The sequence below is a fragment of the Primulina tabacum genome, chromosome 11, assembly GCF_025594145.1.
Source record: "Primulina tabacum isolate GXHZ01 chromosome 11, ASM2559414v2, whole genome shotgun sequence".
Classification (NCBI taxonomy): Eukaryota; Viridiplantae; Streptophyta; class Magnoliopsida; order Lamiales; family Gesneriaceae; genus Primulina; species Primulina tabacum.
The window spans coordinates 39327830-39471281 of NC_134560.1; the positions used below are offsets into that span (position 1 = coordinate 39327830).

The window sequence follows — 143452 nt, forward strand, 5'->3', positions numbered from 1 at the left end:
TTCAATATAAAATTATTAATCAGTGGAGTCTCTTAATTGTATCTTCTTGAATATTCAGCTGCCTTGTTGGTTGAATTAATATCCATCCACTTGGTTACGTCACATGAATATTAAGATAATATTCAATTACAGTTAGGTCATCTCTATTTGTATTTTCCATTATTGATTCACAAATGGGTCGTTTTTTTTAAGATTTTCTTAATTTCTCCTAATCCTTCTCCAAAAATATATGTGAAATCGACTGATAACATAATGATTTATAACTCTAAATTTCTGTGTTCAGACTGATAGATTCCAAAATCATATATTTCAAATGTATTTTTTTTGTTTAGAGAAGTAAGACCATGAAATTCACATCTCATGTATTTATATAGTATTTCATGTCGATTAATATGAATTTCAAGTTTATTTAATAATGGTGTCATTTGATATTTATTTTATTTTGAATTACTGATGTTTTAAAACGTAAATTATATTTAAGATTTGATATATTGTTAGATTATAAAAAATAAAATTAATCGAAATTCATGAATTTGGAATTCATCGATACAAAGACAATCTCATAGAATTTGAGTCAAATATTTAAGATAATGCCTTAATATGACTTTGCATAAATATATTGTATTGAGAGTGTTGTGTAACAAACACGAAATTTAATTCTGAAAACGGTAATGTTTTTTAAAAAATAAAAACTAAATATAGTATTAAGTAACAAATAATTTAGGCCGTGGATTTATTAAAGGGATCGACGTTGTTCCTTTGTCGCGGCGAAAGGTTAATAAAGTTGATTTAATTATATGTCAAAATAAGAGAAAAGTATTGCCAATAATTTTGAAGAAAAATAGTTGACAATGGATGAGTTGACCGTTTTAATGTGCGGTACGAAACAAATAATATGGAGATAATTAATATTTTTTAATAATAAAATATATAAAAATGTTAGTTAATATAATATTTGGTTTGATTGATTAATTTGATTAAATTTGAAATAATGTGATATTATCATTTTGTTTTTTTAAAGATATTAATAAAATATTTATAATATTCTTTATTAAGAGTAATATTGTAATTTAAATTAAATGATTTGATTGATGCGTGATAAATGATTGATGATTTGATTGATGTATACAAAATGATTGGTAGATAGATAAATAATAAGGTGTACAAAACATGATATTAGATTGGATAAAAATGGTGGATAAATAATATAGCGAACTAAACGATATCGAGTAGTGAGCATAATGATATTCATCTATTGAATGTGGTAAAATATAAAAAAATTATACATTTAATAAATGAGTGTAATTTCATCAATACTCACATAAATGTTCACGATTGATGTACAACCCATCAAAACTATATATATATATTCACTTCTCTATGTTGACAATCGAAAAAAGAAAAAAAATCATTATAATCATAAATATTTTCAATATAACCACAATCATAACAGGTAATAGATGTTGAAATTAATTATAAAACCTATTAAAAAAATTTCTCTTAAATTCTTAATTTTTTTTTTCGAAACACTTAAATTCTTAAATTTAATATATATATATATATTAAACAAAAATTAATTAATCGAAAAAAATATTATAAGAATATAATTACTAATTGTAATAATTTCGTTCTCTGCTATACATCAAATTTTATTTTCTAAAATACTATTTTTATACAATCGAGTTTGATGGTTAAATTCGAATTTTGTACTCATAATAGGATATAAATGAAAAATACGACAGGTTTGAGGGGCGAAGTGAAATTAACCAAGTTGCGTGCGTTGTCACCAAAGACCCTGACAGGGCCCATTACGCTGTTTTGGCGTCACACACTACTAATTTTCTCTGATTTTTCAGCCAATCATATTCGTCTAAATCGACCTGTCTCATTCCGGCACGTGTCACTGCATGGTGACCAGCGCCAGCTCTTTTGTCCTATTACCAACGCGGTTTAAAATCTATTCTTCACGTAATCACATTTTTCAGTTGACATTATTAGCTTCACATGTCAATTTATTCCAATTCAATTATTACTATCTCCCAAATCGGACTTCTTTACACATTTAGTCACCCCAGGAACCTTTCTTCTTCAATTGCTCCAAAACAATCAAAGCCATCCAACAAACCAACGTTAAGCCAGGAGTCAATACAGTTCGAGCAGGAACGCAAGTTAACCAACTCCAACGCCAACGCCAACGCCAACGCCAACGCCAACGCCAACGCCTGATAAAGACCACTAACTGGCACAAACACTTGATCTGCGGTAGAAAGAAGAGCCGGTTGTTCCTGTTCTCTGATGAGATATTGTCCTTGGGCTGTGGTGTAGTGGAGAAAAGAATGCAAAACCGAGGATGAACCGAGGGTAATTGGCTCATCCATGGGGTATCACCAGTCTCCATGAATGGGGTATCAAGATCAAGACATTTTGTAGTTGTTTTTATGTTTTAACGTTTAAATTTAACTGAATTACATGGAGTTATAAAGAATATAGATAAAATCTTGAATGTCTGGATAATTTTATAGAGCCTCAAACCGAGCTTAGCCAAACCAAGCCGAGCCAGCTAAGCTACGTGACAAACCAGATTTATTGCCATGGGCGACAACTCCACCACCACCACTAATTTCCCCGAACCTAGACAACCATCATTGAATCAATCCACTGACGAAAAGTCCTTACTACCCTCATCCTCACTCCATCGTGCTCACGTATCTCGGGGGCATATTAGTCAGACCAATGGCCTTTCCCTTTCACCAAAAAGTACGTTTTAGCCACCTAAAACCTCCAAATAAAACAGTTTGTTTCGCTGATGTCATTATTAAAATTTTTTTATAAATAAATTAAAATATAGGATTTATTTGATTGGTTAGCGATCGATATTTAAGACTTGACGGAGCTCTCTCTTTTCTCAACGCGCTACTTTAGAATCCACTCGCTGTATATATTCTCTGTCAATATTTGTTCTTTCCATTTTATCATAATTTTATGCATCCGCACTAGATTAAAACTACCGGGTCCTGCGATGGATCGAGAAAGTTTCCATCTTTGGCTGAAAGGGTAATTTTCTTTTCTTTTTTCGCTTGCAGAATTTTCTGTTTTGAAGGGCTGTGAATTTGTTTATCTTAGCCGAAACTGAGTTTGTGCAGTAACTTGTATGTGGGTTTTTTAGGGGTGGGGATTTACGAGAACTAGTTTATATAATTTTATGGTGTTCTTTTATGATTTTTTTTTCTGCGTTTGGTTCACGGGAAGCTCGTCCTATATTTCTTGGCTGTTGATGATTTAGGAATTGAAAGAGCTGACATAAAAATTCTTGGATTGCTGAAGTGTTTAATTTGTCAAGTGTCTTGGTTGTATTTTATTTTCTCTGCTTTCAAACCAGCAAAAACACACAGATTTATGTATTTTGTGCTTTGTCATGTTTTTCAGAAGCAGTGGTGTCTATGGTTGGTTTTCTTGAGTTGAACTCTTAAACATGTAGTATAGCTGTTATAGTTTTTCATTTTATTAAATTTGGTGTGGTAAATCTTCAGATCTCATATTTAATGTTGTGAAAGCAAAGTCCTCAAACTGGTCTTGTCAGTTCGATTTAAGTCAACTCGTGGTTTTTGCTTGATTCTCTTACTGCCATGTAGTTTTACTGGTATGGTAGGCCAAGGTGTCAAATAGAAACATGGGAAACCCATGATTAGATTTGCTTGTAGCTTGTCTGAATGGACGGTGAATCGGCGGGTTTTCAATCCTATCTAATCCACTTGACTTTAGGCAAGCCGCGAGACAATCTATTCAATGGCCTGTTTCTTGTGTTCAGCTCAGAATCACAAACCTCAGTTTTTTAAATGTAAACACTTTCCATTTTCTTCTCCACTAGGAAGAGTAATACTATATATTAAACCCTCGTTGTAACATTAACATTAGAAACTATTGTGGGAAGGAGGAGTTAGAATTCATGCCACCCTTTTTTCCAAATTTGAGCTATAGGAATTCTTGGAGTGGTTTTTCATGTTAGAATTGACCTGAAAATATGTTAGAACTCTTCCAATTTTGACTGGCCAGTTATGCAGATCCGTTGCTTGAATTCGTTTATTGTAATATTTTTTAAGCCATTTAGGGGAGTTTTTAGTTACTTTTGCTCGACTACAGACCTGTGCACTGGTTCGGCATCTCTATAGTTTATGGCTAAAACAAGGACTAAAGATACAATACTCCATAGTCACTGGCTATCTTCCCATTCAGAATATTATTAATGACCTATAATAATCTGTTTTGACATGTACTGTGTGTGTGTGTGTAAGTGGTACACACTCGGTAAATGGTATTCCTATCAAGCTGCAGCTGTTTTTATTACTTACCCTTGTAATTTTGCATTACTTCATGGCAACTGTTTATTGTACTTTATACCATGCTATTCATTTATTCTTATTTATAAGTTCCTGGAGTAAACCTTTTCGTTTTATTAAAACAGGTGATTGACTCTTAAGGACTCTGTACATGATGGCACAAATTGGAACGCCTGCTTGGGTTGAAGTTAAACCACTTTTCTCTTTAAGAACCGGTATCCAGTTCTCTTAATAAGTCCAGTGCTGCTCCTAAGAAATTAATTGAATGGATAGGTCGGATACATCTGGTTTTGTGAGCGGTGGAGGTTGTTTGTTTCAATTTATTTCTCTTGTTTTTTTTCATTTTAATTTATGGATTTTCCTTTTAGAATCTAGTGGCCTTCATCCAACCGGCTGGCCCTTCATTCCTTCACATATATAGTATAGGTTTAAGTTAATCTAAAAAGGAACATGTATTCTACTTTTAGTGGCGATTTCGCTAAGAATGGTAAGGTCGGGGATACCACTCTACGGTTGGATGGCTTTAGCTATAGTGTTCGTGAAACTTCCACAATTGGAGGCATTCCAAGTAATAGTGGTGGTGGAGGAAATTGCATGAATGCTCCAGATGATGGGTGCAAATTATTCCTTGGACTAGGACCAACTCCGAGTGTATATTCGAATGAGTATTCACCTTCTGTGCATAATAAAGCCAAAGAAATTGCAAACATGTTCAATCAAGAACTATCATCTCAACGTGACTCGATTTTAAAGTTAGGACTGTCTGGTGGCACGGATGTGGTTTCCAATGTACTCGAGTTTTCAGCTTCCACTCAAAGTCCTTTTGATTCAACTCGTCTTCCAGATCAAATTTCTACAGGTGGTTGTAGACTTGCTGCCCCTGTAGATGATGAGGGTTCTACATCAGCTAAGAAATCGGGTGGATACATGAGGAGACTTATTTTGGCACCGAGGATGGAAGCCTCCGAGATTTCGTTGACCCAGAATAAGTTTCTTGAAATCGGTGTGAAATCCAATATACAACTTTCGCAGCTTAGTTCCGAACATTCATCTATCTCAAATTACACCATGAGTGCAGTAACCGAGCCTGGAAGTGATGCAATTTCTTCAGATCACCAAGGGAGCAACACAAAACGATGCAAGTTTTCTGGGTGTATGAAAGGATCACGAGGAGCAACGGGTCTGTGTATTGGCCATGGAGGGGGCCAGAGATGCCAGAAGCTCGGATGCAATAAAGGTGCTGAGAGTCGTACCGCCTATTGCAAAGCTCATGGAGGAGGGAATCGGTGCCAGCATCTAGGATGCACTAAAAGTGCTGAGGGAAAGACGGATCACTGCATAGCACATGGTGGGGGCAAACGTTGTGGATTTGCAGAAGGCTGTACCAAAGCAGCACGTGGCAAGTCTGGTCTCTGCATCAAACATGGTGGTGGAAAGAGGTGTAAGGTTGACGGGTGCCTCCGTAGCGCTGAGGGGCAGATTGGTCTGTGCATCTCTCATGGTGGGGGACGTCGGTGCCAGTTTCTCGCCTGTGCTAAGGGTGCTCAGGGAAGCACCGTATTCTGTAAAGCACATGGTGGAGGGAAACGATGCATATTTGCCAGATGCAACAAAGGTGCAGAGGGGAGCACTCCTCTCTGCAAAGGGCATGGTGGGGGGAAGCGTTGCCTATTTGATGGTGGAGGGATATGCCCGAAAAGTGTTCATGGTGGCACAAATTTCTGTGTTGCTCATGGCGGGGGAAAGAGGTGTGCTGTCGCAGGATGTACTAAAAGCGCTCGTGGGAAAACAGATAGTTGTGTCAAACACGGAGGTGGGAAGCGATGCAAATTTGAGAACTGTGATAAGAGTGCTCAAGGAAGCACAGACTTATGCAAGGCACATGGTGGCGGAAAGAGGTGCAACTGGGGCGAGGGAAAGTGCGAGAAGTTTGCTAGGGGGAAGAGTGGGCTATGTGCAGCACATAGTAGTTTGGTTCTTGGTCGAGAAACAAGCAAAGGTGGAATGATCAGACCGGGGCTCTTCCATGGTTTAGTACCCTCTTCTTCTACTGCTAGGAGCAGCTTCGAAAACACATGTTCTTCATCGGGCATGAGCATGATATCTGATTCTATCGACTCCTCGGAAAGGCCAAGAAAACGGCAGGAGCTGATCCCACCTCAGGTTTTGGTTCCTTTGTCCATGAAGACCATGTTCTGTTACTCAGGACCATTGGGTTCCGAGAAGCGAGTAGACGAGGATTCAAGAAAGAGCTTGGATTTTGTGGTTCCTGAGGGTAGAGTTCATGGTGGTGGACTCTTGTCCTTGCTAAGGTGGAAATCTTAATAATGCTGTCGACGAGATTTGAATTGTCCACTATTTATTACATTCAATGGTGATCTTTGTATAATGTGTAAATTATGAAGTTCTTGCGGTGGAACTTGTCTACAACACCTCGGGTATTGTATTGTTAATTCCAATTGAATGTTAAATAATTTCAATGTAAATCGACTAGTTTCTTTAGCTTGTATTAAAGATCTCAAAAAGCCTATAGATAATAAACACGATATAATCGGCGTCGGTTTAGCTGCCGCGACTCGCCTTCAAGCCGACTCCTCGAGGACGTGTTCGTACAGACTTCGTCGACGGATTCACCTCGACCGAGGTTTCCATATTTTTATTACTGCTTATCCTGAAGCACAGAAGTTACTCGATTTAATATGCCCTTGATCGTCAAAGATTTTACTCAAGACGCCCGCGTTTACTACGATGGGAGCTTCTTCACTGTGGCAGACCCGTTGCGGCATTTTGCCGATGCCTTGAAATCGCTGATGTGTTAGCCAAGATCGAGAAGATCGGATTACAAAAATTAATTTCTTGTGATTTCGATCAACTCTTCTTCACATGATCGATTGTTCTACGTATTTTAACACGAATTAATTAATTATAACACACAGAAAATAGAGATTACCTTTGAAGCGTGTTTTCGATCTTTCTCTGCACTAGATCTACGCTCCAAACCTCCAAGCCTTCTCCGGTGTTCTCTCAAACTCTTAACGTAGGATTGTGTGTGGTCACAAGTTACAATATCACATATATATAAAATATATTTGTGATATCTTTGAAGCAAAAAGATAATGACAATATCTTTTAGAATATAAATTTAAATGGACAGAATATATTATACTATATCTAGAAGATTCGATGATAAACTTTCATGTAATATAATAGTCCAGATAAATTTATCCCACATATATCATAAATTATAACTCATATAATTTATCCGAGTTTATATTAGAGCCACCAAAAGGACCTGGTCGGATTCAATTAAATTAAGCTCCAATAAATTAATTTGATCCAATCAACTCATGATTAATCAAAATAATTTATTAATCTTATTCTACTCCACTAAAAGAATAAGATTGTACTCTCAAATTAATTGATATTACTGAAGCACAAAATCAATAATTATATCCTCTGATTTATTGACCCAACATATCACCCCTGTCGATCAATTAGAACATCTAAAATAGGGTATCATGACCATATAACTCATATTATATATTCATAGTTTCTCAATCCTCATCTTCTCTTTGACAGTCCCATGTGATCACATCACATAATTAATTCAACAAGAATATTGAATTACTGAGCTCAGATTTTACTGTCTTCTAGAAGAACTTGTGAGTTTATGATCATACCTATTGACTAGGATCATACCTATTGACTAGGTGACAGATTCCATATTACGAACATATGTTCTTTGTTATTTCACTTTGATTCCCAAAACATCGAGATATTGACCAATAGTTTGGTCTTACTCATTGATGTATCAAAGAACTTCAAGTTAGTAATCAAAGTTCATTGTCCGCTCAGGATTAAGGTGTTATGTACGACAATCCAGTGATTTTTGAATTAGTATGGTCAAATCAAATTCAAATATCACGTGATCAAGTCCAATACAACAAAATGTATCCCTAATTTTATTACCAAACCAAAGATAGGTTTCAATAAAATTGAGACGATCTTATCAAAATAATTTGTCCTTATTTATTTACCGATCGTGGACAATAAAACTTTGGATTGAATTACAAATTGAATCTTTCTGTGTTTAACGACTTAAACACTCAATTTATAATAATACAAAAATCCAATTGACATATGCATTGCTCAAAATAAATTTATTTAAACAAATAAATGAATATTATTCTAATTTCAAAATGTCATCAACATATAACAAAAGTACTCAATGGGCATCATACTATCGAACATTATTTTATCCTCCCACTTGCCCTAGAGTAAATGAGTCATGTCTAGTACACCCATATTTTGAATATGTTCCTCAAAAGCTCTAGCAGGTAAGCTTTTGGTGAAAGGATCAACAAGATTTTCAGCAGATGCTATCTTGTACACTGTCACGTCTCCTCTTTGAACAATATCCCTCACTAAGTGATATTTTCGTTCAATGTGTTTTCCACGCTGATGGTTTCTTGGTTCTTTTGCATTTACCACTGCACCACTGTTATCACAATATAAAGTAATGGCATTTGATGCAGCAGGAACAACCTCAAGGCTTAGCAAAAACTTTTTCAGCCAAATGGCTTCTTTTGCTGCTTCACAAGCCGCTACATATTCCGCTTCCATTGTGGAATCAGCAATACATGATTGCTTGATACTCCTCCAAACAACGGCACCACCATCCAATGTGAACACAGATCCTGATGTGGATTTACGAGAATCTCTATCAGCTTGAAAATCAGAATCAGTATAACCCACAGGTGCCAACTCTGAAGCCGAATAAACCAACATACACCCTCTAGTTCTGCGAAGATACTTGAGAATATGCTTTACAACAATCCAGTGCTCTGGTCCTGGGTTTGACTGATATCTACTAACAATTCCAACAACATAACAAATATTTGGTCGAGTGCATAGCATAGCATACATAAGACTTCCTACAGCTGAAGCATAAGGAACTCTTTTCATGTATTCCACTTCACTTGGATTCTTGGGATTGTGATCCTTTGACAAGTGAATTCCATGTCTAAAAGATGTTTGACCTTTCTTGGAATTTTGCATTGCATACCTCACCAATATTTTATCAATATATGAAGATTGAGATAAAGCAATCCATTTGTTCTTCCTATCCCGAAGGATTTGGATACCTAGAACATAACTTGCTTCTCCCCAGTCTTTCATGTCAAACTGTTGAGACAACCAATTTTTGGCAGATGTCATCACCCCTACATTATTCCCAATAAGTAAGATGTCATCCACATATAGCACAAGAAAAATCACCTTGTCATCCAAAATTTTCTTATAGACACAAGGTTCATCAAGATTTTGATCGAAACCATAATCTTTCACAGATTGATCAAATTTGATGTTCCAAGACCTAGACGCCTGCTTAAGTCCATAAATAGACTTTTTCAATTTGCATACTTTATGCTCTTGACCGTTGTGAATAAAACCGTCTGGCTGTACCATATAAATGGTTTCGTCAAGATTTCCATTAAGAAATGCTGTCTTGACATCCATTTGCCACACCTCATAATCAAAATGAGCTGCAATGGATAAGAGGATCCGAATAGACTTTATCATAGCCACAGGTGAGAAGGTTTCATCGTAATCGATTTCTTCTCTTTGGCTAAAACCTTTGGCTACCAATCTAGCCTTAAATGTTTCCATTTTTCCGCCTATTCGTCTCTTCCTCTTGTAGACCCACTTACACCCTATAGGTTTCACCCCTTCAGGAATGTCTACAAGAACCCAGACGGAGTTAGTGTACATGGATCTCATTTCTGATTCCATGGCACTCCTCCATTGGTCAGCGTCAACATCCTCCATAGCTTCTTAGTACGTGATGGGATCCTCCTCTTGTTCAATGGGAACCACATCAAACGATTCTCCATAGAGCAAGTATCTAGAGGGTTGTCGAATGACCCTCCCACTACGTCTAAGTTGTGGAGGTTCTTGGTTGATTGGAATTGATTGTCGTTGTCTTAAGTTCTCTTCTTGATCATTTCCTTCATTCTCCATTTGGATATGATGGGGTGACCGATCATTAGAACCAATGTCTTCTACCACTTCATTTATTTGGAAACCAGTGGTTAATGGTGGTAGAAATGTGAATTCAAACTGAGTCGGTTCAGTGCGGATCTCTGGAGTAGATGATTTAGCAATCTCTTCCAAAAGAACCTTACTCTTTGATTCACTCTCTTCTATGTGCTTGTCCTCTAAGAAGGTTGCATTTGTACTTACAAATACCTTCTTGTCTTGATGACTATAGAAGTAATATCCTCTTGTTCCCTTAGGATATCCAACAAACATGCATAATTCTGATCTAGGTTCCATTTTAACCATCTTTCTTTAGCACATAAGCATGACATCCCCATATCCGAATATGTCTTAGATTAGGCACGCGTCCATTCCACAATTCAAGAGGTGTCTTAGAGACAGACTTAGAAGGAACCATGTTCAATAAGTATATTGCAGTTTGGATAGCATATCCCCAAAAGGATGTACTGAGCTTAGAGAAACTTAGCATAGATCTAACCATGTCCAACAATGTCCTATTTCTCCTTTCAGAGACACCATTCTGCTGAGGTGTAGCTGGTGCACTCAATTGGGATATTATCCCATTATCTGATAAGTATGTTCTAAAGTCATTGGATAGATACTCGATATCTCTGTCTGATCGAAGTGTTTTTATGCTCTTACCTAATTGTTTTTCCACTTCATTTCTGAATTCCTTGAACTTTTCAAAAGATTCAGATTTGTGGGACATTAGGTAAACATAACTGTATCTAGAGTAATCATCAATGAAGGTGATGAAATACTCAAATCCTCCTCTATCTTGTACACTAATTGGTCCACATACATCAGTGTGCACTAATTCCAAAACTTCATTGGCTCTATGTCCTTTAGATTTAAAAGATCTTTTAGTCATCTTACCTTCCAAACAGGATTCACATACAGGCAAGGATTTCATCTTTAAATTACTTAAAGGACCATCTTTTACCAACCGTTGAATTCTATTAAGGTTGATATGACCAAGTCTCAAGTGCCACAAATAAGTTTCATTAGTGGGAGACAATTTAATTCGTTTGTTGGATTCAATGTGATGCAAAGAGCTGTCATCTTGTTTTAAGACATACAAATCGTTATTGAAATGTCCCTTGCAAATAAGGGCTTTATTCAAGGTAATATCAACCACCATTTGTGAAAAACGAACATAATATCCTTGTCTAAACAATAAAGCAACAGAAATCAAATTTCTAGTAATCTCCGGAACATAATAACAATGTCTTAAAACCAAATGTTTATTATTCGAAAAATAAAGATAAACAATTCCAATAGATTTTGCAGACACCACAGCCCCTGTGCCAACTCTTAGAGTATGTTCCCCTTCATTGAGGTTTCTGGTTACTTGGAACCCCTGCAAAGTATTGCATATATGATTAGTGGCTCCAGAATCTACAATCCAAGTATCAGTAGAATCAACCACTAAACAAGAGTCAATAAAAGATAACTCACCACTAGCCTGCTTCTTGGAAGCTAGATATCCTTGGCAGTTTCTTTTCCAATGACCCTTCTCTCCACAATGAAAACATTTTCCCTTAGGCTTGCCATCTACCTTGACCTTCTTCTCATTTTGTTGTGAACCCTTCTTGTTGGGCTTCTTCCTTTTATTCCCATTTTTACCTTTCGGCTTGGAATAAGACGGCCCAACAGAAGCAACAACAAATGCATCACCAGTTTTAGTCTTAAGAACACTTTCAGCATTTTGGAGTTCCTTCATCAGCTCAGTCAGGGACATATTTAGCTTATTCATGTTATAGCTAACTTTAAAGTGTGAGAACATCTCAGGGAGAGTCTCAAGTGCCATGTCAACCTGAGTCTCTGATTTGATTTCAGCCCCTAACACCTCAGCCACGTTAAACTGAGCGATCAATGCAAGCATATGATCTCTCACGGGCGTCCCAGGTTTCATGCGCATGTTCATAATGGTTTTAATGGCTGCTTGTCGTGCATGACGTCCTTGATGCTAAAACATTTCTTGGAGGCTATCCATGATTTTTGTAGCAGTGTCCATGTTCTGATGTTTCTGTTGCGGCACATTTGAGATGGATCCCAAAATGTAGCAACGGGCCATCTCACCAGAACTAATCCACTTATCATAAGCCTGCCTTTGAGCTGCTGTGGACTCCGTCATAGGCACCGATGGACAGGGTTCATTGAGCACAAACTTGTGTTTCTCCGCAGTTAAGACAATCAATAAATTACGTTTCCAATCAATGTAATTTTCTCCGACTAGTTGGTTGTTGGTTAATATCATAGACAGTGAATTTCCAGTCATTTTTCTGAAATTAAAATAAATTTAAATGAGCAATGCAATAAATAAAATTACGTGTTATGCATGAAATGCATTTGTAGATCCCAAAAAAACTACTACAACACAGCAGTTTACCTAAAACTCCAAATACATAATTTTTTCTTTAGGAAAAAAAATGTTATTTATAGCTAGGCTGAGACCCTCCCACTAAATTCAATATATCTAGCAACTCATGCAATATTAATTTAGTATTGCTTGATTTTGGCCATCAAAAGGTATTGCAAAATATTCTATAGGAAAATCTCACAATATCATTGACTTAAGTGTATACCCTTAAATTAATTATTTATCAAGTATCAAATTAATTATGTCACCTATAGGGTGGTCACAATTAATTTTACTATAAAATAATTATAATAATGGGTCCAATCAAGTAACCAAAACAATGTAGCCCTCCTATAGGGATACCAATAAAATTGGCACGAGGCATACATATATTCTTACTAATGGACTAATAAGGGAGACCGTGGGCTTATTTAAAATATACCCTCTCACACTTAATATTTAAATTTAATTTTGGGTTTTATCCGATCAATAAAATCATGACTATTTTAACTCTTAAAATAGTTCAATTATTAATCAAAATATTTATTCTCTAAAATAGAATAAATAAAATTTTATGCATGACAATATGGTACCTAAAGCGGTGTTTATGCAATCTACATGGCATGATACATGAATGAGAAATATAATCAATAATTAAGCAAGAACAAATTTATGGCCCAACCTAGACACAAAAAAATTAAAGATCTAATTGAACCCAATTTGGCCCAATACTTCAATTTTTTTAAAAAATTTCCAGCCCAAGTAATCAATCCAGCAGCCTGGTCCGGCCCATGAATAATTTTCCGGATCCGACCCGAACCCGCGACCTGTCTTCTGCAACCCTAAAAAAATCCCGCCGCCGCTGGAGTCGCCGGAAACGTGCGAAATTGAAGATCTCCACCGCGCCGGTCACTGGGAAATCACCGAGACACCATATCCATTTCGAAACCGAAAATAGATGCCCGATTTTCCAGATCCAGCGCAAAGAAAATGGCGATTTTCGCATCTCAATCGCGCCCGCTCCACCGTGAAGAACGACGCATGAGATGGACCGTAAACCACCTTCGCATACACTCCTCATCCTCGCGGCCGCGTGATTCCGATTACGCGATCCAGATTTGCCTTTTTCATGGTGGTTTCCGAAATTGCAGAACAGGTCCTTGACGAATTGAAGAAGATGCACTCCGGTCCCTGGAACCCTTTGGACGAAATTTCATTATAGTCCTTATGGTTTTAATCGAAATTGCATCCGGCCCTCCAGTTCTTTAAACAGTAACAGAAAAACCCAAATCCGAAAAATACAACAAAATTGCACGAAAATAAACAAGGGGAAACATTGAGTCGTAATCCACCCCCTTGGTTACAGACTCGAAAATACGAAATACAATTTCACCAAAAACTAAGGCCATAAACTATTCAAAATTTAAATCAATCCATTCAAACCACAATCACATAAATCTAACACCGCTTTAAACTAAAACATGCATAAATAATTAATTAATTCGAAATACGCAAAACAATATCAAAACCCGTGGCTCTGATACCATATGTTAGCCAAGATCGAGAAGATCGGATTACAAAAATTAATTTCTTGTGATTTCGATCAACTCTTCTTCACATTATCGATTGTTCTACGTATTTTAACACGAATTAATTAATTACAACACACAGAAAATAGAGATTACCTTTGAAGCGTGTTTCCGATCTTTCTCTGCACTAGATCTACGCTCCAAACCTCCAAGCCTTCTCCGGTGTTCTCTCAAACTCTTAACGTAGGATTGTGTGTGGTCACAAGTTACAATATCACATATATATATAAAATATATTTGTGATATCTTTGAAGCAAAAAGATAATGACAATATCTTTTAGAATATAAATTTAAATGGACAGAATATATTATATCATATCTAGAAGATTCGATGATAAACTTCCATGTAATATAATAGTCCAGATAAATTTATCCCACATATACCATAAATTATAACTCATATAATTTATCCGAGTTTATATTAGAGCCACCAAAAGGACCTGGTCGGATTCAATTAAATTAAGCTCCAATAAATTAATTTGATCCAATCAACTCATGATTAATCAAAATAATTTATTAATCTTATTCTACTCCACTAAAAAAATAAGATTGTACTCTCAAATTAATTGATATCACTGAAGCACAAGATCAATAATTATATCTTCTGATTTCCAACGTGATGAATCCCATTTGTACGTTTCTTGATAAGACATTGATTGCACTGACCAGGATTTGGGTTTTGAATCAGTCTGATTACGACATTTTGACTGCGGATGAAACGAAGACTATTGCCTTGTTGAGGAAAATTGGGTTTACGGTTTCAATGGTGGACAGATTCGGTTGACCATTTTTCGGAGGGATTTTTTTGGACAGAGCTGGAAACCACTTCCCGTCTGTTCAGTATTCAAATGTCTCGCGCTCGGGGACAACATCCTCCCAAAGAATGGCATCTCTGCAATTCCCGAACAATTGGCGGGAATGTTGAATCAAGGTTCGATCAGACTGAATTCAAGGTTGTTTCCTTGGATCAGGAATCAGAGGAGGGTGTGATGGTCAGGTTAGAAAGTGGGGAAGTGTTAAAAAGTGATATTGGAGTCATAGTAGCCATTGAAGAGTTTGAAGCTGTGAATCTTTGCAGGAAAAATGGATTCAAATCGGGTCACGAAACCAGCGCGGAGCACAGTTTGTTTGTATTTCTCAGTGGTCAGCGAAAAGGTCCCGGTCAAAGAACCGGTACTGTTTCTAAACGGGTCGGGCCAAGGTATCATTAACAACATGTTCTTCGCAACGAATGTGGTTCCTTCTTATGCCCCGCCCGGAAAGGCTTTGTTGTCTGTTTCTCTTATTGGGTTATATGACACTGTGCCGGATCAAGAACTGGCGGAACGGGCGGTGAAGGAGTTGTCCGGTTGGTTCGGTGAGGCTTCAGTGGGATCGTAGCTGTACTTGCGAATGTACCGGATGGGATTCGCCCAGCCGGATAGGGCAAAGTTCGCTTTCAATTGAGTTTTTGAATGTAAAATTTTGAAGATTGAGGAGGTCGGATGGTACAATTATAGATTGATTCTTCACCCTATCAATTTAGAGAACCAAAATAGCCCAATGTTGAATCAAATGAGGCTGTACAATATATTTGAAGCCCACGAAAAGCCCAACATTGAAAACTCGGGCCCACATTTTTCCTCGCAGAGAAAGAATTTGTGCACCTCATATAGTGATAACATATCATGTCTTTCATAGATTCCAAATCCTTCAGTCTCACTAGGAATATTGTGTCCGATTATTCGATTCACTCTCATCTATATTTCTTTTAGAGTATGTCTTTTGTGAGACGGTCTCACGAATCTTTATCTGTGAGACCGGTCAACCCTACCGATATTCACAATAAAAAGTAATACTCTTAACATAAAAAGTAATATTTTTTTATAAATGATCCAAATAAGTTATCTGTCTCACAAAATATGACATGTGAGACCGTCTCACACAAGTTTTGTCATATTTCTTTTATTTGAAAGTTTAAAAATAAGTACATCTATGTTATAGCCCTTCAAAAGTCTTTAATCGAGTTCGAGACATGTCAAAGAGTTTTGCGAGAAAAAAAAGAAGCAAGTTTTAATCAAAATTTCGGATCCATTGAATCGATTGCTTTTAATTCATAATTTTCCCTTATTTAACCAAAGCTTTTATTCCATGAAAACCGATTAAGTTAGGCAAAAAGGGGTGAGCTCGAATAATGATTAATGCGCAAAATGATAAAGAGAATTTATTTTGCCACTAAAAGTTAGAAAGTGAGTTCCCATTTACAAAGTGTCCACACACACAAAGTAATATACGAAACTGATGTTGTCCTCGGATGCAATGATTTATTATGTTATTTAAACAATTACTTAATTAAATCATATTAATTGTAGTTCAACCCTCTCTATTTTCCAACGTAATAGTTTGTTAAAATTCATTAATCAGAAACAAGATAAAGAAAAGATATATAATTAGATAAAACAATAATTTGAACCAATAATTTCATAGGGGTCACTAGCCTCAAAAGTTTTCAAAAATTATAGTCGAAGAAATTAGCGTCGCAAAGCCCCGAAAATTGAAGAAATTATAATTCTAAAATTTAAATATTTATTTTGGAAAATCATATTTTAGATTTTATAGATGTGTGTCTCTCTGTGATATTGATTATTTATGTTTTCAAATTTCAATTTTAGTCTGATTTTTTTTTGTAATTATATTTATCTTTTTGTCGTGATGCTGGCGTGTGTAATGTTACATCGCACTCTTGGTGAGAAAAGGAATTCCTAAGGGGAGTCCACCTTATTTAGTTATATTTCTTGTCAAGACTAAAATTCTCAAAAATCGGATAATACAAGAGTAAGATTGGAATTTGATGACATATAACACTGAGATCACAAAGAATCATATATACTACAAAAAAAAAATGTAAATTTTTAAATAATATTTTTTAAGAAAACAAATTAAGGCTCAAATCACATCCTTCATTCAGTATGTGTCTCATGATAAATAAATATTATGAAATCTATATATATCTATGGGTGACAATACTAATCTAAATGGGCGTCGAGATATCTTTTTCCAATTTTTAAATAATTTGGTAGGTAAGCTTTCATTTTGATTCTTCAATTACAGGTCAATAGCTGAACTTTTGGCCTTTAATTCGCACTCGACAAGTCATGTGCGACATACTTGTTCGATAAGGTGTTTGTGAAAAGAATCATACTCAAGATTATTGGTCAAACACTCACATAATCCATCAACTCGGATACTCTTTCAGGTCAGATCGTATTTATATATCATGTGTAAAATCAATACAAATTAATAATAACAGAAGAGGTACAATGTTGATGGAGTTCAAAGCGAAAGTAATGATTTGATGCATCAAAACCGAATAAAAAGTAAAAACAAACTAATTGCAAAAACATTTGGTTTGGCCATGAAATGGACTTCTATACCCAAAAGTGAGAAATTTCCTTAGAATGTGCGGTCAATAGGATGAAAGATGAGTGTTTACATTTTAGTGATAACCTTTGGCCGTATTCCCTCTCTTTATACAACCAAAGATAAAATTCTTGATTTTTCTCGCAAATGGCAAAAACTTGTGACGGATCTCTTATTTGGGTAATCCATGAAAATGTATTACTTTTATGTTAAGAGTATTATTTTTTATTGTGATTATCAATAGGGTTGACCCGTCTCAAAAATAAAGATTCGTGAGACCGTCTCACAAGAGACCTACTCTTCTCAAATTTAGGAAGGTTAAATTGTAAGTTTTAAGTAAAAAATTACCTTGAAATCTTAAATTTCTCTGTTGAAAGGGGATCATGAATCTGATCTCATTAATATCTGCTAATTTTCAAACTCAAATATGATATGGTTATGGATTGAAATTTGTAAGTCTTGAAATTTACAATAATTAAATCGAAAAATTTACAATTTTGGTCTTGTAACTCGATCGATCTCCATTTTTTTAGTCTTGTCTCATAAGTTTTTCAAACCGCAATTTTAGTTCTTGTAAGTTGGTGTTTGTTTATTTTCACTTTTAGTCATTCTTCTTCGTAGTGCTAACAATACACGGAAATTTCTGATGACGTGATATCAAAAATTGTTGACGCAAGTAATGACACATCATTGATCCATTGAAAAAGATAGAGACTAAAATAGAGAATAAATATCAACTCATATGACTAAAACTACAACTGACCGAAATTGTATTTCCCTCGTGATGTCATCCTTCTTGGATTTGCAAAAGATTAGGATTTCCAACTCCAACATAGGATCAATATATTTTTGGGGTCTTTAAAATGTATAATTCAAGTGTAATATTTAAATTTTCTACATAAAATTTTTAATACAAAAAATATTGAATTAGTAATATAAAATAAACTCGAGGTGTGATGATAACCCATATCATGACACTTAAATAGAGCATACATACATGCATAACATCATGTATGCGCATGCATGGATGACCCAAACATCTATGGGAAGGACAACATAGGTAAACATCTTTCTCTTTAATCATGGTAAGTCCCCGAGTTATCTCGTCAACTCAAACTTTCATGTACATATATACAACAATTTCATCTCATACCAAACTTTTATAATTTACGTGCTCAATTTAAAAACAACCAATGGGAAAACCCCGTACCTCAATAAAATGGCGTAACTCGAGCAATATAAGTTATGTTGAGATTGATGAATTTGAGTCGGATGGAGAGATTTGATTTGAGAAAGAACTTCAAATTTTATCCATCTTATCATTTTTACAATTCATTATAATTGTTACTACTGAAATTGCATAACTTAATATGTAATGGATTTGAAATTTATTTGAACTTTCAAATAAATCAAGAAACCTGAAATCAATATATTTGAAACCTTCATATCAAATCCATACATCCAAGAACAACCTGATAATTGTATTAGGATCGATGAATTTTAACCTAAATATTTCATGATAACATATATTCATTTGTTTATTTGGGTAAATCTACTTTATGATATATCTCAAATGCCAACAAGTGATTTTTTGAATCATTACGAAGAGTTTCAAATGCATGTCAAATGAACTTTATATCCAAATAAATCTTGGGTATTAGCAATGAAAGGAGTATTTTATTTCTAATTAATCTTTGTCATTTATGTAAGTTGAAAAATAAGAGTTTTGCATTTTTAGACTAACTAGTTAAAGACACGTGCGACGCACGTGAAAATACATTTCTATTATCAATAATTGTTGTTAAATAAATGAGATCAGAAGAGATTAATTTACAAAAAATTATATATTAATGATTTGATGCTATATTAGTCGATAGACAATGAGTCATGCTACATGTGCAACCAAATTTGTACAATAATTCTTACAATTCAAAAAAATCAATACAGAAATTTCATTTATTAAAATCTCATTATAAATTAAATATAAAATTTCATTAGATAATAACAAATCTCACGATATAATTTTTGTAAATATCGCAGTACGATATATTGGTTGTACCTTTAGCATTATCCGTAGGAAATTCAATGTAATATAATTTGTACTACATGTATTATAAAATGAGTGCAAAAGATATTTGTTTAAAAATTTTATGTGTTATAAATCTAAGGTTATTCTTGAATGGAAGGATTTCAAATTCATGGATTTCAATACATTCAAATGTATTTTTGTTATTTTAGAGAAGTAACATCATAAACTTCAAATCCACTCATTTCATGTTTATATAGTAGTATTTCATGTTAATTATGATATTTTTCAAGTCCACCCAATAATAATGTTATTTGAAATTTATTTTACTTTATATAAATAATAATATGTAAATAAGTAATGTGTGGATTCAAGATTTGATATATTGTTTTATTGTTAACAATAAAATTATAATTATAATCCATAAATTTGAAATCAATTTATCCAAATGCAATCTAAATAAATTAATAATTGTTGAAAAACATAGTAGTAATAAATATTATAATTTTGTATAAATTAGACATTGGAGAAAATATAATATAAAATTGATATCACAATAGTTATTAAAATTAAATTTGAGAGAAGAAAAAAGTATAATACATAACGTTGCCCACTTATTTTACCACGTATTATTGATTTATGAAAAATAAAAATATAATATAGATAATATATTCTAAACCTTAAATTAATTATTGCGTCAAGTGTTTTCTTCTTTTATATTTTCAATTTATATTGCTTTTATTATTTTTTTTTTGTCACCAATTTTTCTACTCTGTGAAAAAAAAATATTCTCGTCATCTTCATTAGCAAATCTTATGAGAAGAAATGTATATTCTTCTCTATTTGATGCTTCTACAAATCTTCACACAAATTAAGTGTTTTGTAGGAAAAAAAAGTTTGTTTCATCAAGCAAATAAAACCAAAGAATTTTGTTATTTTAGTATTCTACAAATTATATTTATTTTTTGTAAATATTTTAACTTAATATACAAGCAAATAAAATCAATGAATTTCGGTTATTCTATCTTCTAGACAATTGACAAAATATGATTTAATTAATATTTTATTATATTTATCAAAAAGTGTTCAACTTTATTGATATAACATATTTATGCAATATGTTATTTAAATACAAAAATTCAAAATTACGATAATATTTTTTTTATATTTCATACTATATTATTGGAAGTATTAAATTTGTATATATTAATTTTTTTCTGAGAAACTTCTTGTATATATAACTCATTCGAAAGATTATAAATTTACAAAATAAAACAAATCATATTCGATTTAATATTTTGTGAAAAATATATGTTCACTTCATCTACAAGCAAATAAAAACAAATAAATTTGACCTTTCTGGTTATCAATCATAACTCATAAGGAGAAATATTGGGCAATAATGAATAATTTTTGTAAAGATTTATTCATAATAATTTAAAAAATTACCTACAAAGATATGTCATTTCAGATGACATAAATCTATAATTGATTTACTTATATACATCATTTATAAAACACATCTTCGTCAATTGCAAGATCATCAAATAAGTAATTGTTATAGTTTCTGATCTTTACAAATACAGAAAATAGTTAAAATTAGTAAAACTGTATGTATTCAGTCATATATTGTTAAATTTTAATAATAAACTAAGGCTTTGAAAAATATAAGTTGGATTTTTTTATAAAGAAAAATAGATAGAATAAATACTCACGAAATATTTATAAGGTCATCTTTCTTCTATATCCAATAATGCTTTGTATCATTTTTGTAAAATGTAATTAACCGTCGAACCTTCTTCATAACACCAACCCACATTATTTAATCATTTGGTTTCATTATTTTAATTCGTCGTTTTAAATTAATTATTCTCAATTAATGCAAAATAGAGGATATTTAATATCATGTCTTTACACAAATTATGGTTTTTGTGGAAAAAATTCGCAATATTTACAACCAAATAAAACAAAAGAATTTTGGTATTTCAATATTGTACAAACTAATTTTATTGGAAAAAAATTATTTTCGCTTCATCTATAAACAAATAAAACCCATGATTTTTTGTATTTCAATATTCTCAAATTAATATTTTGCGGAAAAAAATATGTTCAATTCATCTACAAGAAAATATAAACCAAAGAATTTTGGAGTTTCAATCTTCTTGGCAACTTGACCCTTGCCTAGCATACGTAGATTGATAATCTTGACATCATCATAATAATTGATTTTACAAAAACTTTCTCACCAAATTAAAGATAAATTTCTTGCATATATAAAATCATTCAAAAGAATATAAATCTACAAAATAAAATAAATCACATTCAAACAAATATTTTTGTAAAAAACATTTGTTCACTTCATTTACAAGTAAATAAAAACCAAATAACTTTGACTTTGTCTATGGAGAAGTAGTGTGTATTGCTAATGAATAAATTTTATAAAAATTTATTTATCATAATTTTAAAAATTTACATTCAAAGATATATATTTTAATGTTACAAAAACTATAACTGATTTGTCAATATATATCTCTTATAAAAATAATCATTCGTTAATTGCAAGAATCTCTCATAAAATAATTGTTATAGTTTATAGCCTTTAAAAACAGGAAAATATAGTTAAAATTAATACAAATATATTATTCAATCTTATATCGTTAAATTTTCATAATGAACCAATGCTTTGAACAATATTAGTTGACTTTCTTTTTGATAAAGAAATATATATAAAATAAATATCAATGAAATATTTATTAGGATTATCTATATTTATATCTGATAATTCTTGTATCATTTCGTAAATGTAATTAAATATCGAACCTTTTTCATGACACCAACCTTGTTAAAACAAAAACAAAATTAGTTTAATTATTTGACTTAAATAGTTTAATTCTTCTTTTAAAAATAATTAATCTTAATTAACGTAAAATAAAAGATATTTAACATCATATCGTTATACAAATTAAGTTTATTTTCACTTTATTCACAAGAAAATAAAACAAACGAATTTTGTTATTTTAATCTTCTGCAAATTAACTTTTTTGTGAAAAAATCTACAAATTAAGTTTTTTGTGAAAAAATTCTTTTCACTTCATCTATAAGCAAATAAAACCAATATATTTTGGTATTTCAATCTTTTGAAATTAATATTTTTTTGTGAAAAAAGTTTGTTCAATTCATCTACAAGAAAAAAAATCAAAGAATTTTAAAGTTTCAGCTTTTTTGGCAATTTGATCATTATCTAACATAAATGTAGTTTGACAATTTTGTCCCTATCATAATAACTGATTTGACAAAAACATCCTCAATTCCTCACTAAATTTTTCCTGTATGTACAAGCTAAGGACAAAGTTGACATTACACAATAGAAAAACTTTGACCTTGATTCACACTTTTATAATATAAAATAAAATAATAATAATAATAATAATTGTATAGATTTGATCATTATCTAATATAAATGTAGTTTGACAATTTTGTCCTTATCATAATAACTGATTTGACAAAAACATCCTCACTAAATTTTTTCTGTATGTACAAACTAAGGATAAAGTTGACATTACACAATAGAAAAACTTTGACCTTGATTCACACTTTTATAATATGTATAGATTTGGCTTGATCTAATAATAAGATTTATTTTTATACTTGGTTGACCTAATCTAATCTTGGTATTTATATCCTATGATTTGTTTTCGGTATTAATTTCTAAGATATAATATCTTAGATTTGAATAGAGTTTTATTTCTAATAAAATCTTGCTTTCATGTTAGTAGGAATTGGTTTATGGAAAAATAATTAGATCAAGATATGGATAGTTATATATATATATATATATATATATATAAAGTGAGACGACTTGGCTTCAATAGTTTAATTCTTCTTTTTAAAATAATTAATCTTAATGAATGTAAAATAAAAGATATTTAACATCATATCGTTATACAAATTAAGTTTTCGTGGAAAAAATATTTTCACTTTATTTACAAGAAAATAAAACAAACGAATTTTGTTATTTTAATCTTCTACAAATTAACTTTTTTGTGAAAAAATCTACAAATTAATTTTTCGTGGAAAAAATATTTTCACTTTATTTACAAAAAAATAAAACAAACGAATTTTGTTATTTTAATAATAAGATTTATTTTTATACTTGGTTGACCTAATCTAATCTTGGTATTTATATCCTATGATTTGTTTTCGGTATTAATTTCTAAGATATAACATCTTAGATTTGAATAGAGTTTTATTTCTAATAAAATCTTGCTTTCATGTTAGTAGGAATTGGTTTATGGAAAAATAATTAGATCAAGATATGGATAGTTATATATATATATATATATATATATATATATGTATGTATGTATATATATATATATATGTATGTATGTATGTATAAAGTGAGACGACTTGGAGAGATTTTTTACGCAGCTGCTGAAGTTTTTCTCTGAACATACACGATGTTTAGAGTCGGAGATAATTTTCACGTTGAAGACTTTGTGTGATTATTCACATAATAACTATGTTGCTGATTGATGTTGATGACACGTGAAGAACAATAATGATGCAGAGTGTTGATCGAAGACTGTTCTTCTATTACTTGTTTTAAGCAACTTCGATTTATGCATCTAGTTTTTAGTTTGATTTATTTTGATGCATTTTAATTCCTTGTAGGTTCAAGGAGTTTGGTTTTGTTACTTTCGCTAGTATTGTTTTGTGTAAACGATTTACATATTTTCCTAGTGAATTTTTGTCATGAATCATTGCACATGTATTCGTACTTGTGCATAATTTAAATCCGGTATCTATTGAAGTTATAATATTGAAATTTCTCCGAGTTTTCCCTAAAATGCCAACAAATCCCGTTACTTGAAAAGTATCCAACGCTTTTTAAATTAATAATATTATACCCGCCGCCCGAGTGGGAAGAAAGGCAGCACACCACACTTCATTTTTAAAAGGAACCCAATCCCAAAAAAATATTACAATATAATTATTATTGCATACAAAAACACAAAAGCAAATGCTTCAATCTTCGATCAAAATACACACAACTTCCATTTCACGTCAAACCCTTCATTCCTCTCTCCTCCTCCCACACCTCCACTCACTATAAATACCAATGTGTTATTATGAATCAATCCATCGATCAGCCATCTTCATGTATATAATAATATACACTCGATCTTCAAATATTACGGTCATCCAGTTGTATTGATTATATATATATATACATATATTGCATGTGATAAAGATTTCTTGGTTCTTAATTTTGTGGGATTGATGGGAGATTATAGCAGCTTCAACTGCAACTTGCCACCCGGATTTCGGTTTTACCCCACGGATGAAGAGCTTGTAGTTCATTTCCTTCAACGAAAGGCGACACTTTTGCCTTACCATCCCGATATCATCCCTGATCTTGATCTCTATCCTTATGATCCATGGGACTTAATTGGTAAATAATTCATATTTACACTTCCTTCTTTTTTTAACTTCCACAATACTTGGGTGCATGCATGTCGCAAAATGTCGTAGTCTCATTCGTCCCGCCTCTTTTCCATTTATTCAAAACTTTTATTCTAGCGCAAAACATTTGGCGTGTCGCGGTATGCTAGTATAAATTAAATTCGAGCGTTATCTTATTATTCGGAGTTATGATTTTTATAAGGATTGTGGATGTAGGTAAAGCCATGGGGGAAGGAAACAAGTGGTACTTCTATAGTAGAAGAACACAACTAAGAGTGACCGGGAGCGGGTATTGGCAGTCACTCGGTGTTGAAGAGCCAATATACACGAGTGCAGGCTCTAAAGTTGGCATGAAAAAATATTGCTCATTTTACGTAGGGGAACCGGCTCAGGGAGTCAAAACAAATTGGATGATGGAGGAATATAGCTTCTCTGATTCTGATACCTCCAATAGGGCATCAAGATCAAGGAGAAATTCCAAGATTAATGTAAGATTTGATAATTTTTTAAAACTTTTTTTGGTATTTTCAAATTGTTTCTGGAAGTTGATGATGGTATTTTTGTGTTTGTTGTAGGATTACAGTAAATGGGTCGTGTGCCGAGTGTATGAGGACGACGACGACGGGACGGAGCTCTCGTGCTTAGATGAGGTTTTCCTGTCGTTGGATGATCTGGATGAAATCAGCTTTCCAGATCATTAATTTGGCCTTGTTAATCCCCACCTAAATGTTGTAGAATCTCAAAATATTAATGTTTTATGTTACCAAATGTTTTTAACAATTTAATTCAAGTGTTGTATTTGATGTTCATCTGAAGGAAAATACGCTCTATGTCTAGTTTTGAATCTGTTTTAATGATATATTGTAGGTTAAGTAATTTTTTTTATGATGAAACAATCCATGACCGTTATTTTTCGATACATATTGTGTAACTCTTGAGGCTAAGAAATAACGGAAAATCAAAGTCGTGATTATTAATCAAATGTTTTATCTACTCTACCGACTCGAACACGGACGGAGACGAGTAAATATTGAATATGAATGATATGTATGTGTGGCCTCTCGATGTCTGTACAATTGATTTCATCATTTTTGTTGGGAAAATTCTCACGTGCAGGAGTTATTGGGATTATAAATATGGGCTTGTGGGGCCAAATTACATAATGGGCTTTTGTTGTTGGGTTGCAAGAACACATTTAAAGTTTTTTTTATTTTTTTCAATCTTTTTTCAACTATGATGGTTATTTAGAAGTTGTCTTGCATTGTGTGACAAAGCTAAGAAAAATAAATAAATAAATAAATATTTCCATTTTCTTTTAATTAATGAATGATGAGGTCAGCATGCGTCATTGATGATGCAACCATCCTCAAACATTTGAAAATTTGGGAAATCAAGTTCCATGAAATCTCACTTGCAACCCCACCCCCCCCCCACATACTTTGCTCTATTATGCAATTTACTCCTAAATTTAAGGAAAATAACTCATAGACGGTTTGTTTCAACCTACCCGTGCAGGCACTGCCTGCACGGGCAATGAACGGCCCGGATCACTCCACATGAGTGATCCGGGCCCACCTCCCTGTAAAAAAAAAAAAAAAAATTGGCTCGAAAAAATCCGAGCCGTTGGATCGATCCCTGCAGGCAGTGCCCGCAGGGGTAGGGTCGACCGAACCCTCATAGACACCTAAAAAACTGTTGTTTCAAGAGAATGAGCTAGCTGTATTTGCAAAAGAGTTCATAATTCACTTTCCATTCCTTGGCAAGAAAGGTGGTGAAGTGAAAAAATGATGATCTTTAGGTGGTTTACTAGCTAATGGTTTTAGTTCAAGGTGTAATTGAGATATTTGCAAAGTTTTTGGGGGGTAATACAAATAAATCTCAGGATTATATTTATATATTTTTAACACATATTAATCAAGTAGTTAATAAATAGAAAATTATCCATAAATTAGAATATGAGATGATGACACTTATAAAACATGAACATTTGATATGGTTTCGGAAAATAAATTTTTTGCTTACTAACTTGTTTAATATTGGGTTTTGGTTCATTAAATTTTCAAAGTTTGAATTTTATTATTTTGGTTGGTGTGACACTGGAGAAATCAATCATTTCAATATCACGTCAGCACTGCGATAAAATAAGACCTAAAACCAAACTACTTATTTGTGCATATCACTATATATAATGATCGAGATCATTATATTCGGTGTCAATACGAATGTTTGAATAAAAATTTGTGGATAAGAGACGATGAATATATCCAAGAGTTGTTAAAATTCTTTTGGAACCAAACATCTCACATGTTAAATTGGCCACTCTTAGTAGTCATTTCATCAATAAAACCAAAGACCCTCCAAACTTGATGGTTTCAATGCACTAAAAGTCCAATCTAGCCAATAAATTATATCATAAATAAATAAAATTTCCAATTTCTAAACAAGAAATAATAATTAAATTTTAATACATCCTCTACTTCTTGTCTTTTCATCATAACAATTTCTTTTAAACAAGAAAAAAAATTCCCAGTATTATTAACAATTCGAATTCTTTTACATCTTATTCAACCTGCAGCATGCAGGAGATGCACCTAATTTACCTGTCTTTGTAGCTAAGAATCCTTGTTATTATACACACACATGTGTGAATATATGACAGATACTTCACTTTTTGCAGTTCCTAGGTTGAAATTGTTTCCAACCAATCTTATTTTAATCGGTGGTGTGAATGCCAAATAGTGCACATGCCTATACATATATAAATATATATAAGATGCTTTGAAATCAAGTTTCATAAAAAATTCTTTGTAAAACCATGCTTATTTACTTTGTCTCATATATAGGCAACACAAATTATGTCAGAGAAGCTGTCATGCTTACTCAGCTTCAAAAAATTGGCTAACTTTTTGTGGTCAGATAGATATTGGATCATTTGATCGATACAACAGTTCTTAGAAATCAAAGCATAAATAGAAATAACTTCAGACTAAGCAAGAATGAGGTTAATTTCTTACACATGGAGGATTAGTTGAGAGGGCTAGTTGATGATCAAATAACCTCAAACAATCAAACTTTTAAATATCGTTGTTAATATTTCAAAATTATGGTTTTTGTTTAACAAAATGCCAAGTTAAATATGATGTTAAGTTTTCCCGGAGATTGACTTGATAGTAAGAGGGGTTTCGTCGGAAAAAACTTTCAATCCCTTTTGACATTCTTTGTTCATCTTCAAATAATGTTATTCGTGGGATACTTGCTGGTGCACAATCAGTCATGGTTGAACATTGTATCATGTGATATATGTTTTTAATGTGCGCCGTCAATGTTCCGCCGCAGAAAGTTTTTTTGGTTGCAGTGATTATTCTATTTTGTGCAACAAGGATCATAGAGACAACACAATTATGTATTTTCATTGCTTAATAAAACTTGTTATAACCACCAACAATAGTAATCATTCCCTCCAAACACAATTTTTTTAATCATCAAATAACATGCATGATACATCATAAGAATCAAGTGTGAATAGTGCAAATTCACATTGATTGTGACCAAAGGCAAGTCTGATTTTAATGTTTGAATTTTGGATTGAGAAGACAAAATCAAATTGAGAGCAATTATGATAGCACAAGACATGCCATTCCTTTCATGGGCCAATCCCTACTTGGTCATAAAGATTTACATCAAATTTGAAGAGGAAAAGAAGGAACTAATTAAGAAAAAGTTAATGATATGAACACAAGCCAAACTTTTTCCCACTTCCAAGTGTTCTTTTCTTGGAAATGATCGATAGTAATTATTGTTCTCGCTGATCATATATAGCACAATGATTAAATATATAATCGAATCATAATCTATTTGAGATGAGTTGTTAATATTAAGCTATAATTTTAAATATAAAATAAATATTTTGTTTAATTGTACATATATATGAATGAATAAAGGAATATTCAGAAGGAAAATATTCATTTTAGAATAATAATGAATGGGTTTTTAATTATTTATTTGGACCAATATGTGTGCATGTAACTTTTGAATAAAGCTACTCATCCATGTTTTCCACACATCAAAGGTCAAAGGAAAAGTCAATACAACTTGTATAGATTAGAAGCACAATATTAATGGTATATATATATATATAAATCTTTTTTTTTTGAACCCATATATAATATAAATCTAAAAGTTCATTCAAGTATTTTGAGAACTCATTTAAGTTTCATGTACTCATTTAAACATCGGAAAGATCACGCCTTAAGAAATCCCGATGTCTCCAACTGGATTGTTAATGGTTTTCATGAAATGACAGAGTGATTTGAACACCAACATGGAGGAAGCAAAATTTGTAAGCGAGATATATATATATATATATATTGGATGTGAGCACACCTACCATGCACACCTATGTGAGCACCAATGAGGTGTCATTCACCCATTGGATGTGATGAAGTATAGAAAAATTGCGCATCCAATGAGTTAGTGACACCTCATCGGTGCTCACATAAGTGTGCACGATAGGTGTGCAACATATCAAAACTATATATATATATATATATATATATATATATATTTATGATGCAATTATGGTGAAATGGGTAAGCAGAGTCGGGTGCTCCACCGGATCGAATCAATAATGTTGTTCAGGATGATGTTAGTGATTTGAACACCTAAATGTTGTGTGTGAATATATATATATATATATATATATATAATGCAGTAAAGTATTGATAATTCCAACTAAACAGATGAATCTTTTGATTTATTCATAAAAGATTAATTAGGAAGGGATAAAAGGGCGGAATGAGATGCGTTCGTGCATTCATTCGACAGAAACTGGTGCAGAAGTGGAGATGCCACTTCGAAGAACAAATGGAATAAGATCAACTGAATTGTGCCGGGCCCCGTCAAAAAATGAATCATCAGCGGATATTTATAATAATATTTTTATTTATTGACGGATAGGATAATGTCTGTTGAAAATTAATTTCTTCTTTATATTGATGGCTGTGTTTAACTCCATATTTGCAAAAAAAAAAAAAAAAGATTTAAAAAAACATGAGCAAGTGGCATATTCTCTTTGTTCACATATGTAAAGACATACAATCTGCTATGCTAAAAACAAAGCTACACATATTTTTACACTGCCTAAATGAAGTATAAAGAGCGTATGAAATATATGAATCAGGGAACCGATTGCTTTTTGATAAATATACAATATAAAATATGAACGCCACTTTACAAAGAAGGCGGACAATCGGAACAGGCATGGATTCATCGAGAATGTATTCTACTTCTACAGGTGGAATACATAGTAGTATGAAAAATCCAAGGACAAACTTTGAGCGGACAAAAGGACATTCAGTGCATGCAAAATTAAAAGAAACGAGAAGATGATCATAGATTGGAACCAGGATTTATTCGAGGGGTGCGAAACAAGTTTCAGAGGGCAATTTAACGAATTTCTGGGGCTGTAGTTTCACTTGTTCAACACGATACCCCCTTTGCCCGGTGGGTTTGCACTCGATTCACAAGCACCACAGTGATGATTTTCGGTGACATCAAACAGAAAAGAGAGCTAACTGAAGCCTATAGCAGTAACTGACAGCAGTTTGACATTGTGCAGGCAGTAACAACCGAGGGCAACAAGAAGTTCTTCAATGATCACCATATCCAAAATTGGGGAAAAAAACACAAAAAACGAGGCAGGAGAGTGAACATATTCATTTTTTTTCATTCCAGCTAACTCCACAATTCGACTTTTCCAATAAACCAGAGGTTAAGTGAGGACCGGATGGTGCTGCATCTTGAAACAAATATATCTCATATCTCAGCGACGCAAAGGACAAAAGAAACAGAACAGTGATCTTTTTCCAAGAAAGAACTCCACAAAGAACTGGAACGAAGCAAGAGACAGCAGTCGCTGTCTTGAAGATTATCTACAGAAACTGGCCTCATTTATGAGAAAGAAACTCCACACCTCATATTAGACAAATGTTACTAATGATGCAACTACTCGAACCGGGCTTAGCGCAACCCAAAAGGCATTTTTTCAACTTTATTTATGTTAATTTGATCCAATTATCAAAAGCAAGCCAATCATCAACTTTCCAAACAGCCATTCAAAAACCAGACAGCCTGTCAAATGTTTAACAAAATCAATATGGTACATATTACAATTGAGAACAGTTTTGACAGGTAAGATAAGATTAAACATAAGAAACAAGGGAAATGTTTACCTGCCAAACCCATTTTACCGTTATGGGTAGTTTGGAAGAGAAGGTAGGTAGGTGTATAGCATATTACACAGAGCACATTAAATTTTTTTGACCTCATTTCCCATAGAAAAATAACTCCGTAAACATCATGCTACGTGCATTTGTCGTTGTGTTAGAAGAATTCAGCAGCATTTAGGTAGTTTGGCATGAAAGCAGACAACCACAGTAGCAATAATAGCATTCAAAACGGAGATCAGATTCAAATTTGCACTCAAACAAGCAAAAGGTCCCAGTGAAACACAACAGGAGAAGATCTTTTCGAACACAACATAGTACATTTTAGCACCAGGTTTCACACATCAAACGTTCTTGTATCACCAACATCTCAGGAGAACACTTCATGTATTGCAGCAGTATAAGCCACAGGATCTCAAAATCTTCATCTGTGAAAGGTGAAAATTAGCTTATCAGTAACCCACAAGCTATTGAAGATTCGTAACACACATCTCAGAACATTTCATATAAGATGAGCTGCAAAATTACCCATGTCAGTAACCTCCGGCTCCTCGGCGGTCATATGGCCCAGCACGGTCACGACCGTAACGATCACCCCCTCCACGACCTCCACTATCCCTATTGTGGCCACTATAGCGATCTCCATTGCGATCAGGACCATAACGACTACCACCTCGGCTACCACCACTGCCCCCATATCTATCATCCCTGCCCCCATATCTTCCGCCAGTAGCCCCATCACTAGGACACTCCCTGGCAAAGTGCCCAGGCTTTCCACACTTAAAGCACTCTCCACCACCACCACCACCACCACCACCACCACCACCACCACCACGTCCTCTTCCGAAATCACGTCCTCGATCATGATCACGACCTCGATTACGGTCACGTGAGCGATTGTCATCGTAATCTCTTCCTGAACCTTGGTTAGAAGAAGATCTATCAACAGTTATGTTTCGACCATCCAAATCAATACCATTCATGGCCTTAATGGCCTTTTCCATCGCTTGCTTTTCATCAAAAGTGACAAATCCAAAACCACGGGAGCGCCCAGTTTCCTTCTCAATAACCACCTATATCGTTAAAAAATGGGTTACTCATGATAAGAAGCTTGTTTTGTCCTCTTCGAACAAAAAAAAAATCAATTTATGATCCTAACGGGACATTAGATTTCATCATTAAACAAAATGGGCAGGTGTCTCATAGCTGTTCTTGCTATCTGGCTCAAAATGGCCCCCCAAAAACATCACCAGAAACCCAGTGAATACAAACTGCTTTTTCTCCTTATTAACAGTTAAGCTACTTGATGTCTAATAGATACAAAAATTTCTTCTTTAGAGTGGAAAAGAGAGATGATTCATTAAACTTGCAAATAAAGCAGCAAGAATATCAAACAAACTCATATTTTCTTCTTCATTGAGATATTATGTAAAAAGACTATAATCAAAGGTATATTTAGCACCACACTCAACAATATAGACTCGGTATTAAAGGAGAACCCAAAATAAAGACTCAATGCATTAAATAACTCATAACCTTTGCCTCAAGAAGATTTCCAAACTTCTCAAATGCCGCTTTTAGACCTCGATCAGATGTTGACCACGAGAGATTACCCACAAAGCATCGATACTCAACTTCATCAGTCATGTTTCAAAATATTTTTCTACCTAGGAAGATAAGAGGGAGAGAGGCAATAATAAAAAAGCTAGTAAAGGAGCGACATCACAACATTTTTCACATGAAGTATTTCGATCCTGAAATTGAATTTATAAACGGAGGGTTTTCAAATGATCAAAACCTCAAATTAAATACAATATCCGATAGCGAGAGTATTTTCTTCATAAGCAAATGTTCACATCAAATAAAAACAAGTCATTGAGTGCTCGGTTCACATGGATCAAGAATAATGTTGCTGCAACATCTTCATTCCTGAGACTCACTATCCACTCAAATGTCTCAACAAGAATACATAAACTTTTAAAATCTCCACCCAAAGTTCACATCTTTGCAATGAAAGTACTTCCATTTTCAAGAGCCTTAAAAATAAAAGATTCCAAAAGCAAAAGATCAAGAATTTCTTCTCATGCCAGGACACAACACAGCTGCAAATCAGCTACATGACACTTTTCGTACCTCGCATAATTCAGATTTCTTATTATAATCCTCCCAACATAAATTGAAGCGCAATAGTTGCCAAAATAAGGGGACTCCATTCCACAAGCATCGTGATAATAAACAATCGATTAACACAAGCTAATTACAAATCAATCAGATTACCCGAAATTGAAAACAGATCTAGTAAATCTAATAATAACAGCGCAACACATCTGTTTTCGGAAAATAAAATAAAAAGTATAAATTGATCGTACCTGCAACGCAGAGTGGACGAGAGGATAAGAATTGAGGAAAATTCTTGCGTGATTGTGAAAAAAAGGCTCCTCCTACAGAACCTAGCAATTTAATTAGGTAAAGTGGCCATGGAATCGAAACTTTATGAATATGAAGAAATTCCGGGTCGTGGATACGTCATCTAAGAATCTGGATCGCTGATATTATAGACGATTATTAGCCGTTGGATTGGAATTTTAGGTCGAATGATTCAAATAAAAGATCTTTCTCACAAATACAATCCATGTAATCGTCTCACACAAAATTTGCCTTCTGCAGCTAAGATATGACACTTGACCCAACAACCATTGTCAAAAATTTTACTCAGCATAGTTTTTTATTTTGAGATTTATATTTTTTATAACTTGAAAATGTAAGCATTCATTTTTAAAAAGTTTTAAGTTTTTTGTATTATTTAGTATAATAATTTACTTGATATAATTACAATTATAATAAAAACTAAAATATTTGCATGTTTAATATCGTATTAAGTCCGCTTAAATTTATAAAACTTGAATCTCATTCACTACGACGCTTCGACACGCTTTGCTTTTCATAACCTTGATTTCAAGTGAGAACATCATCCCAAAATTAATAGGCATAAAACCCTCAAAAAAATATTATTAGTGTAATATCTCTTTCATTTTTTTAAAAATCAAACGCATTTTTAACTCTATGTTATAAATACTCAGGCACATTAACCTCATTTGACACGGGTTATTAGTGTAATATAACTTTATTGAAAATTATAGCCGGTGGATAGTAGTACAACTCAAATATTTTAAAACACACAATATCTCAAACATTACGTTTCGATTTCTCTACCCAGGAACATTATCGCACCCCAAAAATCTCATTCTCCATAATTATAGTCATTGAAATCAATGAGAATCAAACATGTGCATTCGACTCTGATATCAATTATAGGACCGAGCGCTTGACGCTTTACCAAAAATAATAGATGGTGGTAACAGTCCAACTCAAATATTTTAAACAACACATAAGCTAAGCGTCATATTTAGATTGTTCTACCCATCACAGATTACTATTGCAACCAGAAGGGTCTTTGTCTGATTTTTAAACACGAGTTCTAAAATTTCATTAATTTCATATAAGTTGCTTTTGCCTTTTTTTTTTTTTACATGGGATGTTGATGCATTTATCTCGCAGTCTAAATTTTTTTTAGTCCGATAAATTTGTTTTTTTTTTTTTTCCAGAAAAAGATATTTAATAACGGTCAAATCGTTTAGGTTTTTTGTTTGATATAATAAGTTGTTTAGACTTTAGAGTATGTAGGTATATTTTAAAAAATTCTGCATATATTTATTTTATTTTTATAAAATAATATAAGTCCAGGAAATTTTGTATATACAAAATTGTACTTTTAAAATATAAGAAAAATAAGATCTCAGTATTTTTTTTTATTTTTTTATTTAAATAAATATATTTTTTAAAAAAAGTTCAAACATATCGTAGAAATCCAAATTTAATTTAGGTTATGGTTAATTTGGACAATCATTCATCCTCAATAATAGGTCTCTTGTGAGACGGTCGATCTCACGAATTTTTATCTGTGAGACGAGTTAATACTATCGATATTCACAATAAAAAGTAATACTCTTAGCATAAAAAGTAATATTTTTTCATGTATGACCCAAATAAGAGATCTGTCTCACAAAATACGACATGTGAGACCGTCTCTCACAAGTTTTTGCACTATCTCAATAGTTTACTCCCTATTCTACCTTCCGCTTAATTGAGATCCTACCATAGGAGTATTATTTCCACTGCACCTCAAATAAAAAAATTTGAATGATAGTCATTGGATTTATCCCTAGAACGACTCAGAGATTGCCCTCAGATAGCGTCCTAACATGAGGCAATCCTTGTTTAGAGCTGAAAATAAGGACATGCTTTCTTTTTGGTCCTTCAAATCTCCCCCATCTTGCACTCAAATCACACTTTTCTTGGTAACATGATCCTACCCAACCAATTTTTATTTTTTGAAGATTTCATCAATCCAAATTTAAATTTTAGTTTAATTTGTTACGTGGAAAAAATCTTGATCGAGTATGATATATACATCAAGAAACTATGCAAAACTAGCTCGGTGATCATGGCTCCAAGCAAGTTGAGGAAGGCCATTGGAGCAGTGAAGGACAAAACCAGCATTGGCCTGATAAGAGTTGGCAGCGCAAAGTCTCTTTCAGAACTCGATGTTTCCATCGTCAAGGCCACCCGGCATGAAGAATGTCCACCAGACGAGCGTTACATCCGTCAAGTAATAAGCGCGACGTCCCATTCGCGTGCATATGTCAGCGCCTCCGTTAGCACCATCGCCCGACGGCTGGACAAGACCAAGAATTGGGTGGTGGCGTTGAAAACCCTCATGCTGATCCATCGGCTGCTATCCGAGGGGGACGCCGCGTACGAACAGGAGATATTCTTCGCTACGAGGAAAGGGACGAGGTTCCTCAACATGTCCGATTTTCGGGATTCGTCAGGCTGGGTGAATGCGTGGGACCACTTAGCTTTTGTGCGGGCCTACGCATTGTATTTAGACGAGCAGCTCGAGTATCGGATGCAGGGCCGGAGGGGTAAACATAGCAGTTACGGGTATCAGATGGAAGATGAAGAAGAGGACGGCGGAGCCTCCAGTGCCACGGTGGTGAGGCCCACTCCCGTTTGTGAAATGAAGAATGAGCAGATTTTCTCGAGGGTTCATCATCTGATGCAGATTCTTGACAGGTTCTTGGCATGCAGACCAACTGGTAATAAACTAGTTTTATATATCAACAATATTTATAGTTCTTTTCCAGTAATTATTTTGTAGCATTTGATTTTAATCATGTTTTACCAAATGTTCTAATTTTCCCCCAAAACTTATCAATTTAATATATCTCATCAATAATAATTACATTTGATTACGAGAATATATAATCTTGTCCTAAAACAGATGACTACAATATTCAAGTCATTTTAAAATGTGAGAAAGGATAATTTAGATTAAATTAGGTCACATAACATTTTAGGGGTGGGGTAATTTTTTGTTTTAAATGTTTTTTTAGTATAACATTTTAATTACATATATTATAATACATTTATATTTTTTAATCATGTAATTTACATATTTTTTTATTTGTCATATTTTCGTTAATTTATAGTCTTACTCTATTAATTTGCAATATTTTTCAATTTCAGTATTTTTTATCCAGGCGCAAACATAACATCATGAGACGATGGCCCGACACCGAAAAATGAGGTGTCTGATGTCACATCAATACTCCGATTGAATTAAAAAAATATGCAAATGAGTGAATGAACACCGTAGATTGATTACCAAATATACATGGAAGTTATCGAACCAAAAATATAATTTTCTCCCGAGACAATTCCAGGAAGTTCCGGTCAAAACATTAATACTTACAATCCAACGACAACATCTAACAAATTGTTCTGTATAACATACCACAGGTGGTGCAAGTGACAACAGAATAGTGACGGTGGCCATCTACCCCATAGTGAAAGAAAGTTTCCAGCTATGCTACGATATGACAGAAACAATGGGAGCTTTGATTGAAAGATTCATGCAGCTCCAAGTACCCGACATGATACGTGTCCGAGAGATTTTCTGTCATGTCTCGAAGCAGTACGATGAACTCGACTCGTTCTATGAATGGTGCAAGATCATTGGAATTGCACGCTCTTCAGAGTACCCCAATATAGAGAAAATCCCAGAAAGAAAACTCGATATGATGGATGAATATATTCGTGAAAAATCAGCTATGTTGAGCAACAGCAGGGTCGCTAGTTCCACTGTGGAGCCAAAGCGAGAGCGGGAAGAAGTACTAGCCAAGGAGTCGGAACCGGAGGTGGATACCAGTACCATAATGGCCGCGTTGCCATCAGTACTGGGAGAATCGGTACGAGAATTAGAGGATAAGGGAGAAAAAACACTCGAGAAGAAGGTGAGTCAAGAAATGGGTGATTTGTTAAACGTAAATGAAGATGCATCAAGGACAGGAGGAGATAGATTTGCTTTATCTTTATTTGATGCAAATGCAACCACATTAGCTACTCCTGAAACGTCGGCTACCCCGTGGGAAGCCTTCAACGGAACGTCAGGTGACTGGGAAACAGAGTTGGTCCAGTCTGCGAGTCATTTGTCTAACCAAAGGACGTCACTTCCAGGAGGTTTTGATACTATGATGCTTGATGCCATGTACCAACAAGGAACTATTTCTCAGGCGATGGATTCTACTGGTTCTGTGGCCACCGGGAGTGGAAGTAGTGTTGTGTTGGGTTCTGACGGGAGGCCATCCATGCTGGCACTGCCTGCACCACCTGTGTCTGGAGCCATTAGTTCTTCAGCAAATACGGATCCTTTCATTGCCTCGACAGTTATAGCACCGCCAACGTGCGTGCAAATGTCCGAGATGGAGAAGAAGCAAAGACTGTTGGTAGAAGAGCAGATAATGTGGCAGAAATTTGCAAGAGATGGGATGCAGGGACGGTAGGGCTATCTAAGGCGCAGCAACAAAATATAGGAGGTTGCACGCGAAGATATTGATGTTTTTGTTTGGATGCTTTTCGAGTATCGAAAACCCTGAATCAACAAGATTTGGGAAAATCTAATATAGGTTGGAGACAGACAGAATTAGCAAATATATGATATTTAGAAACAGATTTTTCCGTTTCTAAACCCTTGTTTTCTTGTAGTGAGTTAAGACAGATCATGCATTAATCTGCATTCTTAGTACATAGTACGTAAGTCTTCTTAAACCTCCAAATTTAAGATTTTATATCGTACAAATTAATTTAGATTTAATTTTCGAGCATTAATTATTGTTTGAAACAATGGAATGAAAATGAATTTAGAGTGATATATAGAAGCTGGAATCCGAAATGAAATCTGCAGTAATCTTAGCACAATCTTCATTTATAGATAAGCATTACAAAGTTTACATCTTTCTTTTAATATAACAATAATTAATATACTACGGCTTACCCTTCACTTAGAACCCCAACTTTATTTCAATTCATATAAATAGAAACACACGTGCATGATAAATAAAACACTTCAATGCAAGCAATCATCATCACTAATTTGCTATCACATTTTCAGGCCACTCGATCCAAGCAACTTAGTAAGACCAAAGGTAATACCCATAGCCATCCACCCTCCCACAAGAACCCTAAAACAAGACTTTACCACCTTAGTCCGCCCCAAAACTGCCCCAACGCCACCAAACCCTACCAAAGCCACCGTGGTGGCACCCACCACCACCCAGAGCCTCGCCATGTGATCTTCTATGAACGCAGCCCCGAGCAAAGGAAAAATAGCCCCTAAAGAAAACGCCAGGGCGGATGCCAAGGCCGCCTGAAAAGGGTTTGGAAGATTTTCTTTATGTTCATTACTCAAAACAACATTATTTTCTACCGTTCTCTTTTCTCTTTTCATATTTTCTCTTTTCATCTGGGCCACCTCAATATCTAGTTGAGAATATACGGAAACGAATTCCCCGATTGCCATGCTACAAGCACCGGCAAATAGTCCTGCAAATCCGGTGAGGATCATAGCTTTTACGTCCGTTTTAACCGCGCCAACTCCCATCATTAACGATGCAATGGATACCAACCCATCATTGGCTCCAAGAACAGCAGCTCGAAGCCATTGTGCCCTTTGTGAGAAGTCGAAGTCCTCTTTCGATTCATGGAGATTAATGTTGCATGGGGTTTGATGATCTGCAGTGTCTTTAGGGATTGTGATTTGGACTTGGTTTGGGGCTGCCATGATCAATGAAAGAGATTCTTAGTTTATGATTTTTTGCTACGACAAGTTTTGTTGTTGGGGATACAAAGACTGCATGGGTGTAGAGGATATATATAGGTGAGAAAAGGGAGATTGTGATGGAGGAATAAGTGGTGCTGAAAAAAATACTAGTAGTGCGCAGAGCACAAGCCTAGGGTTTTTTAACTATATCCTTGCCAAAAGTATGAAATCTTTAGGCAGCAACTTCAGGTGGAGCAAAGATTTCACGTAAACATAAAGATTTGGCCTGATTTGACTGGAAACTGATATATCAATGTACGTTCAAGATTCAATATGTCGTTTAAGCAAAAGATTTCTCATACTTCGTTGATGGTTTATAGTACCTAAGTATCAAATTTAAGATGATGTCTAGGGTTCGATATCCAAATATAATAGACACCTGGACAGCTCAAAAAGGGAAAAAAAAAATTCTCATATCCATGCATATTGAGTTCTGAGGGAGTTCAGTTTCTAACTCAAATGCATGATTTTTTGAGGTTGTATTATATATTTTTAGAAAAACTATTAGTAATTTAACATTATTTTCCCTTTTGCAGAGGAAAATATACGTGAATCCACACATCTGGACCAATATACAAGTCCAGAGAATTAAGTGGATTGCTGGTGAGGAAAGCACTTGCAAAAAATAGAGGTAATGGAATGATACAGAAATCGGTGTAATGTATATAAAATAAGGAGTACTGTGTTCTCCACACACAAAAGTTGTAAGAAATGGGATTAATTTATCTGAGGGAGTGTGGACTACACACAAAACCCACAGGTTTCCTCTATCTGTTCAACTCCACTCGACCAAATCAATAGTAGTTTATATCGTTAATTAGGTAAAAAGATGCTCTCTTTATTTATATATCTTAAAAAATTATATGTGGGTTATATAAGGATATATTTATAGGTATTATTCACTGGTCTGATTCGGTATATAGTAAAAAAAAAAAGTTACTGATTCGACTTGATATGAATCAGCATGCATGCATGTGACCTCTTACGTTTTGGCTCTCATCTTTACTACTAGATCAAGAGATTTTTATACCCAATTTCGACTATGAAAATCCACTTGTTAGTATAAAACAAACGTGAAAATTGCCAAATTGGTCATGTTTTTTTAATCATGATCTAACTTTTCATAGTTGAGTTTTGTCGTCTTGGTCCTATATTTATGTTTTTTTTGTTTTTTTTTTAGTTCTATTTCGCTGAAACTGCACTGTCGTGACGTCGAGAAATGTCGTGATACCAGAAAAATAATAACGTGGTATCGGAAAATTGCTGACGTGTCTAACACTACGTCAACATTCCGGCCAAATATGACTAAAAACCAACAAAAATCAAAGTTTACATAATTAAAACCAACATTTGATAAATTAGAGGACAAAAACAAAATAGGACAACTAATTAGATGATTAAAATGGCAATTTTTCCAAAAAAAAACAATTTACAAGAGGCAACATGAGATAATCGATTGGTAAATAAATAATGTATTGTTCTATATAGTGAATTAATTATTTAATATAGAAAATTTTTAATCAACTACAATGTGTTTCATTAATCAAGCATAATCATAATAATAAGACCATAATATGGCTATAATAATAAGACCATAATCATAATAATAAAACCATATATAATAACCCACTTAAAATATTAATATATACAACTTGAAGCATCTGATACACAAGAAAACACGCAACATTCCAAGTCAGTAATTTTTTTTTTTCAATTGTGGGATGTAAATGAACCAAGTCACTCGTGAGCTATTCAAAATTCGATTCAATAAAAACTTATTTGAGCTCGTTTAATGAGGCTCGTTAAGGTAAACGAACCAATGTCAAGTTTTACAATATTCAACTTATTAACTAATGAACATGTTCGTTGGTAAGCTCATAAGTCAACTTTTAAATAAAAAAAATAAAAATTATTATATTTGATTTATAAATTTTAAACTTTACTTATAAAAAATATAGAAATATCTATTAAATTTATTTATTGGAATAAAATTAAAATTTTAATGAGAATAATATATATTTTTTAAATATATAATTTAATTTTGATGAATTTAATGAATATTTAAATTTATAATTTTTTTATTTATTAAGTTTATTTATGTTCAATAAAAGCTTATGAACTATTTAATTTTTGATGAATTTAACGAATATTTAAATTTATAATTTTTTTGTTTATTAAGTTCATTTTTGTTCAATAAAAATTTGAATAATCTTATGAATAATAAATATATTCGCTAAATAAAATTTGAACTCGACTCGATCACAGCACTAATTGCATACCTCAAATTAAATGTTATAATCCAAATACGATATTAAAGTTTTCCAGTGGGAAAAAAATAAAAACTGGTTAATTTATTGAAATAATAAATTCATTATTTCAACTTTCACCCTAGAATAACATCGAAAGTTAATAATAAATTCAGTATCAGGAACATACAGATTCACAGGAAACTCGGTGAAAAGAAAAAGCGACGAGAAAATTAGGAGAAATTGATGTAAAATAAGAAATATGAGTAGCCATTCTACTTAAACACTAAATGTTCAAAATCCCCAACCCAGTAACAATCTCCCACTAAATACAGGCAAAGGGGGCACAAAGAGCAAGATCCTCCACTCATGCGATGATGGGTAGGTACATATTTTCAAGAAGATGATTCAACAGTATGAGATGAGGCTGGACAAATAAACAATCCGATGAACAAGACAATCTTCTTTTCTTCAATTTTATTCAAATGTTCAGAATAAGACAGCTAAAACAATTGTTTATCACAGTCTAGACACAATGAGAACCGCGGATGAAATCAATTGACTAAAGAAAACTTTATCGGATTGCCATTCAGCATGAAACAAGAAGCGACTACAACTACACACTAGGTTCCGTACTGGGAAATTAGTCTAATGCCGCTATTCAGAACAAAAAGATTTGCATATCATGAAAAAGAAAATGGTGACTGAGATAATTCGACGAGAAAGAACATTTAGCCTTTTTAAATCCCGATCATCTTTAGTATTCCAGCCCAGTGAGAGAAGGAATACATAATCTAATTAGCTGAAATGCTTCCAAAGATCAACATTTGGGGTTGGGGACGTCTCGAATCATCTGCAGAAGAGGAGAGAATAATATCAAAGAAATAAATGTGTGGTGAGTATGAAAATAGTTAACATATAGAGCATCCCACAGAGAAGCTAATAAAACGATTCACATATACTGTCCTATAAAAGCGAGTGGAAGCACTACAAGATATGCTTGATTGAGACCAAAAGTAGATTTTTCCTGTCCTTTTTCACATCTAAGAGTTCGACTCCTGGAAGCTTATGCACATGAGCCCTCAAAAACCAATTTTTTAGCATTATTCGAATAGGGAACTGGGAACATATCGATAACTCAGCTTCACACAGTAAGCTGCTCACAAACTAGTATAACAAACAACATGATTATGGAGCAACTTCCAAAACACAACATAAACTCACTTTAAGCTCATTCATTTTAAATGACTTGTGTTTAGTATCATCTGCTTTGACATTTTTAAGATACCAAACAATATGTACAAATGAATATCTAAAAACAACATTTATGTTCAAGAAATGCTACATAAGTTGTCAGACATGTGCATTCCAGAACACGTCCACAGCAGTACTTATATATATCAGAATATGTCGACTTTACTGATTTATATATATAATATAACGTGTACACCAATAAACAAAGACAGCTGCTACTATTGTTTATATTACAGCCTGAAAAAAAGAGTCCATATTACAACAGAATCATACCTGTTTCATCGAAGTCTATGGCAGTGCATGGAAATAAATTACATAATAAAACAAGATAACAAAGAGAAACAAGAATCAACGAAAGGCAGGACCACTCTCTTTGTCATCAATTCTTCACAAAAGCATTTAAAATTTATGTGGTCACATCTTGATTTTCTATGATGGGTAACACAGTTAATATTTTTAATCAGGACAAGAACTCTCAAGATTATTGCTCAGATGGCAAGTCATGGTTTGAATCTAAATATCCTGTAATTTTTTCAGTGTTCCACAAGCAGCCGCAGCCAAAGAAAAAACAGAAAACTATGAAACACAAGGACATAAAAAATCAGATTAGTTTCGCAAGTAACAAAATTTCACTAAGGTAAGTTGATCACAGTAACAAAAATCAGCCTAAAAAACACAATTGGTAAGAATAGTGAGGTAGATGACAATGCACCAAGCACTTTGTTTTTACTGATGAAGGTTGATTGTCCTCAATTCTGTATCAGAATGCAGATTAGCTTCAACAACTGAGCCAGAGTGGGAGCCTTTCGTCCTCTTGACATACTTAAAAAAATACCGGTCGACTTCTTCATCATTGCCACCAAGTGGCAAACTTAATTTGCCATCACATTTTTCAGAATACCCAGCATGCAAGTCAATTAAGCAAGGTGCACAGTCCTGTTTTTCACTTAGAAAAGCATCAGAAACTGGTCCAGTCAAACCAGATTTAGTACATTTTATCCTCTTACTGTACTTCACAAAGTAGCGGCGACTCTCTGCATTGCAACTCCCGTCTGGCAAAATTACCATATCACCACACTTGAAACCACGATCAGTCCTAGTATACTTCAGATTATAGCGGTCATTTTCAGCATTGCAATTTCCAATTGGCAAATTTACCTCAGTATTGCACCTGGCAACACAAACAGTCCCTGAATCAACCAAAGGCAACTCATGTGTTATATAATCTGATTGATGACTCTGAGATTCAAATGTAGCCCTTCGATTGTCAAAGGAGCTGCATTCTACCCTGCCATTGCCTTCGCATGCTGTCTGTCTGAATCTAGTTCGCTGGTAAACTACCGGATCTTGTCCAAATCTATTTATATTGATACAAGGACCACTTTGATCCGAACTGACACAAACTAAAATCTCCCAAATATCACTATTCCACTTGATAGGTCTTCCAGTCCCAGAATCCTCCAGCTGTAACCTGAACTTCATCTGTTCGGGCAGGGTAGAGTCGATAGACCTAATTTCTTGCCATGTCTTCCTCTTTTTCTCCCGCTTGTACATTAATGGCCCTACCGCTAATTCATTAGCATCAGAATACAAATTCTTCTTGTCAGTCCAATTATTTCTTTCAACCTCTGCACTATTAGCACTCTGATCTTCACTTTGATCTCCCCCTGTAACTAATCTCTTACATGTTAAAACATTCATCAAATTACCATTTTTCAAGTCGCCGGAACACGAATTCACCTGGCACTTATCCCTCAATATCCTCGGAGAACTATTCATTGCTCTATGCAATCTAAAAGCCAACTCTGCATCACCAACAACCTTAATTTTTCCGCTGCAATCTGAACTCGCATCCTTCTGCTCGTCCCTATCTTTCTTTCTCACAAAATTTAAAGTGTGCTTCCCATTATTTGCAGTATTCTTGGCGACTGTGGCCTTCTTCAATGCCTGATCTTTGTCATTTACCGCCATCTTCACCTTCTCAACGTGACCGTAAGCATCCTTCACAGTCTTCTCCGAGGAATCCTTAGCTTCACTATCGTGTTTGGACGCGTCTTTATCCTCGCTCCTCCCACAAGTCCTAATCGAATTCTTTAGTGAATCCGGAACCCAACAATCGACGCAAACCCTAAAACCCAAATCTACGCCCAAATAGCAAAACGGCGCGCAAGTCATGTATTCCCCAGCACAATATTTATGAATTTTACGCTGACACACACAACATCTGAAAAGATTACCCGAATGATCCGTTTCTTTGAAGCAGTAAGGGCATGCTTGACCGGAATTGAGCTTCTTGCGGCATTTCCTGCAAAGGAGGACGATGCGCCAAATGCTGTCCAAGGGTTGCAGGCGATCCTTGGGATTTGTGTGGTTGATTCGACGGCCACAGCAATGGCAATCGGACAAATTGGGCTGGTCTCTGGTCCTCTTTTCGGGCGGCGGAATTGTGGTGGTTGAGGAAGACGAAGCGGAGTTGAGAGGAGCGGCTACGGGCTTGGGCTTCGGATCGGTTCTGAGAAGCTTTCGCAGAGGGGAAGGAGAATGAGGAGAAGGCGAGGGTGCCATCTCCTGATTTCGGTGCGCTCTTGTTTTGGGATTAAATGAACCAAATCAAGATTATCTGTTTGCTAAATAGTAAATCAAATCATTACAAATTAAAACAAACCAACCCAAACCTAAATCTTTGGTTTGATCAGCTTGATTTCAACATTGGTTTTAAACTTTGTTTTTCCAAAATAATCTTGATTTTTTTATTCGGAAAAAATATATATCTTAAACATAATAAACAATTTATTGTTAATATATTGATTAATGAATCGAATATTTTGTATGTGATTTTTTGTATTTTGTTTAGAATTTGTCCAAGAAAACCATTCTTCCAAACCTGTTCATAAAATATAGTTTCCACAGTTGTTTTAGTAAACCCATACGATTTTGAGGAATCATAATGGCAATTTTTTTTTAATCTGATTGATATTTTTAAAATGACAAAAACTTGTGTGACGATTTCACGGATTGTATTTTGTGAAACAGATCTCTTATTTGGATCATCCATGAAAAATTATTATTTTTTATGCTAAGAGTATTACTTTTTATTGTGAATATCGATAAGAATGATCCATCTCACAGATAAAGATTCGTGAGACCAGTCTCACAAGAGACTTACTCTTTCAAAATTACCCAGTTATCCACTCTACTTGGAAGAACTCTGTCTAATTGTTATTTCTGTTTGATCAAAATTATACTTTTGTTTTGTCTTCTGAAGTATGAAATTAGAGTAAACGATCTCTACGACAAACCAAAAATGGTAAATGGATAATAAAAATTCAATGGTAAAAACAGACACAAATGACTGCATAAAAATTGTGCACATAAATGAGTTTGACGCAAACGTTAGTTTTGCGAGAGACTGATTTTGAAGATGTCATGAATAGCAAAAGCAAACCATTGATTCAATATAACGCCTTTGTATTTTATTCATCAAGCAAGTCTCCATCTATCAAAAAAATTCCATCCAGTTGGGTTGCAAACAAAGCATCATTGCGTTTCTTGCGAGAAACAAAAGAACTGAACCGCTTGGTTTTGGAGAATCCATCAGCTCAGATATCCCATCATTTAAGATGAGTAAATAGCTTAGTAGCGACCTGCACACAGAAAATTTTCAGCAGGAATTTAACAAAATGCCATGCTCCAAAAATACGAGGGAAAGAGGCTTACGCATTTGTCGACACAACGCCAATAATCGAAATATTGCCCGGTGCAGTGCTTGTGACCAGATTCGTCCCCTTGAATTCTTTTAGCACATGCCTGCCAAATATTCAGGCGATTAACATAGTCTGTAACACCACAGATTTGGGTAGCGTGTGCCATATAACCAATGAAATCTGGCAGAACACTAATCATGAAGGAAAAATATTGAAGAAATAATGGAAATATTGCCTTCCATTAAAAAATAGATACACTCCGACATGGTTAAACTGAGAGTGAACTACGAACTACTATATGATAAAATCATCCGTCCATATCGCTGAAAGAGTTTATTTCATGCCAGAATGCATGCTTGTAAAAGAGATTTTTTTTTGCTACACATTACTTGATGATAATAGAAGGAGTAGGCAGATTAAAAAAAGGACAACTAAAACTCGCCAAAATCAATTAGGAATGTAATTAAGGAAATAATTAGTTCCACACTTCAATCGCAGAAGCCATTTTATTTGAAGATTGTACAGCATGAACAAATGATCCATGACAGATAATTGAAGGACAGTCTAGAACACAACCAAATTAACCAGGACTGTTAGTTACATAGAGGAAATTTTGATACTATCTTCAACAAGAGAATGCCAATAGTTATGCATCCATTCTGACCATCAAGATTGATATGGGTGTCCAACAGTATTCTCATCACACAAAGCAATTTCTTTCTTATTATAATATTATTATTAAAAAAATATTCCACAATTAATAGCATAATATATCAATGTCATAGAATCATGGAAACACGTTCTACTCAATATGAGAAAGGACATGAAGTATCCACTTTTAGAACTTTTCTTACACTCCAACATAACTCAAATCAATACATAGTGACGTTCAATTTAATAAAGAGAATGGTGGCATTTGGTTGGCCTCTCAACTCAACTCAAAAGTTACAAAAAAAATACTGGAAATTTTTGAAAAGTCGTGTGGATATAAATCTGTTAAAGCAAATGAGATGTGTTTGAAATGTTACTGTTAAAATAAAAATTTACTCATTCTCAAAAGAAAAATTTTGGGAGAAGTTTTCTAATGTATTGATCAAATAATTTTGAAGTCTAGGTTAGAGGAGCTTGAGATCCCAAACAAACAGAGAACTTATTTTTCATTGACAAAAGTGGCAGAGAAAATACAGGGTATGATTTTGTTATTCTGAATCCTGAATTACTAAATTTGTTCAATGGCTCCACTTATTTGATATTCCTTGAGAGTTCTCCAAAGCTGATCTGCGGGAATTCAATCCCCATAGGCCATATCCAATCATCAGTGAGATCGTTCCAACCAAGGTAATAATTCACAGGTTCATCAATTCATTTTTCTGCTCAACAGGATTTATCCCAAGAGGACTCCCATTTTTACAAGTTTCAATAGTTCTACTTACCAGACAAAATGTGCAAAAAGAGACATCTAAATATCACCCCGAATGTAGTCAAGCTGATTGATCTTTTCACAATCAAGAAAACAAATGCATAAATTAAATATCAGTGACCGTACTAAAACTCGATCCTTGCAAACATTGAAGTGCGTATTAATATTATTTGTAGCAAGACAAAAGCAAGCATTGTTTGCAATATAACATTTAACAATAGTCTGAACTTCAAAAGCAAGCACTGTTTGTAATATAACATTTAACAATAGTCTGAACTTCAAATATACTGTTTCAGAAAGAGAGAAAAAAAAAAGGATGATATCAATTAAACTATAATTGCGTGCACAATACCTAATAAAGTACAAGTACCCTGCACTGTGTTTATGATCTAACTTTTGTTTACCATTCATACATACCCATGCATGCACATGAGTCATGACCAACACAAACTCCAGATTACTTTTAAATTTAAAAACCCTCATTTTTCTCCAGGATAAAACAATAGCAAGGATGCTAAATACATTTCCAACTCTCTATATTACAACTAATTCTCAGGGAAAAAGTCCATTTTGAATTGGCATTTGTGCAAAAGGTTATCAAAGCATAGATGATATGATGACAATAGTGATGTCTGAGCATGTCTAAAACACAACAGCAAGGCCTTTGCGCACTCAGAGATGCCAGAATAGTAAAACTACTCTATCTTTATTGTTAAGGGAAATGCTGCAATCAAATATGCTAAGGCCCAAAACAAGAAAATAAAGGAATAACCGAAAATTCAATAACAAAGAAAATGTTGAGTTAATTTTTGTTGAGTTAATTAACTTCAACTAAAATCACCTGATATTCCTTCAGTGGCCTTGTACATGGCGCCTTACATCGATCTTCGAATTCCTTCTTCGGATCTACAGGCTCTTCGTCTGACCTAAATGACACAAATACATGAAAGAGTTTAGAAAAGGGGTGCTACTTCTCTAATTCAGATAAACACATAAATAATAAGCAATCTGCTTGCTAATGTATACAAACATTTCTAACGTAAGAAAAAATTACAGTTTCCAAGCATGTGTGCTGGCTTGGTGATGAGACAGAAAGAAGATTCATTTAATTTATTTTGAGAAAGAAAGAAAATTAATTGTCCAAAGATAAGCTAAGCCTCTTTAGAAAAGCTAAATGTATAGTCTCGTCAAGTAGACAATGATTTTCATAAAATTGTGAAAGTACATTACTTCTAAAAAATAAATAAAATCATGGGGCAAGCAGGATACAAGCCAAACCAAAGTTCCTAAGGATGATCCAAGATGTATATTAGTCAAGAATCAAGATCCATCACCAACTAATGATAAAAGGGTATAGTTGCTTCCAAACTGGATGGGCATCTTTATGGGTGGAATGAGCAGATCAGTGGACTTGAGTAAAGGTCCTAATAATATAAGTCTATCCACAAATTACACTAACTTGGCTTTATCACAAGAAACTTGGCCTCTGGCTTTCACACCAACGCCCAATGGCATCAAGAAATACAAACAACACACACTAAATGACAAGAAAAATCTTACCTTTACAGACCAGTTTTTAAGAATCTCACAAGGTTCATATGCTTCAAGAAAGGGAATTATTTAAAAAAAAAAAAACCTCCGATATCAACTGTGGCAGGCAGGACATCCTTTGATAATATGGATCGATAAATAAGGAACATATATAAAAAAAATTAACAATAAATATAAGGAAAAAAAAAACATATGACTTACATGTTAAAGCAACAGAAAACTATCTAGCGAGAGAACCTGCAAAAAATTCGGCCAAATTCAATCGATCTTGCAACCGAAAATGTGGCTGAAGTAAAAACGGCGATTGAGAGATCTTAGAGGAAAGATAAGATCTAAAATGTGAACGTGAAATTAGTGTCTTACCGGTGGATGCGGGCGGCGGAGCCGAGGGGAGTTGCTACGCAAGCCGGAGACGGGAGAATGGTCAGAGTAAATTTAAGAAATTATTTTTGATAAATATTTATTTATTTTTAATACCAATGGTCGGATGAGAAGGAATCAAGCCGCAAGGCAGTGATGAATTAGAAATTAAATAAGGATATTTTATTTTTTAATCTCGGTCAACTATTTTTTTTAAGAAAATGACCTCCTCAAGTATATTTGAAGGTCATTTTCTTAAAAAAAAAAGAATTGACCGAGATTATTTAATCAATTTTCCCGATTAAATAATAGCAATGACAGGGATGGAAATTACAAAAAAAAAAAATTTATTGGAAAAAAAAAACTTTCAACTATAAGCCAACGATTTCGATTGCGAAGGGGAAAGGAGAAAAGATTGGTAAGCCACACCCATCGTCGGAATTGTGGGTATAAGCATGTATCATAGTGATTGACAATAAAGTGAACAACACCGTTACGAAAAATGGGTGCAATCAAGAATTTTTTTGCAATATGGGTTAGGTTTTGACTTTGCAATGAATTACTCAGAGGAGGAAATTAGGGTTTTCAAAATTGTTCTCGATCTTCTACTTAAACATTAAAGATTTGTATTTTTTCTCATTTTATCTTTTTTTTTTGTTAAAAAAAATGTGCAAGCATGCAACACATACATATACTAGTTTATTATATTATAATTACTTATTATTTCTTTAATGTTATACAATTTTATCACCAAAGGTTTTTTAAGCAAACATTGATTTCATGTGCAAATTTTGGGATAAATAATTTGTATTGTACATAAATACATTTTAGTCAATTTGACACATGACCAATTGAGAAATTTATGTTTTTTGTCATGTATTTTTTCTTTGCAAAGTTCTCTATGATTGTTTTGTCAAATTTCAATTTTAATCTTTTTTTTTTCCAATTTAATCAATTTTTCGTCATGACGTTTATGTTGCACAAAATATGGACTGATATAGTACATAAATCTTTCGGTAAAGAAAACCAACGAACAGTACAGTGAAACGAACAGTAGAGGAAGACTTAAAATATATCAAACCGAGGCCTGTATGAAATACAGCGTCTTTAAAACAGATTCATCCCCTCCGGTATGTGCTTCGAGGATGTACTCGGACGTCTGTTTCCCGGGATACAACGGAGCAACTAGCAGTAACCTAGCACGAGGCACCACTATGGCGAACTGAAAATACCTGAACTTTAACACGAGGGCAGAGGAACAGCAGCAGGAGGAAAGAGCAGCAGCCGAGACAAAAGTAAGAGTGCTGAAGGAATGAGACTGCAGTAGAGTGTGTGAGGTGATTTTGAAGGACTTGAGGCTGCCTATATATAAGTACTCGGGTTCCATATGACAGTCACTGCTGACCATCCGAAAGGCCAAAGGTCAGTCTAGTTGGAGCACCAAAGGTCACTCCAGTTGGAACACCAAAGGTCAGTTCATAAAATAATTTTCGAAAATAAAAATAGCAAAAACCAGGTGAACCTTGGTGGAAAATTTTTGCCTTGATCGATCTAACATTCGACGCACCCAAGTTACGTTCGTACGCTTGCACACAAGTCAAAGTCTTTTTTCAATGCAAATCGGGCCTATGATTTGCACCCCTGCGCCGATGTGCACGAGAGAGAACCTCTTGACCAATCTCTCTTATACATTCACAAAGTGTAACTTAATATAAGCTCCGAATGCCATGATTATTTTCCTATGTGGTACATTTCTCACTTACCATCTACTAGGCCTTGCTTGTCCAATTTTCCATTCAAAAAGAACAAGCCCAATAGACCTCTAAGTCCAACAGTTGATGTAGAACTAATGCGGGGTTGACATGACATCAACATTCCCGATAAAAAATGACTATAATTTCCAAAACTCGAAAGATGTCAGACTGAATAGACTTAAATTTGATAATATAAATAACCAAAATCTTAAAATGACGACCAAAATATGAACATATATATACCAATTTGAGGATTAAGCAAATCCAAGATATAATTATATTGCTCAATTATGTAAGAAGATACACCAATTAAATTCCCAACAATATTATAGATAGTAATAAATCCGTTGACAGAAATATTGATCTCAATGAATTGAATACCATCAACAGCAAACATCGAAAGATTCAAGGGACTAATTTTCTTTTGAAAAAGGAAAAAATATTAATTATAATAAATCAAAGTATCCTCCTCAAGCAGTAGCCTTGGTGGATTTCTCCTCCGATTCGGACGCAGCGACCGGTTCTGGGACAGGAACTGGTTCAGGCCTTGATTCTTCTTCTTCAATCTCGTTCTCTGGAACTGTTGTCGCGTTGGAGCTCCCCTCAGGTTCTTTTGGTGCTTCCTCCTGCGTTCATTAATGACATCAATTAATATAGTATTGAGTCAGAGCCAGTGGTCGAGCCAAAAATATGGTTCCGCCCGAGCTAGAATTTTAAACTTTAAAATCTTTTAATATTTTAAATTGATATAATCGGGCTAATATCAGATTATTCCAAAATTATACAAAGTTTACATATAAATTTTTTTAAAAAAATTGGGCCACCTGGTGGCTTCGCCCTTGGTCGGAGCACACGCAACGTATGTGTAATATATGTTTCTATATATTTTTATTATAAAACAGCTTAATAATTTATATTTAATTTTTATTTAAAAACGCAAGATAAATCACGTCATAAAATTTTGGATAGGATTGTTTTATCTGGTTTTTATCGTTTCCAAATTTCCATGAAAATATGAAGAAGGGAGATGCGATATTGAAAAGCTAATTTCTCCAAAAAGTGATAAATAATTCGTATCATATTAATTTTGACCTAACGGGATGAATTTACTTCAAAATTAATCAATTAACTTCGAACTCCAGTTTACAGACAAGAAATTACATCAAATGATTGGATAAATCAATAAGAAACTAGCACATTTTAGATTAAATGAATAAACAATATCATAATACTATTATATTTTTAGAAAATGAAAAAAAAAATTAATAATGAATATTTGAATTAAAGAAAAATATAATCACCTCAACGAGGAAAGTTCTAAGAGACTGATTCTTATCGTTTTCTACCACCACCATCTTCTCTTCCTCTACCTTGGTCTCCTCCGCTTCCGCCGTGTTGGTGGGGACTAGCGTCTCCTCCTTCGGCTGTTCCGGAGGTGGTTCGGCGATGACTTCACCCCTCATGGCCTTCGGCACACTAGCACAAGCACCCATTTTTCTATTAGTCAATAGCAAAGCAAAATTCTTGATTGATTTTTTCTCGAAGGAAGAAACGGGAAAAATGTTGTGTATAATATGTTTGTGTATTGCAGAGACGTTGGATATATATACCCTATATAGGGTTCACTTGATCGTGTATGGTTTCCAAAACTCAATGCTTCAAAGAAGATTAATTGTTGCCCAATGGTTTGAACATAATGTTTTTTAAATTTTTTGATACATTGAATGTTCCATTTCTAAGGTAGGAAAGTGGGTGGGGCCACTGGAGATTCTTTCCTCGTATTACTAACTCAATAGTATTTGTTTCCATAAATCAAATCATAGCATTAGTTACTTGTGCTCCAAGTTTTTATAATCTGACGTGTAGAAATAAATGTTTTAATTTTCCCCCTAACGAACTCTCTAAATCCATAATTTTAAATTTCACTTTAATTCAATTTTTTAATCAAATATAAATTTTTTACTAAATAATTTCATCAAATTCAATGATATTATCTCCTGATTATTGTAATTATTAATTATTTGAATAATATCCCAAAAATAAATAATTGGAATTTTTCTAAGTATCCTTAAAAATTAAATCAGAACAATGTATCTGTATTTGTCAAATTTTTATTAATTTTTTTAATAGATTGTATATAATACAGTCTGATGTATTATATCTAAATACACCTATTTTATCTAGAATCTTAAATTTTCATTTTTTATGGTAATGAGTAAATTAATGTCTATTTTAATTAAAATAAATCTTATGTATTTTATTTTATTAAATTTCATTAAAAAAGTATTGACAATTAATATATATTGATCAGGTTTTAATAAACGATTGTTGGGTTAGACAGTGCATGAGTGAGACTAGTATTGTGATGAGTGACCTCCTAAGAAGTTTTCATGCGTCAAGATGCTGACGTTGAGCCGCTTGATCTGGTTGGCTAGGTGAGCCGTAAAAGAGTGACGCCATATCTTAATAGGTAATAATGTCTCTGCTGAGTACATGGACGACGGTAGGTAAAAAGTAAGATTGATCTATAAAATATATGAGACAGCACCAATAGATATACACACACATCCTCGGACTCATGTACCTAATTGACAAACGGGTTCAAGGGACTCCTAACAAGGACTAAGGACTAAGTTCCATCTCCCGATCAGCAGGAAGTCAAAAAGATTTCTCTAGATCTGCGCGATTCATTAACACTCAATTAGGTGCATTTTTCACAGCCACAAGTATAAAGAAATAAAATAGAATATTGACTAATAGCTATAACTTTTGACTTAATTGTAAGCATTTGATCCTAATAAACGTTATATTTCAGTGTGCTATTTAATAAAAAGTTCATCAAGTTTTTTTTACTCCAAATAGAGTATGTAAAAATCGTAATTTTTTTGAAAGATATTAACAATAAAAACCATACTGGCAAAATTAAGAAGACCACCTACACAAAATCTTCCCTATCTTTTTTTAAAAAAAATCAAAACCCCATATATTAGTGATAGCTTTATATTTTCACGTAAACTTGTTAAATATTTTAAATGACATACTTTGAAATAGTTAAAAAAAATTAAAACATATTTATTTTTTTACATAAATGAATTTTATATCTTATACCAAGATAAAATTAATACGTTGGAAAACCTAAAACAATTACAATAAAGTTTAAGGAAAATCAAGTTAGACTTTATCAGATATATATTAAAATTTATTTACAAAATGTGTTTATTGGCCAATGACAATTGTTTTGCAATTGAAGTAATTGAAATATTGTGCTTGAATTGATGCACGATATTTTAAAATATTTAACTAGCTAGTATTATTATCATCGGTTATCATTTTTATAAACGAAAAATATTTGATCTAATATAAACGATATATAATCATTTTTATGATAATAAAGTGTTAATTTAATTCATTGCTAATATATTATTAATCACCGATTGATAATATACATATTCATACTAATCAATAGGGTTAATGGTGTTTTCAGCTACTAGTTTAAACGAGCATGATATAAAGAATTTTTTTAGTTCGAATTCGGCTTGAATCATATAAATTCGAGCTTGAGCTCGATACGAAGCTTGCATAGTTTTGCATACAAATTGTATAGATATCCATCCATCAGTTGCCAAAGCCCATTAAAGATTCAATTGGTTTGCACGATTAAAGGAGTTGGCCTACGACTCATGACTGATAAACGTGGAAGATGATCAAAATTGTTCGGAATAATGAAACAAAAAGCAGAAGGAATTAACAGAAGTGTCTCTCAACAATTTTCATCAACAAACTACAATAAAAAGCTTCAGCAAAATTTCATAAATTCTAGCTTAATTATGTCTCATTTTTTTAGTAGTTTTCTTTGCTTTCTTCAAAATTTCAGCATATTCCTTCAGTTCTTGAAAAATGTTATAACCAGTTCATAATAGCATAATTTAATTAGTTGCTATTCGTGAATTTATTTTGCGATCTCTTTCAAATTCCTTGTTAAATTTCTTAGTTTTATGGCAATACCGAGAGAGTTACTGCTAACAATCGAATCTGAATCCACATCGTTTGATCGTAGAAGTCTGATTATAATCACAAATTTGGAACGATCTCGTGCCTGACATGCCCATAATTTTTCTATGCAAACACATGGTATATATTTTTCTATTTTACGTGAATTCAATTCGAATTAGAGCTTGATGGGGTCACAGAGGTGATGTATTCGACGGTGATATTGGACACTGGATCTCCATGTGAGCGGCCAACTAGTTGTCTGAATGTGTAGGAGGATTGACGGACAGCGAAGAATTGGATGAGTTAGAGAAAGAAGATGAAATAGAGTGGTTGAAACATGTTTTTTATCTTGAAATTAAGAAGATAGAAGTTAGAAGGGGAGGAATATCACATATTTATTTATTTTCCTCCTCCCAAATATTTTGTCTTATTTACTTGGGCTCAGTAATTGTAAATGAGATAAGACAATATGGTTATATTAATAAATATAGCCGAATTGGCTAGGGGGAGGGGCATTTGTTGCACTCAAATTGTATAAAAGCTCATCAGTTGCCAAAGCTCATTAATGATTTAGTTGATTTGCACGATTGAAGAAGTTGGACCTACCCATAACCGATAAGCATGGAAGATGGTCAGAATCACTCGGAAGAATAGAACAAAAAGCATCAAGGAATGAACGGAAGTGTCTCTCAACATTTTTTATCAACAAACTACAGCAAAAACGTTCTGCAAAATTGCATGAATTATAGCTTAGTTCTGTCGCATGTTTCCAGTAGTTTTTCCTTTGCTTTCTTCAAGTTTCAGCATATTCCTTAAGTTGTTCTTGTAAAAATGTTATAACCTGTTCGTAATAGCATGGTTTAATTAGTTGCTATTCGTGAATTTATTCTACAATCTCTTTCATATTCATCATTTAATTTCTTAGTTTTGTGGCAATACCGAGTAAGTTAGAACTAATAACTGAGTGGAATCCACGCCATTTGATCATAGAAATCATATTATAATCACAAATTTGGCACGATCAGGTTAATATTAAAACTTGGGCGTAACTCAACCCCAAAAGCTAGCTCAAGAGAGAAGATTGACAAAGTCCATATATGAAACTCCCAGAGATTTTATCCAACCGATATGAGACAACTAACACACCGTTCTGACGCCCAAGAATGAACATCTGGAGCGTGAAGTTTACAAATGACTCAACTATGACAGAACGGGTAGCCCAATTATGAACAGTCTAATACATAACGGCGAAAATTGAGCTCTGATATTTTGAGCAAGCTTTTAGGGTTGAGTTATGTCCAAGTCTTAATCTTAAAATTGAGTTCTTTTAAAAAAAAAATTGTTTGAGTTTTGATTAAATTCGATATTTTTGATAATAAATCAAATATTTTTCGAGCCAATATGCAAACAAAAATATTATTTTCCGAATTTATAATTATTTATTTATTAAATATTAGGTCTTGAAATCGAAAACAGGTATCAATTTTGGCATTCCGGACCTTTAGTAGTTGGTATTGGTACTAGGCGGTATAACACGCAATGGACAAATAATATGCGGTGGAGAGTTGGCGCCATCCCACTAAAAGATGGGGGCCGGGTAAGCATTTCAAAAAGCGGAACTTTACACTAAAATAAGAAACACAAAACAAATCGGGACACGATAACGATGGAGAAGATGGTGATAGCGCTTGTGGTTCTGCTGCTGATTTCAGCTCATATGGAGGGGGTCAAGCCCGACGCCTCCGACTGTTACGATGCCTGCTCCACGGCCTGCGTCAATCCCCAAAAACGTAAATCTCATATCGATCGATCTTAATTTGTTTTACTAGCTAGGAATATACATAATTCGTATGTGATTTTGGTTTTTAAATCCTTTTGATTTCAATGTTTCAGCTCGGGAGGCGGCTAGGTGCGACCGCAAGTGCTCGATCAGATGCAGTCCAGGTGCGCTACTGAGATTAACATGATTGTTCCATAAAATCTTGATTCATTTATTTTGTTGTTTAATTATACTTAGACATGTTTAACCGTTTCGGGGTTCCGGTTCGGAGTAGATCCGAATCCACCAGTGCCGAAACCGGTAAGAACCTGTCCACAACCGGTTCCGATTCCAAGGTTTAGTTACTACGTTTTCCGATAGTTAATGGATCGGTTCCGGGTCGGTTCCAACATGTTCCGAGTTTTTTCTTAAAAAAAAAATAATAAGGTATGTACCTTGACCCAACGACTGTTTTCATTTTTCTTTAAAAATTCTTACAGGTTCCGGTTCATGTTCTTACCGGTTCCAATCGGTAATAGGTTCCATAAGTGAAAAACCGCCCTTATCCATTTGTTAATGGATCCGAGGTGGTTCCAGAATCGGTTACGTTGAACCGGTTTCGGTCCCAGGTCTAACTGACCCATTAAATATGTCTACATGGACTCGGTGATAGATCCAAAAACTCAAATTAGAAGAAGAAAAGTAAAACTATACATGTTAACATAAAAGAGGAGAATTATATATTTTTTCAAGTAGCTCGCATTTTTTGTCATTTTTTTGTTATGTTATCGATCAACTCACGATCGTAGCTTATTGGTCTATATTTTTTTTCAATTTTAGTCATCTGTCATTAAGAATATAGACGTGCCACCAAAAATGCTCGATACCACGTCAATCGTCAGTATTCCTATGAAAAAAGAGATTAAACTGTGGATAATGAAAAACATGACGTTTTAATTATAACACTGGCATGCAGGAGCTGAAGACACAGGGTATTAGAAGTGGAACTCTTGGATCAGTTGGATGTAGTCGACAAATAAAGGACGAGTTTTGTATGTTATGAAACAAAATGTAATAGTGTACGTGGTCGCTTGGAATCATGCCACAACTTGTTATGGAAAAGAAACCAATTACTCCGTTGTCTTCTTATTTATTTAGTACGTGTCACTTATTTTTGGTTGCATTTGTCACTTGAAATATTTTAGCCTTGGAACTGCGTTTTGTGGTAATGGGAAAGTTTTTAGACATAATCCGGGGGCAGACAAATTTTTTTTAATCTGATTCTAGGCATTATCTGGTGTTGGAAACCTCGAATTGTAATAAAAAAATTAAATCCCCCAATTTATCATATTTTGATAAATTATTATTATTATTATAATATTTACTAAGAAAACCCATTTCTGGCACCAATTAATTTGATTATGAATTTTTTTTTTTTTTTTGCTAACCGTAGAAACGAAACTTTTGCATAAAATAAATATGATATAAAAGTAGACCATCCAACACTTATAAAACTCGTATTTTTCAGAATAGCACGAACCAATTTCAACAGTGTATTCCACATTTAACCATCATCAAAATGAACTAGACCAGCATTTAATTTTATTCAAATTCCACAACTAGTAAAAATATCAACCAGATGCATATTTCCTCGACCATCAGCCCCTCTGCACCGATCGAACCTAGTGATTTTAAATACTCGACGGGTTTTTTCGGTACATAACAAATCATATATTGAGTGTAGAAAACCTCATATTGTAATGAAAAGTTAAATACTACAATTTTATCATATTTTTGATGAATTATCAATATCTTTATAATATTTATTAAAAAACATTTCTTGTGCCAGTTAAATTTATTGTAATTAATATCTTAATTTTTAATTACTAATTATTGGTTGATTTGAAAATAGGGCAAGTATAATAAGATATGCCTCCGTGTGAGGATTGTTCAAGCAAGGCTTTTATCTCATTGATAAGATATTGTATTCAATCTACGTTTTGTCACGTTTCTTTCACACATTCTCATTATGCACTTGGAACCCTAACTTCCCTAGTTTATCTCTCAAATCAGAAGAGGGCGAGACGACAGCTTGCAGAAATCAATGAATCGCACGCTTCCAAGGCTAACATCGCGGTAAAATATTTTGATCAAAACTATTATTATTTGCTCCACTTGACTACAAATATTTCGATGGGCAAGATTGATAGCGAATAACACTTTTTGTATGCCACAATGTTGTAATAACGATGTGCACAAGCCTCCGTATTATATTTCTTACACAAATATCACATACAACATGCGGACATGGAATTCCTGTCAACTCCTATTTCCTACAACTACAACTCAGCTTATACAAGTCGATGGAGTGTTGCATGGGGTTTAACTCCATGATCTGAAACTGTGTTTCATCAACAATCAACGGACTAAAACCATCTGCATCCTTGCAATTCTTCACCAACATTGTTTTAATGTTTGGACAGATCACATCCTCCCACACTTCTCAACCTTTTCCATGTTCGTCTGAAGCCTGGCCATCGACAAATTTCTTAATGTTTCAAACATCTAAATTATTGTCTTTCTCTTACATCTAAATTAATCGTGTTGTTAAAGCATTCACACATGTTGAGAAAAGTATGCATGTCACATTTTGGAATTGTGCTAAACTATGCCTTGAACCAGTGATGTTCAGATTTTTTTACTAACCAAGCACAGACATTAATTTTGATCAATCTTCTTCAAGCCTTATTTCGGATAATCTAGAGCTTATAAGTTGTTGTACAGTATTTAGATCGTTTTTAAGAAAGTTGGGTAACCCCAGACTTATTTTATAAAATCTTATTTTAGCATGATTCAATGACTCTGCTGCAGTGTTTAAAAGTGGGGGAATGTATTTTCAAAACTAGAAAAAGCGCACGGCCAAAAACATACTTTAAATATTTTTTAAAAAAATAAAAAAACAAATGTAAAGGAATTATCACAAATAAAGTAATAGCATCATTTTTTTTCCCCTTTCATACCTTTTGTCTTCAATCCATCTTCTCTTTTAACAATCCTTAGCTGCCAAGGATTGAAGTTGTCCATATATCCTTTGATATCCTATGGATGAGCCCAGTACCCACGGCTCATTCCTAGCCCAAATAGAAGATAGGCCCATCATAGGTCCAGATATTCTCCTATAAATACCAGGTTTGAGAGTATGATAATTCATTCAATATATTGTTTTTCAGCAGCACCCTTAACTGCTCGTCACTTATATCCTCAGTCTCTGACTTGAGCATCGGAGGGGCTACGCTAGAACACCCTCCTGGACCCCTTCTAACGGTCTTATTCGTGATTTCAGGCTCGGAACAATTTTGAAACCTGCGTCTGGACTAGTAACACTTGCTGGAATCGGACCCTAAAAGTCCCGTGAGTATCATCCTCGATAAAAATAAAAATTCAATATGAAATCTTTTTTATATTTTTAGAATATCCTTCTTAATATTAATATAATGTAATCGTTATTATTTTTATTTTTCAGATTTTTGTCAAACCACTCTTTCTTTATTTCTTAAATAATTTTTTTTATCCGAAAAGTAATTAAATATGTTTGGCCGATTTTATTCTATGAAAAAATGATATACATAAATCAAAGTTATGCATCCATTAATGGGAACAGGGAAAGACTTGGTATTGGGATTTTAGTCCTGCTTTACATATTACATTGATTGTTGATCGCCAATTGTCTTTTGTAATCATATTTTTTTACGATGATAGAGCCTAAAGTCGTTATCTTTCAATACGTTTTGAATAAATTAAACTTCCGGTTCATTCTTTACTCTATATACCAAACATTTAAAAAAAACACATATTGATTATTGGGAGGTTGTTCATTAATACTGTTCAAATCCACGAATCTAATTCTATTTTTTTTTTTTTTAACTAAGTTCTAATTTTTTAGAAGGCAGTACTGTGAATATAACTTCACAATACAAGGTATACGCTCATTTGGGCTAATATTTACTAGAAATACTATTAGGAAAAAAACAAAGAAAAGATATAAGAATAACAGAAATATTGTCTCTGTTCATTGATTGATTTCACAATAATGGATTCTGAACTTCAAACTTGTTCCAGAAAGACCATAGAGGAGTCGGTCCATACGTATGATAATTTGAGATAATAAATATGAAAATAAAGAATGAACTGGACACTGAGATTTACGTGGAAAACCTATAAAAATTATTAGGGTAAAAACCACGGGCAAGATGAAAATATTTCCACTATAATATTTTATGGTGTACAACTCACTCACTGTGTTTCCAAAAAGAACACACTCTCTTGATACAGGAGAACAAAACAACTCACAAATACTATAGAACTAAGCACTCAAATGATATAGGACGAGAGAAAACTCGAAGAATAGATGATTTCAAAATGAAAGAGGGATCTCTATTTACAGAGCCCCTTGTTAATTTGCTGGCAAAAGCTAGGAAGAAAGCTTTGAATAAAATTTTTTCGACAATTTTATGACGGAAAATAATTTGAAAATAATAGTTACGTTTAAGTAACATTTTGTTAAAAAATATTTTTGTTTAGTGAATACTGTTTTTAGAAAATATATTAAATTACAGGACACATCAAAATCTTATATTTGGAAGTATTCCTTTCTTCCTACCCAAGAAGTAGGAAGATCTCAAAACCTTTTTTGAGGAAAAAAAAGGCTCGAGCCCTCACACTGCGCCACGTGGTAAATTCCCAATTTATATTTGATTTTTTACTTTATTTCTATAATCCCAAAATTCAAGCATATTTCTTTGCTTTAAAGAGGTAAGCTCCAAGAATAAAGCTAAAAAAGGACACTACATACCACGGGTTTTAAAGATTCTAGAGCACATTGATCTAAAAGAAAATTCTTTACCACTCGAGATTGATAAACGATTGAGCTTTTTGGTCCATTTCGAAACCATTTTTCTCGAAATTTTGGATCAAAACATATTTGAAAATCACAAAAAAAGTTTTATACTTGGATCAACTATTGTGCTCTTCGATCCTCCCCTCTGTAATTACGCTAATTTACAATTCATATAATCCAAACACATAAACCTGAATGATATCTTTAGATAGACAAAAACTTGCATGAGACGGTTTTACATGTCGTATTTTGTGAGACGGATAACTTATTTAGGTCATCCATGAAAAAATATTACTTTTAATGCTAAGATTATTACTTTTTATTGTGAATATCGGTAGGGTTGACCCGTCTCACAGATAAAAATTCGTGAGAGCGTATCACAAGAGACCTACTCTTTTAGATATTATATATTTGTTTGAGCAGTTATTTGTAGTCATAAATCCCAAATTTCGACACAGTGAAATTTAAATTCACAAATGCATGCAAGATCACATTATTGGATTTTAAGCATTATCTTTTGAAATAAAAAATTAATGATAATAATTTATATATATCTATACCTCTATACTATATTATTAAGTGTGAGAACATGATAATAACTAACTAGAGAGGACATCAACTTTTTTTTCCAATTTTACCCTTTTATGATACTAATATTACAATTTTTTTTGTTTTTTTTTTAAATTTCAACACACTTTTATTTTTTTTATTTCAACCATTCAAATATCAATTTAGTCCCTCCATAATTTATCAAATTTCACTTTAGTCCATTAATAATAATAAAAAAAATTGTACACACACGCATCGCGTTTGCAGAGTAATTAGTATATATGAGGTGCCAAACTGCCAATTATCGACCAAAATTAAAGCTGTAAAAAATAAGTAAAAAAGAAAAATACGAAGCAATGCCGACAGCCGACAGCCGACAGCAGCAGTTAAGAGTTAACAACACCTAAGGGATGGAAATTGGAGAATATTTTTTAATATCTATTTATTAGTTATATAATATATTATTATTTTATATTATATATTATAACTTTAATTTGAAACAAAAATATTATTCTGATTCGGTTTCTTTATTGCAGTGTTTGATGGTAAATTGTCATTACTTAGTCGCGAGGTAAGACAAAATTAAACACACGCAAGAATCGACGGCTACCTCTATTCTGAATTAAAAATTAAAATTATATATATATATATATATATATATACAGTGTACATATGGATATATAACATCTATAGTAGGCATATATATACAACTCGGGTTCACCCAAACACGAGACTCGTCATTGAACTTGTTGACTCGACCCGGTCTCAAAACCCGTTTGATCGAGTTTTAATATGCCCCAAACATGACGGGTTTAACATGTTATCTCTATCCTCTTGTTAAGATTGGAACTTGGACCTAACTCAACCGCAAAAGCTAGTTTAAGAGATGAGGATTATTCAAGCCCATATATACAACTCACAGGTTATTTATCTAACTGTTGTGGGACAATTAACACATGTTAAACTATAATAAGAATTTGAGAAATGAAATATATTAGTTCTATTATTATATACTCTAATAAACATATAACATGTAATTATGTAGCAGAAAATTTTAGATCGAAGGGTGTCGCGAATTGTACAAGACAAATGAGTAGCATTTTGATCAAAGGTTCGTATATGTTTCAACAAACCTCGGCACGTGGGGCCCTTTTGTCCAGCACAAAAATTATCCACAAAATCGACCCCTAACGGCGTATGTCTGCTGCCGAAACATACAACCGTCGAAGCACGCTGTACAACCCATCTATCACGTCCTCCGTTACATAACGACGCGAGACAACGGCGTCAAATCCCTCTATGTATATATACATACACCACTGACTAGTCCCCTTTCCTTGTCTCCACCCCCACATCTTCGATTCCATTTCCTTATATATACACATTTATGAATGTAAATCCCGCGGCGGAGATTCAGAGAACTTCCCCAAATGTGAAGGGCCTCCGCCAGAACAACCGCCGGAGTGTCTCGCCTGATATTACTCTCTTTTCCGTTGATTTCTGATTACAGCTGCATGCGGAATGGAATAGATGTTATTTCTCTGACTGTGTACGTTCTTTCTTCTGCTATACCTATCATGTACTCCCCACCCTCCTCGTTCCTTCTTTATTTTGCTTGTTTCAATTGATGCATACTTCGAAGCTGCATAATAGTTGAATAAACCCTAAAATCATTGGCTTTACTGTCACTGTTAATTTCTTAAGGTTCAACCTTTCGATATGTATTTGATCTTCAAGGGTTTTCTCGAGTTTTAGCTAAAGATTGACTAGTTCTCTGAGGTTATAAAACATTGATTTCGGAACATTTTTCTTTAAAATTCGTTAAGGATTCTGTTTTTTTGGCCTGACACTGTGATTCGTTCATGGATTTTTTTTTTTGTTTGAAGATTAACAGCGAGGGAGAAACTAAATATAGCTAGGGAATGCTAGCTAGATAGGTAGCTCAGCCTATGAGTTGCTGCGAAAGGTAAGATTTCAGAACTGGACAATTTATCGGTTTCCTTTTTAAGATTTTATCCTTTTCTTTGCAAAATCATAAATGCTTTGAAATTATGCTATACTGAAGAAAACGGAAAGAGAATGATTGTGCTTTAGAATAGGGAAAGGATATGATTAATTTTCCGGTTCAAAGACGTTTTTTATAATTATTTGGTATATATATTTCATAAAGGAAACTTGTACGTATATATAACAATAGCTAAAATTGCACAAATGATATATTCGGGTGTTATTTTATTTTTCAAATTCATTGAATTGCATAAAAAACTTCTGTAAAAATCCTCGCATTTTCTTTGTTTTTTGGAGAACTTACACGAATTTTATCACACACGTCTTACATAAAATAATGTCGAAAATTAAATATTATTCCAAATATGTTAAATAAAAGTTTAAGTGTTTTTTTGGTTATGAATGTAAAATATATAGGGTTTTTAGCATGTTAATTTTTCATAGGATATCAGCTAAAAATTTACAAGCCATTAAATTTTCACGAGAATTTTTCAATAAATTTTCAAATTATAAGTTGGTTTTATAAGACATTAAATTTTCACAAGGGATTTTAAGAAATTTGAAATAACAATATGATCCCAAGTCGCATTTCTCTCTTTACTTTTTTTTAGTCAGTACTATATATTAATTAGTCCTGTCTTTTTTAACTTCTTAATATTAATATTGTTGGGTGGTTAGAGTCATTAAAAGATGAAAAATCATTATAACATACCAAATTATCTTATATTTTAAAGTGATTTGAAGGTTTTCAACTGAGAAAATCGAAGCACATTATATTATTCATTAATTAAAGTGGATATGATATATATATATATATATCGACATACTTTTTCTTTAATAATTTGCAGGTAATATTAAAAAAGGGAGCAAGCTAGTATTATTGATATTTAGAAAAGAAGCTGGAAAAGGAAAAGCTGTAGGTAGAAGAAGAGAAGGAAGCGAAGGGTAAAGAAAGATGTTGACATGTATTACTTGCTCAAAGCAAAGGACGGAAGATAGAGGCGACGAGGAGGATGAGGGGTACCCCCCGCGTGGGACTCCAAATACAAAAGACTCCCTCAAAGCTCTCACTTCACAGGTTTTGCACCTCACAATCACCCTCCCTTTCATATCTTATACATTCATATATATAATAAATAGCCAAGAATTTTGAAGATACATAACTTTAAAACTTTTTTCGATCATCTGTCATATTTTATGTTTTATTATTACTCTGTGTGTAATTTGTTTCAGAGTCTTTGGATCATCTGTTATATTTTATGTTTTATTATTATTATTATTTATGGATGTAAAGATCATGATTTTGAAATGGATAATGCCAACGTTAGTTTAAAGACTAAACCAAAAATGTGTCGTAGGCTATATATTTATCCAAGTTTTGAGCTTCATTAATCGGCTACATCATTTAGTTTGAATCCCAATTGCCATTGTACAGTCTGCTTCGCTTTCCTCTTTTTCCTTATTTATGAACAAAAACAAAATGTCTATTCACTACTCAGTAGCTTTACCAGTTCCCGATGGCGGGGCCCACATTCAGATTCTTTGTTGGGGTCCATCCGATGGTGGTCTAGTGTTATTTTTTGCTGTCTTTTTTTTTTTTTTTACTTTGCCCTAGCTCTGAGTTTAGAGTTTGTTAATTCTTTGTTTGCCTTGTATATATGTCTGTCTGTTGTTGAGAAGGATGAAAATTGAATTCCTATAGTGAAAGGAAGCCCATTTTGGCTCTATCGAAGCTACCTTAATCGGGTAAGTTAATCAAGAATTTAATTTGAATATGGACTTTCAAATTAAAACTGAAAAATCGAAAGCTTGAAAACCCCAGAACCCAATTTGTGGCTGGCAAAGAAAAGGACTAAAGGGAGGGGACATTATCACGCTCACACCTTGGATCATGTGTCAAATTCTTGGTCCCAAAATGTTTGTCCTTCAGCCTTACTAACTACTAAATTGCCATGTGACTCGACCATGCATGCTAACATCGACCAAAGGGAAAATAAATGAATCATCCCTTTGAATACATTAATCTTTACTTCATATTCTAAATATTGTTTCTTATTAAAATTTCCTACTTGTCTTGCGGCATTAGTACTCTATGTTTACACAACTTTTATAAGATGTTGTAGCCAAATACCTTTTTGTCTTAGAGAAAAAGTGAGATCCAAAATCCTAATGATCTTAAGTTTCAAATTTAATTAAATTTGGATTTAGATAAATCTCAACCCAACCATAAAACAAATAAGATGGTGTGACTTGCTTTTTGGTGTCTTTTCGAGTGCAAATAATTTAATAATCCCAGAAGAAGCAAGCACGTGGATATGCGATGGTCCACAACATCGCAAGTTGCACCACAATTTATTTTTTGTCTAAATCAAAATCCCACTTAGATCTATATATTTATTGCATTTTCTGTTGTTTTTTAGGACAGTAGGTTTGATAACTTTATTACATCGGGATTGCCAAACTTAGGTCACATCATTTTCGTGGGAAGCAACCATGTCCCACGAAAAACCAATTTTATATGTTAACCAGGGGCGTCTAGGGATTAAAATTCTGAGTTGTAGTTAAATGTGGTCATCATTAATGATTGTTTGAGCTATGAATTACTTTAATCTGTATCCTATGCAACTGGTCTCCTATTTGACAGTCTAGGCTCAAGATTAGTGAATCCAAATCTTGATTGTCAAACCTTTAGGATTTTTCAGAATTATGAGTGTTTTAAATTCGAGTTAGCTAGTTCGAATCGATTGTTTTATGATTAAATGTGATGCTTTTTTATTTTATTTTTTAAAAAAACCAAATATCTCGGGATTTTTATTGAATAAAGAAAAAGACAAGACTCCATGGTTGAAAAGACTCAATCTTTTCCATGACCCACCATTGAATTCCTGTCCATCAAACTTCAAAGTGTTTCGACTCTCAAAACTGGCGCTGGTGAGTTATGGAATGGCTACTGATCACTTGAAAAGTTAGTGATTCAGTATGATAGTTAATTAATTCATATGCCATATCAGTTGCTTTGTACTGAAAAAGCACCGGTTTTTGTACTGCAAAATGCAGTAAAGAGCCGCCGATGGCAGCTTTTAGGGGACCTTCATTCAATTTTTAAGTGGAATTTAGCTAATAATACACGGCTCTAGGCGTTTCTTTTGTAAATCTGAGACGTTAAGGCTACCACCAGATCACAGACTGCGGCTGCAGATACGGGCAGGACTTCATTTCAACCCCAGTGAAAATCTCTTTGGCGGCAATTTGCGTAGGGACTGTGGTAAAAGGAACCATATATTTCGCTGTCCAAGAGTGTTTTTAAAAAGGGTTGCCTGTTTATTAAGTTATATTATAGTGCAGATGCTAAGTGTTCAGTTTTGGATATCATCTGCATAATGATACAACTAAATAAACAGGCTCAAAATTTGAGTATAAGACTAATTTACGCTTTAAAGGCATGGAGGTAATTACATGATTATCATCTTGTATTCATATATATGGTTGTCTGTTACATTAAATTGGATGATAGAGAATTCTGTAGAACAAAATTAAGCTACCATCAAGATTCTGTGACATTTGAAAAGGGCCAACTGGCAACATGCCAGCAGTTTGTCTGAGCTGCCAATCGATAAATTTTCTTTGACATGCATAATGACTAAGCTCCATGATTAATTGTTTTATACTTAATGCTACTTAACTGCATTGATATTTCAATTTGATTCATTGAAGTCGAACTGCATGAAGTTTGGATCGTATAACAAAAGTTTAACATTATATAAATACATATGTTTTGCATATGCGTGAACAACTGTAGCTGCCCTTGAGCTATATATAGCATCAACCAGTACTTACAATAACTGAGTTGGATAATTATTATGATTTTCGACAGGTGCTCGATCCTTGTTATCGTTGTTTTCCCTTCTTGAAATGACCTATTTCATTTAAAATAGTTTCTTCTATTTACAGATAAAGGATATGGCCATGAAGGTCTCAGGATCTTACAAATGCAAGCCCGGACAGGCAGAAATTTATTACAAAAAAGGGCAAAAACCGTATCCTGATTTTGATACTATATCAGAGGGGGTTCGATATCCATATGTGCCTCCAGGAGGCTCAAATTCTTCATTTGGTGGTATTCGAACTCAAGCTGGATTTGAATCTGTCTCAGCACGGTCAGGGGAAGTTGTGCTAGATGAGGAAAATGGACCTAAAGAATGGATGGCACAAGTGGAGCCTGGTGTTCACATCACTTTCGTGTCCCTTCCTAGAGGTGGAAACGATCTTAAACGCATCCGCTTCAGGTACCATTTGCAAATACAACCATTAGCCCTAAGAAACTACGTGTTATGCGCGTTATATTATCATGATTGAATGTAGCGCGGAAGTTGGTTCAGCCGTTGCCACGAATCAACCGCAAAATATTTAACCAGACTCTTTCTAACATTTCTTGAATTCAGGTAGTGACATACAATGAAATATTGATTCACACTTCCTCTATTTCTTGTATAAGGTCATTTTTTACCTCTTGATACGCATGAACTCCATCCCAATAATTACAACTTTCATGATTCATGGGAACCATGAGCAGACAGCAGCATGTTTCACTTCAAACTTTTGTAATGATCTGTGAATGAAATTTACATCTGAGAAGTGACATGCCATTTTAATGTGTCCGAAGCCGGGAGATGTTCGACAAGTGGCAGGCTCAGAGATGGTGGGGAGAAAATTACGAAAAAATAATGGAGCTCTACAATGTACAGAAATTCAATCAACAAGCTCTCAATACTCCAGGGAGATCTGAGGATGGGGTAAATTTTTATTGTTACTCTGACTTCATGGGTTTGGAATGAATACATGGACTACCATCGAATTCCTTTTGCATGATTACATGGACTATGATCGAATTTTGGTCTGGATGTTCAAGTTTTATTCCTATAAAGTAATCCTAATTCAAATCCTTTACTCATGTGGCTCCAGAGAGACTCGACCTACTCAAGGCTCGGTTCTATAAGGGAAAGCCCTCGGATGACACCTGCACTAAACAGGGAGTGGACTCCAAGGTACAAACATTTTGGAGACAATCTCCAACATCATAATGCAAGATCATGTGGCGGGCCAAAGGGCGATTTCTCATCAATGGAAGCATCGAGAACGACCACTTCCTCTAGAGACGAGGCTTCAGTTTCCATAAGTAATGCAAGTGACGTTGATTCGGAATGGATAGAAGAAGATGAACCCGGTGTTTACATCACCATCAGACAACTAGTCGATGGCACGAGAGAGCTACGTCGTGTGAGATTCAGGTAAAAACAAGTTCTAGATTCATAAAACTTGGTACAATCTTCGCCGTTTTGTTCTGACAATGATTGATGGATTCGATGCAGTCGAGAAAGATTTGGAGAGGTGCACGCGAAATTGTGGTGGGAAACTAACAGAGACAGAATACAATCTCAATACCTTTGCCAATGAGTTTATGATGTCTACTTATTAAAATGGACTTTATATTCTGGTATAATGAAAGACTTCTGATGGTGTAGCAATCTTACATTCTTAATATTATCCAACTAGAGAAGTTTCTTAGGATCATTACAGGCTGAAACTTTAATCTCCACATGTTCTTTTTATATTTATTAATCACTTACCTCTGTTCTAGAAAGTCATAATTATTGATTACATGCTTTCTTCATCAATTATTTTCTATATATATACATATTATATATGTATACATAGATTTTTTCTTATAAGTTATAACATTGTCACTGTATTTACACTTCATGTGTATTGACCAATTTCTATGCATCACTTGTTGCTAAGTTGACTCTGTTATATAATTTCTACATTTACATCATCATTTTTCTATACAAATTCCAATCAATTAAAGGGCACTTCAGGAATTTCTCCCTTGTAAGGAACTCAGAAATTAAGTAAACTACTTCTAAAACTTAAAAACAATATATAATATAAAAACTAAAGGACTGGGTCAAAACCTCTAGTCAACAAGTTCAATTACAAAATTTTATAGATAATCTAAGTTAAACAAAGACAACCAATTCTATTTAAAGAACAAACACAAAGATTACGTATTAATTCTATCCAAATCATAATAACATCTAACAAGTTGATCTAATCGCACCGCCTACACCGTGATAATGTCGTCGAGTTTATGGCTTAAAAATGGCCGGACGTAGTAGCAAATCTGCATTATTGTAGAGAAGATTTCGAACTTCATTTTGATTTAACAAATAAATAGTTTTTAGGATAAACTTTAAAAAACAGAAACAAAACCTGAAAAAATGGGTGTCTAAGGGCCTCTATCGATGTGGGCCTCTTGGAATGATCCCAAAAACAAAAGGACTATATTTGGCACAAGAGAAAAACTTGTGAATACAGAGATTGACTTAAAAACAAATGCGATATAAAAAAAAGTTACACTTTTTGGAATAAGATCAATTGCGTCCTTGCTAACGCCTGACATCAATGGCGAAAGATGGACACCAAGGACCTAAAATATATATAATTTAAAAAAGCAAAAAAAAATGTATATGTATAGTACATAAAAACAGTGTTCGGGAGCAAATGAAACACTCACTTGCGGAAACTTGTAATTCATGGCTTTAGCGAGTTCAAGCCCCTCCGCCTATTCACTCTTGGTTGGACTCCCTATGACGCAACTTATTTTATGAATTTCATCTACTTCACTGCATAAAAATATAAAGGGCGCATCAAGAATTCAATGTTTTTGAAAAGGCCACAACCAAAGGGGAGCATAGTGCTGAATGATTCAGAGGTAAATCATGAATTGTAATATATAGTCTCGATGCAAAAAAGACAAGAAAAAATGTTCAAACAAGGAAGACTAATGTATGTACCTTGAGCCTGAAAACAGAGTGCGAAGAATAAACAGTTCAGCCATTATAGGCACACATTGCCCAAATGTCTAGCAAATAGAAAGAAAATATAATATCACAAGGCAAAAAGAAATTTATCATCAACTAATATTTTTACATAAGTGATCCAAATAGAAGATCGGTATCACAAAATTGACCTATAAGATTGTATCATAAAATTTTTTATGTACATTTATTGATTTGATCAAACATTATATATGATATAAATATTGATAAACGTACATTTTATTTTTAAGTACCTCTTAGCAACTTAACATTTGCTGTGCACACACACATATATTACATTATATAATTTGTTGGTTTGTAAAATTTAAATTATAGTATTAATTAAAAGAAATATATTGTTGTACTGCAATAATTGTCCAAACGATGAAACAATAGATGTTTAATGCAAGAACCTGATACTAATTGCACATTATTTGACAAAAAAATAAGAATAACTATTTTAAAATTCGAAATTAAAATAATTAAATTATGTATTAAAGATATATATTAACAAATATCATAATACATAAAATATTGAAATACATATTAAAATTAACATACAGGTATTGAAATAAATCAAACCGAGTTACTTTACTGCCCAATTTTGCCACCTTCCACAACCAGAATTCCAAATTTGAGCTATGGTTTTGGAAGCCCATGCCATAAGCTTCATTTTCATACCACTTTTTTTTTTTTTTTTAAAGAAAACCGAAAGGAATTTTATTCCTTGATATTTTTTTTTATCTTTAATATTTTGCATTTCTAGACATGAGAATAATCTCGAAATTGATGATATGATATCGTATAAATTCAATATGTGATATAAGACTATATTTGATATGACTCATAATATCTTTAAGATATGATATCACAATATCTTTAAGATATTATCCTTGTTTTAAAAAGAGTTTGTTTCCTAATGAAATTGTTTTTTTTCTCGATGTTAAATAGGACTCAAAGGAGAAGAAAAAGGTGTGACAATATAGAGTATAACAATTCCGGAGAGACCGAGAGCATAAAAATCCTAGAGAGACGAATTCATACTAAGAGTTTTTGAGATCGAGGCAATCTCGTGCCATTGTTAAAGTGTTGCTGTGAAGTGCTGATAACATCTGAAGAACGCCTAATCACTGTTTAGATTAGTGTGTTGATTTTTGAAGACTTTTCAATTCTCAGTTGATGCATCCTCTATATATTGATTATACGGTTTGTTAGTGGTTTAGGATGCAATTGTTTTTTACTCACCTTAATTAGGGAGTTGTTTTATTTTTTCACTAATATTGGTTTTTGTAAACTTACAAGTTTTTCTAGTGAATTATTTTGCCCTGAGGCACCGCGCAAGTATTTTATACTTGTGCATAATTTATATCTCGTCTCTCGTATCGTTTGTCATTCCGGTTGTGTGTTAATGTGTTAAACTATAATTTCCGCTGCATGTTGTCGTGGGTGTTACAACACCTACACACAACACCTACATTCTGATACATACAACACTCATCCTCATCACGTTCACCCTGTGGAAACTGAACTTTCAATTGGTATCAGAGCTTCCACTTGACGCTACTAAGTGAGATCATGTTTTGTTTTGTTTTCACAGGTGAAAAAGGATTATGGAAGCATCAACAAACACTGTTTTTAGACCCCCCGTGTTGGATGGATCAAACTATGCATTGTGGAAAGTAAAAATGAGGGTTTTTATTAAATTCATTGAAGAAAGAGCTTGGCAACGTGTACTTGATGGTTGGAGTCCACCAAAGATTGAGGATGTCGATGGAGACACTCGGCTCAAACCTGAAAGTACATGGACAATCGATGAAGTGCAAACTTCAAATTTTAATTTCAAGGCTCTCAATGCTATATTTTCGTCTGTTGACACAAGGATGTTCAATCTAATCACCAATTGTGTCTGTGCCAAAGAAGCTTGGGATATACTTCAGAAACATTGTGAAGGATCCGAGAGTGTACGCAAAACTAAACTAAGGATGGTGGCATCAAAATTTGAAAGCTTGAGAATGGAGGACAATGAGTCTATTCTTGAGTATGATAGCCGTTTGAGACAACTTTCTAATGAAGCTCACAGTCTTGGAGATCCCATGTCCAATGAAAGATTGGTGAAAAAAGTTTTAAGATCTCTTCCTGAGAGATTTAATGTCAAAGTTTGTGTAATTGAAGAATATAAAGACACTTCAACAATCAACCTGGATGAATTAATAAGTTCTCTCAGAACTTTTGAGATGAATCTTGATTTACAAAAGAAGGATAAAGGGAAGACAATAGCCCTTGAAGTTTCAACCGACTCTTATGATGAAATCCTTCAAATATCTAAAGAGGTGAATGAGTCTGATTTAGGTGAAGATTTTATCTCTCTAATTACTAAGAAATTTGGTGATTACTTGAAGAAAATGAGAGAGAAGAAGAAAATTGGACAAAAATCTGTGTTGCCCAATATCACCACTTCTGCAAAAGCTCAAAAGTTTACTCCTATGAAAGAACAATTTCGACCAAGGAATGAATTGCAAATCCAATCAAATGATAGAAATTTGGATTCAGTGCAATGTAGAGAGTGTTCTGGATTTGGACACTATGCCAATGAGTGTGCCAATCGACTTCGGAGAAACAAAGGCATGGCTGTCACTTTGAGTGATGAAGAGTCTGATGATGATCAAGGATCAAATGAATCTGAAAAACACACATCGCTGTCTGCTGTGATCAAGGAGAAATGTTTAATGCAAATTAATCCCTTGGGTGTTGCCACAGGTGCTGCAATACCTGGTCGCAACATCTCTTCAAATTTAGTGTGTCTTAATTCTACAACCCTTGGTGAATCAAGTCAGTCTGAAACCCAAGAAGTTGATGATGATGAAGTCACTCTGGAAAGTGTGCAGACAATGTATGAAGAATTGTATGAAGACTGGATCAAAAGAAATAAAGTGAATGCAATTCTCTCCAAAGAGAACACTGAGCTGAAGTCACAAGTATCACGACTTGAAGTAATCTTAAGCAAGAAAGATCTGGAATTATGGAAAGTCAAGGAGGAGCTTGGAGAAGCAACTCAAATTCTTGCTAAGCTTAATTCAAGTTCATCCAAACTTGATTCACTCTTGATGATTGGAAAGAATGACAAAGCTGGACTTGGTTATACGAATAACCTGTTTGAAACTGGCGAACCTTCCAATACTGAAAAAAACCAACTGTCTTTGTCAAAGAAAGTGCTGAAATCTCCAATGCTACACACACTGAAAAAAGTGCATCATCAAAAAGGCAAAAATCCACCAAGAAGTCCAATTCCAGGAAACGCCACTTTATCTGCCACTATTGTTTTAGACCTGGACATATCAAAACCTATTGTTTTAAACTGAGAGATGACTACAAAAAATTGGAATCTGAACAGGTGTTGCCTCAGGTATTGTACAACACTCGGCGCAACACTGCCAATAGGAAACCATCGGTAAAAAGGGTTTGGGTGCCAAAGGCTAATATTCAATGTTCTGTTATCTATACTTCGTTAAAGACTAACCTTGCAGGAATATGGTACTTTGACAGTGGCTGTTCACGCCACATGACGGGTTCTAAAGACCATTTGATTGACTATGTTGAACTGAGTAGTGGTCATGTGACGTATGATGGTGGTGCTAAAGGAAGAATTGCTGGCAAAGGGACCTTAAATGTTGATGGATTGCCTAACCTACACAATGTGCTTCATGTCGAGGGACTTAACTCAAACTTAATAAGCATAAGTCAACTTTATGATCATAGTTTACATGTTAAGTTTGATAAAGACAATTGTGAATTTTTTGATGACACTAATACTTGTATTTTGACAGGTACAAGGTCTGCTGACAACTGTTATCAACTTGGAGAGGACCTTGTGTGCAATCATTCAAAGGTGAGTGAATTAAAATTGTGGCATCAAAAATTGGGTCATGCAAACTTCAAGACATTAAAGAACCTTGGTAAGTACGATGCTGTGAGAGGTATGCCTAATTTATCCTCTGGAATTCCTTATGTTTGTGGTGCATGTCAAAAGGGTAAGCAAACACGTGTTCCCCATCAAGTGTTGCAACATTATGAGACAACACGGTGTCTTGAACTTTTGCACATGGATCTTATAGGTCCAATGGAAGTGGAAAGCCTTGGAGGTAAGAAGTATTCATTTGTTTGTGTGGATGATTTCTCTCGTTTTACATGGGTAAGTTTTCTTATAGAAAAATCCGACAAATTTGCTGCTTTTAAGAAATTACATGCTAAGATTACTAATCTACATGATTTGAGGGTAGGTAAAATAAGGACCGACCATGGTAAGGAATTTGAAAATTCACACTTTACATCATTCTGTGAAAAAAAGGGGATAACTCATGAATTTTCTGTCCCTAAGACCCCTCAACAAAATGGAATAGCCGAAAGAAAGAATAGAACATTGCAAGAAATGGCTAGGGTCATGTTGAGTTCAAAGAATATTTCAAAACGATTTTGGGCCGAGGCCTTAAACACAGCATGTCATATTTCAAATCGTGTGTACCTAAGGAGTGGTTCTACTATGACATCCTATGAAATTATCATGGGAAAGAGGCCAAACCTAAAGTACTTTCATGTTTTTGGGTGTATATGTTATGTTTTAAATGACCGAGATCATCTTGTAAAGTTTGATTCAAAAAGTGATAAGTGTTTATTCCTTGGTTATTCATCCAATAGTCGTGCATATCGCATATATAATCTTAGAACAAGAACGGCTATGGAATCTATTAACGTTGTCTTTGATGACCTTGCAGATCTAACAGGAAAAACAATCGAGGATGATGTTGATGGGCTATTGAACGTAAGTGAGACACTGCCTAACACAGATGTTGTACCCGGTGTTGTAACACCTGAGACAACACCTGCACTGGCAGAATCAAATGATGAACCAGGAGAGGAAGCTGTAAATGATGATGATGTAACCAATGAAGGGATTGATATTCTCAGTAAGATTCAGAAAAATCATCCATCATCTCAGATCATTAGAGAAGCATTTGAAGGAATGCAAACTAGAAGAAAGGAGAAAGTATATTATCGAAAAATGATTGGTCTAGTATGCATGACTTTCGTGTACTCTCAAGTATCGTATGTCATTCTTGTTTTGTTTCACTCATTGAACCCAAAAATATAAATGAAGCCTTAAAAGATGAATTTTGGGTCAATGCGATGCATGAGGAACTTGAACAATTTGTTAGGAATGATGTGTGAGATTTGGTTCCTAGACCTAATAATGTGAATGTTATTGGAATCAAATGGATTTTTAAGAACAAAACTGATGAATCTGGAATTGTTGTGAGAAATAAAGCAAGGCTAGTTGCTCAAGGGTATACACAAATTGAAGGGATTGATTTTGATGAGACATTTGCCCCTGTTACCCGAATGAATCAGTCCGACTTTTACTTGCCATTGCTTGTCACATGGACATAAAACTATATCAAATGGATGTGAAAAGTGCATTTTTGAACGGCATTTTGAATGAGGAAGCTTATGTAAGCCAACCTAAAGGATTTGAAGATCCACACCACCCGGACCATGTCTACAAGTTGAAGAAGGCACTTTATGGACTGAAACAAGCTCCACGAGCATGGTATGGTAGGCTTACTGAATATCTGCTTGACTTAGGCTTCAAACGAAGTGAGGTTGATAAAACCTTTTTTATTCAAAAGTCGAAGCATGGTATTCTTGTGTGTCAAATTTATGTGGATGACATCATTTTTGGCGTTTCTTCTCAAAAGCATGTTGATGATTTTGTTAAATGCATGTCTACCACATTTGAAATGAGCATGGTAGGAGAATTAAGTTTCTTTCTTGAATTGCAAATTAAACAAATGCATGATGGCATTTTTCTGTGTCAATCCAAGTATGCTAACAATTTGGTTAAGAAATTTTCTGCCGAGAACACTAAACACATGAAAACTCCAATGGGGTCGACTGAAAAAATGTCTAAAGATGATGTTGCCGCAGGTGTTGACAACACCCAGTATCGCAGCATCATAGGCAGTCTTCTTTACCTGAGTGCAAGTCGTCCCGACATCATGTTTAGTGTATGTTTGTGTGCCAGGTACCAGGCTGATCCTAAAGTCACTCATCTAAAAGCTGTCAAAAGAATTTTGAGATATATATCTGGAACAGTTGACTTAGGTTTGTGGTACACCAAAGAAACAAACACCAATTTAGTGGGTTTTAGTGATGCTGAGTGGGCTAGAAACCTAGATGATAGAAAGAGTACCACTGGTGGATGTTTTTATCTTGGTAACAATTTGGTGTCATGGTATAGTAGAAAGCAAAATTGTGTGTCTCTGTCCACTGCTGAATCTGAATATGTTGCAGCTGCTAGTTGCTGCTCACAACTCTTGTGGATGAATCAAATGATTAAATATTATGGTTTCAACAGTGACACCTTTAATTGTATACTGTGACAACTCAAGTGCAATTGATATTTCAAAAAATCCGGTACAACATTCTCGAACAAAACACATAGACATAAGACATCATTTTATTCGAGATTTGGTTGAGAATGGTACAATTCGAATGGAATTTGTTAGAACTGAGAACCAACTGGCTGATATTTTTACAAAACCATTGGATTTTGAGAGATTTTCCAATCTTAGGAAGTCTCTCAGCTTGTGTGCACAATGATCACTCACGGATGTTGTCCTGGGTGTTACAACACCTGTGGACAACACTCAGCATGCATGTGCATTTTATTTTTAGGATGCTAGATATATTGCATTCATCCTGTTTTGTGTGAAGCTTGTACAAGTGAAGGATACTGAATGGTGTGCTCTCAGCTGAGAATCAAACTTTCTCTTAAAATTTTCTAAAGTGTGGATTATGCTCAATCTAAGTCATTAAGTAGTTGAGGATGTTCGTGTATTACATGATCTTGTCCAATATGAAAAATGACTTGGAAAAATCTTGAGCAACAAGATGAAAAATAGAAAAGAGGAGAAAAATTGAACAAAAAAAAAAAACGTTTAGAAGAAAATGGAAAAAGCTACCTAGAGGAGTCCAATGAAGACCGTTCTTCTAGTGTGGGAGCTACCACTTCTAAGTCAAAATACAGATGGAAAAAGCTACCTAGAGGAGTCCTATGAAGACCGTTCTTCTAGAGTGGGAGCTACCATGTCTGAATTAAAAATGTTCAAGAAAGTTTGAGTCCAAATTGTGAGTGTTGCCAGGAGGTGTTGTCAACACCCAAGTACAGACAGATCACGGTTTGATCACATGCTTGCGTATTTCATTTTTGATCATATTTTAGGCATAAATTTAAGTCATTCATTCTGCTGTTATGTGAAATCATCAAGTCCAGTGGGCTATGAGATTTTAATTCATGAAATCCGAAGAAAACCCTAACCAACTTAATTTTGAAATATCTTGATCTCTAACTGTTTGTGGGGTTAATTTAACGTGGTGTTTTATCCTGACTGATGTTTTGAAATAATGATTGCACTGTTTCAGAAAGTTACCGTTGGGTGAGAGTAAAAATTTATTTGGAAAGGTGCTGCAGTTGCGGCTCACCAGGATGTTACCGTTGGAGGGGTGTATTTAAATGATTAGGATTGAATTAGCATTAACTTTACCATTTATTAATCTTCCTCACATTTTAAGATTTCTCCTGCTCTCACTATTCAGTTTCCGCGCGAATTAACTCTGTTCTTCGCAATTTTCTGCGTTCTTCGAACTACTCTACTTTCTTTATTATTGATTTCGCAGATGGCTAGCTTTGACCCTCACGACATCAGAAGTGAAATGGCTGCGAGCATGCATAGAGAGTCACATGACTCAACACCCACCGCCGAAGCCAATGTTGGGGGCCTGGAAATTGTGGGTGTGCCAGAAGAACCAACTCCGCTGAAAGTAATCGCCCCTGGTGAACCTGGGAATGAGATCAACGTTGAGAATCCACCGGATTTTGAAGCCCTGAATAAAGCTTTTCCCCCTGCTCCTATGCGCCGAAGGTCAAAGAGACAAGCAGGGTTCGATCCTGACTTTGTTCCAACCAAGAAGCCTCGGGCATATACCTCCTCAAATCTTCTGGACTCTGATTTCTCATCTGGAGATGACTCCGATGATGATGATTTTGAGTTGGTGGCTCGCCCCAAACCAACTGTTGCTGCAAAGGAACCCAGTTCTACTTCTGATGTTCAAGAGCAAAACCCCGTCACAGATCCACAAAATGTTGCAGAAGAAAGATTTCCTGCTGAGCCTGAAGAAGATGAACAATCTCTGGTAGAGTTCCTTGCTCAACTTAAAGAAGAAAAGGCTGCCAAGAAACAAATTTCTAAGGATGATGAACCTGATTCAGAAATGATGAAGGAATTTGAGGAAAACTGGCCTGGAGCTTCTGATGATTCCTGTTCATCCTCTGTGTCTGATTTTGAGTCTGAGGAACAAAATGATGCTGAATCTGAAGATATTGGCTCTGAAGAAAGTGAGTCTTCTGAAGATGTTGCTGCTACTGCTGCCGGTGTTGAGGTGGATGTTGACAACATCGAGCTCAACATTGACTATGCTGACTATGATTTAAGTAAGTCTTTTTCCCCCAAATTTTATTCTGAGGATGCCTTGGCATTGTGGCCGTTGTTTGTTCAGAGAGAGCTGATTGAGGAGAAAAATATTTATGTTGATGCATATGGGAAACACAATTTGATTGAGTTTCTCAAGAACCGAAGGTTGCTATCCACTGTCACTACTGTTATGCCCTACTGCCGCCGTGTAGTGTTGGAATTCTACTGCAATCTCCTGGGCAGTGTTGGAGATGAGGAATCGGTGAAGTATGGGAGAGTGTTTGTTCGTGATCATATCTACAAGTTCTCATCTTCTGTGATCAATGCATTCTACAACACTCCTGATGTTGAGGAAGTTGAAGAGAACCTGGACATAAATGATGTAACCTCTGTGCTCACTGGAGGCTTGATCAAAGTGTTCCCTGACCATCCCAAAAAGTTGAGTGCTGCCAATCTCACTTCTTTTTTCTCTGTGCTGCACAAGACCTCAATTTGGAATTGGACACCGTCAACAAATTCTACTACTGTGACTAGATCTCAGGCCCTAGTGTTGTTTTCTATTGGTACTGGACGTGCCTTTAACTTTGGGAAGCTGGTGTTCAAGATAGCATTGCAATACGCTGAAGGAGACTTCAAGAAAATCAAGCTGTCTTACCCTGCACTGATTTATGGAATCTTGGAATCTCAATGTTTCATTAGGGATATTGATGAAGATCACTACCCTGTCGGAGAGTCTCTGAAGATTTCTCCTGCTTATTTCAAAGGCAACAGAAAGATCGATCTGCCTTGGCTGCATTCTAGTGTTGCTCCGGATGTTGGCAACACTGATGATACAACATCCGAGCCTGTGCCTAAGACTGCTACACCGCCTCTTACAGATGTCCCTCCTACTGGTTATGTCACAATGTCTATCTCCTACATTCAAGCTCAGATTGCCTATGGTCGACAACAGATTGAAAATGCCAAGAAGACCATTGAACATTATGAAAATCAAGTGGCTGATTATGAGCTTCTGCTGGATGAAGGTGTCCATTCTGGACAAAAAGGGGGAGTAGATACAGATATAGCTGGAACCAGTGGAGCAAAAATGGCTGATGCTGATGATGACAGTAATGAAGGATAATGAGATTTTGAGTTTTTTTTCTTCTCTTGATGGTTTTAGTATTTTAGTTGTTCTTTTATTCTCTCTGATCTTTGTTTCTCCTAATTAATGAACTGTTTCGATGTTATGATCTGAATGTTGCAACATCTAACATACAACACTTGTGTTAACTGTATCAGGGGAGGCTTAACGGTAGAATTCAGGGGGAGTCAACTAAAGTTGGCTGCGTCACTGATTTGCTAACTCAGGGGGAGCTGAGCCGTACAACTATTTTTGGGTTGTTTTGTCCAGAAAGGCAAAAAGGGGGAGATTGAAAGGAATTTTATTCCTTGATATATTTTCTTTTTTTATCTTTAATATTTTGCCTTTCTAAACAGGAGAATAATATCGAAATTGATGATATGATCTCGTATAAATTCAATATGTGATATAAGACTATATTTGATATGACTCATAATATCTTTAAGATATGATATCACAATATCTTTAAGATATTATCCTTGTTTTAAAAAGAGTTTGTTTCCTAATGAAATTGTTTTTTTTCTCGATGTTAAATAGGACTCAAAGGAGAAGAAAAAGGTGTAACGATATAGAGTATAACAATTCCGGAGAGACCGAGAGCATAAAAATCCTAGAGAGACGAATTCATACTAAGAGTTTTTGAGATCGAGGCAATCTCGTGCCATTGTAAAGTGTTGTTGTGAAGTGCTGATAACATCTGAAGAACGCCTAATCACTGTTTAGATTAGTGTGTTGATTTTTGAAGACTTTTCACTTATCAGTTGATGCATGCTCTGTATATTGGTTATACGGTTTGTTAGTGGTTTATGATGCAATTGTTTTTTACTCACCTTAATTAGGGAGTTGTTTTATTCTTTCACTAGTATTGGTTTTTGTAAAGTTACAAGTTTTTCTAGTGAATTATTTTGCCCTGAGGCACCGCACAAGTATTTTATACTTGTGCATAATTTATATCTCGTCTCTCGTATCGTTTGTCATTCCGGTTGTGTGTTAATGTGTTAAACTATAATTTCCGCTGCATGTTGTCGTGGGTGTTACAACACCTACGCACAATACCTACATTCTGATACACACAACACTCACCCTCATCACGTTCACCCTGTGGAAACTGAACTTTCAAAAACCGTGAGTCGAGTTCGATCCTGTTATCCCTTTTTTCGCACGATTCTTCCCTCCTCAATCGTCGTTACTCGTCGGCATCGGTTGCATGATTTTCAGTTCGAGTAGCTCAATTTCATCTCATAGTCGCTTGCTCGAAAATTTTGTGCCGCTAATTATTATAAAAGTATTTTCAGAATATTAAAACATTTATATAGTTAATATTAATAGATATTAAATTATCACAAAAACTTTTATGAGACCGTCTCATGGGTTAATTTTGTGAGATGAATCTTTTATCCGACCCGACCTATGAAAAATAATGTTTTATGCTAAAAATATTACTTTTCACTTTAAATACCGATCTCACGAAAGATTTACTATTAAATTATTACTTCAATATTTTTCATATTTATGCGGCCAAATATGAAGTCGCATTCCACTTCTTCCACTATGTTAAGTGCGATTTCTCACTTATTAAATTATAGTGGAAGAAGTGAAACGCACTTAATATAGTAGTGGAAGAAGTGGAATGCGACTTCATAAAGTAGTTAGAAAGAACCGCTCCGCTACATAGCACCGTCGTAAGTCGGCGGGGAGGCGATATATAGCGGCAACTTCCCCAGTCTATATATCATTCGAAAATTCATTTTGTGAGTGAGTTGAGTCGGCTTCTCCGAAGAATACCTCCGCAGTTTTCGATCCTCCGCCGTCTATTGTTTCTCGATTGGAGGCGCCACCTTATCTTCGGTGAGATCCGAATGCCCGTTCTGTTCTGTGCCGTAATTTTTGTCTCCCTATTTTGATTTATCTGCGTGAGATTATGTGGCTGGAATCCACTTTTCCCGGTTTAATAGATTGCAATTTTCATGGAGTTCGATCCCTTTGTAAATCATATGTTCTCATGGTTGATTGCCTTTTTCTGTTTGGCTTTCGCTTAGCTGATTGTTTATCTTGTATCAAAATGAATTTGTGTAGACCTAGAGTAATTTTTTCTTTTGGGGGAGGGGCTTGTGCATCCTTGTTTACATCCCTTGTAATTCGTAAATTCTCCGCAAATGATGAAGGGAAAGTATGAGCTAGAGTTAGGTTATTCGGAAATGTACATTATTTTTGTTTTCTGAGACGAAAAGAATATAATCAAGGAGTATGAAACCAAGATTTATGGTTTAGAGGGTTTTTGCTGGCTAATTGATAGATGTAGCTCTTAATCTATGTTTTTTCCCTCTATTTTCTAATGTAGGGCATAGAAATGGGGCAGGATAAGTTGGTGGTGCTGACTGATCAAGTGACAGTGTCTCTTACCACTGTTTGGGAGGCAATCAAGGTGGCGGGGAAGGAGGGATTTGAAAAGCTTGATCCTTTGATCATCACTCAAGCTTCCTCAGACTGTAATTATTTTTTGTTTTTATGCATCAATATTTTTCTTCATAATAAGCTTGCAACTTTTTGTTAGTCGAAGTACAAATGATGATAACCCCTAAAAAATCATCCTGTTATCTGATAGGATCTAGTGAAGTTGATTATTGTTTATCTCAAGATTAAATTAAATCAATATCATTTTCTTTTTATCTTTGACGTTTTTCTTTACTCATCAAGCTGTATATCTTCTTACTGTTATTATATCCATATGACTCTAAAACAAGGCAACCTGTGGTGCAACTGTCATGTTTCCTCGATATAGAGAGCATTGTATTCCCTTTTAAGTGGGATTTGCACGTTTCCTTGATGGCTGGTCTGCTACCCATTTGTAGCCAGAAGGAGGCCTACAGGTTTGCAAATGGAAACTATGGTGTTTCCCCAATCCTTCGCATTTTCTTAGTCACATAAGATTGCCTGCAACTATTTGCATACGTAAAATGTGTAATCAATGGCCATTGGCCCTCCCTGTTCTTTCTGAATTCATCAATTTAAGTTTATCCAATCCTTTCCAATTTATAGATCCAATGTTGAGTCGATAACATTTTGGGCGTTGAACCTACCTTATGGTCTTTGGAGTTCATTAATTCATGTGAGTTCATACATCGTGGCAGGTCTGTTGGGGGAGGAAACTTCATCTTCAGATGATATTATCTGTGTTTGTAAATCATTTGAGTTTCCCAGTGATCATTTGCTGGTCAATATTTATAGTGTGTTAAGGCCCGGTGGAACTATTCTTGTTTATTTGACTTCGCAACCTGCCAATGGGCACGCTGTAAGTTTGCAACTGGGCGAAATATGTTGCTTATTGGAGTCTTCGGCGACAATAGTTTTTTCTCGATGTATGTCAGAATGATCTCGTGTACAATTCTTGTTACAGATGCAATCTTCCCTTGAGCGCAAGTTACTGCTGAATGGGTTTCTGGATGTACAAACTTCTGAAAGTAGCCAATCTCTTGCAGTGAGCATCAATACCCCTCGCCTTTTGCTTTCTTTTTCCTCACTGTTTGCCATTGTATTGTATTGATCTGATCATATGCATGTCTTATTCTCTTGTTATTTATATGCTGTGAGCCATTATATGTTTGGCTTTATGGAATTTCTAAAATTGATCTGATTGTCTTCTGCCGCCAGATTGTGGGTAAGAAGCCCTCATGGAATATTGGTTCATCATTTTCCATTAAGAAATCCATGCCTGTTCTACCCAAAGTTCATTTTGTTGATGATATGGACTTAATTGATGAGGATAGCCTCCTCACAGAAGATGATCTGAAAAAACCTCAGCTGCCTCTTGGTTAGTGTTTATGCTTGCGGTTCGATTGCTTATTTATAGTCTTATGTATGATTGGTAGGTAGAAATTCTGAAAATATTGACCCTTGCTAGGTGATTGTGAAGTTGGAAGTACGAGGAAAGCCTGTAAAAACTGCACTTGTGGAAGGGCTGAGGAAGAGGAAAAAGTGCTGGAGCTTGGACTTACCATGGACCAGCTGAATAATCCTCAATCTGCTTGTGGAAATGTTAGTTCAATTGAACTCTAAAATCCTTTTTTAGTTTCTGGGTTTATAAATGCCACACTTCCTGAAAATAATAGGGTACTACTTTTTTTTTGGTATATACTAGTTTCTTTTCTTTTTTTTTTTTGAAGCTGATCACTTTTTTTATTAACAGTGACAATATGCAAACATTTTTTTAATTAATGTTTGGCTTTGAGAAGGTAATACAAAATATGATGAATTCTTGTGTGTGTTGGGAGCTTGCGAGTTTCAGTCACTTTTTTCATCGGCCATGGAGCTTGTTTGTATAAGGAACTCTGTTTTTCTCCGATATAACCTCATTTAATGATTGCTGTCTGTGCAGTGTGGTCTTGGTGATGCTTTTCGATGTGGTACATGCCCTTACAAGGGTCTTCCAGCATTTAAACTAGGCGAGAAGGTACCTCTACTGATATCCAAATTTACATTCACCTCCATTCAAGGAAATTTAGGCGTTAGATGATTTCCTTTTTTTAGCTTGTGATGTACAAGAAAGTAATTAACGAGACAATTATGTTCCCTTGGCAGGTAACATTAACAGGAAGTTTTCTTGCAGCTGATATTTGAGAAGAATGTCAAGAAGTTGAATCTGGACAAATTTGTTTCACAAAACAGATGGATCCATTTTAATAGCGTTTATTTTCCCTACTCTAGTCCTAGCCTAGTTATGTTGATCTGTGCTATTTGGGGTTCTCTATGTATGCTCTTTCCATGAACAAAATGGATTCTTTCTTGAATGAAATGTGTGAACCTCGTAGTTCGACCGACTTGTAAGTGCAAAATAAAAATCTACACGTTCTACAGAGTTATATATTTAAAACCAGTGTTCTTTAGACTAAAAAAGGGGAGAGCATCAGCGTTCTCTGCTGCTGCAAATTGCACATTTTCACGAAGGATATTGATTGAAGAATTTTTTCAAGGATAACTGGAAATATCTGGTTGTGAATTTAACAATCGATGCGATCCCCGATCCTTCGATTTTTATGCAAAAAGTGACGAGTAAACATATACAATGAGGTAAGAGGGAGTTTGAGGATGTTTCTGACAAATTTTCCGACATCAAGTTAGGACTAGGGACAAAGTTAATGGCTTAAACCTATAAATTAAAAACTGATAATAACGTGAATTTTACCTTAAATATATATACCCGAGTATCTATGTACAAGAGACGATCCTTATTTTTAGCATAATTTTTTCCAATTGTTTCTGTTTTTTTTTCAACATGATATTTGAACCGAAAGTCGCTATGAATAGCTATTCCAGCCGTTCCTAACGCTGTATTGAGTCAGGCGTATAGATTGAGCTAAGTTAGAATTATCACTTTCTAGGTGGGCTAAGTTAGAATATTATTTTTCATTTGGTATATATTAATTAATAATTTTTATTTAATTAATTTATTTATTTATTATTATTATTATTATTATTATTTTTAAAAAAGCGAATATACTCCTTCCGCACTAAACTTTGCTGTAAAGTGCATGCGCATAAAAAGTTCCGTCAGTGGCGAATACTCAGCTATATAAACAATCTTCCCATAACTTGCGTATCGAAAGAACGTCAAAAGTTCTCTGTGATTCAAGAAAACTCCATTGAAAAGATGAGTTTGAAGGTATGGTAATTGCTTATCGCATATGCATTGAGAATTTCGCGTTTGTTTTTTCACTTTTGGCTGGAAATTCAATTTTCTCGAACATGGGTGTGATTTCCTTTTGCGTTTTGTCTGATCCATGTGTTTTGATCTGGTCATATGAGTATGTCATTACAAGGGGTATACGGTTGTCTTTTGTGGTTGATCTGTTGCTGGGAGATCAGTGGATTTTAATAGCAAAATGATTTGCATGTTGTTGAATCTCCTAAAAAAAAGATCTTCTTCCCTTCCTGTTTAAGATTCTTGATCAATGTTCTTGCAACGCATGATATGTTCAGCCTTTGTTCGTTGTATTTGGATGATGGGTGGCTTATTCTATTTGTCAAAAAGCCATAGACAAAATTTAAAGATTTTTATTTGGAGATGATCACCCATCTGCCACAAGTGGCATGCTGTTAGAACTCTTGAAGTAGCCCCTGGTGTATAATGATAATCAGTTTGATTTGTTCTCTATTTAGGAGGCCAAAAATGTTTCGGTGTATAATGAAAATTTTGAAGCCAAAGTTTATGTTATTTTCAATAAATTATTCGTGAAAAATGATCGTTCTGATCTGCTGTCCTGCTGGTCTATTCAATCCCTGTTTATTGTGATTATGATCTGACATATGGATGGATTACAGAGTACAAGCTACAAAAAAATTATTCTTGTAATTAAAACGTGAATTCTTTTTTTCCAGCATCTCCATAATTACTGCAAGTTGCCATCCAGATGAAATATGAACTGTTTTACAACAATTCAATTGCCACATCTCATGTGTGATCAATACTTTACAACAATCCAAATGCATCCCGCCTCATGTGATCATTATTTTGCAACAATAGAATTATTTCCTTCACAATGCAGTCAATTATTCAACCGTCGCTCCTACTACTAATTCCCTTTGTCAGTTTGTGCCTTGATGAGAGGTGTATATATAGCTTTTAAAATGGAATTAAGTCTCTCTCCCAATCAATTTTTTTCCTTCAGAAATTACACCATCAAAATTGAATTATTGATCACCAATACCAAATGAAAACCTTAAGGTATAGGAAATTGACAATGCAATTATCAGGGACAGCAGTTGGATATATTCACCATATGAGGTTGCAGCAAATAGGTATAGGAAAAAAGTCTCCATGTAGTCGATTCCTCCTTTGAGTGAATTCTTTGTACTGTGTTTGGTGACATAGGATTTAACAGGATTTGAAAATGGTGTGTGTTGGATATTTCTTCAATTTCAGATGCATTAGTCAATTATCAGAACTATACTATGTCTGATGATCTTTTTGTTGTTAATTTTCAGGATAAAGCCTATTATGCTACGCTGCATCTTCATAAAAATAATAAGTGTACCGTTAAGAAAAAGGATGTTTTCATCTGTTAGGATTCTTGAAAAAATTGAGACAATAATAATGTCTAGTTTACCAGACCAAAACGGTATTGCTGAAGGAAGAAAATGAAACATAATATTATTACATATATTATAATGCTTAGCAGCTTCAAACTTTTTTGATCTCTTCTTTGCAGTCAGTTATGTGTTTATTCACTGCGTTAAATGCTTTCAAAAAATTGTATGAGAAAGAACTCAAATACCTGTGCAAAACATGCCATATACTTTGCGCTTTAATCGTTTCTTCCTCGTTTCCCCCAAACCAAACGGCCTACCAAGTACTATCCATTGAATGACTCGAATTAATGGCGAGATTGTTCATCTGGTTATTTTCACAATAAATCATTAATTATTGAAATAATATATTATAATAACTTCATCTGGTGTTTATCTTGACAAAATGAGTAGACCTGTGCTTTAACTTACTCAAATAATTTTTTTGTATTGAACTTGCATTTGGTTCTTGTAATGGCATTTGGGCAGTCCTGAAGCGACTTTCTTCCAACATTGTTAATAGTAGGGATTTCTAATGAAATCAAAATTCAAAACTATAAACTTCTTGGTTGTTTTTTGTTATGGATGTCCTTGGTTAAGATATCATGTGGTTATCTTCATTTATCATCTAGGGATATTTTATTCAACAATAACTGCTAAAACTTATGTCCATACATTTCTGTGGCTTCAGGAGGAATTTGAGGAACATGCTAATCTAGCTAAGACCTTGCCAGATACCACGACCAATGAAAATTTGCTGATTCTGTATGGACTCTACAAGAAAGCTACAGTTGGAAACGTCAACACAAGTTAGGCTTCGCTAAATTCGGTTTAAAATTTAAATAAATCCTGCATTCATCACAATTCTACTATTGTGTTGATGCAAAAACGAAATTAACCCTTCACAACGCAGGCCGTCCTGGTATGTTCAGCATGAAGGAGAGAGCAAAGTGGGATGCTTGGAAGGCCGTTGAAGGTATTCAATTCGCATTTCATTTATGACGTTGGATGACATGACTAACGAACGAGTGATGCGAGATAATTGTTGAATTATTTGATGTAGTGGTTCAGTAGATAATTTTTTTTATTCTCTATTGAAGATTACCCTTTTTGAACAAAATGGCAAATATGAGCTAAATCTAGTTGAGCTTGAGAATAACCTCACTCGAGCTTGAGCTGGCTCGTGTGCGACGAATGCTTGTATTTGATAACTCTAGCATGATTCATGCTCAACGTATATCATAACTTGTGGCAGGAAAATCGTGTGAGGAAGCGATGAGCGACTATATTACCAAGGTGAAGCAACTGAAGGAACAAGCTTCTACATGATGAATAACTCCAATTAAGCAGTACTTACATATAATCTACCAATGCCAGAAGTTCCGAATTGTTGAAGTTTTTAATGTTTCGAGTCTCCGTACTTATACTACTTATTTGTGCTTTTGTTTCATGTACTCTGAATCCATATTATGTCAAACATATTATATATAACACATGAAAATATTTGAAGTTGGTCCGTCGAATTCCTTGGCTTGACTCAGTTTATGTATTATGTTTAATACCTCTATCCAAAAAAATTGCGGAATATTTGTAGCAATACAGCACAACTGTTTCTTTTCAAATATTTCTTCTACGTGTAAGCTATATCATCTGCTATATCACATACAGAAACATACTAAATGATATTATTATGACAAGAAATGGTAACATAGGTATACTGTTACAGCCAAAGCAACCACTACCCATTGTCGGCCCTCATCCGAAACGATCCATTTCAACAACAAAAACCCTAGTCCAAGCAAGCAAACCCACCCAAGTTCTTCCCCATTACAATTGAAACTAGGCAAGCAAGAAAAAACCAAGTACACGACAAGTATAAGCACGAGAGGGCCAAGAAGAGTCGAAGTAACCGTGTATATTACCATCGCAAATAGAATCGGCATTGCAATCGTATAAGTATTCGAATAAATCGCGAGAAGTACTATAAAGGGTACGAGCAAAACGCACAAAAAGACTGCATTTTCTGTCTTGGAGAGTTCTAAGGCGGTGTCGACGACTAGGAAGTTGACGTTGCCTCGAAGGAGGAGGCCGAATGCCACCACTAGAAGTAGGGGGAGTAAGGGAGATAGCCCTTCGGCCATTTTAAATGGATGGTGATTGTTGAGGGATTGATGTGTTTGTATTCATGTGATGCAAGAAAAGTTCCATGTTTTTTTGTTTTTGCATAGGAATGGTGTGGTCATGGGGATATAATAAGTGGGATTTTCTGGTATTTTATATTTGGTTGGTATATTTAGGTCAATGTTTTGGTTAACCAATATAGTTGTTTGGTAGTACCACTTGTTGACATCAGCCGTGCAAATTTCTTCCAATAATTTTTTTTAATTCCTATAAATCTTTTTAGGGGAATTTTTAAATAAATTATATAAATGCTGTCAGATTAATGTCTTATAAAATTATTTATTTATTAACCAGTTGGAGGTTCAACAAAGAAAACAGTTGTCGCGCTTCTCTGTACTAGAAAATTAGAACAATATGAAAACAATTCGAGAAGGAAATATGTCGATGTGTATTTTGAAAAATAAAATAAAATAAAGAAGATTTCAATACAGGATAGATTATCCATTAGTTAATGTTTTTATATTAACTTCAAACGTTAGGTTAAGCATCGGTAGGACAAGAAAGATTAGGTACATATGTATAATATAAAATGAGCAGGAATGTACCTAAACTTTTTGGGCAGGCATTATAAATATATATATATATATATATATATATATAGTTTTATTATAATGTTTATTAACAGTATACACTTGTGTGCTCATCAATGAGGTGACATTCACTAATGGACAGCGCGGATTTAGCATAGGGCCCATGAGGGCCATGGACCCCCTCAACTTTTTTAAATTTTTTTAGTTGATATTAATTTTTGAAATATATATATTACATATATATATAAATGACCCACCACAATAAATTAAAGAGCATGTATCTCCATGGCAAGACAAGAGTTTCTGTAAGTGTAAACTCAGGTTCGAATCTTAGATTTTTTTTCTTCATTTTTTAAATTAATAATTGATTTACTTTTAATTTTTTAATACTTTATTACTTTTAAATTTATCATCTATGAAAAGCATTTTCTACTATCAGGTGTTGAGTCTGCTGACTCTTCCAGTTTTTATCGTTACTACAGAACGGTCATTCTCAACTATAAATATCGTCAAAAATAGGATTTAGAGAAAAATGAATGATGATTTTCTCTCGGATGTATTGATGCTATTTATTTAAAGAGAAATTGCTTAAAATATTTGAATTGATGTTATTATCGAAGAGTTTGAAAATTTTAAGGAATGTCGAATTCTTTTTAGTTAGAAATTTTCTTTTTAAAACGTATTGTTTATGTTTGGTGAATATAACCGATGTAATTTTTGTCTTTCCTCTTTTAACATTTTGTCTGTATTTTATAAGCGGCCCCCATAAAGTCGAAATTCTAGATCCTCCCCTGCTAATGGATATGATGAACTATATCAAAATTGTATATTCATTAGACGAGTATCATCGCATTAATGGATACAGAGGTCGATACAGTTGGTGGATATCATAACAAAACTATATGTGTGTGCACGTGGATTTGTAGTAACGTTGAAATAAGAGATCACAGGATAAAAAAAATGGAGAAAAAGTAGAGATAATTATTAGTGAACAAAGATCAATAGTATTTTTAAGAAAGTTAATAAAAAAGAGATTGTATATTTGTATGTCAAAATTACACGACTGGCACCAAATAGTTACTATATGATGTTCATGCTTAATGAACCACTTAGTTAGAGTTCAGTTTCTGTTCCTAAATTCTAATTATCCCCGAAGACTCTCTGAACTGATATCATGTTGAGATCATGAATGCTTAACTTTACCTTAAAAACTAAATCAAAGTGAGAAGAATGCACAAATCAATATATACAAATTAAAAAAACTTAATGCTGCCGATTTGAGACATCTAAAACATATATACACTCTCTTTTTCTTTCTTTTTTATTTAGGTGTAATGACACAACACATCCTTTGTCACTTTTTTCTTAAAATACCTAATATAACCTATACTTATTAACTTCGTGATTCTTATAAGCTAAATATATTACATCTTGAACTATTTACTTTATGTTAATATATATTAATAATTGTACAGTACTATGTTTCTTTTAAAGAAAATGAGGCAACAGTTTGATTAAAAACCCTTTGTTCTAAAATAATAATGTTGTTAGTATTGATATATCTTTTAAACAACATTGTGATTATTTTTTAGAAAATCAAGATAAAAACGCTGTTTGAAAAGACAATGTAATTTTTTAAAAAAAAAAAACAAAAATCGTGTAAGTCACAATAAAAAAAGATAAAAAAATAGAAAAAACTACAATGAAATATCACCAAATTATTTAATTTTATTGAGTTTAATTATTGAGTATTTTCTTATATATATTTAAGAAAACAAATTACGAATATTAGGGACATGAGTTTGGGCCTTCACTAAACTTTAATTATGAAATCCTTCCACCATTTTATTGGGACTAAGGCCCTGAATTAAAGTGAGGACCAATACATTTGGCCTACAATAAAGTGGGCCAAATTTAGAGTCCAATAACGGGGCCACATAACTCTCCAGCGACACCTCCTCCTCCTCCGCGCCGCTGCCGCTGCCGCTGCCGCCGTTGTCTTACCCGCCTCCATTAATGGAAGACGAAGAAGTTGATGCAGCTATACAGAATCTATGGCAGGAAGTTCGCGACCTAAGCCTAGGTAAACCACCGCACATTGACCACCTCCCCACCCCACCAACTCCCCTCCAATTCCTCCGCCACTACGTCACCTCAAACAAGCCCTGCCTCATCTCCGACGCCGTCACCCACTGGCCGGCAATTACCTCATGGACCTCCACCTCCTACCTCCTCGACGCCCTTTCCTCCTCCGGCCCCGTCTCCCTCCATCTCACTCCCACCGGCCACAGCCGACTCCCTCGCGCCCCATCCCATCACCCCTTCCTCCCTCTGCTTCGCCTCCGCCCACGTCCAGAACCTCCCTTTTCAAGAGGCTCTAGAAATGGTTCTACAATCCGGTGAAGACAATAGAGTAGCGTATTTACAGCAGCAGAATGACTGCTTCCGCAGTGAATTTGCGGCGCTGGCCGGTGATTGCGAGGAAGATATTCGGTGGGCTAGCGAGGCACTGGGGTGCAAGCCGGATGCTGTGAATTTGTGGATCGGGAACCAGTTCTCTGAGACTTCTTTTCACAAGGATCATTATGAGAACCTGTATGTAGTGATTAGCGGAGAGAAGCGTTTCCTTCTTCTTCCCCCTACCGATGTTCATAGAATGTACATAACAGAGTATCCAGCTGCTCACTATTGCTATAACCAGGTGCCATTTTTCCCATAAAATTTGGTTTATTCATCATTGCTGGTGATATTTCTTTTCTTTGGTGTGAAATTGTTACGAGTAAATAGTAATATATCACGCATGCTAAGCATGCTTAACCGCTAATGATAGCTTGGTCTGTCTATAACTGTTAATATGTAAAAGTGTTTCGTGCTTTTCAAGTTTGAGATTGATCAGCTTGATACTCCTGGAAATTGAGTTTGAGTTAGCGTTTAACTACTCATAATGTGCGAAAGAGTTGGGTTTTTTTTTTTTCGGAAAGATTTTCTTGGTTCTTGGATGACATATTGTTGCTTCAGCGACTCACCTTTGAAGATTTTAAGATATCATAGCTCGAGAATTAATAAAAACTTTTCGAGAGATGTAAGGTTTATCATTTTGGAGAATCATCACTTTCAATGGTAGGAAAGGTTGAGTGTGTGAAAAATATTGTATTGGCTTTGAATCGGATTCCCACTTCGTGGACGGGCCAAATCATGGGCAGGAAGAGATCGCCCTCCAGATAAAATTTTCGTATGCATTTTTCTACACATGCAAAGTTTTATGTCCATACATTTTCTTGGACCGCTCCTTCTACTTCATTGGTAATCTTTGTCGACTTTTGATTCTAAAAACTTTGTTACTTCACAGGATAGGGGAGAGTTCACACTAGAGCTAGAAGATCCAGTTCGGTATGTGCCATGGTGTAGTTTGAATCCATACCCCTCACCCTGCGAAAAGCAGAGAGAAATCAATAAATTTCCTTTATATTTCAATGGACCGAAGCCATATGAAGTGACAGTAAAGGCAGGGGAGATGCTCTACTTGTGAGCTTTAGTGATTCTGTTATTTTTTTCGTTTGTTCTTACAGATATTTGAATTTGCACGATAACAATGTTTACTGAATACCATGCAGGCCTAGCATGTGGTTTCATCATGTTAGACAAAGTTCAGACGAGAGAGGACTCACCATCGCGATAAATTACTGTACTAAAATCTTGAAATTTCTTCTATGTTTTGATTTCAGTGGTTGGAGTAATCTATATATGTAACCTGGCTTGTGTGGCAGGGTATGATATGGGGTTCGACATCAAATATGCCTACTTCAACTTCCTGCAATCTATTCCTTACTCGAGATCCAAGGATCCGATTTTCTGCCAAAATGGTAATGTAAAATATGATGATTTTGGGTCGGTGAATGACTCAGGGTATGCATCAGATGTTACTGCTGCATCTATGGACAAGAACCAAGATGATAGGGATGAGAATCAATATCTTCGATCCTAGTCGGAAAATATGTTATGTATGTATTTTGGCCAATAGTGGGAAAATATGTTATGTTATGTATGTATTTTGGCCAATATCTTCGATTTCTATTTATTGTAAAAAGTATAATTATTGAGAGAAAGATTGGTGAATGCAATAATTATCTCTGTTGGGTAGAGCAATTTTAACATTATGTTTGAGTTTTTGTGCTGTTTAAAAAATTTGAGTTGCATTATTACCACGAGAGCCGTAACTTTTGATAAAACGACAAGTGATCGTTCTTACATTATTTTATTATTAATAATTTTTAAAATAAAGTATAAGACTGTTGAACGTATAAAATTTAGGGGTGTATTGGTTATAGACTTTTAATGACTTTTATGGAGTTTAAAAGTCTAGAGGTATTCAAACTAGAATTTTATATATTCACTCCATAAAAGTTTAGTGGTATTCAATGTAAACTTTTGTAGAATTTTAAAAAGTCATGTGGTATTCAAACTAGATTTTTAAAAACTCTACAAAAGTCTATAGGTATTCAAAATGTCAATAGACTTTTAATGACTCTATGGAATTCTATTAAGTACAAGAATTATAGCCTATGGTACAACAATAAAATGTCAACAAAAGTCTTTGATTCAACCTAAAGATTTGGATGTACATTTAATTGAAAAATCTCCCAAATTTAATACAAACTTTCATTCTTTTCTCATTTATATTTTTCCTTTTATTTGTACTTTTTAAAAACATAATTAAAATTTAATTTTTTTATTAATTATTATATAACATTTTATTTTTAATTATTTTCTTTAATTTTAGTTAATCTATATCTTAAATTATTGTATAAGCAAATTCATACCGATACTGTACCAAAATTTTCAGTATACCGAACCAAAAAAACCTTACATTTTAAATTTTTTTATAATTTATTGTTTTAAAATATTATATATTTTAAAATTTTTGTATATTTTTCCGGTATTGCGGTATATACCAAAATTTTCAAATTGGATATCGTTACTGTACCGAAAAATTCAGTATTGTTACCGTACCGTACCGAAATCTTCGGTATATTTAAAATTCGGTAAATTCAATATTTTTTTGTTACGGTAATCTCGGTATACCGAAAATTCCGTATTTATCCCCACCCCTAACAAGGCTTGTATTGGCATGTGTTATATTACACAATTTTCTTTGAAAGAAGTGTCAATTTGATGAATTTCAAATTGAACTAGATAATGAAGCTCAATTGTATTGAGTGTTCTTTTAATAAAATTTTATTATGAACTTATAAAAATATTATTTATTGATATGTTGAATTGACATAAAGAATTAAAATTTTGATTTCAATAAATTGGATAGTTCATTTGTCGTTTTTCACAAATTAAATTGATTTAATTTTTAAGTAAGTAAAATCCATTTACATTCATAAATAAAAATAATAACTTAAAATTGAAGAGGTTATCTATGTCCAATAATTATTTTAAAAAAATTAATAAAAAATAAATCACAATTATAAACTACAAAATTCACATAATTCTATGAAAAAGTTTACAAAAGTCTACAAAAATCTTGAAAAAAAGTCTATAAGAATCTATGAAATTTGTTTTACAATTCTATGATATTCCATAAAAGTCAATAAAAATCCATTAACTCCACAAAAGTCCATCATTTAAAAAAAATTATTAAAAATATTTGAAAGTATAGAATGGATATACACCCCTGAAAGAATTAAAATTTTGATTTCAATAAATTGGATAGTTCATTTGTCGTTTTTCACAAATTAAATTGATTTAACTTTTAAGTAATTCATAAATAAAAATAATAATTTAAAATTGAAAATGTTATCTATGTCCAATAATTATTTTAAAAAAATTAATAAAAAATAAATCACAATTATAAACTACAAAATTCACGTAATTCAATGAAAAAATTTACAAAAATATTGAAAAAAAGCCGATAGTGCGAAATTTTAAACTCCGAGAAAAAAATATTGGATGAGATGTTTGCATTTCATTTCCGCAATTTGAGAAATTGAAATTGATGAATCTCTTCTTTAAAGTGCGAAATCACGCTTCTCCACAATTCATACCATCTCAAATTATCCAATTCTGCAAAGCAGGCTTAATCTCCGATGCCATCACCTTGCTGAACTCCTTAACCGACCGCAAGAAAATCGTCTCCCAACAAGTCTTGTATGCCACGATTTTACACTCTTCTTTCAAATCCTTCAACTTCAGCCTCGGCCTTCAGCTCCACTGCCACATCATAAAGTCTGGCCTTCAAACTGATCGTTATGTCGGTAACATTCTTTTGGCCCTGTATTTCAAACTTGGCTCAGATTTTAACGATGCTCGAAAACTCTTTGATGGGTTATGCTCCAAGGATGTCGTTTCTTGGAGTTCGATGATATCCGGGTACATTCGTGCAGGAAAACCCCGTGATTCTATTAAGTTGTATCTTGATATGTTGGATTATGGCATTGGCCCAAATGCTTTCACTTTATCAGCGGTGGTCAAAGCTTGTGCAGAGCTGGGGGAGTTGAAATTGGGGAAATGCTTACATGGGTTGGTGATAAAATGCGAGCTTGAGTTTAACAGTGTTATTGTTGGTGCTTTGATTGATATGTACGGGAGGAGTTTTGAGCCGGGGGATTGTCACAAGCTGTTCGATGGAATGCTTGAACCAGATTCCATCTGTTGTACCTCTGTGATTTCTGCCTTCACCCGGAGCGATTTGTACAGGGAGGCATTGGGAATGTTCTATTTGATGTCTAGGAAATACGGGTTTCTTCCAGATTGGTTTACTTTCGGGAGTGCTTTGACCGCTTTGGGGAATTTAGAAAGACTGAAGCAAGGAAAAGAAGTGCATGCGCAAGTTATTACTGGTGGGTTTAGTTGGAATGTTTTTGTTGATAGTAGTTTAGTAGATATGTATGCAAAATGTGGGTCGATGGAAGATTCACAACAAGTTTTCGATAGAATGGACAGTAAGAACTCAATTTCGTGGTGCGCATTGCTCGGGGGACACTGTCGGAAGGTCAACTTCGAAAGGGTTATTGACTTGTTCCGGAATATGGAAATGGATCTTTACAGTTTCGGTACCGTCCTGCGTGCCTGTTCCGGTTTGGCTGCTGAGAAGCTTGGGAAGGAGGTACATGGCCAATATTTGAAGAGGGGTGGCTGGAGAGATGTGGTGGTGGAATCAGCTTTGGTCGATCTATACGCTAAATGTGGCTGCGTGGATTTTGCTCACAGAATTTTCTTGGACATGTCTGTTAAAAATCTGATTACTTGGAACTCGATGATCAGTGGATTTGCTCAGAATGGGAGAGGTGGAGAAGCTGTAAGACTATTCAATCAGATGATTAAAGAAAGAATTAAACCGGACTACATAAGTTTCATCGGAGTTATATTTGCTTGCAGCCATAGTGGTTTGGTTGATGAAGGGCGTAAAAATTTCATCTCAATGCCCAACTATGGGATCAATGCTGGAATCGAACATTATAGCTGCATGGTTGATCTTTTAGGTCGTTGTGGAAACATAGAAGAAGCTGAAGAATTGATTATGAATTCGGAATTCAGAAACGACTCATCACTTTGGGCTTCTCTCCTTGGAGCTTGTGCTACCTCTACTGATCCAACTGTTGCAGAACGGATCGCTGAGAAAATGATTGAACTGAAACCTGATTTTCACTTGAGTTATGTACTACTAGCTAACATTTACAAGGCAGTGGGTCGATGGAAAGATTCTCATAAAATTTTGAACCGAATGCAGAAAAGAGGGGTGAAAAAAACGCCTGGAAGGAGTTGGATTGATAACAGTATACAGAACCACATGCCTTTCTGTGAATTCTCTTGATGTTCCCGAAGAGATCTATGTACAGTGAGATTCTGATTTGTGAGTTTCTTCCACTTTTACGAGACAGAATTATTCCGAGTGGGCGAGAAAATTCAAAATCCACCAAGGTGTATGGTTATCATTCATCACATTTCAAAATATTTATAGATGTAAAGATAATTTTCTGGACGATTGTGATGAGCCTTGAAGGTGGAGTAAAATGAAGTGAAATGCAATGGAAAATGAAGCAATACAAGGGAAGGGATTGAATTGAATCGGCCACCTTCCAATGAAGATTGTGGACAGCAATGTAGATGCTACGGGTTGCAGTGGATACAGAATTACAAAGCGTGAATATAAACACTTCGAAAGCGCTTCAATTTTACAAACCTCGTTATCAGATGTCATATATCCGATGCAATTTGAGCTAAGGAAAAGGGATGACAACAGAGGGAACAAGAAATGCACCACAAGTAAATTTTTTTCTTCTAGAAAACGTTCCATAAATTGAAAAGAAGAATGTGATGAATGCTTGGTTATATTTTCTAAATACTGCAAGCGTTATGTCACGTTGAGTTTATTCAACTTTTCAAGAATAAGTGGATATTCTTACAATATGAAATAGTAATAAATTATTTTTGGGAGGAAAGAAAACTTGAATTATTAAGGACTGTTTAAGAGAATGTGAGAGTAGATTCAAAATATGTTTTCAATTAAAAAAAAATATTAATTGTGTTTGCTTGATGCTCCGGGAAAGCCTAAAGTCCAAATCTCTTGGCCAAAGTAATACAAATTTCATTTTGTTGTGAAGATATTGTGAAAATAGTGGCAGGGGATAAACTCACAGTGGAGCCCTTGAAGACCCACATGAAGCAAAAGAATTTGTCCATCCTAAATGAACCATCTTTTAAATTTGTCAAAATTTTCTTAAAAATATAATCTTCATGCCTCTATCAAGAAAACTACTACATGCTCGGTCGTTCTGAGGCCCATTGACCACCCTGCGACATTCGTTTGTTTGCTATATGAAAAAATACTTGGTTCTATGAAGCTTTTTAAACTATTTTCTGAAATCAGTTTGACATAAGTGGTTCTAATATTTTGGTTACATCTCTCACCTCGATTATCGAAATGGAACGATGCAATATGAGTTACAAAACTAAGACAATATTCTATAAATAATCTTTCAAAGTCAATGCTCAGATCGTATCTTAAAACGATGAAAAATCGCGATGAAGTTATTGGTTTTGCACTTAATGAAGAACAAATTTCAGCTTATATACAACTTAGTATTTTTATCATATATCTCTCATATAAACTTGAAATTGAGTAATTCTTAATTCTATAGAAACCCAAGGGAAAGAGATACATTGTTCAAGTTCATCACTTTGTCCAGAAATCGACGAATCGAGAGTTATAATCAATAGAAGCGGTCAGCTTGACTTGGATCAGCTCGACTCAAACCAAGCTGATCAACCAGCTCGATCTGGAACAGCTAGATCAACAAGTAAAATCAACTCGATATCAGAATAGGCAGCAACACGAATATGATTATTTTAATGTTAAAAACTGTACATAATTTTACGGTCATATTCTTATTTACAACTTTGATATCATTTTTGGATGTCATAAATATAATACTTTGAAAATCAAACTAACAACTTTTGCTGGGTATTAAAAGCATAGACATTTCATAAAAGAAAAATAAGCTATAATAAAAGTAAACCCAAGAAAATGATATGTGAGGAACAAAAAGAGAGGTAAGCTTTCAATGATAATTCATCTACACCAATCAAGTTTGTAGAACAATCTTCCATATTCAAATATTTCATAATACATCATTTGTAGAGAGATCACTCACCCAAAAGAGATATGTGTTTCATAGAATAATTGAATGATAGTCTTTACACAAGGACGTTAAAATATCGTGTTTGTAGTCTTGGCATAAAAGATGTTAAAACATTATGCGGATTGTGATGTTGCAGCCTACAAACGAGTGTGCGCTAAGAGTTTCGATTAGGTGAAAGATGAGTCATAAGTCGAAGAGAGTTTGTACAATAGGTTGTATAAATCAAAGTATTTTAGTGGATATCTTACGTCAATAGAAAAAGATGTGACATAAGAATTGTTAATCTCCGAATATTAATAAAAATAAATTGTGCATCTTTATTTTATCGCATTTAACTATTGTTAATGTTTTGATAGACATTGTCAAAGTATTTTATATATATGATATTTCAAATGTCAAAATATTGCATACAGGGTAATTTATAAAATACTTAAATCAAACTGTATTTATTATTTGAACTTGCATTCTTTTCAAATCATTTAGAAAATGTTTAATCGGTTTTTACAGGGTTATGTTGAGTTTCTTCTGCTCGGTTTAACATTGAACTCAATAGAGTTTATCGATGTTCGGTTCAATTTTGAACATTTCAAAAACAAACTATTATAGTTCTTTTAGAAATAAAAATTTTTAAAAATGTTTATTTATCTCTTCTAAACACATTTCTGATCGCAACAAAAGGTGTAATAAAAAATTGTTATTAAAAAAGGTATTGTTAATCTTACATAAAAAGTTAATGATGAAACTTAGAAGACATATTTTTTTTATTCTGGAGAAAGTACGTCGTTAACCATTCGTTCAAAAGAGCTTCTTAATACGAAAATCTTTTTTTTTCTAAATAAAGAAAAAACTAATTTTAATGAAAAGTTAAAATTCCTTTAAAAATTATTTTAATGACAAAAAAACAATTTCGTTTTTGAAGGACACCCTTTAGAAAGCAATGATAATATCTTTTGATTAAATTAAAAACTCTTTAATTATCTGCATAATTTTTTTATTACAATATAAAATTTGTCTTTTACTCATCAGTTTTGAATATAATTAAAAAATATGCATTAATTATTTGCGTGTGGTACCAACATGGCAGCCACAGGGGAGTTTTGCACAAATATTTTAAAAACTGGATGACCATTCAACTTATTAAAATCTTATGTTAGAATGAACTTTTTGCGCATGCCTTCTCAAGTAAATAAAAAAAAAAAAAGATTATTATTAGCATAATTGTCATTAAAGCACAGGAACAAATAGGCAGACCAGACAAACAAGAATCATTAACTATTTATCGTCAATATATTATCATTTAATTTTTGAGAAAAGATTTTTTTGATAGAATATGTTTTTTTTTTTAAAATCATCCAGTTTCCATCTTTTTGTTAAGATTTGAATTAGTTTATTTGAAATAAGAGGGCTAAATATATAAATTTATTTCAACTTTAATTAATAATATAAATATAGATATATTTGCAATTATATAAAAAATTATAGTTGTAACAATGGTGCGACTCAAATCTAATTCAACGTCATGTTCCAATCTCTTTTCTAGCCTAAGCATTAGTCCTCCCCAACAATTTGTCATAATATTTACCAACTTAAAGTGACAATATATAAGAATCGACATGGAAACAATTATAACAACCAAATACCACACTTTCCATTCACAATTTCTCCAACAAAATCCTCATATTTAAAATCATTTTAGACTTATCCTTGTAATTAAACTTTAGAGTTTAGAAGGACATAATTATATTATCTCCCTTGAAAAAAATTCAATAAATTCTAATTTTACAAAGTGGAGGATAATTTAAATAATCCAAAAACAATGGAATTTTTTCTTATCGATTTCAAATTTAAATGTCGTAAACGGAACATTTCAAGATCAAACCTGTCTTGTTTTGAGGAAATACAACGATTGTATTTGATTATAAACAAATAAGAGCAAGCATCTTCTCTCGATCGACCAAATAATTCGAGGTTTCCAAAATTAGAAGTTCGCCCTTATTTTCCGCCTTTTTATTTTTTTCTACATAAAATCCAAATCCTAATGAATTCCCGAGTTTTTAGCATAATCGTGCTTCAAATGGAATACAACTAAAGCAAGAAGCACACTCGAGGTTTTCTTGTCTACAAATCTTGATATGGCCCTTTATAGTGTACGCATGTCATTCTCCTCCACTAATAGATATGAAATCATCGAAGTTGGTATTAATTATATGTAGGCATGCAATATCAGCACCACTTAATTTAAGGCGTGCATAGAAAGATTGAACTAGTTTTTTCCTCTTTTTTTTTTACTTTCTTTCTTCTTCTTTTTTCCGTCGTATATAAGACGACACGAGTTATTTGATCTTTTCATGGATATCATTAAAATGTGTATGATCGATCACACAAACATAGAATAACCTAAAGAACATAGAAACCCTCGTGGTTGGAGTGACATTATCATCTCTCCGTTGCTGTTGGGAGACACAAGTTGAGTTGATCGGACACCTACTCTAACAGATGGAGAGTCCGATATTCACACATGGTGACAATAAACCCTTTCTCGTATTGTAATAATAATAAAAATTCGGTTTGGTTACAAGTTTGACATATATATTTATATTCTTGCCGTCTTTTTCATCGAATAGTATTTTGGTTAACTTTAATAAAATTATTTGGCTATTGCATGTCATATAAAAACAATAGTTATATACTCGACTAGGGATAGAGTAGGCTTAATTGGCATGGAAAATGAATCAAATGCTATATATATGTAATCACTTTACGAAATATTCTATTATGCGGCTGTTTTTTTTTTAATAAGTGTCTACATACAAGATGTGCATTTTCACATTGTGATACCTCTTGTCTCACATGGTAAAAATTAAATATTTAAAATGAGTTTATAATGAGCTTACAGTGGACTTCTATAGCAACTTGGAATAATCATTTTCGTAAAGCGATTACGAATACAAGTAGTTGCTATAGGGGCCCATTGTACAATCACGCAGGCGTGAGCCCGGGCTCGGGCTCGGGCTCGGGGCGTGACACACATGAGATCGTGCACTTGAGTACTACTCTTACTACAATTTGTGAAACACAAAAATTTTTGTGAGAATGTCTCACGGCCAATTTTGTGATATGAATCTTTTATTTGAGTCAACCATGAAAACATGTTATTTGTATGTAAAAACTATTGCTTATTATTGTAAATATGAATATGTTTGACTATTCTCACGGACGTTTCACGACAGACCTACTATTTGTGAAACATTAGTTTGGGAAGTTTTTTGTCCATTTAGTTATCCCTTTTTATTTTTTCCAGTTCAAAGTTATTTTCAGTCACACAATTTAACATATAAAATTGTAATATTTTGTATGTTTTAACTTAGTTAAATGATGATATTATGTTATTTTATCAAAAAAATTAATGGAATTAGTATTTATAGCAGCCCATTCTATGGAGCTGCCCGTAAGCCTAGATTTGAAAAAAAAACTTGGAGGCGGGGAAATTTTTGGTTACGCATATAGGTTTAGAACATACACCAATCTTTTGTTCGGGAGAGATTTATACCAACTCACCTCGATTTTAAATGTTTGAACAACTAGCATCTTTAAAACTCCATCAAAGACAATTAATCTTTTTCACTTTTCATCAACATGGAGAACAACTACATCGATAAAGATTAAGTTAAATACTTAAATCTTCTCTAGTGGCATCAATAATCTTCTCTAGTGGCATCAATAATACAGCCTAACAAGTTAAATAAAGACACGAGGATAAACCTTAATTTGAATATATATAGTTTTGATATGTTGTACACCTACCATGAATATTTATGTAAACACCAATGAAGGGACACTCACCTATTGGATGCACAATTTTTCTATGTTTCATCACATCTAATAAGTGAATGTCATCTCATCGATACTCACATAAGTGTGCACGGTGGTATGATGCATATCAAAAGAACCCTTCGTAAATTATACATTTTGATATGAAGTTGCCCTTGTTTGACAAGTGTGCATTAATTATACAAGGCGTTTAATCTATAAACAACGATATAATTGAATATTGGAAAGGCATAATCTTTTCTTTACCCAATTTTGAGGCTTTTTAGCCACTTTTAATAGAAGCACGCATATCTCTTTGAAGATTACAATTCATTTATATGTACAATGCTAAAAGATTCACCAAAAAATGGCCCTTTCAAGGATTCATCATGCCAACACTTGGCTTGCTAATTGTCTTGTGACTAATGATTGATCACCTTTCGGTTGCTTCTTACCAAACATATGATATGCGAGATAAATAGCTTATTAAAATATTTTTAAGTTTTTCCTCCAAACCCATGATAAGGGACACATGCACTAGTACTGACTCAACAAACTAATTGTAAATCTTAAGCTAATCTTATCTCTTACTAGAGATTCGGACCTTTGTCCATTTGGTCTCATCATTAAGGTTGGCTAAGGTTCAAGTCTTCATCCCTTTTGTAATAATAATAATAAAAAAAAACTTTTTTCCTAATATTTACTCAAGTAGATGAATAATAAAGAAAGTGTGCAAAAACAGTAGGTGGGAGTTCTCGATCGATTAAAAATTGAAAAGAGAAGGAATGGGTAGGGACATCCCATCGCACAATCCATCAAAGATATATGCATGATTCGAACGAGTATCATGTTCACAAGCATTTTGTATATATACATATAAAAAATTTAATTTATTTATTTTTCCTAAAAAAAGTATAGGTTTTTTCCTCATCCCCACTAGGAATTAGGATTGCTTACCACGTGTCAACTTCTTAACTCGACTCCATCTTCTACAAACGACAAATCTTTCCAACTTTGGGCATAGTATCTCCATCGTTTACTTCAAGTAACATGTTTGGCTTCTCATGGTATTAATTTAAAAGTGTTATCGCCACGCTCATGGTAAAACTATAAACTTCAAATAATATATGTATTTTTAAATCGAAAGACAACCACCAGAGACTAGGTTTTGTCCAAGTGGTCTCACCCTCTTGCCCCCTGTAAGTGGCTCGAGTTCGAGGCCTCCCCATCATATAGTACTCAGCATTAACCTACACATGTTTTATTCCATAGGGACGAGCAACCTGTTAGAGTAGAATGTCCTGCAAGCCAACGGTTGGCTAGGGAATTTATTGAATCAAGTGAAATAAACAATCTTTATTTTAATATAATTTAACTTTTTATGGTATTGTTATAATTTATCTGTATACTCATGCAAACAGCCTAGATAAAGTCCTTGATTATGCTTTAATACAAATGAATAGTAATTCGATGTTGAAACTCATTTGTAAACACTGCATATTCTAAATTCGTTCCTAGTCGATTCAGCCGCCTAAAACAGGGATAAAGGTCGCTTGAGCTCGAGACTAGCATCTGTGATGTTGTGTACTGCGTTTCTTGGTAAGGGTATGAAGATGTCCAAACATACAGATGGGTAGTCATATGATGATTATACCGAACAACCCTCCCTTGGACTTTCCAAGTGGTTATCATTCATCGAGAGGATAAGTCCGTGGTTATGATTGTACACCATTAGTCATTACGACCCGGGACAACACTGAGGCTCTATATGCTAGGGCTGTGCTTTGATTCGTTTACCGGCTCCAGGAGAGTCATCAAGTGGCGAGGTTGGGTACAGTTGCGACACATATAGGAGCCAGTGCATTGTAGTCGGGGATTCACCGCTCACCTGCGGGTGTGGATATCCTATGTGATATGATGTAATAATAGTGCATGGAATCTCTGGCCAGAGTATGAGATGTACGTTGGAGAAAGAGTTCTCCAATAGTACACGCGATGCCACTATTAAAGTTATCACTGATTGAATTTATATGCAACCCTCGATGAACCAATGGTTGCAGATTCGATCGGGATATATGAGATAAATAGACCGTACTGTACGTTAATCATAATCGACTAGTTTTTGCAGGCACTATCAGTGATACCTAGGGGATCATGGGGCGATGCTACTAGACGCTCTTACCATGATCCGATGGGTGCAATCAGAAATGAGTTCTGACATTCTTGATCAAGGTGTTCATGAAAAGAATGAGGCTAACTATGGTAAGCCCGAATAAAGGATTATGTCCTGAATCACAAAGAGTTGTGAACCCACGGCTAGCTGTATCCCTGAATCATTGAGGGTCACACAAGTACTGGAATGTTTGTTCCCGTTGAGAGAGTAAATTCAAGAAGTTGAATTTATATTATATAGTAAATTCAAGAAGTTGAATTTATGATAATTAAATTTTGAGAGAATAAATTCAAGGAGTTGAATTTATAAAATTTGAGAATTTAATTTATTAAACTCAAATGTTGGCTTTATTAAATATTAAATTTTGGAGGTGATAAAATTCAAGTAGTTGAATTTATAATTTTAATAATAAATTCAAATGTTGAATTTATAAAGGATTTAATTTATTAAGCTCAAAAGTTGAGTTTATTAAATATTAAATTAAAATTGGTGGGAAGTATGTTTAAATGGGTTTGTAGGAGTACAAGTCCAACATAATAAATAATTAAAATTTAATGGACTTTGATTAATTAATTAAACTAGTTGGACTAGTTCAATTAATTAACCAAGCCCATTAATGTTAATTAAATAGGTCCAATTATTTTATTATGGTAATTAGGCCATAGATGTTTTATAAAATGGGAGACCTAAAAACCTAGCCTCCATAATATATGCATCGAGATTCTCCAAGGGTTGGGATACAATTTTGGAATCTTTAATTAACTTAATTAAGTAATTAATTAAGTTAATAAAAGATTAGAAAATAATAACAAGGATTTTTTACTTATTAACCAAGATGCATCCGAAAAGTGTAGATGGGAATTCACAATTATTTCGGCTCTTCCAATTCCAAAAGCTGCTCTCGAAAATCTCTTCTCAAAACAAGAAAAAATTCGGCTTATAGTGTGGAGTCGATTTCTTCTTCGTGTTTTATCTCTACGCAAAAGTTCTTCTAAATTTCTAGTGCAATTTAGAAGAAGAACAAATATTCTAGTCGTGGACCTGATTAGAAGAAAGGAGTCATTGAAGAAAGTTCGAAGGGATTTTCAACAAGAGCTATATCCGCTAACACCGGAGTAGTTGGAGCCAAATGAAATTATTCACCAAAGGTATAAAATTCTAACGCCCTATGCATGTTTATGATAAAATCATACGAGCGCCCAAAGCAAAACACATCTTGAATGTCAAGATCTAAAAATTTTTAAAACTTACGCTGCGTTTGGGCGTGTAAAAAACCCAGATCCAACACAACCACCTAATTTGTTCAATGTACTCAGTGCTAGAGCTAAATGGTGGATAAAAGGAATCATGTGTGTCTGAAAAATCAACCCAAAACAAAATTCAGTGGGGCAATCATTGGAAAGAAAATTTTTATATAAGAAAATAGTAAATGAGATACAAGTGGAGGAGCCATGGCATGAAAGTTATTTCCCTTTCCTTGTAAGTGATTGCCTCAAGTGGGAAGCCTCCATTATGCGAGAAAACATAGATCACATACCCAAATTTAATCAACTTCTGCGAAATATATATCACAAATAAAGATATATAACCAAAATTATAACCTTTTCAATAGAAGTAACTTTTTTTTTTTTACTGTTTTTCTTCTGAAAGCTTCTCCATCCATCAGCACCTAAGTAAAAATCACATTTTCAGTTTGGATATTTCAATTGGATAAGCAAAGATATAGATTTAGTGGTGCAAGTTTTTACATATACTACCATTTTAAACGGTTCAGCTAGCCTTTTGAATAATTTTGGATAGGAATCCCATATGTGCAATCTGTCAAACTAGGCTAAGCAAGAGGGAATTTGAACAAGACATGGAATGGTGCAGAGTTTTCGAAGCTTAGTCGACAGGCGACGGTACTTCCAATTAAGAGAAGAGCATTCTCATTTAAGGAGACCAAAAAAGTTTAATTAGAAAGATGTATCCATAAATTTTATAAAGGTTTGTCGAATATGCGAGACCCCATAAAAGCATATTTCGCGACACAACTCGATTTCTTTAACTGTGTCCGTATGGCTCTTACTATCGCTCTACATGTACGCATCGCCTGCGAATGGTTGTCGGTGTCTGTATAATGCACATCCAGTGTCAAGAATACAATTTGAAAGACTAGTTACTGAGAGGCAATGAAAAGTGGCTCCACCATGACCCCAATTCCTTTAATCAATCTTAGTGCTCCGTATATTATTCTTATGGCCAGGATTTGGAATGCATTGACGGATTCACTCCTTAAATCTTCTCTCTTACTAATCCATAGTCCGAAAATGTAACGATGGGAAAGATGATAAAGGAGTAAAAAAGGAGAGGATTCATTAAGAAGATAAACTGTGTCGAGAATCTAACCTCAACTCCACTTCTCCACTTTTTCAGTGAATACTAATAGAGAAAAGTGTCACATGTTATCAGTCATACATGGTTGGATCTGATCCAAAAGTGTCACGTTATCAGTCACAATTATCATATATTGATCATATGTTGAAAACAAGCTGATGCATGTTTGACCAACTGTAATGTAAAAGTTCCTGCAGATGTGTATCATGTGTTGTTCTTGCAAACTTTTTAAACGAAGATATCTCAGTGAGATCTCGAATAACATTCCCACTATTAAAATTAAAATGTCGAATTATATCCAAGTTTCCTGAGATTTTGCATTGGCAGGAAAACATCCAGGATTTGAAAAGTCACAACCACCCCCTGTGATATGTGTAACCTCATATTTACACTCTTTTTATTGCAACATCAGTCACCGTGTAAATGTTATCACGCCCTGCGACTGAGGTTAGTCAATATCGACATCGTTTAACAATCACATAATCTCATTAACCTCTTCTCCTTGTGCATTTAGCAGTTGTTACATATGCTCGAGTACAGTTTGTTGGTTGGCAATTTCTGCACTCAGGTTTTGGTTGTTGAGCTCAAGTTGTCGCACATAGTTTCCTTTCATGACTATATGCATTGAACTCTTGTTGGAGTTAGTTATAAATGTCACGCCCCGAAACCGGAGTTAGCCGATACCGACGTTGTTCAACAATCACACAATCGCCAAACAATAAGCCTTGTGGTTCAGTATAAACCAAAGCCAGTCTATTTCATAATTAACTCAAAATAAACTTGTCTTACATCGATAAATTCCAAAACGAAATAAAAAATATGTGGAAGCGTTGTTCAACTTGAATCAAAACTTAGGAAGTACATAAGCGAGAAATCTTCATATCTCGAAACTTCATCACCAACACCAAAGCATGTCTTATTCATCATCGTCTACTTGATCTTCTGTAGTGCCCAAATTCAGTACACGTATAACTCATGCATCTGTTTAATTATTAGATCATTTAATTAATTTTAAATGAGTTTTAGCCATGCATAATTTATGAAAATGCATTATTTTAAATTATTCATGTTTATGGTGATGCACGTTAAAATGTTTTTCGAGTTTCACGTTTCAGGCGACTATTCGAGACGGGATTGAGGAAAAGAGACCGGTGACGATTGGTGGCAATTTTAAATGTGGTATTTTATTTTAAGCTAAGTTCGGGGCGTTTTAAATAATTTATTGAGTTTTAGCATTTTTAAAGCTTAAAGCACTTATTTAGTAATTTTTAGAGTTTAAAACTTTTAAACTTGTTATTGTGTGGGTGTTATTTTAATTAAGGAGTTATTTAAACCAGTGTGTATTTTATTTCCAAGAAATTGTGAGTTAGTGCTTGATTAACTTTTAATTAGTTGTTAATTTATTTTTAAGCAATTTATTTCCCTAAATTCACCCCTAACTCACGCACACACACACATTATTTCACACACTACTTCTCGGCTAAACACACACACTATCACAATTCATATTTTTATTATTTTAAAACAAGGAAAGACCTAGGGCTCTTGTTCCTAGAGCAGCCGCCCCCTTCCACTAGATTTCCAGCAGGTTTCGTGTATTTTGTGGCAAGAAAATCGTTTCGCAATCGTCCCGGATCAACCTCGCTTCTATCTCCGCTTCGGTGACGCCGTTTCGGTAACGTTTGTTATCATAAGGCACATATAATCTCTCTTTTGCTGCGTCGATCATGTCATAGTATGTGTTGCGTTGTTTTTATGCGTAAAATCCATGTATGATGTGTAGTAGTTTGAGCGGTTAATTGTTTGGATCGATTTTGAAGGAAAATTTTTAGATCTAAACCACGTTTTTACTGTTCTTATTAAAACTGCGAATTTTCGGTCAAGATTTTGGGAAAACTTCCAACGCGAAAAACGTAGAACTTTTTGATACCTTCGATAAGATATAAGATTCAAAATTTTTGGATTAAAATTGAGTGAGTTATGGCATTTTTTGTGGGACTGCTCAAACTGCGTTTTCAGAAAATTATGATATTGATGCGTTCTTGAAGTTTATTTGTTGCAGGCTTCATTGGGGATCGACGGACGATTGTTGTTGCGTCTAGGTATGATTATTATCATGTTGGGTTGGTATTTTGTGTGTCGTTTAGTGTCGATAGGTACTCGAGCACCTTAGTAGTCGTAGGAATCGAGTTGGTGTCGATTACCACGTTTTTTTAATTGATTGTGCCATAGGGTGAACATCGTTGCTTTGGATGTCGTACGAAATTGGTTTGATGTTATAGCATGCTAGGATGGGTCTCGGGGTGTCGATTCATAGTCCGTGCAATCGAGTCTAGAAAGTTAAGCAAAACATGTACAAAAATTTTCGTAAGTTCGCGTTCACAGTAGGTACACGGACCCAAACACGGACCATGACACGGGGTCCGTGCCTTTGTTTCTTTCACGGTGTCATCCTTGCGAGCCTACACGGACCCCTAGACGGACCCTAGCACGGGGTCCGTGTCCTCACTTCTTCTCGAGTTTCACTTTTGCGCACCTACACGGACCACCACCCGGACCTAAGCACGGGGTCCGTGCCTTCCCTTTTCTTCACAAGTCATTCTACCGCACCCACACGAACCCGGAGCCGGACCTGGGCACGGGGTCCGTGTACTTGAGTTTTGGGGAATATTATGGTATGCTTTGAGGTTTGATGTCTTGGGTTAGTGCAATGTTAAACAATATCGAGTCACGGGAATTTTAGAACGTCCTAAGGAAATGTATGAACTCGTGGGTAAGCTTGACTGTTACGTTTAAGTTACACCCGTTAAGCTTATGAATTCACATTAGTATGTTGCAGCAACGACCCCGGTTAAAGTCCAACGAATCCCTCAACGCCAAGTAAGTATGTTGACGTGCAAGAAAATATTTTATTTTTGAGGTATGCTAAATGTCTTGTGACCAAATTATGAATGGGTTTGGAAGTCGGTGAACGTGGCCGAGGACCTCTCCACCCCGTTAAATTATGAACGGGTTAGATCGTGGTTGGAAAACGTTAAATTATGAATGGGGACCAACCAGCCCGTTAAATTATGAACGGGGATCTCATGTATGTGGCAGTGGATACGTCCCTGTCAGCCCAATACTGTGGTTTGTCTGATCAGGCGTTTATTATGTATGGGTCACTTGCTTTGAAACATCCTCTACGCAAAAATGAAGTCATGTATGGTTAAGTATGATCAAGTATGTAAGCATGTTTGTGAAAGCTTTCAAGTTATGGCACGTCTATGTACGTATGCAAGTTCAAGTTCATTTCAAATCCAATCTTCAAGTATGTATATTCTATTTTAAAGTTGCATGTGGCTTTATTATGTAGTACTCGCTATTTCCAGTTTATACGTGTTGAGTCTTTAGACTCACTAGACTTGATCGATGCAGGTGAAGATGTCTATGAGGAGACCGGAGGTGGCGACCAAAGGGCAGGCTTGGACTGAGCGGAATGCTAGACCCGAGGACCGCCCATGTTATTTTAACATTTTTATGCAAGTTTAAAATACTCTGAATTTTTTTTATGTTTCGGTGAGAGATGTTTGGGACAAGTATTTTGTTAGCAAGTTTTATTGGTGTTGGATGATTTCAAAGATATTTTTATGAACGATGAGTTGACGACCGTATGGATGTTTATATTCAAGAAAATTTTTAATTTTTCCGCAAATTTTAAGTAGTAAAGAATACGGTTCGTTACATCTTCGTTCTTATCTGGAGAGGGTAGAGTAAGGGGTGAGTGTTTGGGGAAACCTTCAAAAATATGTTTCTCCAACATGCTTTCAAATATCATTTAGCAAATCAAAGGAATAACATATGCTGATCGAATTTCAAAAAACATACATTTGTGCAAACGTGGACACACTTATGAAGAACAAGCAAGTCAATATATATCAAATAGTACACTTATGAAAGACAAGTGTACATAAAAGTACAACAAAACCCCACTTACGAAGAAACATATATAGCAAAAGCCCACTTACGGAGAATTATTTATAGCAAAAGCTCACTTACTAAGAAATATATATATCAAAAGCCCACTTACAAGAAATATATATAGCAAAAGCCCACTTACCGAACAAAATAAGTGTGCAAAACTTTATCGATATATATATATATATAAACACACTTACAAAGAACAAGTGTGCCAAATTTTATATATACAAAACAAAAACTCGAATAGAAAGAAATATATATATCAAAAGCCCACTTACCTTTGGTTCAAATGTACGATTCGAACTTAACCGATACTTAGGTAAAACTTGGGTCGAACACGAGCAGCACTTGGGTGGCACCTCAGTCATGATTTGGGCAGCACTTTGACAGCACTACAATGGCCGAATGCAGCCTCTCATCTTTTCTTGAAGTGGTCGAGACTTATGAGTGATTTGAGAGGATTTTTGGAGCGATTTTACACTAAACTAAAGCCTCTATTTATAGGCCTCTAAGGGTAAGGTGAATGGTCATTCCATTCATTGTCATTTATCTTCCTTAAATGTCATTATTCATGATCATGAACTTCCTTTTAATGACACATATTCATGACTATTAACCTCACATTAAAAACACTTATTCATGGTCATTAACCTCCTCTTAATTATCAGTATTTTTCTTTTAATATAGGTAGTTTAATGGCTGATTTATTGTGATTTAAATTAGTCATTAAAATGGTATAAATGGTCAATAATGAGGGGAAAATGATTATTCAAATTTTCAAGATTATGATTGCATGGAACTAAAAAATGTTGTGCCAAAATGAACTGAAATTTCCTATGACATATACAGGTTTTCTTGTTGCAAGATTTCGGGTCTTCACAACAAAAACCTTTTGTAGAGTGATATTGGCTGCACCAAGCTTCGGAGATGGCTAACATTTTCTAACCATACTTTTGCGACTCTTGCAACCCTTCTTTGTAATCTTTGAGTTTTTTTTTCGCAAATTTCTTGTTGAAAGAGAGTTGTCTCATTTCTACTTGAACGTGATCCCCAGCTTCCTTAAAATTCTCTTTGCACGAAGTAAACTCGTAATGGTACCCCAAAGTTGCTTGATTTCGAGCTCATGGGTCGTCATTTTCGAACACGAACTTGAGCAATCTCGAGGCTTGTTCGAGAATTGCTTGAAAGGTGGCTCGAAAATATAATAGGTTTGTGATTTTTGGTGCGACTTTTTTCATCTATGAGAAGGAATTTATATAGGCATTTTGGAGAATATGTATGGTAACATTTTTAAGACCATTAATTCAATTTTAATTATTATAATGAGCACTTAATTGAGCAACAAATTTTGGGTTAATGAATGCATTTAAATTTCGAAATTAAGAAGCCTTTAATTACATGTCAATTAAGAGCTTAAATTTTCAAAAATAGGGTTAAGGTGGATTCAAATTTTTTTTAAAAATATGGGTGAGTGTGAAAGCTAAATTCTTTTAAAATTTTGACATTATAGTGTTCAATGTAGCTTTCAAAATTTATAGTTCGACAATGACACATAAGATAAGTAAATGTTGATGCTTGATCAAAAGAAACATCATTGGAGGAAAAAATTTCGAACAATATATGAAAATCCTAAAATATAGTGCCGATATGATTGTATGCGAACAAGTAGAAGAATATTTAAAATTCAAGAGAAGAGACATGATATATAATCCATCCAAGAAATGTATTATATATTTAGTTTTTAATAATTAATTGACAGCTTTCAAACGAAGAAACAAATGAGATTTGAATTGTTCCTTTGTGCAAGAAGAATTTATATACATAAGATTATGTGAAACGGTCGGCACAAATTAAATTGGAGATTGAAGACACAAAGATGAAACATTCAGATCAATTGAATTTATACATTAATATTTACGATAAATGATTTGATTTATATTTTTTTTAAACAAGAATTTAATAATAGTTTAAGACCATACTTAAACAAATTAAAATTTATTATTCGACATTAAAAGTCGAATCGGGAATGATGTTTCAAATCAAGAACATATATATTTACATGTATATATATTTGCTTAAAATCCTAAATATAATTTGTTAACTTTATTGAAAATTTAGTCACGAGTATCATATTCTCATTTATATATCAATCTAAAATAAATCTAAAAAATCAGGACTTAAAACTTTCTAACGATGATTTAATGCGAGCACTAATCGGGACTTAAAACTTTTTAACGATGATTTAATGCGAGCACTAGTCCCAAAATCAATCTAACTCAAGTTTGAAAAAAAAATATCAATATCAAATTCTCTATTGACCATTTAAACTAAAGATTAGTCCCAAAATTAATTTCACATAGATCCCTAAAATCATATTTTAAATTTTTTATCGACCACGTAAGCACGGGTTCTCAATCGTTATTATTATAATTTTTTATCCAGACACTTGCAGTAATATAAAACTCTTAAAAGTCAAACTACAACATAATAGTGTCAAACTAACTTAAATATTAATAATAATCTCCTAGAAAGTAGAAATTACAATCGACCGAATCACATAAAGATTAATTTCCAAATTTATTTCTCAAACTAAATCCTACTTCCCTATCAAAGACCATGAAAAAAATCGAACATGCTATGCATATGGATAACATATTTTCGGTGCAGAATCAATGAAATATTTAAAAAAGAAAAGGTCGGCATATTTTCATATGAATGGAAAATATAATTCATGAGAATTAAGTAACAATTGGCAAAATTGTATTTTGAGTTTCTTACGCGAAGTTATAAGTTATACGAGAATTTCCCAAAATGACAAAAAACTGAGCGCGGTTACGAAAGGTGTAGGAAGTCATTTCTTGAAAATCACTGGAAGGCTTAGAAAATGATAATGACATGAAAAAACATCAAACAGTAAATTCCAGAGTCATTTCGATCGAGGTTTGATCCAAAAGTTCGAGGTTTAATTCAAATTGGATTTTTCACAAGATTTTCAAAAGATGGAAAATCTGGCAATTGACGTATGGTTTGAAGATTATACGTCGAGAGGAGTTCGGAACAATTAATGGAATTGAATTTTTGAGTTTCCTATGGGAAGTCATTAATTCCAAAATCTAATTGTAGGGCGTGGGTTGTATATGAATAAGTAGACTTTAGTTGTCTATCAAAATCCCAAGCCGGATTATGAACCTGACGGGTTTTGATACCACTTAAATGTCCCATTCTGCGACCAAGTTAGTCGACATCAGCGTTGTTCAATAATCATATAATCATCAAACAACAAACCTCGTAATTTAGTACAAACCAAAATCAGTCTATCATAATTAACTCAAAATAATCTTGTCTTTACAATGATAAATTTCAAAACGAAATAAAATATACGAAAGTGTTTTATAACTTGAATCAAATTTAAGAAGAGCATAGGTGAGTAATCTTCATGACTTGAAACTTCATCACCAATCCCAAAACATGTCTTGTTCATTCTCGTCTACTTGGTCTTCGTTTTTATCTGGGATGGTAGAGTAAGGGATGAGAGTTTAAATAAACAATCAGCAAGTGGGGGTCGATCGAACATCATACATGTATACATTTAAACTAGGGTTTACGAAAGTTATAATATACTTATAAACATAATTCTGGAAGTCACATGTCGCTACATGGGTCAAGACATGGCATGGTCACAATTCGAAACAAAGAATTAAAGCATGTCATAAACAAAACGTGAGGCCATATATAGCACTTAGATTTCATTTTATCATTCATGAATTTGTCTCCTATGTATTATTACTCAAAGGGCCTAGGTCATATAGTGGTTTTATACCCACCATGGAAAGCCATATGAATTTGTTCCCTATGTATCACTCTTCTAAGGGACGAGGTTATTGAACCAGTTTTATCCCACCGAAAGAGGCTATAAGTACAATTTTATACTCATTGTACATGGCCATATCTTATCATGTTTTCTTTCCATTTTAAAATCAAATCATAACAGTGCTTCAAAATTCAGATATTTGAACAGAACTTAACAAGACAATATGGAACGAAATGGATAACAAAAATCTAAACAAAACTTAATGAGACAAGATGAAATGAACGGTTCATAACAACGAGGCATAGTATGATCGAATAACAAACGAATCATAAAATGAGAATGATCGAATATCAATCGAAGCATAACATAGATCGCTTTAAAACGTAGATATCTTAAAAATATAGTGCCCACTTATCAAATAAAACAAGTGTGCAAAACTTTATCGAATATAAAAAACAAGTGTGTTAAACTTTATGTATACAAAATATGACAATTTAAATTTAGGCAAAATAAATTAAATTGTAATTTTTTACGAAAAAAAAATATGGAGAATACAATTTTTTTGTAAATGAGAATGACTGGAGAATTTTATACACCAATGAATGAGAAAAAAAACGTGCATAGATAGTGGTTTAGTGGGTCAAAACATTATGAATTCGGTAGGTTAAGGCACTTTATGAGTAATTAGGATATAATTAAGGAATGATTTGAAGACTAATCAATAATTTTTAACACAAGAGAAATCAATTGTCTAAATTGATAATATGACATAAAAATATAGATTTGAATATCATAACCAACATATATTTTTTCAAGAAATAAATATATTTTTATTTATTATATCGCAAATTTGGTCACGTGTATCATAAATGCACTTGCTTGAAAAGAAGAGATGTCATTGTAAATTTTCAAATGATAGATGAAGTTTTAGTATTCAAGCATAGCTTCAGGAGATGTCGATTAAGTTTTACCCAAACAGAAAGAATTAATGTGGTGGACAAGAACTGAAATGCATATAAAGTAAGAATCCACTCGCAGAACCATACATAAATCAAACCAATCAGTAGCTAAAATGGGTATTGCTGTTAAACTTCTGCCTCCTTTTCTTCCTCTACCAATACACCACACGAATCCCCACCTCTAACAATATACCGCGACAGAAAACAGTTTTAGCATCAGTAGATTTAACCATGCCCCTCTGTTCTGTAGTACCAAACCCAGAAAATGATGGCACTGAACTGGAGAAAGGTCTACCAAAGAAGCTGGAGACCTGCGACACGGCATATCTGGCTTACCCAGCTCAGAACAATTCACAATCCTTTCTACAGCGGACTTTGTTTCCCATAAGTTTAAAGGTCTTTCCCCCACCCCCACACACGTCTAGACAAACGAAAGTAGTTTCACACCGAGAATCACATGCACACATTAAAACAGACTCCAGCAAGCCACCAGCCTGCTTGCATTTTTTAAAAATGTTATAGGCAGTTGATAGACAGAGTTGCAGAAAAAATATATATGTTAGTATGTCACTACTAACAACTAATGGTTTGCTAGATGAAGATAAAAAATACTACAACCTTTCTTAACTTGGGAACGTTTTAGCGACAGGTTACCCCTGCTGAATATTCTTCTTGTGTTACAGTTCAAAGAGATTGTTTACAAAGTTAACCATGAGAGGAAAGGAACTTGTTGTGGAGGAACGTCAAACTCTAAAGAGAAAGTCATACTAAATGGGATCACAGGGATGGTTTCACCGGGGGAGATACTAGCGATGCTAGGTCCATCAGGCAGTGGAAAAACCACACTTCTTACAGCCCTTGGAGGTCGTCTCTCTGGCAACTTGTCAGGCAAGATCACTTACAATGGCCAGCCTTTTTCAGGCTCCATACGACGTCGTACAGGATTTGTTGCACAGGATGATGTTCTATACCCACATCTTAGTGTGTTTGAAACTCTTTTATTTACTGCACTACTACGGCTATCCAAAAGTCTGACCAGAGAAGCAAAAGTACAGCATGTGGAGCATGTCATAACAGAACTGGGGTTAACTAGGTGTCATAATAGCATGATAGGAGGGCCACTTTTTAGAGGAATATCAGGAGGGGAGAAAAAAAGGGTGAGCATAGGTCAAGAAATGCTCATCAACCCAAGCTTATTATTACTAGATGAGCCTACTTCAGGCTTAGATTCCACCACAGCTCAACGAATTCTGAACACAGTCAAAGGACTTGCTAGTGGCGGTCGAACTGTTATAACCACCATTCATCAGCCCTCTAGCCGACTCTATGATATGTTTGATAAGGTAGTATTGCTCTCTGAAGGATGTCCGATTTACTATGGTCCTGCATCAACTGCCTTGCAGTATTTTTCTTCAATTGAGTTTTCAACACCCATAATTGTCAACCCGGCTGATCTATTGCTTGATCTTGCTAATGGTAATTAGAAAATCATGCTTTCCATAACAAGTATTTAGCACAATCACATAGTTTATGATAAAGGACCTTGTCCCATTTATTCAACTGTCCTGCTCAAGAAGTATAAAGATGTCAATTACTCTATACAAAGTTTCTTTCCGAAAATAATAAATGGAGTTTAACAAAATGAGACCCGCCCTCAGATTGTTTATATTTCAGTTGAGTATAATGACATCATACAGGCTGTGCTAATCTATTTAATAAATGTCTTTACTCTGGCTAGCCAGAAATTATAATTATGAATTCAGACACTTGCATATTCTAGAATATCGATATGAGGAAAAAAAAGGTTCTAATTTGTCATATTTCCAGGGATTGGACCAGATTTCCAGCAGGCTAGCAACCACAGTGATAACAGTCGGCTGCAAGATCCAGCATCTGTAAGAGAATTTCTCATCTCTGCTTATGATAAGAACATTTCTACCAGGCTGAAAACTGAATTGTGTAGTTCAGATGTAACTACCTACAACTACAATAAAGGAAACTCGACAAGTAAGTATCCACTCTTCTCCCTCAAAATCAGAGAACTTGCGCATTTTCGCAAGCTTTTAAGGCTCACGGTTTTCAAATGATGCAGGGGATGATGTGAAATTCGAAAAATGGTGCACAACCTGGTGGAATCAATTTCATGTCCTACTGTTACGAGGACTTCGGGAGAGAAGATTTGAAGCCTTCAACAGGTTAAGAACCTTTCAAGTTCTAAGCGTGGCAATACTTGGTGGTCTTCTATGGTGGCATACTCCACCGTCTCACATTGACGACCGTGTAAGCTTTTCAGCACGTCCATGTTTAAAGTAGAATTCTAGTTTCGAATATGCTAATTAAGAGTTACTTCATTGCAGATAGCCATGTTATCCTTTTTCTCTGTGTTTTGGGGCTTTTACCCACTTTACAATGCTGTTTTCACTTTTCCCCAAGAAAGGAACATGCTGAAGAAGGAAAGGTCATCTGGGATGTACCGCCTCTCCTCCTACTATCTAGCCAGAACAGTGGGAGATCTTCCTCTCGAACTTGGGCTGCCAACCATATTTACCTTCATCTTTTATTGGATGGGTGGCCTTAAACCTGACCCTGCCACCTTCATCTTCTCCCTTCTAATTGTTCTTTTAAGCGTCCTTGTTTCCCAAAGTCTCGGATTGGCGTTTGGCGCCATACTCATGGACGTAAAACAAGCTGCAACTTTAGCGTCAGTTACAACTTTGGTATTCCTTATTGCCGGAGGATACTACGTCAGACAAATCCCTCCATTCCATGGTCTGGCTAAAATATCTGAGCTATAGCTATTACTTTTATAAGCTGCTTCTTGGGATTCAGTACAATGAGAATGACTACTATGAGTGCGCAAATGGGGTCTATTGCCGAGTCGCAGATTATCCTGCCATCAAATCTGTTGGTTTGAGCCATCTGTGGACGGACATTTTCATCATGGTGCTGATGTTGGTGGGATACAGATTTGTTGCATACCTAGCTTTGCACCGATTGCGATGATGGATGCTTAACCATTCGCAAGCAAAAGTATTTTTATAAGTTCATTATTTCTTCAACTGAGGAGTGGATTTAGTTCGTTCAAATTTTCCATGGCCAGGTTTTGATTACAGCGCACTGCTAAAACTGAAATGTATTAACCTTTGGAAGCGGTTGATTTAACCTTATAAGGTAGGAGACCTGTTTTGTCTAACAGTTAATCGGTAAATACCGTATATGACTGAAAATTTGTGTTTTATCAGAATTAAGTATTGTGCGAAATGTTACGACATTTCAGACAACATATGACAGAATATTAAAATTTGTAACACAAATTGACTTTAAATAAGTACGATGGACAAGATTAAATTCGTAGAAGTATTAAAACTTGCGCGGTACCTATGGACAAATATTAATCACTATAAAACTAATGAGTTTACACGAAAACAATACCAATAGTGATTACTACTAAAATCAATTTTCTCAACACTTTGAGAAAATAAAATGCTTTCTAAAACAACTAACAACACTAAAACGTAATCAAGAAATCAAAAACATGATGCCAAAAACTGGAGAACCAAAAACAAATCTTCAGCTAACTCCTTCAAAGATGTTGTCTGCAGATGTCTCCAACAATCACGGCAACACGTGCAACAACACTTCTTCGATCAACAGCGACGTTGTGAATTAATTTTCTCTGAAAGGTTTGTGTCGTGCAAAATACGTGAATGATCAATCCAAGAGCCCCCAACAATGTCCTTGTTTCTCTTATTTATAGACTTCATATCTCCTAGAGTTTATCTCCATAAGGAAACATATTATACAAGAAAAGTATGAGTTTAATTAGGAACACTCCTTTTGAACATTGATATCATATCATGATAATATTTGTATAATTATCTCATTATCTAGAAAGACAAGATATCATTCAATATTATGCGCAATCAAAGCAACAAGAAAAAGATAATATTAGGGAAATAAATTAAATTAAAAAATTATATTTCTCTTCAAACCTATATATATACTAAAAAAGTTTGCAGCTAACTACGGAAACTGTGTCTGAAATTTAGATAATATTTAAAGTTGTTCTAATAAGCCGCATTTATCCACTGAAACGACCAAATCATAAAAATAAAATAAAAAATCATGACCATAAGTTGTAACGTCCCCTCATTCTACATGACATACTTTACAATCTGGTTCTTGCTTGATTTTAACTACTTCCTGTGTAGTTGGTTATAATATTCTCTTTCACTTTTTTGATGTAATCACAACGTTCAGTCTAAATAAATACTTCTCAAACATTTTTATTAAAACAATTTTACAAAAAATGTATAAAATATTTACATTCAGGCGTTAGGGGAACTATTTTATACAATGTTTTTGCAGTTCAAAATGTATTTATACAACTATTTAAAAAAATGATTTTATAGTTAACAACTTGACAATAATGATGAAGGTTTTTGGACTGTTATTCTATACAAACATTTTCCTTCTTGTTAGATCACATTTTTTATTCTAAAAACATCAAAAAATATCTCTTAATTATTCTTTAAAAATTATACTTGGAAAACATTTTTCTTAAAAGAAAATTTCAAAGGTGTTTTATAAATTCTTGTTCAAACATATAAATTAAAGTTTTTTTAACTTATAAAATAATAAAAACGTTTTAAAAGTATTTGTACAAACAGATCTAAAACATTTCATCTTCTTCAATATCTTCTTTCTATTCCATCTGTGAGACGCGTTTCTCTGACATGCTCGTATTTTGCTTCCTTATCACCGTATTTTTTTCCATTGTTGTTATTCGGTGATCTTTCTTTTCTACTGGATATATAATTTATTATCGAATTATTTGTTGGTTTTTCACAATTGTCTACTGTTATTGCAAATAAAATGTGTTTTTAGTAATCATTAGGTGTCTATTGACGACTAAAAGTATGAATGATCAATGTACTTTCAACAACATAACCAACGAATGTTTTCACAACTTTCTCAAACATTGTGATCCTTGTTATATAATTTTTATATAAATATTGTTAACCTAAATAAGCAAGGTTAAATAAATTTTTAATAATTATTCTCCATTACTTGAGGTAAAAAATTGTTGAAATCTCTTCAAATAAAATTACTTTGGAGCTATATTCACAATTAATTTGACGCAATTCATGCAACTCATCACGTTCACCAAAGTTGTTGCATCTTTAAGGTTTGTGGGGGTTCGTGGTCTTTTTCGGTGTCTTGATCACAATCAGCAATAAAGAGTGATTATGTTGGTTTTAAAAAGAATTTATTTAAAACAATAATTTTTATATATCTATAATTTTTTTATATCTTTGTACTTACATAATTACTTAAATACTCTTTGGATTAAAGAGAATAAATCAATGATTTTTTAGCGGTTAATTTGAGTAATACTTACTATATTTAAATGTGTGAAAATATATGGTAAGGGATTGTAATTGGTATTTTATGATATGATAATAAGCCCAATATATTTTACTTTTAAAAACAATGATAAGATATATATTATGATATTATTTTATTTTTATTTTTTTAATAAGGGAATCCGTTGTTGCTATTTTTGGTGAAATGTTATTATTTTATTTTTATTTTTTAATGGGATAACCCGTAACCGCTATATTTTGTGTATTCTAGATAAACCATATGGTCAACTCAATAACTTTCAATAACGTTGACCGAGTAAACAACACTGGACGAGTCATGTGTGACAGGCTCAAATTGAGAATGCAGAAAGCAGGGATGATTTGAACACGTGACCTCACGATACAGTTCAATCATACTCATATCGTCTCAACTACCCATGGTATATATTTTGTTATTATAATCGTACATAATGAGGTTAAAGTTTATGTGAAAAATCAATTGACATGTCACGATATCCCTCCATGTCTTTCTTTTGATGGTGTGAAAACTCGTAGTCGTTATCCTCCGATGCTCACTGAGTAGATCGAGCTAATGCAATAGACTGTAAACCACGCTAGTCAGGTAAATCATTCTGGACAAGCCTTATGCGACAGAATCATTCGAGAAGATGTAGGTGGGATAAACGAATTTCTAACTATTGATCAAACGCTCACATACTCCACCAACTCGAATACCTTTTTGGGTCCGTCTCTCGTATGAAAATTTCTGGGGTGACAAAGGAATCGTACCATTCAAACCTTTTTTTTTGTTCGCAAAATTCTGACCCTCGATCGGAATTGTTTGTGGGTTCCGAACAACTATAATAGTTTAACCTAATTGAGATGAAGAAAATATCAATTTAAAGTGAAAATCCACTCAGCCATCTTTTTCAATTGAAAAAGCTCGTGTGTGTTTTTCTTTTTCAATTCAAAATGAAAATAAATATTAAAATTATTATATAAATATCCTGAATTGTATTGTATTGGTATTCTTTAAACGTGAGAGATAATATTAAATTACAATTTCGATAGTTACATTATACTTTACAAAACAATCATGCGAAAATTTGGTTGTTAATTTCTTTTATGTTTTTATTTAACGTGAATATTTTATTTAATTATAATATTTCGCAACATAGGGTTTATGTTTTTTTTAAAATATAGTCATACTACGGAAAATAAAATTTGTATTAATAATAGGTAAAAACTTGTGTGAGACGATATCACGGGTCGTATTTTGTGAGACGGATCTTTATTTGGGTCATCCGTGAAAAAGTATTACTTTTTATGCTAAAAATATTACTTTTTATTGTTAATATCGGCAGGATTGATACGTCTCACATATTAGGATCCGTGACACGGTCTCACATGAGACTCACTCTTAATAATAATGGTGACGATTAAACTACACATGAAGATTGTATTCTACGCATATTACACAATTGTCTTAACAATCTCACCACTCATCCATCAAAAACCCAAATGATTTTTTTGGCAATTTGATAATGAAATATTTAAATTCAAATGGAGAAAAATGTTGATATCTCTAACCTTAGATACGGATGTGAATAAACGAATATGTTTATAATTATTTCATAAAGATATATTCGTGTATATGATTAGATTTATTATTTTTATTTAATAATTTTGTACATTGTTTATTTATTTATTATTATAGATTTACAATTTGATATCCTATCTTAAAAAATAAATGATCAATAAATCCATATCCCAATAATTAAATATATGTTTTTTTTTTTTTTGCGGTACGTGTCTAACCCAAGAATTGTTTTTGCACTCCTTGGACCTACAGTATGTTTTTTCGGATGAAATTTGTTACAAAAAATTGAAAATCTAGAACAAATGTATGATATTTCAAAATTAAATGTTATTGATATGATATTAATATAATTTTTGAGCACATAAACTTGTATACATTTTTTTGATATTAATGACACGTCTTTTTTGATGAAATTTCGGTACAAAACCTTGAAAGTCTAGTATTAATATACGATATTTTCAGTATTAAATATTTCAGATTTGATACTAATATATTATTTTTGAGTACTCAAATATGTATAATTTTTTGAGTAGGTCTCTTGTGAGACAGTCTCACGAATCTTTATCTGTGAGACGGATCAACCGTACCGATATTCACAATAAAAAGCAATACTCTTAGCATAAAAAGTAATAATTTTTCATGGATGACCCAAATAAGAGATACATCTCACAATATACAACCTGTGAGACCGTTTCACACAAATTTTTGTCCAATTTTTTTTTGGTAATAATGACTCGTCTTTTTTCAGATGAATATTGATAAAAAAAAAAAACAATAAATATATGGTACTAATGTATGATACTTCATTATAAAATATTTCAGATCGCGTACTAATATATGATATTTGAGCATACAAATAAGCATAGTAAAAATTGATATTAATATAGTTGTTTCAATTTTATATACTCAAAATTTTATCTTTATTATCATATATAAAACAATTTGTTCTACAATATCGCATATATGTTCAGATTTTTAATATTATGTACCGAATTTTATCTGAAAAATAATTGTAGGCACATGAAGTGCAAAATAATTTTTGTGCGAATCCAAATTTTTTTTTTTTTTTATCCAACAAAGATTGAACACACATTTAACTATTTTATTAAGATTTATAAACAAGTATCCCTATTTTAAACGTGTTTTATATAATTTTATTAATTAAAACCATTACAATATAATATCATGAGAGTAACTCGATTATGACATAGTTTTGATATAAAAAAATAGACGTTGAAGATTTATTTCATAAAATTAGTTTCTTGACAAAAAATTTTGTAAAATAATTTTAATCAACTATTTTTTTTTAAGAAAATGACGTGTATTTGAAATGAAATTGAAAAGATATTTCTTTTAAAAAAATTTCAAAGTTTTTTAAAAAATATTTTTGACGGTATCATAAATTTTGTAAACCGTAAATTCGTTCCCATCTTAATCATTACTAATATATCGATACACACGTCGTTGTGTGATTATACAATAAATTTATCCAATAATAAAGTGACAAAACAATTTTCATTAATATATCCACTATGGAAATGACGGTCATGTCGTCAACATTAGAATAGAATATATAATATAAAAAAAACGAAGTAAGTGTGTGTATTCCGATTCGATTATGGAGGATGAGCAGGGAGGAGGGTTCAGATTGGGGAAGAAAACAGAAGGGGAAGTTGATTACAGGACAAAGTCCGGTACGGCATGGTCACACAACTTCCTCAATCAGAAGCCGTGGCATCCGCTCTCTTACCCCAATCAGCGCCGCAAATGGATCGCTGAGCAGACTCACGCGCAGAAGCAGCGCCGTGCCGAAGAGGTTTCCCGCGAGGTTCGTGCGTAGCGCTCATTCTGATGTTCGATTGTTTGTTTTTTAGCGGTTTTAATGTTGTTTGAAATTAGGGTTTTAAATTGAATTGTGAAAGTGTATCATGAAACATTGTTATGTTGTAAGGACCGAGGAAACATCTGAGCGAATTGATCAATTTTTTTCTTGAACAGTATGCACAGGAGCAGGAGTTTCTCAGGCAAACTGCACTCATTTCCCAGAAAGAGAAAGAAAAGGTAACTTTAAATTATTACTGAAGCACATAACTTGGTGTAAAAAACGAGAATTTTATTCTACCGAATTTTCATTTACTCGTTGTGCAGTTGGAGATGATGAAAGCAGTGAGCTTTATGTATGTGAAACCTCCTGGTTACAATGCAGAAAGTGCTAAAGCTGCTGAGGTTGCTGACGAGAAGAAAAATCACGAACAGGATCCATCTCTTGATGCAGCCTCACCTTCAATGTAATAGTTTGGCCCAATGTTTGTATACCATGCACGAGATAGATAGCTCCCTATCATGTTGAATGTATCCATCTTACTATTTTTGTTTTAAGAATTAAGCTGTTTCTTAGTAATGCTTCTGATTTTTGTTTTGAGAATTAAATTGTTTCTTAGTCATGCTTCTGATGTCGAAATACAAAATTTAATCCCACGCCTCTGCTAGGAATGTGGAAACTAAACCCTCTACTGTGGAGAAAAAGAAATCAAGGCCAAAAGACCTATATGGTCGTGCATTACCTACAGAAGAACAATTTGAAGTCCTTAAAAATGCTCCAAGGTGTGTTTGCATGCTTCTCCTTCTGTAGGGGCTGTTATGTGGCAGAATCGCTCGATACTTATGTGATTTTTAGAGCGTTATATTGTGAGATCCCTTCTTTACTACTTAAAACAAAAATGTCATCCTCGTCCAGGTTAGAAACTGGTGTTTTAGTCAGGGCGAAGCCATTTGGAGTTGAGATCCGCAATGTGAAATGTCTTAGATGTGGTAACTTTGGCCACCAGAGTGGTGATCGTGAATGCCCACTGAAGGATGCTATAATGCCAAATGAGGAGAGTCGATTGAAAAGGGACGATCCGTTAACAACTATCATTGCTCAAACTGAATTTAGTGAGGTAAATTTTTAATTTCGTGCTTTACTTGTATTATGCCTTCATGTAAATATATTAATTTCGGACTGCTGTTGTTGATTAAGTAGCAAATGTGATTTTTTCTATCAGATATAGATGCTAGATTGGTTTGAAAGTCTATCTATACACACAATATCAGACAGTGTTCACGTTTACTTAACTGCAGTATATGATTAGGCACATTCAGACTAAGAATCTAGCATACCCTATTACCCTTGCTTACATGATATCACGAGTATGCATTAGGTTTTATGCCGGTTGATCAAAATTGAATCTTCAAAATGATAGGTAGATGACGTTCTGCATCCTAGTTCTTTTGAACTTTACGAAATTGTATAAGAGTTTTGAATTTATGAATGACCTGAATAGTTTCTTATACAGTTATCTGCCTCAGGTTGCAGTTTCACGTTTCTATGTTCTTATCTTTTAGCTGTTCCTTGATGTACATTCAAAAAGTACTTGGGTTTAAGAAATCGAAGCCAGACAAAAAGGAAGTTCACGTTCGTTTCAGCTTCATTTTTTAGCTTCTGGAATTTTGTAACTGTTTTTGCTATTATTTTGATTATAGCTTGCTCAGTTGTAGTTCCATAAATTAGTCTCTCTCGGTGTCTAATTTTTTTGAGCTTCACCACAGCCTCTGAAGTGGGAATTGAAACAGAAGCCGGGAATGAGTCCTCCACACGGAGGGTTCAACCCTGATGATCCCAATCAGCAGATAGTTGCAGAGGACATATTTGATGAGTATGGAGGTGATGTTTTTTAAATCCAGTCCATCCACCTAGTGATGATAATTTTCAAGGTTCGGTAATGTTAATTTTATCATTTAACATGCAGGGTTCCTTGGAGAAGCCAGCATACCTGATTTGCTAACCAACTTCTCCTCAAGAAAAGCCAAGAAAAAGTCTAGCAAGAGCAAACATAGAAGGTCGTTGCCAGTAAGTGCTGAATTAAGCGATGATCACGGCAGTAGACCTTCTTCTGGCGATGCTAAACGGAAGAGATCAAAGGAGAAGAGACACAAGGGAAAGAAGCAACAGAATTTGGAATTAAGTTCACCAGAAAGCTCAGAAGATGGCAGGCATCAAAAGAGGAGCCGCAGGCACAAGTCTCGTCATTCAAGTTCTTCAGAGGCTTCAGATTCTGATGAACAGCATAGAGCTAAACACAGTCTGGCATCTAGACCGGCACCGGCATAGACACCAGCATCAACATCATCGTCACCATCACCGGCGTCATCATTTGGTTTCATCCTCAGATTAATCTCTTGAATTGCAAATGGAGGCGGAGAGAAATCTATTAAATATATGCAAATTTTATGTACCTTTTGTCTTTTTAAAAGATCTTTACGGGCATAAAATATACAGAATAGTTTTCCCCCACCTCTAGTCTTGGACGTAGAATTTGTGTTAACTTCAAGTTGCGATCTCTCTAATGGATTGTAATAATTGTGGCTAAACAAGTTCACTGTTGATGTCCATGTTTTTAAACCAGCAAAAAAAAAAATTAAACAATCAATTAATCTAATTAATCATGGAGTATTGGTAATAGTTGCCACATAAAAAGGAAAAAAGAACCAAGAAAATAGAAGGCGATGTTAACATGCTTAAAATCAAAGTTAAACAGTGGGAAACAGCATAACAATTAAAATCGAATAAGAAAAATAAAAAAATAATTAAAGAATTTGTTAAGTATTTTTGTTGGTACGAAATCATAGGATACAATTATTTTAAAAATCTAAATTAATTATATTTTAAGTTATAATAATAAGAGAGCACTTTCATGAAAGGATTAAAAATAGATATTCTGAATTTATTTCAAAAATTTTATTAGTAAGTTATGAAATTGGGAATGCAAATTCCCTTGGGAAATTATATTCCCATGCTTCCTTTTTCTTCCCCTTCTGGCAAAATTATTTTTGAAAATAACAGCAATACCCATGACAACAACAGTACTAATATAATTCTTGAATAATAGTGATTCTAATTTCTTTTTTCCTAGAAGATTATTTGATCATTACAAATAATTTAATCCAATTCCATTCCTATAATTTATTTTGGAATCGATTAATAAATTATTATTATTATTATTATATTATTATTATTATTCCTTGAATACCAGCATTTCCCCCAAGTGAAGTGAGAAACAGACCGTCAAACTTATGGGGTGTATTCATTCTATACTTTCAAAGAATTTTAATGACTTTTTTTAAATGATGGACTTTTGTGGAGTTGATAGATTTTTATTGACTTTTATGGAATCTCATAGAATTGTAAAACAAATTTTATAGACTCTTATAGACTTTTTTTCAATATTTTTGTAGACTTTTGTAAACTTTTTCATAGAATTATGTGAATTTTGAAGTTTATAATTGTGATTTATTTTTTATTAATTTTTTTAAAATAATTATTGGACATAGATAACCTCTTCAATTTTAAATTATTATTTTTATTTATGAATGTAAATGAATTTACTTACTTAAAAGTTAAATCAATTTAATTTGTGAAAAACGACAAATGAACTATCCAATTTGTTGAAATCAAAATTTCAATTTTTTAAGTCAATTCAACATATTAATGAATAATATTTTTATAAGTTCATAATAAAATTTTATTAAAAGAACACTCAAAATAATGAGTAGTCTTTTATTAAAAAAATCTAATCATTACTGACAATTTGATCAACATCGTTCTACATTCCATTTGATATGATATCCCTCCATGCATTAGCATTTGCTCGTTGTTGTTTTTGAGTATTAAATAACTGATCAAAGTCGTCACCTTCATAAACTTGTGCTGATGAAGTCAATTGAGCTTCATTATATAATTCAATTTGAAATTCATCAAATTGACAATTCTTTCAAAGAAAATTGTGTAATATAGCACATGCCAATACAAGCCCTGTTAGGGGTGGGAAAAAAATACCGAATTTTCGGTATACCGAGATTACCATAACAAAAAAATATTGAATTTACCGAATTTTAAGTATACCGAAAATTTCGATACGGTACGGTAACAATACCGAATTTTTCGGTACGGTAACGATATCCAATTTGAAAATTTTGGTATATACCGAAATACCGGAAAAATATACAAAAATTTTAAAATATATAATATTTTAAAACAATAAATTATAAATTTTTTTAAAATGTAAGATTTTTTTGGTTCGGTATACCGAAAATTTTGGTATAGTATCGGTATGAATTTGCTTATACAATAATTTAATATATAGATTAACTAAAATAAAAAAAAATAATTAAAAATAAAATGTTATATAATAATTAATAAAAAAATTAAATTTTAATTATGTTTTTAAAAAGTACAAATAAAAGGAAAAATAAATAGATGAGAAAAGAATGAAAGTTTGTATTGAATTTGGGAGATTTCTCAATTAAATGTACATCCAAATCTTTAGGTTGAATCAAAAACTTTTGTTGATATTTTATTGTTGTACCTTAGGCTATAATTCTTATACTTAATAGAATTCCATAGAGTCATTAAAAGTCTATTGACATTTTGAATACCTATAGACTTTTGTAGAGTTTTTAAAATTCAAGTTTGAATACCACATGACTTTTTAAAATTCTACAAAAGTTTACATTAAATATCACTAAACTTTTATGGAGTATATAAAAGTCTAGTTTGAATATCTTTAGACTTTTAAACTCCATAAAAGTTATTAAAAGTCTATAACCAATACACCCCCCTTAGTCTTTCAGCAAAGATCAAATGCTCATAATGGTCTCTCCCTAATATCCCCACGCTAAAGTAATATTTACCCTTTAGAGTACCGTTTTCTCGTACATAAGATGCAATAAAAGTTTAAACAGCCTGATGCGATAATTTGGTCATGTACCTCGTCACGTGATAATGGAATGCCATTAAACACCAGCTGATTATGTCCAATGAACTCAACAAAGAAATACAAAATTTTCAAAATCATCTCTACAATCCAGTTAAATTAATGCCCGAAAGATCCACGGGAGAATGAGTTTGGGATAGAATGTGCATTTCCAATCTTATTATATCATATAATATATAAATTGCTACACATTGGGAATACTCATAAAGTTTATTTCCAGATTCACAAACACGTATTCCTTAAATTTTATTTACCTTGAGATTATCTACTCTTATTCATTCATTTTGTCTATTTATATTTATAGAAGTATATAATAATTAATATATATCATCAGATAAATGATATTTACACTCCACTTTTTGCTAAACATATTTCATCTTTAATTTTTATAGCATATATTGGCAATTATGACAGTTGATATTTACACTACATTTTGTGTTATTTACGCTCAATTTCATGTGTAAAATATGTATCAAATTTATCACAAATGGAGTGTAATTATAAAATCATGGCAATTATATCCTTTTATTGATTATTCTATTTGAGTATTTTTATTAGTGATGATCTCAATTCATACAATAAGTTACTTAAAACATGAAATGTAGAAAATATGCAAAAATTTAACAAAACAGAAATTGCAAATATAATTCTTTAAACTAATCGTTACTTTTGTTTTTGTTTTTGTTTTTTTTTACAAATTTGTTATTTTTGTTTTAATTTTAATTTTTTCTTATTTTCATTTTTCGAATCAAGTGATATTTCATTCTTATATTTTAATATTTTATTCCATATATTCTTATATTTTTATTATAACTTTACAAAAATCAAAATTTTAAGATAATCACATTATCTTATAAAAAGTTTTTATGTATTTTTAAAAAAATTATTTATCAAAATAGTTAATCTTTTTGTGTGAAAATAATCTTCACAATAAAAAAATGATCAAAAGTTAATTTTGAAATTTAGTGTATATCTACATCCATCAAATGAATATTGTTCAGCCGGACTTGAACATATATGACTGAAACCCTCAGTAAAACTTTGATTTAAAGAATTTGAGAAGTAAGACTTCTTACTTACCTTCACAAATAGTACTGAAAACTTTTAAGTACAAAAGTGATCATATAATTGATCTGATAATGAATTATTTGGGTGAGCTAACTTTTGGTTGGGATTTAAAATCTTTATCGAGAGATTATCAGTTTATTTTGTATGACTGAGAGTCAGAACAATGTCTCGATTCAAGCCTATTGATTTATTTATACCTTCAATTGGCAACGGTAACATGTTCCAAATATATTCGTGCATGACTATGGATGTCCTTGTTGCCAGGTCGTCATCTTTTCTGATATATTTAGAATTCTGACCGCGTCTTTGAACTTTAATTATTGATCGATGAAAAACGAAAATTTTAAACAGTCGAGTCTGATCCTTAATCACTAATTGAACTGATTTACTATAAAGTGAAAAGATTTTATACAGAATGATAGATATTCGGTGGATCTAAATCAATCGACCATAAAAATCAGTTTAGCTCACGATATCTTTCATACAAATTTATCAGTTAGGTTATTAATTAGTTAGACTACTAAGTTCGGTTTATTTCTAGAATTTAGTTTTGTTCTATCATCAAATCTAAAATATTCAACCTAATGCATAATTATGTGTCAATTAAATTAATTAAATTAAAAAATTATCGATTATTAACTAAGAGTGAGGAAAAAATGCAAAGTGATGCATCAATATATCAATTAAATAAATTACTTTTGTTTAACTTGAAGCTAAAAAAATAATAATTATGAAGGTCTAATCACAAATTTATATTTTATTTAACTTGAAGTTTAAAAAATTAAGAAGATACATTAATCATATATAAGTCAATCAAATTAACAAACATTAGAGCAACATTATATGATTATGTTCATTTTAATAAGTCGGCAAAATCACAATACACTATTATTATTATTGTTACAAAAAATGAAAAACTAAAATTATTCATATCGTCGTGACGTTATTATTATTTCAAATACAATAAAATACCAATATTCACAAATATTTACAATTATATATATATATATATATAATAATAATAATAATAATAATAATAATATAAATAGCAGGACATCCTTCGCAAACATATTCAAAGCAGCGAAAGCGTTTTTTATCAATCATCAAGTAATGCGATTTCATCGGATAGCGTTCCCTGGAACCCTAACCCAATTTTCTTTTGCCTGTCGTGTGCCACCAGAATATTAGCACGTTCCCTCTTTACTTCTGTCATCCACGGGGTGACTCCAGTCTTCTTTAATTGTACGCAATTCCTTTTGTTACTTTCATTGTTTGGTTTTTGAAGTTTTGATTTCAATTTTGTTTTTGTTTTTGTTTTTGTTTTTGTAATTTGGCCAGTGATCAATCGAAGATATACAGAGAGGGATGGCGGATCAGAAACTGACACGTATCGCTATAGTGAGCTCCGATAAGTGCAAGCCGAAAAAATGTCGCCAGGAGTGCAAAAAAAGCTGCCCTGTTGTCAAAACCGGTAATTTTTTCTCCTTTTCCGAGGTTGATTTTTGTGCATGGTTTATGTTGTGGTTATTGTGGGATATTGATCGAAAGTGTATTTTCTGGGTTTTGTTCAGTTTTGTATTTGGATTGGAGGGTTTTATATATCCTGTGGTGATGATGGATATTTATATTGAGGGTAATAATTCATGTGGCTTTGTGACTTTTAACAGCATCATCATGATGCACTTTTTCTTGTGGATTAGCTCAAAATTTTGATAAGGTGAGTAGGTGAGGATGTGGATTGCGAGCATTCTCTTGGGAAAGCATAGGTCTGCTTTAAAGTTTGTGGACAATGTTTTTCATTTATTTTTGAATTTTCCTCCAAATCCATTACCGTATCTAATGTGATTATATTTCCTTCTAATTGGATTGGACATAAAACCTTTACTGGCTCCGGCTCCGGCTCCGGCTCCCTTATTGAGTGTATCCCAATCATGCATCAGTAATTAGCTTTGAATAGGTTTCTCTAAACAACAATGAGGGGCATAATTATTGCCCAGAGTCAACCGTCACGCGATATACTTACCATTATTTCATGTATGCTGGCTGCATTTGGCTCATAGAAATAATTGTTATCAAGACCTTTCATATGTGGATTTATAACCTCTCCATGCGTATTACTTTATCTATTTATACGTCATTTATATATCTCAGCAAATTTGTTGTTTGGCTGTTTGCAATAGAAATCGATTATTCTTCATAACTGCATTTGCCTGCCTGCCCATTGTCCCTCGGCCCCCAAATTTTATTCTCTGGGTGAAATCTGTACGCTTGAATGTGGACTACTTTCCCTCAATTATGAAAAACGGTTGCAGTGTCTGGGATGCTTGTTTCTGCACACAGAGCATCAAGATTTGGCTATATAGTAGTCAAAAGAGAGAAAAATATTTCAGAATTTTTACAATTTAATTCTGATTTCCAGCAATCCAGCTTTAGAGACGTGTTAAACTACTATACCAAAAGCTACTCTAATGAATCGATTTTTATTTTTGTTGCATGGATTTGTAGTTCTTTGCCTGTATTTATGATATTCTGTATAATTGCAGGCAAACTTTGCATTGAGGTGACTCCTGCATCGAAGATTGCTTTCATCTCTGAGGAGTTGTGTATTGGGTGTGGTATATGTGTGAAGGTCTGTCCAGTGAGAGGAACATTTCTTTGCCTTAGTGTTAAATTTTCAAGCTCCCCAACTCACAAAATGTTTGACTTGCTATCTAGAAATGTCCATTCGAAGCCATCCAGATTATCAATCTGCCAAAAGACCTCGATAAGGATACCACACATCGTTATGGTCCCAACACCTTTAAATTGCATAGGTTTGACCTTGTTGCTGTTACCCTCAGTATATGGCTTTTGGCTATTACTTGCTAACCTTCTAATTTTTTTTACTTAGATTACCTGTTCCAAGACCTGGTCAAGTTCTTGGCTTGGTTGGAACTAATGGCATTGGAAAATCAACTGCTCTGAAAGTTTTGGCTGGCAAATTGAAGCCTAACTTGGGACGCTTTAATGTAAGGCATTTAACTTTTTTTAATTTTTTCCATCGGAGGTTAATTTGTTTCTCAATGCTTCTCGTATAAAATTGTCTGGCAGAACCCTCCTGATTGGCAGGAAATTTTGACATACTTTCGAGGATCTGAGCTGCAAAACTATTTTACGCGTATCCTTGAAGATAATTTGAAGGTAATTTCTGATTAAAAGAAATTGCTGTCGAGATAAGAGATGCCATGTTTGTGTTTTAGTTAGAAATTCTGCAGAAATTGGCTGCTTCTATTTTGAAGTTTGTTTACGGAGTGATTTTGACGCTGCTTGAGTCACTACATTGTTCAAAACTTTTGAAATGATCTCTGCTTTTGTTGAATTCAGGAAAATATCTCTTGGCCGGTGATAATCCTATAGGAATGTAGCCTACATAATTACCTTGATAGTTTGTGACGGCACATTTATTTCTTAATATCATTGTATGCATTTAGTCTCTTCTGATTGCCTGATTTATATAAAATGGTTAGTCGGAGTTTTATTTTATTTCTTACGGAAAATATTAACAAGTCCTGTTGTAGCGGAGACTGTTTAAGTTCAGTTTTTATTATAATTGACTTGTCATGTTCTAGCCTTTTGACTTGTGAATTTAAATCTCATTTCTTTCTTCCAAGTTGTGACACCTTTCTTACTATTGATGGTTGCTTTTATGCTTCTTTTCTAATTTTTTTTATTCATTTTTCAGGCAATCATCAAGCCACAATATGTGGACCACATACCGAAAGCTGTTCAAGGGAATGTTGGGCAAGTTCTTACTCAGAAAGACGAGAGAGATGTAAAAGAAGAACTTTGTGTTGATCTTGAGCTGACTCAGGTCATGGACCGCAATGTGGGAGATTTATCTGGTGGAGAGCTTCAGAGATTTGCTATAGCTGTTGTTGCTATACAGAATGCTGAGATTTATATGTTTGATGAGCCCTCAAGTTATCTTGATGTGAAGCAGAGGCTCAAAGCTGCTCAAGTTATCAGATCTTTGCTCCGACCCAACAGGTTTCATGACATTTCTGTTTGTACTCTTGTTTAGTAATCAGAGTTCACCCTTCTCTGTTACGAGACCTTACGCTAAAAATATTTTACTTCTCAGCTATGTCATTGTTGTGGAGCATGATCTTAGTGTACTTGATTATTTATCGGACTTCATCTGCTGCCTTTATGGGAGGCCTGGTGTATATGGGGTTGTAACACTCCCGTTCTCCGTCAGAGAGGGAATCAATATATTTCTGGCTGGATTTGTCCCAACAGAGAATCTAAGATTTCGGGATGAATCTCTTACTTTTAGGGTAACTTGTAATAATTCATTTGAATATATAGCTCGTAACAGGAATTCTGGTGTTGAGTAAGATTGCGTTAGTACGTTTCTTTTCCTCTCAGGTTGCAGAAACTCCCCAGGAAAGTGCCGAGGAAATCGAGACATACGCGAGGTATAAGTATCCAACCATGACTAAAACTCAGGGTAATTTTCAACTGAAGGTTGTGGAAGGGGAGTTCACTGATTCTCAAATCATTGTCATGCTTGGCGAAAACGGGACAGGGAAGACAACGTTCATTAGGATGCTGGTAAATTAATTTATCGGTCTTATTGTTTGTGTGATGATATGGTCATTTTTTGCTAAAATTTGTAGCCATTTGAATTGCAGGCCGGTCTTTTGAAACCTGACTCAGTAGAAGGCTCAGATGTAGAGATTCCAGAATTCAATGTTTCTTACAAGCCACAGAAGATCAGTCCGAAATTCCAATCTACTGTTAGAATACTGTTACATCAAAAAATACGTGATTCTTATATGCATCCGCAGTTCGTATCAGATGTGATGAAGCCTCTCCTAATTGAGCAACTAATGGATCAAGAAGTCGTGAATCTTTCTGGTGGAGAATTGCAAAGAGTTGCTTTGACCCTCTGCCTTGGAAAGGTTATTTTTTGCCTGCATGTACTTATTTATTTATATTTTTGTAAGCGAGTTGTCTTTGCTTGATAAGATAGTAGATATCATATGAAATATCTGCCGGAAATCCATCATGTTGCTTTGGTCCTCTTTAACATATTCTTTAAGATCTTTTTCTTGACCTTTCAATTTGATAAATGTCAGAAAATGCTGAGATTAAGTTGTATTGAATGTATACAACATTTTTACTTTTGTGCTTCGTACGTGTGCTTGTTTGTGTATGCTTTTACCGAATCATCACCACCATGACCTTTAGGGCCTGACCAATTGGCCCTCCCCCAACCCAAAAAATTGAAATTTTATTTTATTTTAGAAGTTCAAATTTGGGCTCCCAATATGATTGAGTCACCCCAGTCCCCGGAATTACTGCATCCACAGTGACGCATCATCTGATTTATGATTTATGATTTGCTTTTTTGGGTTTGCTTGCAGCCCGCCGACATATATTTAATAGATGAACCGAGTGCATATCTAGACTCTGAGCAGCGTATTGTTGCTTCAAAAGTCATTAAGAGATTTATACTTCATGCAAAGAAGACCGCATTTGTTGTCGAGCACGACTTCATAATGGCAACATACCTTGCAGACAGGGTTATTGTGTACGAGGGTAAGCCATCCATAGATTGCATTGCCAATTCGCCTCAATCTTTGCTGACAGGAATGAACCTATTCTTATCCGTAAGCCCCTAAACTTTACTACTAGGTCGGTCTCCATGAAATTTCATTCTTCGATTTGTACATCCAATCCTAACCACCAATGACAATGTGTCTTACTACTGTATGCAGCATCTAGACATTACTTTTAGACGAGATCCGACAAATTATCGTCCAAGAATCAACAAACTGGACTCGACCAAGGACCGGGAGCAGAAGTCTGCAGGATCATATTATTATTTGGACGACTAATTCCAATATAATATCCTCTCTAAAAGTGGTTTTCGGTTACCACTTTTACCGTCTGGGTGATATTATCTAGTGTTCCAAGTCCATCTTAAGGTGGCAAATCTTAGCAACGAAAAAAGGGTTTCAACATCTGGTGGCTAAAAGTGACTGAATGAATATGTTTGAAGAAAAGGCGATTTTTAGTGGTAAAATTGATTACCCATACGAGATGAGTCTGCTGTTATTGATTTCCAGTTTTGGCCATTTTAATTGTCTTATTGTTAGGCTTTGCTTTTCCTTTTTTTGGTAATTTAAATTTGCGAGTCGACCATTGTATCGTACCTCGTATGTTTTTTTGACGTGGAATTTATAGTTTAATTGGATCATAAGTAAGTTGGGGAAGGACGGGTGTGGATTTATGTACATTTTTTTGGGTTATTTCGGTTGGCAAACTCAGATAACGTACAGACCAAATTGGATATTATTGTAGGATCTCACATTTATAATTTTATTTATTTAAATTGAAGATGATAGTGTAGCAATTCAACATGAGTTCAAGTGCCGCACGTGTTGATTGTTCTTTCAATAGAGATTAATCGTTTTCTCAATTACTGCATTCTTTACCATCGATAAGAATCGAACACTCGACGTTAACAATGATGCTAATTGCTATAAGGTCATTTGTTTTTGAGTAGGTCTCTTGTGAGACGGTCTTACGAATCTTTATCTGTGAGACGGGTCAACCCTACAAATATTCATAATAAAAAGTAATATTCTTAGCTTAAAAAATAATACTTTTTCATGGATGACCCAAATAAGAGATCTGTCTCGAAAAATACGACCCGTGAGACCGTTTCACATAAGTTTTTGTCTTTGTTTTTTTACAAAAAACTCGTCGCTAATAGTGACAATGTGAATCAAATATTTTATATCCGATGACAATTTAAGTGTGATGTGTTGATCCCTCAAAGTTACAAATATTGTATCTCGATATTTATTTATTATAAAATTGTTTATAAATTATGACAAAATTAGTTTAAATGACAGTAACTTTTATTGATATTAATATATTTCATTGTCCCTTGTTTTTACTTTTTAGTGATAAAACAATGTTATGAATATGGTCATATTTTAAATACATTATTTTATGTATCAAAGAATTGGCTTTTAGGTAATCTCCGTTGTCATATAAGATATTATGTAGTGGGTTGAGTCAATGTTATTTTTGGTGTATTTTTATATAAGATATTTGTGTGAACGTCTGGATTCAAATAAAAACAATATAGAGTTCATCAATATTTTTTTGTTTTAAATTCAGATGTTCACACGAATATCTTGTACCCACGGGGACTTGGCAGCGAGGATTGAGCTAAAATTCCAGAAAAGTTTATAGGGAACAGTCCCAGTTTGACGAAAAATAAGATATAAAAATGCATTTGTAGATTTAATCGATGACACAATATTAATATTATTTTACTAAGAGCACATATTAATTAAGTCACACGATGTCTCCCCTCCCTACAGTATGAGTCATTTTTTATGGGTAAAATACATACTTATTTTCAAATTAGTAAAATTCTTGAATGCATATTTCTCATTATTTTATAAGAAGTCAATACTTTTTTTTTAGCCCGATAAGAAGTCAATACTGATTTCACTTGCAAAACAACAAAAATTTTATTCGTAAATTGCATAAATAAATAACTTAAATATTAATTGTGTGACCAGACAATTAACACGGGAGTATGTATCTTATGAGATAGTCCCATGAATCTTTATCTGTGAGACGGGTCAATTCTACCGAGATGCACAATAAAAAGTAATATTTTTCATGGATGACCTAAATATGAGATTCGTATCACAAAATACGAACCGTGAGACCGTCTCACACAAGTTTTTGTCTTAATATGGTTAAAAGTATATAGAAACTGGGCAATAGAAAGAACATAAGTTAGATTAAAAATTAGACTTTCACGTAGAAACATAAAATCTACATGCAATGTAGTAGTTGAAAACTAAACGATGGAATTTATTTTATCTAAAAAATCCAATCTCTAAATTCTCGTACAAAAATTCCCATTTGGTCTATATTTAAAATATTCTTATTATTGTTTTTGAATATAAATATTCTTAATTTGTGTTCTCGATTTGAGCTCAGACAAGTTTTGCCAGAAATATTTCCATCATCTTTTAATAACATTTTTTTTTGTTTATAAGCTACAATATTACAATAATATCTCTACGACAAAATGTCAACTAATTTTTAATAATATTAATATTTTTTGGAAAAAAAATATTGTCAACTCAAATTTTATATCATGAATTACCTAAATCATGTAAATTTTTTAAACGAAAGGCAGAGCACTTGTCGGCTGTTGCATTCTACATATTTTCAACTCCAATTAATTATATGATAATAACAACAATAATATGTCATTTAATTAATTTAATCAATAGGTGACGAAAGACATTACAGCTGAGCATTGGGATTAATTTAATATTTTGTATTAATAATAGTGATTTATCAACTTAAACAAATTAGATAGTGTTTAAAATAAACGAGAAGGGCCATTGGAAATAGCCAACACACACAATTTTTTCCTCCATATCTTATTAAATTTAATAAATTTGAAGATATAAGAGATTTATTATATATATATAAATATATTATTGTATTGGATGTGATTCTACGGTTAAGGGATGAATATTAATGAAAATGTATAATTGGTGCCCCCAAGATTATAAGGATTCTTAGTTTATCCTAATTGATATGTATTTATAGATGTTAGTTTGTGTCTAAATGAAGCCATTAATTTGAGTAACAAGATGATAGTCATTGTACCTTTCAAGGTAATGAGATTATTATAACTTAATCGATTATTCGGGTTGGGTACGAGTAGAATGCTACTAGAACTGTCTCCATTCCAAACTCGAAAATCCTCATACATGATTCTCCAACAAGTTCGACGAGTAAGTTTTTTTAGGTTAGGTTTCACTCTCAAATTCAAAAATTTGGACGTAAATTTTTCTATAATAAAACGCTAATTAATCACAAATGTATAGTGAATAAGATGAGTGACACAGGTAGTGGTTACCTCCTGCCCCGTCTCTAATGTTAATACAACCATAATTGACACTTGAAAAAGTATTTTAAAATTTAATTAACTCTTACGAATTAGCTAAGGCACAAGTCCCTAGTAAACCCCATCATCCAAGATTATTTATTTATTTATTTTAAAAATAAAAATGCATTGGATAGAAACATCTAAGGGTCCTTTTTGAGTGGCTTCCAACCCATAATGTTCGTTTTTATCTAATACTTTAAAGTACTTAATAACTATGGGGTTCATCTTTATTACTAAATTATATTATATTTAATAAAAAAAACAATTTTATACTTTTTTTGGTGATCATTTCTGCATGGAAAAGTATTCCTCGTCTTTCGTAAAAGGGACAAACATAGCAAATTTGTGTCTCATTGGGTATTATAATAATGACTCCAAGTCTTTTTATTTGAGGCATTAGATTTCCAAAATATCATTTTCACCTTAAACCAATGGGTGATGCATATATATAGATATATATGTGTGTGTGTGGAGCAGGGCGTCTCCAGAAAATTGGAGACACTGGGCTAATTTTTGGGATATAGTAGTTCTATATATATATTTTTTATTAAATATAAAAGTATTTCTTACGAGTTGATAATTAAATGCACATTATTATCAACGATGTCTAGCTAATATATTATTTAAATTTATTAGATTATAAAAAAGGACATATATAAACTCAAAAAAGAGTCAATGAATTAACTCCTTATGCCTAATCTCACGAGTTAGAGGAGCCAGAGATGAATCTATATATAATACAAACAAAATATGGATCATCAAAATAAGAAAGTGTAAATAATTGATTTTTGTCACAAAACAAATACAAATTATAATTTAAATACTAACAGATGCAAGAAATAATTATGATCTAATTGAGTAAAAAATCAATCAAAGAGCCAAATAAGCAAATTAATTGAACCAATTTAAGAAAAAATAACTCACATAAGTGGATCAATTTAATGAAAAATGACTTAATTGATACAAAAACTATTTATAAATTAAAATTTGTACATAATCAAGCTAAAAAGTTAATTTACACTTAAATTATTTTTTAAGTCTAATTATCTTTAATAAATTGAATCAGGTGTACACTTTTATTTTCAACATTATTTAATTTATTTTACTAATTATTTTTTTAAAAAAAATTATATTATGATAAATAAACAATTAATATTTTTTATCGTACTGATAAAAATAAATAAATATCTGTCATCAAAGCCTTGAAATATTGTTTTGGACAGCATAAACAAAAATAATCATCGTTTTAATTTTTCAAAATCTGATTCTGATATGTTGGAATTCGAAAAAATATTCAACATGAAAGTTAGAGACCGAGAATGAGTGTGATTTTTCAGACGTTGTTGTATGATGCTTCGGTGGCCACGCTCCATAGAAAAGTCACAAAACTTAATATAAATTGGATTTAAAATA

General features: G+C 33.7%; 17 protein-coding genes, 2 long non-coding RNA genes and 3 pseudogenes across 29 annotated transcripts; 14 read left to right on the top strand and 8 right to left on the bottom strand.

The window, feature by feature from the left end:
- The first annotated feature begins 4787 nt into the window (after positions 1–4787).
- On the top strand, positions 4788–6823 carry LOC142519390 (uncharacterized; annotated as a pseudogene).
- A 3346-nt stretch (positions 6824–10169) lies between these two features.
- Positions 10170–10670, bottom strand: LOC142519865 (uncharacterized). Its single transcript, XM_075622883.1, has one exon. The coding sequence runs from the start codon at positions 10668–10670 to the stop codon at positions 10170–10172; it is 501 nt and encodes a 166-aa protein (XP_075478998.1).
- A 1693-nt stretch (positions 10671–12363) lies between these two features.
- Positions 12364–12675, bottom strand: LOC142519866 (uncharacterized). Its single transcript, XM_075622884.1, has one exon. The coding sequence runs from the start codon at positions 12673–12675 to the stop codon at positions 12364–12366; it is 312 nt and encodes a 103-aa protein (XP_075478999.1).
- Positions 12676–14964: 2289 nt separating this feature from the next.
- LOC142519867 (uncharacterized) lies at positions 14965–15791 on the top strand (annotated as a pseudogene).
- A 9028-nt stretch (positions 15792–24819) lies between these two features.
- LOC142518209 (NAC domain-containing protein 104-like) lies at positions 24820–26070 on the top strand. Its single transcript, XM_075620933.1, has 3 exons — positions 24820–25225; positions 25453–25724; positions 25812–26070. The coding sequence occupies exons 1-3, from the start codon at positions 25054–25056 to the stop codon at positions 25935–25937; spliced, it is 570 nt and encodes a 189-aa protein (XP_075477048.1). The 5' UTR covers positions 24820–25053; the 3' UTR covers positions 25938–26070.
- Positions 26071–31698: 5628 nt separating this feature from the next.
- Positions 31699–33982, bottom strand: LOC142517882 (glycine-rich RNA-binding protein RZ1A-like). Of its 2 annotated transcripts, none has more exons than XM_075620378.1 (4): positions 33830–33982; positions 32997–33127; positions 31989–32533; positions 31699–31888 (listed from the first exon to the last, which is right to left on the bottom strand). In XM_075620378.1, the coding sequence occupies exons 2-3, from the start codon at positions 33105–33107 to the stop codon at positions 31994–31996; spliced, it is 651 nt and encodes a 216-aa protein (XP_075476493.1). In that variant the 5' UTR covers positions 33108–33127; positions 33830–33982; the 3' UTR covers positions 31699–31888; positions 31989–31993. The 2 variants fall into 2 exon arrangements, with proteins under 2 accessions (XP_075476493.1, XP_075476494.1); XM_075620379.1 differs by lacking the exon at positions 33830–33982 and adding an exon at positions 33259–33792.
- A 1861-nt stretch (positions 33983–35843) lies between these two features.
- Positions 35844–38676, top strand: LOC142518722 (putative clathrin assembly protein At1g03050). The gene is made up of 2 exons (XM_075621533.1): positions 35844–36619; positions 37323–38676. The coding sequence occupies exons 1-2, from the start codon at positions 35965–35967 to the stop codon at positions 38363–38365; spliced, it is 1698 nt and encodes a 565-aa protein (XP_075477648.1). The 5' UTR covers positions 35844–35964; the 3' UTR covers positions 38366–38676.
- A 95-nt stretch (positions 38677–38771) lies between these two features.
- On the bottom strand, positions 38772–39698 carry LOC142518639 (vacuolar iron transporter homolog 4-like). The gene has a single exon (XM_075621430.1). The coding sequence runs from the start codon at positions 39640–39642 to the stop codon at positions 38962–38964; it is 681 nt and encodes a 226-aa protein (XP_075477545.1). The 5' UTR covers positions 39643–39698; the 3' UTR covers positions 38772–38961.
- A 2677-nt stretch (positions 39699–42375) lies between these two features.
- LOC142517836 (uncharacterized) lies at positions 42376–45803 on the bottom strand. Its single transcript, XM_075620299.1, has 2 exons — positions 43894–45803; positions 42376–42780 (listed from the first exon to the last, which is right to left on the bottom strand). The coding sequence occupies exon 1, from the start codon at positions 45744–45746 to the stop codon at positions 43908–43910; it is 1839 nt and encodes a 612-aa protein (XP_075476414.1). The 5' UTR covers positions 45747–45803; the 3' UTR covers positions 42376–42780; positions 43894–43907.
- Positions 45804–46511: 708 nt separating this feature from the next.
- LOC142519286 (uncharacterized) lies at positions 46512–50356 on the bottom strand. 3 transcript variants are annotated; one of them, XR_012813747.1, is made up of 5 exons: positions 50220–50356; positions 50058–50093; positions 49147–49231; positions 46899–46988; positions 46512–46825 (listed from the first exon to the last, which is right to left on the bottom strand). It is a non-coding gene; the product is annotated as an uncharacterized LOC142519286 (long non-coding RNA). The 3 variants fall into 3 exon arrangements; XR_012813749.1 differs by having other exon boundaries at positions 50058–50123; positions 50220–50301; XR_012813748.1 differs by having other exon boundaries at positions 50058–50142; positions 50220–50301.
- A 1903-nt stretch (positions 50357–52259) lies between these two features.
- Positions 52260–53485, bottom strand: LOC142517686 (uncharacterized). The gene is made up of 2 exons (XM_075620068.1): positions 53272–53485; positions 52260–52596 (listed from the first exon to the last, which is right to left on the bottom strand). Exons 1-2 carry the CDS (start codon positions 53461–53463, stop codon positions 52441–52443), a joined length of 348 nt encoding a protein of 115 aa, XP_075476183.1. The 5' UTR covers positions 53464–53485; the 3' UTR covers positions 52260–52440.
- An 11036-nt stretch (positions 53486–64521) lies between these two features.
- Positions 64522–70820, top strand: LOC142519222 (protein Brevis radix-like 1). Of its 6 annotated transcripts, XM_075622163.1 has the most exons (8): positions 64522–64715; positions 64873–64947; positions 65055–65134; positions 66024–66253; positions 69127–69461; positions 69839–69968; positions 70138–70463; positions 70545–70820. In XM_075622163.1, the coding sequence occupies exons 4-8, from the start codon at positions 66131–66133 to the stop codon at positions 70627–70629; spliced, it is 999 nt and encodes a 332-aa protein (XP_075478278.1). In that variant the 5' UTR covers positions 64522–64715; positions 64873–64947; positions 65055–65134; positions 66024–66130; the 3' UTR covers positions 70630–70820. The 6 variants fall into 6 exon arrangements, with proteins under 6 accessions (XP_075478278.1, XP_075478279.1, XP_075478280.1 ...); XM_075622164.1 differs by lacking the exon at positions 64873–64947 and having other exon boundaries at positions 64522–64717; XM_075622165.1 differs by lacking the exon at positions 64873–64947 and having other exon boundaries at positions 64522–64717; positions 65063–65134.
- Positions 70821–71320: 500 nt separating this feature from the next.
- LOC142519224 (uncharacterized) lies at positions 71321–72151 on the bottom strand. Its single transcript, XR_012813726.1, has 3 exons — positions 71591–72151; positions 71446–71514; positions 71321–71356 (listed from the first exon to the last, which is right to left on the bottom strand). It is a non-coding gene; the product is annotated as an uncharacterized LOC142519224 (long non-coding RNA).
- A 1512-nt stretch (positions 72152–73663) lies between these two features.
- LOC142519868 (uncharacterized) lies at positions 73664–77495 on the top strand. Its single transcript, XM_075622885.1, has 4 exons — positions 73664–75400; positions 75445–75790; positions 75878–77094; positions 77334–77495. Exons 1-4 carry the CDS (start codon positions 73664–73666, stop codon positions 77493–77495), a joined length of 3462 nt encoding a protein of 1153 aa, XP_075479000.1.
- An 11-nt stretch (positions 77496–77506) lies between these two features.
- On the top strand, positions 77507–78487 carry LOC142519870 (secreted RxLR effector protein 161-like). Its single transcript, XM_075622886.1, has 2 exons — positions 77507–77707; positions 77930–78487. The coding sequence occupies exons 1-2, from the start codon at positions 77507–77509 to the stop codon at positions 78485–78487; spliced, it is 759 nt and encodes a 252-aa protein (XP_075479001.1).
- A 4833-nt stretch (positions 78488–83320) lies between these two features.
- LOC142517801 (anamorsin homolog) lies at positions 83321–86571 on the top strand. 2 transcript variants are annotated; one of them, XM_075620259.1, is made up of 8 exons: positions 83321–83549; positions 84043–84190; positions 84833–84993; positions 85099–85179; positions 85353–85512; positions 85603–85736; positions 86077–86151; positions 86280–86571. In XM_075620259.1, exons 2-8 carry the CDS (start codon positions 84052–84054, stop codon positions 86316–86318), a joined length of 789 nt encoding a protein of 262 aa, XP_075476374.1. In that variant the 5' UTR covers positions 83321–83549; positions 84043–84051; the 3' UTR covers positions 86319–86571. The 2 variants fall into 2 exon arrangements, with proteins under 2 accessions (XP_075476374.1, XP_075476373.1); XM_075620258.1 differs by having other exon boundaries at positions 83340–83581.
- A 620-nt stretch (positions 86572–87191) lies between these two features.
- On the top strand, positions 87192–90286 carry LOC142517804 (acyl-CoA-binding protein-like). The gene is made up of 4 exons (XM_075620261.1): positions 87192–87360; positions 89455–89572; positions 89677–89739; positions 90019–90286. The coding sequence occupies exons 1-4, from the start codon at positions 87349–87351 to the stop codon at positions 90090–90092; spliced, it is 267 nt and encodes an 88-aa protein (XP_075476376.1). The 5' UTR covers positions 87192–87348; the 3' UTR covers positions 90093–90286.
- Positions 90287–93373: 3087 nt separating this feature from the next.
- Positions 93374–95628, top strand: LOC142517803 (lysine-specific demethylase JMJ32). The gene is given in 5 exon segments (XM_075620260.1): positions 93374–93760; positions 93762–94175; positions 94824–94999; positions 95089–95159; positions 95242–95628. Coding segments are annotated over 5 exon segments (1149 nt in total). The 5' UTR covers positions 93374–93490; the 3' UTR covers positions 95460–95628.
- A 1766-nt stretch (positions 95629–97394) lies between these two features.
- Positions 97395–99830, top strand: LOC142519164 (pentatricopeptide repeat-containing protein At1g03540-like). Its single transcript, XM_075622097.1, has one exon. The coding sequence runs from the start codon at positions 97476–97478 to the stop codon at positions 99291–99293; it is 1818 nt and encodes a 605-aa protein (XP_075478212.1). The 5' UTR covers positions 97395–97475; the 3' UTR covers positions 99294–99830.
- An 18507-nt stretch (positions 99831–118337) lies between these two features.
- On the top strand, positions 118338–121269 carry LOC142518492 (ABC transporter G family member 14-like; annotated as a pseudogene).
- A 5471-nt stretch (positions 121270–126740) lies between these two features.
- Positions 126741–129597, top strand: LOC142519128 (putative zinc finger CCHC domain-containing protein At4g19190). Its single transcript, XM_075622060.1, has 7 exons — positions 126741–127004; positions 127175–127237; positions 127325–127464; positions 127667–127780; positions 127914–128115; positions 128765–128879; positions 128965–129597. The coding sequence occupies exons 1-7, from the start codon at positions 126795–126797 to the stop codon at positions 129324–129326; spliced, it is 1206 nt and encodes a 401-aa protein (XP_075478175.1). The 5' UTR covers positions 126741–126794; the 3' UTR covers positions 129327–129597.
- A 4536-nt stretch (positions 129598–134133) lies between these two features.
- On the top strand, positions 134134–139443 carry LOC142518344 (ABC transporter E family member 2). 2 transcript variants are annotated; one of them, XM_075621103.1, is made up of 12 exons: positions 134134–134276; positions 134395–134527; positions 135600–135685; positions 135772–135869; positions 135947–136064; positions 136147–136236; positions 136778–137082; positions 137177–137372; positions 137464–137649; positions 137730–137999; positions 138465–138710; positions 138819–139443. In XM_075621103.1, the coding sequence occupies exons 2-12, from the start codon at positions 134422–134424 to the stop codon at positions 138936–138938; spliced, it is 1821 nt and encodes a 606-aa protein (XP_075477218.1). In that variant the 5' UTR covers positions 134134–134276; positions 134395–134421; the 3' UTR covers positions 138939–139443. The 2 variants fall into 2 exon arrangements, with proteins under 2 accessions (XP_075477218.1, XP_075477219.1); XM_075621104.1 differs by having other exon boundaries at positions 134147–134298.
- The last annotated feature ends 4009 nt before the right edge of the window (positions 139444–143452 follow it).

Bases quoted from the DNA above. Each gene is read 5' to 3' on its own strand.
- LOC142517836 (XM_075620299.1), bottom strand. From the start codon at position 45,746: ATGGCACCCTCGCCTTCTCCTCATTCTCCTTCCCCTCTGCGAAAGCTT.
- LOC142518344 (XM_075621103.1), top strand. From the start codon at position 134,422: ATGGCGGATCAGAAACTGACACGTATCGCTATAGTGAGCTCCGATAAG. The intron at 135,870-135,946 runs GTTTGACCTTGT...TTTTTTACTTAG, and splicing joins AACACCTTTAAATTGCATAG to ATTACCTGTTCCAAGACCTG. The intron at 137,373-137,463 runs GTAACTTGTAAT...TTTTCCTCTCAG, and splicing joins ATGAATCTCTTACTTTTAGG to GTTGCAGAAACTCCCCAGGA.
- LOC142519868 (XM_075622885.1), top strand. From the start codon at position 73,664: ATGGAAGCATCAACAAACACTGTTTTTAGACCCCCCGTGTTGGATGGA. The intron at 75,401-75,444 runs GTTTTAAACTGA...GAATCTGAACAG, and splicing joins TGGACATATCAAAACCTATT to GTGTTGCCTCAGGTATTGTA. The intron at 77,095-77,333 runs GTATATTATCGA...TGGATTTTTAAG, and splicing joins AAACTAGAAGAAAGGAGAAA to AACAAAACTGATGAATCTGG.
- LOC142519866 (XM_075622884.1), bottom strand. From the start codon at position 12,675: ATGACTGGAAATTCACTGTCTATGATATTAACCAACAACCAACTAGTC.
- LOC142519164 (XM_075622097.1), top strand. From the start codon at position 97,476: ATGAATCTCTTCTTTAAAGTGCGAAATCACGCTTCTCCACAATTCATA.
- LOC142519128 (XM_075622060.1), top strand. From the start codon at position 126,795: ATGGAGGATGAGCAGGGAGGAGGGTTCAGATTGGGGAAGAAAACAGAA. The intron at 127,781-127,913 runs GTGTGTTTGCAT...ATCCTCGTCCAG, and splicing joins GTCCTTAAAAATGCTCCAAG to GTTAGAAACTGGTGTTTTAG. The intron at 128,116-128,764 runs GTAAATTTTTAA...GCTTCACCACAG, and splicing joins CTCAAACTGAATTTAGTGAG to CCTCTGAAGTGGGAATTGAA.
- LOC142518209 (XM_075620933.1), top strand. From the start codon at position 25,054: ATGGGAGATTATAGCAGCTTCAACTGCAACTTGCCACCCGGATTTCGG. The intron at 25,226-25,452 runs GTAAATAATTCA...TTGTGGATGTAG, and splicing joins TGATCCATGGGACTTAATTG to GTAAAGCCATGGGGGAAGGA. The intron at 25,725-25,811 runs GTAAGATTTGAT...TGTTTGTTGTAG, and splicing joins GGAGAAATTCCAAGATTAAT to GATTACAGTAAATGGGTCGT.
- LOC142518639 (XM_075621430.1), bottom strand. From the start codon at position 39,642: ATGGCAGCCCCAAACCAAGTCCAAATCACAATCCCTAAAGACACTGCA.
- LOC142517882 (XM_075620378.1), bottom strand. From the start codon at position 33,107: ATGACTGATGAAGTTGAGTATCGATGCTTTGTGGGTAATCTCTCGTGG. The intron at 32,534-32,996 runs GTTATGAGTTAT...TTAACGATATAG, and splicing joins GAAATCTTCTTGAGGCAAAG to GTGGTTATTGAGAAGGAAAC.
- LOC142517801 (XM_075620258.1), top strand. From the start codon at position 83,561: ATGCCCGTTCTGTTCTGTGCC. The intron at 84,191-84,832 runs GTAATTATTTTT...ACATCGTGGCAG, and splicing joins CACTCAAGCTTCCTCAGACT to GTCTGTTGGGGGAGGAAACT. The intron at 85,180-85,352 runs GTGAGCATCAAT...TTCTGCCGCCAG, and splicing joins AAAGTAGCCAATCTCTTGCA to ATTGTGGGTAAGAAGCCCTC.
- LOC142519865 (XM_075622883.1), bottom strand. From the start codon at position 10,670: ATGGAACCTAGATCAGAATTATGCATGTTTGTTGGATATCCTAAGGGA.
- LOC142517686 (XM_075620068.1), bottom strand. From the start codon at position 53,463: ATGGGTGCTTGTGCTAGTGTGCCGAAGGCCATGAGGGGTGAAGTCATC. The intron at 52,597-53,271 runs GTGATTATATTT...TAATGAACGCAG, and splicing joins TTAGAACTTTCCTCGTTGAG to GAGGAAGCACCAAAAGAACC.
- LOC142517804 (XM_075620261.1), top strand. The intron at 89,573-89,676 runs GTTAGGCTTCGC...TTCACAACGCAG, and splicing joins AGTTGGAAACGTCAACACAA to GCCGTCCTGGTATGTTCAGC. The intron at 89,740-90,018 runs GTATTCAATTCG...AACTTGTGGCAG, and splicing joins TGCTTGGAAGGCCGTTGAAG to GAAAATCGTGTGAGGAAGCG.
- LOC142519870 (XM_075622886.1), top strand. From the start codon at position 77,507: ATGGATGTGAAAAGTGCATTTTTGAACGGCATTTTGAATGAGGAAGCT. The intron at 77,708-77,929 runs GTTGATAAAACC...TGTCAATCCAAG, and splicing joins TAGGCTTCAAACGAAGTGAG to TATGCTAACAATTTGGTTAA.
- LOC142518722 (XM_075621533.1), top strand. From the start codon at position 35,965: ATGGCTCCAAGCAAGTTGAGGAAGGCCATTGGAGCAGTGAAGGACAAA. The intron at 36,620-37,322 runs GTAATAAACTAG...AACATACCACAG, and splicing joins CTTGGCATGCAGACCAACTG to GTGGTGCAAGTGACAACAGA.
- LOC142519222 (XM_075622164.1), top strand. From the start codon at position 66,131: ATGTTGACATGTATTACTTGCTCAAAGCAAAGGACGGAAGATAGAGGC. The intron at 69,462-69,838 runs GTACCATTTGCA...ATGTGTCCGAAG, and splicing joins CTTAAACGCATCCGCTTCAG to CCGGGAGATGTTCGACAAGT. The intron at 70,464-70,544 runs GTAAAAACAAGT...GATTCGATGCAG, and splicing joins CTACGTCGTGTGAGATTCAG to TCGAGAAAGATTTGGAGAGG.